The following is a 115150-nucleotide window of genomic DNA, read 5'->3' as shown; positions in this document are numbered from 1 at the left end:
GGACCACACCAGGTAGCACTGCTCTGCTGCTCTCCTCCACCCTGCCCCAGAGACACCCCTCCACACCCCTCCATCCATCCCAGCTGCTCTTGCCTCATACCCTTAGTCTTTCTGGTTAGTTATTCTGGACTGGGATTTGCAACACTGGCTGGAAGGAGGCCACTAACCATGGGATGTGAAGAAAGCCTCATTTCCAAGCAAGCAGTGCAGACCAGCCAACCTCACTGTGCCACAGGGCTGGCTGACACTGCTGCAATGAGCGACGGGCACATGTAAGGTGGGTGCTGGCATCACTGAAGACTTTACAGGACCTCAGATGAGTTCTCAGAGACGTTTCTGGCCATAGGTAGGAGGATGATTTAGGGCTGAGATGCTGCTTTTGGTACTGATTGGCATCCAAACATCTGGAGACTTGTTATAGCATCACACAGCATTGGTGGGAAGGGACCTCTGGAGTCTCCCATTCAACAGCCTACAGGACTGTCACCAGCACTGGATCAGGTTGGTCCTGCCTTGAAAACCCTCAAGGATGGAGCAACCTCACCTCTCCAGGTGTCCACCCCAGGGCTGCACCATCCTGCAGGGAAGAAGTCTTCCCTAATACCCAACCCAACCCTCCCAAGCCACCATCTGTGGCTGTTGCCCCATTGTCTGCCGCTATCAAGGAAAGCATAGCTCTGCTGTCTTTGTAACTACCCCTCTAGGAGTTGTAAGCTGCTAGTAGACCCCCTTTTGACCTCCTTTTGGCCAGACTAACCCAGTCCAGCTCCTTGGTGACCCCTCACTGGCCCCTTCTGCGGTTCCCCCACTGCCCAGTCCCCATCTCTGTCCAACGCAGAGCTTCCCCAGCCGTTCCTCCTGGCCCCACAACCTCCTTTGGCCCATCTGTCCTCAAACCGCAGGGATGGCACTTGGCCAAAGCCAGGCTGAAGAGCAGCTCACAACCTCCATGTGTTGGACCAAATGCCACACGGCTACACTGGTCCTAAGCACCACAAAGGTTCAGGTGGTGGAGGGCTGCTCCAGCCCAGTCAAACGATTCAGATTCCTGCTGGTCCCAATTCTTTTGCTGTATTTAACTGCAATAGCTGCAGGACATGTCACTCCTCCTGGGAGAAGGGGATGGGCAGCCCTGGAGTGTGGGCACATCAAGTGCAGTTAGAGGCAAGGTCATTGTAAGAGGTGTGAGGACTCCGGAACAAGAGGAGAATGCTCAAAGGTGGGACAGCAGCGGGTCACCCCACGTAATGGCCAGAGCAATCTCTTGGGGCATCCACTCCGTGCCCCAAATCGATCAGCAAGACACTGCTGGCCTCTTCCCCTCTGAAACCCGTGACATCTCCAGGACTGATTTAGTAGCACTGCTACTAAAGGCAGAGGATCAAAGTTGTGGTAGGAAAATTGGCACCGGGGACCGCTGATATTTGGGTGCTGAATGGCAGAATGCAAACAGCCCCATCCTGGGGGCTGCGTGGGATTTCGGGTGGCCCGGTGGGTGCTGGGCAGAGACGAGGAGCGGGGGAATGGCACAGCGCATGCAACATCACATGCCTGGAGCAGTTGCTTTGAGGACAGCGGTGAGCGCTTTCAAACTTTAATTCCTTTCCGTACATCACCACTCATCTTCTCCAGCTCTGCTTTCCCGCAGGAGGACAAACTGAAGCTAACAGAGAAAGACAAGGTCTCAGAGGTGTGCGCAAATGTTCTCTCAGACGCATCGGATCACTGCAAAGCTGCTTTTATGGGCATTTCAGAGAGACTCCTGGCAGCGCTGCCAGAGCTAAGCTGAGGATGCTCGCCGCGCCCTGTGACATGAACCCACTGAGTGGGCTTCAGACCAAAAAGGGGTGAGGAGAGCTTGTGTTTACAAAATTTGAATAAAAAATGCCGCCAAACAGAAAAGTCTGTTTGGAGCCAGGAGCGGGAACAACAATAAACCCAAACGCTTTCCTCTGATGGGTTGCAGATACAGCATGCCGGCGAACTCCTGGTGGAAAATGTGCTGCTGCGTGGAGGGCTTCTGTCATTTATTCACCTAGGAAATGAAGACAGTGCTTTAGTCTGCCCTGAAACTCTTCGGTTTTTTGCTTTGTAGATGAAATACAGAGACAAAGACGGCAGCGCTCTTTCTTGCTTGTGCAGTGCTTAAACAATATACTGTTCTCTCTTTAGTTTCTTAATGTGTCATTTGCACTGTCTGGGCATATTAATTATGGGGGAACAAACCAGTGGGAATCATAGAATCGTAGAATAGAATCATAGAATGCTTTGGGTTGGAAGGGGCCTCTGTCAGCAAACACAGCTCTGCTTTGGCATCTGGCACTCAGGACCGACAAAGCGGCACCGACAGTCTCCAGATCTATCCCAGCGGCAGGGAAAAGGCACAGCGCACTGTGGCAAGGCCTTGCCAGGCCAGATCCTGCCCCTTCCCACCCTCTGCGGTTGTTTCACTGTGGTTTTGAGCAGGTGCTCAGTGGGAACATTGGCTTTGGCACCCACGTGGGTGGCTGGAGCAGCAGGGACAGAACGTGGCTTGACCCAGGGCACTGGGAGAGGATCAATGTCAACAGTGTCCTGAGCCTTCGTCTGTTGTCCTACCCAAGGACCTGTCCCAGGCACCTCTGGGCATTAGCAAACCCAGATTGCCTGAGCCAGGATCCCTCTCTGCCCTCAGTTAGGTACTACCAAGTGGAGGGGCCATGATACATCCTACTCAGCAGACCCACCTCTCTGATCATCAACATGGTCTCTCCAGACCAGACCTCTTCATCCTCTGTTAAACTATTTTTATACCTAATTAACAGACATTATGGAGGGCAGAAGTTTTCCTGAACTTTGCCATTAAGCATCTAGACACTCAAGAAGGGCCACCTTTGTAACAGAGGAGGTTGGGCAGCTTTGAGCCCTGCCATGTGGTATGTTCCCTGATCATCACAGAAAGCATTACCCAAACTCTCCCAAGAGGAAGGGTGTCCCATTGTCACGAAGGTTATTGATGTCCAACCCTTCTACAAACTGGAGACCTTGTCAAATAAAACAAAAGGACTTGTTGTGGAGGAATCTTTGGCAACACAACCAACATACACATGACCTTCTGACATGGAAAACAGATGGCCAAAAACCCAAGCAAGCAATCCCACTGCATGTGGCATGGTTCAGCTTCCCTGCTGCCGCGGCTGCCAACAACAGACCATGATGCACTGAGGTTCCCAAAGCCTGACAGAGCAAGCCAGTGAGTGAGAGGGGACGTGCGGGATGAGCATCACTCCAGCCTGGATGTGGCACTTTCTCCGTGGCAGCCACAAGCCTGGAAAAGACCTTTATCAGCTCATTTATTATGTCCTTCCCCAGGACCCTCCCTGCTCCCATGGGCTCCCCTTGGCCAGCCCTCTGCACCTTCACCTCAGGGGTATGTGTCCATGGGTGGCTTCCAGGGTAGGGAAGAAGTGTCTTTGCAGGCTCCTTCCTCCTCCCCACTGTTCTCCAGGCGAACATAAATCCATGCTGCACTAAGCACCACATAGGGCAGCCCGGGACACTTCCATCCTCAGACCCTGTGTGCTACTGTCCAGCACAGGGGAGATCCCAGCCCACCAAGCATGGCATGGAGGAGACCTCCTGCTGACTCCAGCCTCCCATCTCCTCTGGTCAAAGGACCCATGCTTTCCTTCTGGAGATGACGCTTCCCAGCCAAGGGTGCAACCTGCTTTGAAGGCTGCTCCTTGTCATGTGGGAGGGATTAGCAAGTCAGGGGAGGATGAATGCTAAATGAAGCATCACCTTGAAAGAGGCTGCTCCATCCATCCTGCTTGTCTTTGGGTGGAGAAGGGAGAGCAGAGGGACAGTGCTGGCAGGCAGGCCAGGCACAGCAGCACGGCTCAGCAGTCGCTTCCTGCCCTCCTGGAGCTGGGGGTACAAAAGCCAATGTGCCACAGCAGCACCATTCCCGGTGCCTTCCCCACACAGGGGATGCTCACCACAGCTCAGCTGGGCAAAGCCAAGGAGCCTGCACGACCTGCGGGGTTTTTGAGGGCTCCTTGGCTTGGACAGAACCCAGGATTCCCAAGTGGTACAGCAAATGGCCCATCCCCAGGCACCCCAAGTCTCACCCCTTGGAGTTTCAAGCCTTGGCAGCAAACCAGAGCAATATATCTTCCCAATTCTCAGTCCCAGAAACACCAGACTTGTTTAAACTGGACTGTTTAGATGAATTCGTGTATGTTGGTATGCTGGACACCCAGCATGAAAGACTTCATCTCATGATTAAAGTTTGGCAAAGCCCTAAAACCACAGAAAAAAAAAAGAGTTTTATCATGGGAAGCACTGGTCCCTGGGACAAGCTATAATTACTTCTGTTCTGCTTCGACCACAGCGCGTAAACACCAAGGAACGACAGCAGCAAGGGCCAATTTTCCAGAGCCGGCCACTGCCGATCGCTTTGGCTGATGGGATGGGAGGGGGGACACTGCGGTGCAAAGTGCCTGTGTCCCCAAAACCAACACACTGGGCTTACGCCTGCATTTCCCCCCAAGTCCGAAATTCCTGAGAAATACCCATTGCATCACTGACCATCGCCAGCATGAACTTCCCAGGAAAAATTCATTTTCAGGAAGGGAATACAGCCTGCAAAATTCCAGCCTCAGTGGGGAACAACAAGCAAGGGGCTGTGATGGAAACTGTTTTGCAATCTTAATTATTTTACCCCAAACACTGGCAGCCCAGGCAGCGCCTCTCACCCCATAATCTCATTAGTCTCCTAGGGAACGCCTGCCCCACAAGAGCCCCTCTTGCCCTCTTATTGCTCCCCACATATGCCCGCTCCCCCCCCCAGGCACCAGAAAGAGCTCCCCATGAAGCTTGGGGGTCTGGTAGCCCCCCACATGCATTCCCTGCCAGGCAGGTCCCAGGAATGCCTGATTTATAGTCTTATGCCTCGTTCTGTTTACGCCAGGCAAGTTATTTAAAACGAGGAGAGCGAGGGGAGCCCGGGTTTTGTTTAAAAGTCCAGCGAGGAGATTTGCCTTAAATAGTCAAGAGCTGAGATTGGACGGGAGGCCGCCCAGCAGCCCAGACCTCCAGGGTGGGAGTGGAGCTGGCACTTGCGGGGGGAGCTGGCTGGCTGGAGGAGAAGTGGCAGGAGTCTCCCACTTAACCCTGGGGAGTTAAACCACCCTGTGGGATCACTCCCAGCCCTGGCTTTGCATGGCACATGGCACCGGAGACAGGGTTCACTTCCATGACATGAAACATATGAAATGGCAGTCTCAGGAGAAATGGCACCGGTCCTCGCAAGCCAACATTCATTCTGAACCCTAATGATGGCAATCCAAAAAGCTGCTCCATGGCCCAGATTGGTGCAGCCCCCCCAAAGGAAGCTGTCTGCAGCCTGGCACAGCCCCAGCTATGAACCCTCCAAGCAGCCCCCCTCCAGTCCTTGAGGCTTCCTCCTTAGGGGCAAGGCTAATCATGAAGCCACACTGATGTAAGAGCCTCTCACGGGGGGGGATGACATGAGCTTGGTTTGCTCAGTGCTGAGCACAGATCTGATTGCTCTCTATAAATACATCCGGGGTCAACACCAGGGACAGGGAAGAGCTATTTAAACTCAAGGGGGACGCTGGCAAAAACAAAAGGCTATATATAAACTTTCCATGAGCAACACCAGGCTGGAGGGAAGTTTTTAACTCCTGGAGCAGGGAGGTGGAGAAAGAGCCCCCCCAACAGTGGGGTGAGGCAGTGGGATGGGGCCAGACTTGTTTCTCTGTGCCCCAGGGTAGGCAACCTTGGTTTCCCTCCGTCCCCCATCCCTGAGACCAGCAAAATCAGCGGAGGGGCCAGCAACCAGCCTTGCAGCACAGCAATAGTTCCCAACCCCACTCCAGGCAGGACAGCAAGGGGCAAGATCTTCAGATATTTTTCCTGTTTCTTGACTTATTTGGTCAAAATTGCTGATGAATTAATCAGAATAATGAGTAACTTCAGTGCCTCGAAGCACTCAGCAGTAACAGTCAAATGCTGAAAGGCAGAGCTGTTGTGCAAAACCTGGCAACCTTTGCTAATCCCTGCATTGTTGCTAATGCCTGTGCCCCAAATAATCCCTGTTCCTTCTGCTCATCCCTGCACCCTTGCTACCTCTTGCACCCACTGTTAGTGCATGCATCATCTGCTAATCCTTAATCCTTGCCACCTTGCCCATCCCTGCAACCTTGCTGAGCCCTGCAACTCCTGCATGCTAATCCTGGCACCCTATCTCTCCGCTAATCCTGGCATCCCAAAGAGCCCTGATGCCTGCGCCCCACCACCCATTGCACCCAAACCCACCCTGGGCAGCACCCAGTGGGACAGGCAGAACTGACCCTACCTGCTCCCAGTGTCCCTGTTGGGTCCATCTGCTGGATACTTGAATGCCAACAGTCACTCATGGAAATGGCATGGGCAAGAAATACTGCATTTGGGAAGTGTTATGGAGACAGCAGGGAGAGGAGGAGAAGGGGGCTGCATGGTGGGGCAGGCTGGTGTCACGGCCCCAGTGAGCGGGCAGGCTTGTGGGACACCAACCTGCCTTTTTTTGCAGCTTATCTCAGAGGGATCTGAGCATGGGAATGTCACCAGCTCCAGCAGAACTGGAGGTACCATTCGCAGGGGAGGGGATGAAATATTCAGAGAGGTTTAGAGCAATTCGGTGTCTCCCGCAGAGCACGCTGATGAATATTTCAGAGGAACAGGCACCTGAAGGAGGGCTGGGAGCCAGCTGAGCACTTTGCCAAACAGCCACCCTGTAACTGTGGTGGACATGGTGTGGTCTGGCAGGGATGATGCTGGGGATCAACTAGGAGCATCAGGCCACACCGGTGGAGATGCCTGACAGAGCAGAGCTCTGGGACAGCCTGAAAACAGCCGGTTGGGGCAGTGACCGAGGAGGACACCTCTCCTGGAGGTGTCTGGTGTCTTCCCACTCTGCTCCCAGTGGTGTGACAGCAGCGAGGGCTTGTTCCCATTCACGTGTCCACCCATCCATCAGCCGTCCTACGGCACTTCAGAGTTGCTTCCCAGCAAACACTGAGACAGACCCCATCTTCTCAGTTCCTTCCAGTTGACCCCCATCTCACTCATTCCCTCCAAGCAGCATGGTCACTGTGCTCCTACACTGTCACCCCATGTTTTGGGCTTGCTGTAACAGGAAGGTGACAGCATTTGGTACAGAGGACATGCATGCCATCATGGGAAACCCCTCCCGGCACCAGCCCACAGCGATCTGGTCCTTTCTAGGCTGTAAGAGGAGGAAGCTAACCACAGAGACAGTGAAGTACAGGCTCTAGCATGAGGCTCATAAACATTTGTCATTTGTCTGTAAATTAAAACAGAGCTCTCCACATCTGCCATGCTCCCAAATCCCCTAAGCCACAGCCCTGATAGCAGCCCCACTGGTGCCGGTGTTGCAACAACCAGGGGAGTGTGTGGAGTCACGTCCTGGGTGAAAAGTTCAGGTCTGAGCTGGGGGAGCCTCCAGGGCAGAGTAAAGGCTGCGGGGCTTGAGATGCAACACCCAGGGATGTGCTGGCACCCTGCTGTCCTTGATCTGGCATGGAGCTACAAGCCACCACCAGACACATGCCCTCTTCACTCCCAGTGAAGCCAGCACAGGGCAGGACTGCCAGTGTGCTGGGAAGGGGCTTTAATTCCTGCTACATACCCCAGGTGTGTCAGCGGCAGGTCCAGGATCCAGTGGAGCAGGAACATGGACAGCTAATGGGAAAGTCTGGGGAAGGCAGCAGGAGGGAAGGCAGCACAGCTGTCAGCGGTGCTGCCATGGGCTGAGCCAGCACTGGGGCTACATTCCCCAGGGACAGATAAAAGCTACCGTAAAAGGGGAGACCTGTCACTCGGGCTGGCCTGGCTTGTCTCAGCACAGCGGAAGAGCAGTGAACCACTCAATGAGCGGGTGGCACTGCAGCTCTGGTGGCTGAGGGCCACCTTATCGGCAGCATGCCACAGCCCCAGGTGCTTGCTGAGCAATGCCGGGGAAGGCACTGACCCACCGGGGCACCTCCGAGCTGCCTCAGCCCTGTCCCCCCTGTGATGGTAACCTGCAGCCACACACCCAGCTGGAGCCATCACATCCCATAAGGCTCTGCTGGTTGCCAAGCCCCGACTCCACACACCATTCCCCGGCCACTGTGGCCCTTCTGTGGGAAGCCAGGATGGCTCATGGGGGAGCCCAGAGTTTCCAGGGGTACAGCCCATGCCTGGCTCCCTCCATCACCCTCGCGCACCCAAGGGAGCAGGGACCTCAGGCAAAGGGAAGGCAGGAGAGAGCAGCCCCCTCCAAAAAAGCAAGAAAGGTGACCCTGGGTGCTGCCAGCACAGAGCAGAGGCCCAGCAGGAGCTGCGGGGGGGCCACCAACTGCAACAGCTTTTGCTTACGATAGGCAAAATGCTCAAGATCCGTAAGCAGAAAGAACTGCAAAATATTGTCTTTGCACAGCTGAACTCCCCCGCCCAAGCCTTCTCCTTGAAGTCTCGGCAGCTCTCAGGGAGAAGGTTTCCTTCCTCCTTACCCTTCCGCTAACGGCAATGTTCCTCCCCACAGCCAATTAGTGAGCTGGGGTCGGGGGTCAAGGGGCTTCCCAAGTTCATGGCGCTAATCGCCAAACTGCTGCCGAGCGGAGCTGGCACTGAGCGGTGCACACGGGGCAGCCCCCCACGGTCGCCCCTGGGACACCCTGGGGACAACCAAGTTTCCCCCAAGGTCTCCGAATTTCCCCTATCATCACCAATCACTGGGTTTCCCCCTCTGCGCCCAGCTCCCTGCTTCATTCCTCCCTTGACCTGACAGCCTCCAGCTGCCGTCCCGGCCCCCACGCATCTCTCCACAGAGCCATCATGGCTTCATCCCATTGCTGGCAAGTTTGCAGGGCTGGAGGAGGATCCCACGTCTCTCCAGCCCCATCTTGGCATGGCCACACTAGCCTGGGCAGCCCTGCTCCATGCCAGCCCCATCATCAGCCCCTCACCAGCCGCCCCCTTTTCCTCCACAAGCCGCGATGCAGCGGGCCAGTGGCTGCTATTAAATATTCATGGCCCTGCGTGGTAAATAAGCATTATGAATTTATGAGTTGCTGAATTAAACAGGCTCCGTCTCAGGCCGGCTGCCGTTCGGCGAGGTGGAAGGAACGGCGGCATTACCAGCATGGGGCAGGGCTGGCACATGCAACAGCAAAGGGTGCCCGGCATGGCCCCAAAAGGTGACCACGTTCAAACCAAATACCCACAGCCCTGCAGCACTTGAGAGCTTGCACCAGGGCTCCTTCACCTCCTGCAAATCCTTCACTGTCCTCTGCATTTCAGCTCCCCATCATGGAGCCACAGTACCTCAGAGCTGAAAGGAGTGAATGAATTGAAGCTCAGGTTCACCGGTTTAAACAATATTTAGTCCAGCACTACGGTTACATGACTAACCAGGTTAATGAATAACATGGCAAGTGCTTGCCTGATGCAGGAAAGAAGCACAAAATTATTTTGCTCGGCTTGAAAAGGCCAGCAGAAAGTCGCCTGTGAAAGACCCAGGCAGCAGCACACATGCAGGGAAGGAGCAATGCCTGTCTCACCCGGCACTGCCAGAAGAGGATGGTCTTCCACGGCCACTCCAACACAGAGGGCACAAGGAGAGAGTGGCACGGCTCAGCATCTGAACTCCTCTCAGGGAGATGTTCAGGTGTACACATGAACATCTTCACAAGAAGGGAGATGTAGGGACGGGATGGGGGAAAAGAGATGGGATAAGCACTGCAGCAGTGGGTGAGCCATCAACTGACCTGGCCCAGGAGTGGACAGGGGACAGGATTTCCAGGATTGGCATGACAGGGAGCGCAGGGAAATATATAAAAAGCAGTGTGAAACGCTCCCTGCCAGCACCATCTCCCAAGGGAGTGCCATTCAGGGCTGCCCCTGTGTAAGGATCAAGTCCAGAGGGGGAAACATTTTTGCCCGAGCAAATATGGCACTTCACACCTCCCGCAGGGCCAGGAGGAGCATCTGGATGGCGCTGCGGTGCATTGGCCATCCAGTGAGGCCCAGGACATTGCCAGCACCATGTCCCCTGTGACATGGTGGCAGGGTGTCACTGGGCCTGGCTGGTCCCCATGCTCAGCATGGGACCCATCCCCACGCTGTTAATAAAGCAAATTATCTTCTCATCGCTCCCTCATGGTGCCAGGCTGGGGCTGGTTCCCCAGCGCTGGGCATGCCCTCCAAGGAACAGCACTGCCAGACCCTGGCCCTACACCACAAAGCCACAGCGCTGGAATTGCAAAGCACCCTGTGCTTGGATGATCTGCTTCCCAAATCAGCCCCAGCATGTATGCTCCAAGCTCCTCCTCCCTGAGCAATAACTGAGCCACTGAGGAGTATTGCTGATGGGGTTTGGCTGGCTGGGGCTGCATGGGTCAGTGCTACCCCCTTCCCACCCTATCTTCCTGCCCCCATCGGGTATTCAGGGCTTTCCAGCAGGGCTTCACTACCCAATGATGGCAGGAGCTGCGCACGCTCCTGGCACGCTTGGCTCATCGCACAGCCAGCCAGAGCCAGACAGGCTCTTTTGCCACCATTACATTTATCCCTAAAGACCCCCTCCTTGGTGGGTTCAGATCCCGTTGCCAGGGAACACTTCACTACCACCCCTGCATTTCCCCCACCATCCTCCCCACCTCCTCCACCAGGACAGGACGTTCCCATATGGTCACGCATGCCCCATGCAGGCTGGGAGAAGCTGCATTCACATGGGACGGCAGTGTGGCTGGACATCCTTGAGGATGCTCCAGCCTGGCCACCCCCAGTCCCTCGACACTAGGGAAGAGCCCATGGGGGTGAGGGAACCTTGCTGTGCCTACTGCAAGCCAGAACTGCACACCGCAGAAGCATCAGCTCCTCTCCCCAGCTGGGCCAGGTGCTGCAGGGCACATGCTGGCAAGCTGTGGATGGGTTTGGTGGGTCTGCAACCTGCTCACACCAAGGTGTTTTGAGGACTGCCAGGGTGGGGGAAGCAAGTGGGAAAGGGGCTGAGACGGGCAGGGGTGAGGGAAGGGATCGGGAGCAAGCTGGGGGAAGATCCTCCATCTCCATCATCCACCCCAGCCAGGGTGGAGACATGACCTTTATTTTGCTGTGTTCTAATTATATTTTCCACTGACTCTTTGAAGAGAAATCGTAAGTCCGGCAGCAGGGGAAACCAAGCATGGGATGGGCCCTCCCAGAAGCCCAGCAGGGTCCTGACATCAGCCTCCTTCATCCCAGGACCACAGTGGTTTTGGGGTGCCATGAAGGGGGCTGCAGTGACTGTGACAATGGCCATGGTGTGAGGCCATGTGCCAGACCCATGGATGATGCTGTGAGCTTAAGCCACATCACTCCCTCCCCACCGATGACAGATGAGAACGACCAGATGATGAACAGATCCCAGCTCCCTTGCTGGATCCAGACACAGAGAAGCCCAGGGAGCTTGAACACTAACTTATCGAGCTTCTGAGGCCATATGAAAAGCTTAGTCCTGTGTGGCTGCGCTATTCACAATCACAGTTATTGCTGACCCTGCGTTCGTCCAGAGAATGTAGTCCCGAGAGCTTGAAATCCCAGCCAGCACAACATTAACAGTATGCAATGCTCAGAGTTCATTGTATTGGAAAGTGCAACTCGTGCTCAGGAGAAAAATGCTTGTTGTGAAAGAGTGACCCCAACCGTCGTGCTGGAAGGAAACCTCTGCTGCATCTCAGCCAGTGTGACACCAGACAGCGAAAGCAGACATCTCCAGCGCAAAGCATAAAACCACTGTGGGGAAATACAAGACAGGAACAAAAGTTACAGGGTATAGCAGGTGATGTAGCCCCATGTCCTTCTGCAGCAGGAGTTCACCGCAGGGTGGGGGATGAAGTAGGCTGGTAAGAAGAACCTTTGAAGCCCCCAAAATTTCAGGTGTTAGCAGGTGGGATTTAAATGCATCAATCTCTCCATTTCCACAGCCAGCAGCAGCGAGACATGCTGCTGTTCCTGGTGTCACCTTCCTGGGACCCGGAACCATCCCAGTCCACACCTGCCATCTGTGCCCCTACAAGGCCACGGAAAGATCACGCAGAAGTTGATATAAACCCCATAAAATTGAGAAAAACACAATCACTGGTGGAATGTAGGGGACAGAGGACCAAGATGGGGACAACAGACCAGACAAAGGCAATCTGATGTCTTAGCATAACAGATGAGGTGACAAGTGACACTGACAGGGGCTGCCTGGAGCTGAAGCACAGAGGGAGCAGGGTGGCTGGAGGGTGAAGACGGGGTGTGGGTTTGGTCCTGGCAATCCTCCCACCCCACACTGCTCCCCTCCGACAGTGAGGCAGACTGGGTGCAGTCCCCTCAGCATCCCTCTCGTGCCTGGATTCACTCCATCACCACTCAGTCTGGATACCCTTGGAGACCAACAGAAGCCGGGGAAATACCAAGCAAACTGGAAGCACTGCAAAATAAACACACTGAGCACCTGGAAATCCACCCCATGCCTACCGGGCACGGTCCTGCACAGAGGACACCCAGCTCGCAGCAAAGCTGGCCAAGGGCCCAGACACAGCAGAGCTGGATGGTTCCGCGCATGTGAGAGTACACCGCCATCCCGTGGCTGTGCCTGCCCCGCAGCCCAGGGGGCTGATGGAGAAAGGAACCACAGCTTCAGGCCACGAAGTCCCTATTTCTTCACCAATACAAATTTCTACAGAAAAACTCTCTGTTTGCATTTTGCCTTCATTTCACCCCTCGGTTGCTGTTCCCTTCATCTTCCCTTTCCCCCCAAGGCTTTTCCAGGGGTAAAGAGCAGAAGTCCAAGCAAGCTGACACTCCTGTCCCAAATAAACCACCCTCCCTGCATGCATCCAGCCCTGCTGTGAGAGAAGTGAGCTGGCAATGCACCGAGCAAAACAGCCAGGAGATGGTGGCTGAGCGGAATATCCCCTAAAAATACCACAGGGTCATGGAGCGAAGCATGGCTGACAAGGTTGCGCCTGGGGACAAGGACGCAGCACTGCTGTGCCCACAGTCCCAGGACTCTTTCGGCAAGACGATGACCCCAGCAAGTCCCTGGGGGAAGACAAGGAACTCCAAAACATGGCATTTTTCAATAAGTTGAAAGCAGAACCTGGCAAATAGGTTTTTTTCATTCTTTTAAAAAATGCTGGCAGAGCCAAGAGTGGCACTTCAATATTTCCCAAGTACTTGGAGGTTTTAGTGCTCAGAAGAGGCTCCTCACTTAGTAAAAAGGAGGAAAATATTAAAAGGCACATGCCTGGCTTCATGCAGCAACCTGTGCCTGCTCAGATGGGGGGTACAGCTGGTGGGAGCGACAGCTGAGCAGGGAGCAGGGCAAAGAGGGGTGCTGGGCACCCACGCTTTGGTGAAAGGCATGTGGGGTACAATCATGGGAACATATGCACAGGATGGATCTGCAGACAATGCTGGCCCATGAGGGGACACGTGCCTGAACTGGTGGCGCATGTACCCCATGCACCTCAGCTCCTTGTGTCATTTCACACTTCCTCGCCTGGTGGAGTGAAGGTAGCATGCCAGGGCGCTGCTCTTGGCTCCCACAGCAGCTCAGCCTCCTGTCCTCAGGACGGTTCCCACGACCCGCTGCACTTCCTGCGGCTGGCGGCCACTGGATGGCTCCGGAACGTGGTGGCGGAAGCGCTGTGATCCGGGTGGAAGGAGAGGCCAAGACCTGGCCCCAGCCTGGGAACAGCCTCCATGTGGCGTTCCCCCCAGCTGTGACACCCGGGGTGGAATCTGCTCATGGCCAGGAATTGGTCTGCCTGCTACTCAGCTGGTCTGCAGATGCCATGGGAGAGCAGGTCTTGGGAAATTCAGTCTCGGGTGATTTCTTCTCAATATCCAGAGCAAGGCTGAGCCCCAAGCAAAGCCATTACATGACATTTTGCAAAATGCCCAGGGTTGGCTCCAGCCCAGAACCACTTCCTCTCACTCCCAAAGGTTCGGTTGAAGGGGGCACTCTGGGAGGTGGATGCCTGTGCTGCTGGTCTTGCAGCAGTTCCCATTCCTTCTTCCAGAGATGTGCAGGAGGAGGCAGGGAGCAAGGATGCTCTCCCAGTCAGGCTCAGCCCTTGCATACTGGGCACCGTAGCTGCTACTGGCACCTATCTTAGGTACGCTGCATAATGCCCATCACACACACGGCAAGGCAAAGCTATCCGAAAACTCAAATCCAAAGGATCCAAGCACCAGCTTCCCTTTGAGAGGCTTCATCAGTCCCTTCCACAGGACAGCATGCTCTCCTGCCAGCTCATATGGTCTGTAGTGAGGCTATTATGCCACTTCCAGTGGATGTAATACCTTTATCCATACCCTAAACCTACAGGTGAGCTCCAGCATCAAGTGTACACTCAGCTTTTGGTACTGTATTTGGGAATGTCCTCCATGCAGGTAGCTCATGAAGCTTTTTGTCAGTGTTTCAAAGGACTACAGGTGACCCCATGAATCCCTTAATTGGCTGTTTGATGGGCATTCTCTCAAGTTCCATCCTGCAAAACATTTAGACCTTTCCCGAGCTTCGGCTTGCCTGGCACCTGGAACAGGAGCCCCAAGGAGGGCAGGCTGCCCCTGTACACAAAGACACCAGCATTACAGCCCAACCATGCACCTGGTTTGGATCTCCTGAAGGAGAGATGTGTCTGGAAACATTTTTAGCTGTGGGCTCTTGAAGAAAAAGGCATTTGGTTTCTCAGGGATGCCTCTCAGTGGCTGACACACCAGGATGAATCCAGCTGGAGTCACCTGCAACACAAAGGTGTTTCTGTCCCAAATCACAAGAAAAGCTGTGCAGAGCCTGGGGAGGTCCTTTTCCTGTCTCCCCCTTGTTTCTTTCCTCTCTCCATTCTTCACGCAAAGCTGTGTTCAAATAACAATTCCCTGGAACAAGGAGAACTGCAAGGTAATCAATATGAAAAGGTTTGGCATCTGGACATGTTCTGAGCTAACAAACCCTCACCGCATTTTCTGCTGCTGTTATAACAATGCTAGAAAACAGTATGTAGCACACACCCCTGCAGTGAACCTGCCAGCGAGAGCACTTGCACAAGACAGGGCAGGTGCTGCCCATCAGGCAGACGCAGGCAGGGGAGCAGAGATCATCACTTCAGGCACCCAGAAACACTCACGGGTGTTCTGTGAACAAAAGAAGTGCGCTGGAGATCCTCCTCTCCGATCTCGTGGGCACACAAAACCTTCCCAGCTGTGTTCCCTGCTCCCACACAGGTGCACATGCCACCTGGCATGCCACAGACATCTGGTGACAACCCCCTAAAGGGTTTTCAGTCTTCTTTGCAAGATAAAAAACAAGCCACTCATAATCTATCTTAAAAGGAAACTGCAAGAGAAACCCAGATTTTACTTCCTTTCTACCAGTTTGCTACCAGAGTTACAGGTGATCTAACTGTTGAGCTTTTGAGTCTTATATGAAGATAGTACAGACCATGGTCGTAAAAGAGCTCATGGCATTTTTCTTATTCTTATCAGAAACTGCCCTCCATCTGCCAAGTAAAACTTTCAGTTCCTGCAGAATCCAAGACATTTATCCATCTCTGCAGCCCAAGAAGTGACTTCTGGGGTTGTTATGAATAAAGGATGTAATTTTATAACAGTAAATTAAATCACATCTAAAAAAACAGAATACAGCAACTTTGAGTCAGTACAGAAAGGTGTATTTGGCGGGTTTGAAACAGCCAGTAGAAAGGAAAGGGGTTTATCCCTTTCCCTAAAGGAAACATTTTTAAGTTTCTATAGTACAAAGCAATTTAGCTATCCATACTGTGAATAATGACCTGCATCTCTTGGAAAAATATCCATTAGACCATAAAGAACCACAAACTTCTAGGAGACAAGCACCTACGGGGGTATATATATATTCATAATAAAACTATCTAGAGAACAGTTTTAACAGTATTTGGGAAATATAAAGGAGGTCATCTCCAGAAAATCAGCAACTTGAGGGTTAGCAGCATGCTGGCTTACGGTTAACACGCTGCAGCTGCAGAGAGGAGCCAGAAGCCATGCTTTGTCTCCCCAGCCATGAGCAAGGCAGGCAGCTTTGCAGAAAATTTTCTTCCATCAGCTCTTTGCCTCTGTTTGCAAACGATCCAGAGAGCTAACACCCAGCCAGCCTCAGCAGGGAGCCCCCAGCAACTTCACTGAGCCTGCAAATTCCTGCGGGACTGCAAAAACATGAGCTTTACAAATCCAACTGCACAGGAAAGGAAACACACCGAGCAGAAGTCTTGCACACGCTGAGAGCCTGAAAGAGAGGAATCCAAGCACACAGGTTTGGGGTTTTTGCAGGGAGCACATTCCCCAAACCCAGGCAGTGAAGTCCTTGTTTGCATTTGTGGCACAGAAAGAGAAGAACAACATTACCTTTTCCAGAGGATGAGACAAGAGGCAGGATCAGGTTCTTAGATATATCTGGATACCAGACCTCAACTGCATTAAAACAGGCCTGGACACATTGTTACGGGGGTGTAGAATTGAGAAAAACAAAATTATTAAAGTAAATGGAGGAGTTGTTTTGCCTGGACAGGTCCTCAAGCTTCTCAGCTCTTTGTTTCCAACAGCTTCACTGCCAGCTTGAGAGGTATCAGCAAACAGGCACTCTGCAGCTGTGAGCGAATCCTCAGCCCCAAATGATCTGCACTGCCCTGTAGGAACAGGCATACCGAGGCATCCAGTGCCGCAGTGCAGTATACCCAAGACCTGTCCCCTAACACCAACACACGGGCCCCGCAGCAGGATGGAACCACCACCACGCACCCTCTGCTTAGGGATTTTTGAGACTGCACTTGAAGGATTTCAGATCTGCAGGGACTCCAGATGTCCCTTCTGAGATTCCTTAGTTTATGGTATAACCATAGATTAAGACAAATGGTATAAAACAAGCTCCCCCAAGACATAGTTCTGACTTCTTGTCACATGAAATTTCTAAGAAGCATCACTCAGATACTGAGAAATGCCATGAGCAGATGCAAGGCTTTAATTTTTAGATTGTCCTTGCAATGTTAGCTTGTGGTCTTAAAAATGCAACTCCAAGATGCCATTCGGATTTTTGGCTGGACTAGTAGTGGTTCCCATCATCATCGTGCCTTTTCACGCCGACACACCGCTCAGACATCCTTTTCCACAACCCCATTTCCATTCATAGGAACACATCCCTAACCACCAAAACCACACAGAAAATTAAAACCAGCTTCTGAGCAAGTCCCGTTGCACAGAGGCAGTACACGGGCCAGATTTTGGCTAAGTTCAGGCAGCTCTATTAGAAACACCTCCAGCTCCATTCATTCCAACTTCACGCAGCATCTAAAAGGAGCCAAGACAAGACACCTTGAAGGTAACTGTTTTTCTCCAAGGACAACAAGCAGAGCTGCCTGTTCCCAGTTCACACCCAGATGACTAAAGAGAGGTGAAATGAAGCCTGCCATGCCTGTATTAAATGAACAAGGGAGTAGAGTTGTGCCAGAAAAGATGAGCTCATTGTAAAAATAATTGAAAGAGCTTTTACAAAAATCAATACAAAGACCTAGGTGAATTCAGATGTGCAACATGCCAGCAGCAAGGCACCTCATCACCGCCTGCATGATTTCCTGTGTACTCTTTTTTACCAATTTGTCCTCAGATCTTCCTCCTTTTTGTCTCCTAGTGCCACCCACCAGACCCTGCACTGGGAGGCTTTGGCCGTGTCCTGGAGCGTGACCTACTCCATGAGTAGCCAAGGAAAAGCCCCTGTGCTCCAGGCACAGGGGAGCAGGGATGATGCAGAGAAAAAGCTTCCTTCCGGAGAAACAGAGGCAGGGAAACACAGGAGCATTTATTTTGACCAAGAAAAAGGTGACCTCCCGAACTAACCTCTGCTGGGAGAGTGCTGCTCCCACAGGTACGCATTGCTGCCAGCTCTCGGCTGATGCAGTCTCGAGCTGGGAGCCGCATGCCTGAACCTCACACCTACACGTTCCCATCGTTGCTGTAGGCTCTGTACTACGCTGATTACTTTTTCCATCACACCCCATTCCCAGGTTCTGTTATGCCAGGAGATCACGGGTGGAGGGGATTGCCTTTTTTCCAGTGTTTGCCAGTAAAACCTCTACCTGCCTATCCAGGGCAACCCATCCTGACACTCTGTGCTTGGAGGAACAGCAGATTTGTTAGGAACTCGCTCTGGCATGTCTTTCGCAGCAGCATCTCACCCTGTGCCCATCCCATCATCCCAGCAGAGCCCTCTCTAGTGTCTGCAGAGGTGTTGCTGCTGGCCCAGAGCATTGTTCCAGAGTGCAGAGCTCATCAGTGACACAAAAGTCCATGATGGACCAATCTTGCATGTTGTATCACCAGCTCTTATCCCCCTGACACCATCCAGCTCCTCATTCCACCCCAACACACCCCAAATTCATGCTGCACAAGAACACCTTTGATGCACATCCCACTGGCACAAAGAGGGACAATGCCTCTTCAGAGCAGAGCAGAAGGAAGTCATGCCTTGCCGTGATTTCTACATTCTTTCTTCTGCCCATACCCTGGTTCAAGGCCTTGGATGTGCCAATTGTTGCCCAAGCTAAGCTTGACGCTCAGCGTGCTCTGAACCAAGACGTTCCTTGACCTGCTTTTCTCTCATCACTAATTCACACCTAGGAGATTTTCAACTCAGCTCATGCGTGAACTCTGCACTGGCACCACTTAATGGCTAAATAATAAATTCTGACAAAGCTCATTAAAAAAGAAAGCCATTGATGTCAGCAATGTGTCTTAAATCTGGACCCCAGCTCCAGGCAGGTCTGCCAAGGAATCAACTCATCCCATTGGAAATACAAAGGAACAGCAGAAAACTGTATCAGCACAGCTTGGAAGGCACCTCTTCTTTTTGTTACAGATGTGAAGCAGGCAGGAGACACAGGTTAGTGATGCTAAACAGTCCAAGAGTTTAAACAATTAAAATCCACCTCTGAGATGGATACTTGCATGAAAACGTCAAGACACGATTCCAGCCTCACGGCTGCACAGATGCACTGGCATTAGGGAATTTATCCATGGCTCACCTAGAAACACAGGGAGCCCAAATCCCAGGAACACTCCTGGTGCTGCTATGGCTGTAACACGATATAGACATGTCAGCACAGGAAGACTGAACTCGCAGCTGGGCTGGGAGGACTGACGTATGAAAACAAAATTCCCTTGCAGTGTTCATTTTTACTTTTCCCCTAGCAAAACAAGATCCTCATGTTAAAAAAAAAAAAAAAAAAAAAAAGCAATCACAGAACAGGGGATGAAAAGGCTGCTGTCGAAAACATAATTACATTCCCAGATACGCGTATAGCCCTAGAAAGTTCTGAATGACACATTTCTAAAGATGTTTTTAAAAAACTACAGGGTATTAATTATGTATAAAGCTACAAACCCTTTTCTATCCTTATTTTGAAACCTCTGTTTAGAAGTGTTTTCCATTATGCAACACTTTGCAAACACAGCCAGATATACTGTGCTGCTGTAGGTACCAAGGAACCGTGTCTGAGGCTCTGGCTGGACGTGGTGCCCACCATGCACCCCAACACTGGCCATGCTTCGCTCTGACAGGGAAAGCACAGCCAAGGGACAGATGTGTGGTACTCGGTGGGGGGAACAGGTACAGGAAAGGGCTACTGCCCCCGGCTTTCCTGGTACAACCACCTCTACAATAGCACCATTTTCCTTATCTGAGTGGCCGCATCACAGCAAGGTCAGCAAGAGACCCTGTGACTGCATTGCGATGGAGCCAGTTGAGCAGGTGAACGTGCTTCTGGCCGTTTCTCACACAAAGGTGAAGACAGTGTGGCCAGCACTGCAGCCAAGGAAGAGCACAGAGCAAACATTCGAGAGATGTCCCATCCTGCAGGTACCCCACTTTTCTCCATGGCCCCAAACATCTGGGCAGCATCTCTGCTGTCAGTCTTGTGTGCAAGAAGGCTGTGACCGAGCAGTTGTCCTCACCTGTCTCCATCTACCACCTTCCGTCTCAGTGTCAGGCAGCTATGAGAGGCTAGGCTACCTGCCTGCCCAGCTCCAACCCATGAGTGGTCACCAGCTCCAGGCGCAGTTGAACTCTGGGTCTCTGTTCCCCAGCTAAGAAAAACTGCATCACTTCTCTGTGTAGTTTGGGCTGATGGAAAGTATTGTTTAAGAGCTACATAGTCCACAATTAATCACAATAATTATGAGAATAATTAAGGAGATGCACAACTAATGTTGCAAGCCTCAAAATAGAAAGGTTGCAGTCATCTGTTCCGTATCTAGAATTTGGGATAATCAATCCCAAAACCCAGTGCGACAAACAGCAAAGCTACTCAGAGGTGCCCATCCTACATCAGACTAGCTGTAGCAAAAAAAAAAAAAAACCAACCCCAAACATCCAAAAACGCAGCACAACAGCACTTCTCATTGCCGAAACCCCGGGCAGGGCAATAAAACCGTTTCCAGGCCAAGAGAGGACACGGCAGAAATAATTTTGCAAAGGCATGACGCAGTGCTGGCAGAACTGGAGCATGGCAAAAACGGCTAGCACTCTGCTGGGCTGCTGCTCAGGGTACCAGGCTAAAATCATGTGTGGAGCTCTCAGAGCTGGAAAGCTGCCTGCAAACAGCTTTTATTTGAGAAGTAAAACCAGAGAGAAGGGTGATGGCGCATGGCAGAGCCTTACTGCTTATAGTGAGGGCAGCAAACAAGGGACAGCAGAAACACCCTCCCGCGCATGCGAGAACGAAAGGGGTGCAGGGCCTTGCCGAGCAGGGAAAGGGAAAGCCACAAGCACTGCAGGCCGTGTTGCCAGTGACAAGTGCCTAAGGAGAGGACAGGCAGGGTGTTCTCTCTGCTGGAATAAGAGACCAAGCAGGGTGTTCTGTCACTCTGTAAAATATCTGCCTGCCTGGGAGGCGTGGGGCCTGTGGGCACTTGCCGGGAGCTTGCGGAGGGCAGGGGCAGCTTTGAGCTGCCACAGCCTGGCCATGCCCACAGCCTGCCCAGAATATCCCACAGCAGCTCCCCATGCAGGGAACAGCCTTGCATGGCCAAGAAAGGCAAAAAAAGGGCCCACTGGACTCTGCTGGCAGCAATAACCCAATGAACAGCAACACTGCAACCTGGTTGTCACGCCCAGCCTCATGAGGTGTCTCTGTGCCACCCCAAAACCACTGCACAACGGCATTTCTCACTGCCAAAACCCTGGGCAGGGCAGTAATGACAAGCCTGTTACTCTGAGGAGCATTATCGTCTTCCCTCCTCCACACATGGGGGACACAGAGGCAGAGAGCAAGCGAGTGACCTGATGGGTGCTCCTAGGGTTCAGTAATGAGACAGGGGATATCAGTGATATCCTCTTTGACTTCGAGCCCCTTGGCTATTAGGACATCTCTCAAGAGCACCCACCACCCCCCCCAATAGGGGCATGCAGGCAGAGACACCTAAACCAGCAGCACTTGGCAAAACATTGCAGAGCCGTGAGCAGCAGCCTGAGACCTTACGCTTCAAAAATTTTTCCTCAGCACAGATGGGGGACATGGAGCAACACGCAATTAAAAAAAAAAAAACAAAACCTTCCCAGAGGAATACAAAAATAATACCACATACATTCCAGCTCCCCAAACAACAATTGCCTGAGAAGCCGGCACTGTGGGAAAGTCTCAGCTTGCTTTTCCTGGGTATTATAAATAGAATTACGGCTGCAAGCAGAGCTTTAAGCATGGAGGAAGGGGGAAAAGGCTATTTAACAGGCTCTGTTTCAACTCGGGCTCTGGCTGGCATCCAGCTTTCTGCAGAACAGCTGGTCACTTCCTGCCAAGCAAAGGCTAGCGTCTCCGCACTGGGAACCAGGAAGCCCAGGCCGAGGGCTGCCTCTCAGATCCCGGAGTCTGTGAGCTTGCTGGGGGCATCGTGCCTTGGGCTGCCACGTATGTCACTCGGGAGCCTGGTCTGCTCCTGCTCAGGGCCAGGCCTGTGTTCTCCGATGTGCTGCAAACACCGGCAGACTGACAGCATTGAGACCAGGCAAGTAGGTGTGAGACTTTCCCAGAAGGAGTCTGACTTGCAGGGCCTGCATCTGAAGGGTCTCGAGAACTTCTCTTCCAGCGAGCTGCTTGGTTTCTCAGTCCATGTGAAGGCTCAGTGAATACCAAGCCCTGCAGGACTGAAACCCACAGCATACACTGCCTGGTTCTCCAGACTCCTTGTCTTTGTCTGGGTGACTGCCACTGCCTTTCCCTCATGGGTTCGCTGCTCATCAAAGCCCCTGCAGAGCCTTGCCATGGACAGCTCAACATCCCGTTATCCACATATTCATTCCTCTCTTCCTTACTCTAGCTTCTACTCATCCAGGTTATGAGCCTGCAGTTCCTCAGGCCACCTTTCAAGCACCAGCATCATACTTTAAGCAGGATATCACACATCAGAGCCGGCAGCCTGTTCTGTAGTGGTAACACCAGGGCCCAGATGTTTATTACTTAGTCTTGCCGCTCCCTAACCTCCTCTCCCATCACTTCCATGGGAGCCAAAACGCCTCCAGAAAGCCTTCAGGGTAAGGGCCCTGGCCTCTTCCACTGTAAGAAACAATGCAGACACACTTCAGTTTCCCACCACGGCGTTGCTGATTCTCACCTTTCCTCACAGCTGCAGGCTACCCGCTCCCCACCCCTGTGCAGAAGGCTTTACTTCCAGCCCTCAGGCCTAGCGCTCCCCCAGGCCCGCCTCATGGACTCCGGCCTGGCTGTGAGGAGGGCCGAGCACCTCAGGCGTCAAGAACCCTCCGCTTCCACGCTCCCCGCCCACTCGTGGAATGCCAGCAGTCCCACGGGAGAGAGCGAGGCGCTGTGGGACCCCGTCATCCCCTCAGGGGGCCAACGGGGGCCAACGGGACCCAACAGCCCTCAACAGCCGCCGCTCGTGCCCCTGAAAGACGTACATGCGCGTGTGCGCACGCCCGCGCGACGCGGTAGCGTCACTGGGAGAGCCGGGGAGGGAAGGGGGCAGCGGGGCGCGCCTGCGCGCTAGGTGGGCGTGGAGCGGCGCGCGCCTTTGTTTGGGGCGGCGGTTTCCCAGGCTGCCCGGCGCGCCCCGGGGGGGCGGGGCCGGGCGGTGCGCGGCGCGGGGGGGGCGGGGCGGGCCGGGCGCGGGCCCGCGGGGTCAGTCGGAGCGCGGCGGTGAACGAGGGCGGCGGCGAGAGGAGCTGAGTGGAGCCGAGCCGACCGGAGAGGAGAAGAGAGGAGAGGAGAGGAGAGGAGAGGAGAGGAGAGGATGATAAACACCCAGGACAGGTGCGGGGCAGTGCGGTCTACTCCCCTCCCCTCCCCTCCCCTCCCCGCGCCGCCGTGCCCACCCCGCTGCGGCCTTCCTCGCCCCTCAGAGCGGTGGCAGCGGCAGCGGCGGCGGCGGCGGCCGCGGCCGCCGGGCCTGGGGTACGGGCGGGCGCTGAGGCCGAGGTGGAGGGGCTCCGCCTTTCCTGAGTTAAAATCCCCATCGGGGAGGCCCCCGGGGGGGTGTCTGGGCGCACCGGGGCTGGGGTCATGGGGGCGGGGCGGCCACCCCAGCAGCGAGTGTCTGAGCAGCCTTTTGCTAATAAGCCTTTAACGCTGAGGAGGGTTTGTGCCCTCCCTTCTCGCAGTCCTCAGCGCATCTCTAAGGAAAGGTGATTTTTCCTGGCAGGTTGGTTATCAGCGGGCATGGACTTACTCGATTTGTGGTTATTTTTCTCAGCTGACCAAATTATCTTGTGTGTCTGTTCCTTGTTTAGAGTACGAAAAGTGTCATTGCCTGAGCCTCTATTGTAACCACGTAGATAAGCGCCCAGAGGATGTGTATAAACCAGCCTTGTTTCTTGGCCGCTGCATGTAGGGTAGATACTTGAGCCATGCTCTGTTCATCAGATGGTTATCTACACGTTGCTCCTCAAATCAGGTTCCTTAATATATGACTTGCAGCAGCTGGCAGCGTGATATGTTATTATTATGGGCTAAGTGCAACCGCATCTTCAGAGCCTATTTTAAAAAGGGGGGGTAAAGAAAACAAACAAAAAAACTTCACTCCTGTAATGTCAAGGGAGCTGCATGGATCCTTCCATCAGGCCCAGGTGTTTAGTGCAAGTAAAACCTCCCAAAAAACCAGGAAAATGTGCAGCTTTCTAGACCCCAAGGTGCTGGTTGTTGTGGACTGAAAGCAGCGCTGGCCTCGGGCTTCAGGTGTGAGGGCTGTTGAATAGCAGCCATGATGGGGTTCAGAAATTGAGGAGTTGTTCTTTGTGCTTCCCAGGGACAGGGCACAGGGTTGAGATCGCTGGAAGCTTAGCAATTTAAAACTATACCCACTGGCTGAAAATGTACGCTTGCTTCCAGCTCCTGTTTCAGGCAGGACTTGCTCAAGAAGCTTTTGCCTTGGGAAAGGCCCTTGGTGATCTAAATGCATCTTAATCTAAACCAAGCTGCTGGAAAGCAGCTTCTCAAAAGAGAAGAGAGGCTAGAAAGGAACACAATCCTAATTTTTAAGCTTTAAACAGGCCTTGGGGAGCAGAGTTGCAGTGGGCTGCTTGTGTGCAGATGCATCGAGGGATGAGACTTTGTTGGGTGCTTGCACAAACTTCTTCCCAAGGTGCTACAGCACGCATCTGGAGGAAGCAAAACCTCTTTTAATCTGTGCCCCCAACTCCCCAGCACGCTTGCTCCCCAGCATTGCCTGATGGTGCTGCCCTGTGTGTGCTGCTGTCAGGACCCTAGCTGGCTGCTGCTGTAAAGTTTTGGGGGAGGATAGTGATTGTGAGCAGGTCTGGGCTAGGTGAAGCCCCAGTGCTACAGGCAGGGCTCAGCAGCTGAAGGGGTCTTGTGTTTTGACTTCTGCATGTGTCAGAGGAAGCAAAACTGAGAAGTGTCTTGAACTGCTTTGCATGAAAACTACTGCCTCTCTCTCTTTATTTTTTTTTTTTTTCCCACAACTACACTTCATTATCCAACTTCTTGATGCCTTGGCCGCAAGTTGGAGAGCACTATCAATAGTACATTGTTGACTGGGGGTGAGGGAGGATGGAAGGGAATAACAAAGCTGCCAACAGCTTTCTGGGGGTGGGGAACAGCACAGCAAAGTGCTTTGTCATACTTCTCGACATCCACTACTACTGAATACACACTGGTCCATTGATAGCCCCAGTCATGCTGTGAGGAGGGACTGTATTAACACAAAACGCCACTGAGCATGTGTGCAAAGGGGTTTGCTCTGAGATGTCTTCAGTGCAACTGCTTAATACCTTTACCTAGTGTGTTTAAACAGCCTTTTCTCCAAGCAGTGTCTGCTGTAGGCCATGGCACATGGGAATGCTGCAGAAAAGCCCAGTCTTGCGAACCTGGAGGAGGAGGAGATACATGGAGGAAGAATATTTGTGTTTCCTGTAGAAAGATTATTTTGGTATGAGATGGCAAGCCAAGATCTCAGCAAATTCTGCCTGTGTCATAACTGCATTTGTGAGGGGGTTTTTTTTGGCATTCAGAAATGCCAAATTTCAGTAGTTTGTTTGCAGTCTGGTATATGTTCTAGCATACTGTACAGGCAGTTCAGGTGATTCTGATAGTGCAGATTGGTACTTGGTCTTTGGATACCTAAGCCTGTCACCTCATGGAGAGGGATTCGAGTAGAAAAACACCATCTTGGGAACAGCTCAAGTGAGAAGTTTTAGAACAGACAGTAAGTTGTCAGTACATCTACAGAGTCTGTCCCTTATAGCCTTGTTTCTTGCTCCATGTGCTAATTGAAAACCCTCACACTTCCCTTTATTTTGGTGGTGTTTATGTAGCTTTGCGCTGGTGTGTTTCGTAATGGGAATGCTGGGGAATGACTGGTTTCTCTGCGAGGCTTTTGCAGGCTTTGTTAGAGGAATACTGCTGCTGTGCTGTGCCTCAGCAAAGAGCTTTTGTGGTACTGATAAAGGGAGCAATGCTCCAGAAATAAAATGATTTGCTTTCATGAAGTTCCTAAAAGCTAGGGCAGATATGAAAGCCTGCGTTCAGAGTGATCCTGAAAGACCACATGTAGGACATCCAAACAAACTTGGAAACTGCAGGGGAAACTTACTTTCTTGCTCTTAAAAGTAGATCTGTGGGGTGAACTTGTAATTTTTAGGGATGGGGTGCTTGCATGATGTTTCATTTGTATGTGAAAATGTCAACTTGGATGTTGTAGAACGTGTTGAAAATATTTGAAGAACCATCCCTTTCACTCCTCCTTGTTTTGAAAATGTGAAACTTAAATCTCCTCCTTCTGGGTCCTGTTGATCTATTTGTAGATATTTGTCTATAGAAGATGTGTGCTCATCTGGTCATGCGTTTCCAGCCATCTGCTATTGGCAGTCTTCCAGGCATCCCTTATTAGCATGAGGTTGCTCAGCATTCTCTCCGGGTTCTTGGCTGCAAAGCCCCTCCTCCATTTCTAACAATATGCTGCCGGTGTCTGATACGACTTGGGCAGCAAGTGTTTTTAATGTAGATGTCTGGGTGCTAAAACCCTGACAGCTGCCTCTGATGTACTGTGGAGGAGCAGGGATACAAGTGATTTGGGGTCATGAGGAGCTGTAGCATCCAAAATGTGATCCCTGCTAATGTAACCTGATATTATCTCTCTTTTTCTTGCAGTAGTATTTTACCTTTGAGTAACTGTCCCCAGCTGCAGTGCTGCAGGCACATTGTTCCAGGGCCTCTGTGGTGCTCCTGATGCCCCTCACCCACTGTCGAAGATCCCCGGTGGGCGAGGGGGTAGCAGGGATCCTTCTCTTTCAGCTCTGATATATAAGGTGAGAAAGATCTGATGTCTAAATAATGACCTGTACCCATGTTGCAAATGCGTTCAGTTCCTTTCGCAGTCTGATGGGAATAAATGCAAGCAACTCCAAGGTAGTAAGTTGGAGAACAGTTAATTTTTCAGCGACCCTGTTGGCAGATCGCTGAGCTGCATGCAGTGCTCTCCCACTTAAATATCACCTGTTTATTAAGAAATGAAAGACCTTTTCTCAAAGGTGTGCAGCAAATAATTCACTAGCTCTGTTCCCGGAGGTCTGTTTCAGCTATTGTATGCGGAGCCAGCATTATCAAAACATGAAACAACTTCTTAAGTGTCTCGCAAAAGAGGAAGCAGGAAGCAGAAAGGTGAAATGCAGAGAGAGAATGGTTGATAAGCTCCTTCCTGTGCCCTAGTCCAGAAGGTAAAGCTGTTGGGGCCTGGGAGCTGCCTGAACCGATGTACAGAGTAACTCCTGACTTCACAAAAGGGCGAGGCAGCCATCCACCTCACAGACGGGAATGTTTCTAGAACATGTGTGTAGGATGAGGCAAGACCAGGATGGCTGCAGACTTGCTTAGGAGTGCGTGGCTCTGTGTAGCTCTCATTTTTTTGGCCCTCTTCATTCTGCAGGACCTTTCCTTTCAAATGAGGAGGTCTGGCTGTTCCTTGCTGTAGAATAATTGGCACTCATGCAACTTTGTGTTGTGTTATGGTGGCATGCATCTGTCTCGCTTCTGGAACAAGGCCAGCTTTTCCACAAGCCAGGGAGTAAAGTGCTATCGGATGAGGTAGCCTAAATTTATGTTCAGCTTGTAAATTCAGCTGTTCAGGCAAGAGTGTTGTCATAGGTGTTAGACTTGATTTTTAATTACCCTGTGGGAGGCACACAGACTGTATATGATGAAAAGATACAGGCCCTTTTGGGTCACAGCTACCAAAGTCTCCTCTAGAAATTCATGAGAAAATTGCAGACCTCATGGTTGCTTTCAGAGGAGTTTTCTTTAATGCAGCCTTGGTGAACTTTTAGCATGTGCCTCACCCACTTACCTTGTGAATAAATGTCAACCTCTGTAGCCTCTTAATAATAATGTAACATCAGCTTAATGCTATTGAGTTGAATTGTCACAGATGTTAGAGGGGTGTGAAATCCAGAGAGGCAGCAGAGCACAACAGGCTTCCTGTCAGATAAAGAAGATACATAAATAGCTTCAAGAGGTGCTCAGGACAAATAATGAATTCCCTCTGGGTGGGAGGGGATGAGAAACAGGGGACCCTAGAACTTGAACTCCTGCAGGCCAACTTTGCCAAGCCTTGTATACACAACAGGCAAGGTCCGAAGGCAAAAAATCAGATCAGTGTGGAGGAGATGCTGGTGGAAAGAATCACAGTTTGGAGGCTTTGAAGTGTTTGGTTTCAGTATGTCCTTGAATTAGCACAGAAGCTTTTGGCAGTGGTGTGTAGGCAGGGGTTGCTGCCTGTGAGGATGTCATCTAGATAGCTGCATCCCAGAAATATGGATATAATTCTTTCTGGGTTTATTGCTGACAAAACCTAGCAGAATCTGTCAGAAAATCAGCCCCTTCTGTAACATAGCTCATCACGGAGCAGAGTGGGCTGTGTTGTCCAGTGATTTAAAGTCCAGCCTCGGGCAGAGGTTACTGGGACTTTCTCTGCCCCTTTCAGTTGCCCACTCAATCTAGCAGTGCTGTAGTTACATCAGGCTGAGCTTTGCAGCCGGCAAGCTTCAGCCTGACCTGGAAAGACATCTGGACCCAAAAGCTTAAGTACTTTTTCCAGCTATATCAGGTGTTCTAGTTCAAGGGATGACCTTTCTGAACAAGCCTGCAGTGCAGTGCTCATATGCAACTGCACTATAAATTAAGCAGCTGGAGCTCCCTATAGTTGTTGGGATTTTTGCGTTAAGAGACTTAATACTTGGCCTTTCATCAAGGGAGCTTTACTTGAGCTGGGAATGTAATAGTGATCAGCGTCAGTGCTGCGCAGCCAGGACGGGCTTTGTGCGAATGGACGTGCCCTGGCTAGCAAACTTGGCAGGAGGCTGTAGGTGTAGCACATGCCAACAGTAGGCTGCTTACATGGGTTTCTCAAGTCGCTTGGCTATGGTAGATCATAACATCCTTTATTCTTACACTGCCAACACGAAGGGGCCTCCCCCCATCCTTCTCGGGACATCTGAGGAGTGTAGCTGGGTTGGAAAATCTTGTGCTCAATGAATTGTAACCAAGTGGAAGCTGGTCCCTCTGGCTTTACTTCACTGAAATGGAGCCCAAGGTTGGAGAGCTGGTGGTTTAGGCAGCTGTGTATAAAAGGTAGCCTGGTGGGGTTTTTCTTCTCCCGCAATAGCATGGTGGGGGGGATTTTGCAGGGGTGAACTAAAACCAAACATTTGTTGCATAAACAGGATTTTGCTTTGAGCAGCTTCCAAAGAATTCTGGGCTGCTGTGTCACAGGAACAGCTTCTCTCCTCAGCTTCTTGCTGTTTCTGTTTTGATACCTAGAAATAAAATATCAGCTGCCCACGACAGGCTGTGTAAACATAATTCCCACTGAACTGGAGGAATTCTTAATTCCTGGTTCTCTTAATCCCTGTGGTTATGCTGCCTTTGGTTCATGGACTGTCACATTAGGGGGTTTTTAAGTGGAAAAACCTTACTAGGTTTGGAGTGGAGGGCATAACTTCTGGTGACGGAAGGGCTAAGCCAGAAGGCTCAGAATGCTTTTCCCCTGCTAGTGCAGGCTCCTGCCAGCCTTCCTGAACAAACGTATGCATGTGCCTCCTCCTCCAGTGTGTCAATCCCAGCCTGCTTTTCTCAACTTCCTCACCCTGTTTTTGTTTTCTTGAAGTATAAGAAAAGAAGCATCTGTGAGCTTTTCTTGAGAGAAGGGTCTTTTCTGAAACAGAGATGCTTTCTGCACAGTAACAACTGTCCTATAAAGTCGTTGGTGAAGGATGTGTGTGTAATCCCCTTGGTTTTGGTTTCTTTTTGTTTGTTTCTTTTTTGGTTTGTTGGTTTGTTTTTTTTTTTAAATACACCTCTGTAGTGCAGAGCTCTCACTGGGCTTCAATCTGACTCTTGCTGCTGGCTTCATGGTGGCTTTATCAGCAGCAGTCTGATTTGACTTGAGCAGCTGTCGGTAGGTTTCTTAGCACATTGGGCTTAAAACTAGTAAAACTCGACAGCAGGCTCAGCCACAAAAACTTCTTTTAAACTCAATGAATAAACTTATTTCCTACAGGATATTTATTCTGATAAAGTGTAAACTTGTTTTTCAGCTAAGCTTTGTGAGCTTTAAACAAATGGCAGCTTCCTCTGCTCCGGTTACCAAAGCCAGGCAGTTCCTGATTTGCATGCAGTGTTACTGTGTTGCCAGCATTAACATACTCGATGGCTTCTTCCTTGTCACAATAGTCAAACCAAGAGGGATCTTTTTCAATACATGTGGTAATAGGAATTAAAGTAGCGGGACACAGGTTTGAGGAGCCTTGAAAGGGTCTCGGAGATGTTTTTGCTGAACTGCTGGTCTTTCAGCGATGCTTATGCCTTAATAGCTTAAAACACCTACAAGAAAACACCTGCTTGAAAAGCAGTGATACTGAGGAGTCTTATATCATCTTACTGGGCACCATTGGCTGCTGATGTGTTTGTACTGCCCATCTTGTAAATGCTTCTTCACTACAGATCCAAACTGGACTAAGTTTTCTTTGCTGTATTGGCTGCCTCTGTATGTTATGGTCAGAGATGAGTATATGTCACCACAAAGCATTAATAAAATCTTGTCTGGTGAGGTGCTGTCTTTCTGCAGCAATGTCACTTGTCTCATCATCAGTCCAGCTGATTGTCAGCAGATCAGAGTTCATCATGAGTTGCTGAATTAGTCACCCTGATAAGATAAAATGCCTGGGGGCTGGACGGTTGCTCACCTAATGACCTGATGGAATAAACCACCTCCCACCCCACCTGTTGATGCCATTGATGAGAGGGGGGCACACAGCTTTCCCAGGCATTACTGCGACTTGGAACAGAGCAGACATGGCTTGTATTATCTGGTTTACTTCTGCCCTTCAGAGATGTGCAGGTGACTTTGTAAATGTGAGAGAATCAGGATGTGTGAGCCTGTAACCAAGCGGATGGGAACAGTTTAGCTTCTGCTGCAGCTGACAACGTTAACTTGGGAACCTAATGAGTGTCTTTGTCATTTCATTGGGGCTCTTTGCAGTGAAATGTGGAAATCGTTATTGGGCAAGCCAACTGCCTGCAAAAATTGTCAGGAGGAGGAATGGAGTTTTAACCACGAAATTGTTTTCTAGGAACTGCTGAGCTGAATCTGAGGCAGTCTGCAAGCTTGGCATTCTAGTTAGAGTAGTATTGGAGAGGGACATGTACATTTGTGGTCTCTGGAAAAGACCTCATCAAAATCTTCAAGTCTGTGTAGCTTCTGTCTGTTTTGGGATTCTGTCTGTGCTGTGTACTTTCCTCCCTTACACCAGGAGGCAAACCATTCACCATACCAGTTGGTTGTAAAATCTGGGAAAGCAATTTGTGGTCATTCCTTAAACAAAAACATTGTGTTGGGGACTGGGGAGACAACTAAACTGGTCAGACTGCGGCAGCAGATGTTCTTCCAGCTTGTTGGTTCAAGTTGTGTTCTTTGAAGGGCAGTTCATGAACCGCCCTTCAAAGATGTGGCTGGGACTGGTGGTGAATGAATGGACTCTCACTACCCAGAAATTTAGTGTAATGTAAATATGCAAAACTGCATTCCCTTGAATAGGAAAATATGACTAGAAAATCACTCTGAGGTCTGAGTACTCATTGTGGTGTGTCCCTGAGCCCATGAAAGGGGAAGGGAAAAGTACAATGTTCTTCTTAGTAAAACTATAATACCATTTATTTTGCATTTGCATCTCTCTAGTTACGCTCCCCTGGCTGTTTGGCATGTAGGACTTTACTTTTTTGTTCTTTATTTTTGTATTAGAATAAAACCAAGATATTCTGGAAAATACAGGTAGTTCAGAACAATAGCATTAACCACTTAAGCACTTGTTTAGAGTGCTGAGATTCAGATATGAGCTTGCAGCTGACTGTGCATACCTTCACGAGCTATGGTGAGTCTCACAGTGGTGAATTGTAGTGATAGGCTGAAACTCTGGACACACACCAGTCTGTAAGGGCTGGTTCTTTTTCAGGAGGGCACTCCCACTGAAAACAGTCCCTTTTCATGCTCACTTAAGCATGTCTCTTATATTTTTTTGCTCTACAATCTTATGGATAATTTTCTTTAACCCTAAAGCCTATTTCATGAGCTCTCCTCCCTCCCCTGCACAGGACGAGAAGATCACTGTTAACCAAGATGTCCCAGTGCACGAAGGGAAGCCTCATATTGTCCGCTTCCAGTACAAGGTTACAGAGGTGAAGACCTCCTCCTGGGATGCAGTGCTCTCTAATCAGAGCCTCTTTGTGGAAATCCCTGATGGATTATTAGCTGATGGAAGCAAAGAAGGGTAAGTTCAGGATCCCAGAGCAGTATCCGTGGCTTTGCAGGGAGCAGGGCTTTGCTTACACAGGTGATGCTCTGTGTGTGCAGAGAATGGGCTGTATATATGGCAGCTCTGTTCCTGGTTTATGTATCCGAAGTATGTCCTTACTCCCTTGTCTTCAGAGAAGTGTCCTCCTGTTAGCCCTTCTTGTATATTTTCTTCCCCCTTATTGGTCCTTTCAGGTGGGTTACTGTTTTTTGAGTCCGTGTGCTAATGAAAAATAAGCAATAAATGAGTGGAGTGATTATCTGTATATTTTGGTATGGAAAATCTACAAGCCTTTCTCTGACTTTTGTTCTGCTGGCCACTTGGTAAGCTTATTTTGGCAGGCTTTTTCCTCTCTTTCAGGGGAAAAAAACCCTCCATTATATAGATGTGCTCCTTCTCATCAGTAGGTGGATCTACTCTTGGAGTGCTGCCACGCAGGCGTTGGGCTCTGCCAGAGCCTCTGATTTTTCTCTGTTGGCAGAATACGGTAGTGTTTTGTCCAGACAGCTCTGCTTTGGGAAGTTTGTGTAAACGCAGCTTCCAGAGCAGCTACTTCCTGCCAAGTGCTTTGCCAGAAATCCCCGCTGGTAGCACTGTAGTGTAGATGTGGCTTTACTGGATTCCTCTGCAAAGCTCTCTCAGGTCCTCCTAAATCTCCAAGTAGGCTTCATCCATAAATGACACAAGCTAATTAAGAAAAAAACCTCATTGGGCCCCTTCAGTAAGTGCCAGTATTCTTGCTGTCTCACACTTGTCTCATTTTGAGTCCAGATAAATGTTTGTGTGATTTCTTCAGTTGGCCTGTAAATCCTTTAGTTCTCCAATTGCCTGCTCTCTTGGGAATGCATTCTTCTGGGAGGGTATTTACCCACCTGTGTCATCGTGACTTAAAGTGTAATTTTGTAAGATTATTTTTAGCTAGGTAAAACAGCTTAGTAGGGGCTATAATTGAAACAGTTCATTACCATATTAACAAAACCCTTGCAAATTTAATCTCCCTTGCTGTGCTCCAGTCTCACTGACTGCTGTTTAATTAGATGTCGATTGAAGCCCCGTTTGTCACTGCCCTAGCAGCCTGTGTCGTAAATGGTTACAAGGCCAGCAGTGACAGCGATGGCTCTGCTGTACTGATCCCCGGGGCTCAGAGAGAGGTTAATACAGCGCTGCTTCCATCAAGAGGTGGGAGAAATAATTTAGCTGGAAAGGCAGGAAGCGTGGATTCAGGGTGCATCAGCTGTGCCATCCAGCTGATGTGTTCAGGGAACAGCTTTGCCTGTGCACACGCTCCTTCAGTGATGTTTTTCTCTTTTGCCTGGCATGAGGTCGTCATCCCCCCCCACCCCCAAAGTGCAAAACTTGCAGATCCCCTCATGTATGTCGCCAGTGGAGGGGATGTAGCCTGGCTCAGGATCAGCTGCAGTATTCAGCTTCCTGTGAATGAAGACTTCTGTACAAAATCACTGGCTAGCGGGGATGGGTGCTTGTGCACGCTGGCACGTGGATGCTGAGGACAGTGCCTTGTTGGGTGACTTGGTGTGAGGATAGCTCTTAGTTTTGCAGTGCTGGATAGCAAAGCAGGAATCCCATTGTTTCAGCAGCCATTGTTCACTGGAAGGGGTCTGTAAACAAGTAATCTTTCTGCCTGAAAACATCCAAACAGTTGATAGTGCTCAGAGGCTTCCTCAGGACAGGACTTCCTATAGCTGATGTTCTTTTGTCGTCTTCCTCCTTGGCAGGTTATCAGCACTGTTGGAGTTTGCTGAAGAAAAAATGAAAGTAAACTATGTCTTTATTTGCTTCAGAAAAAGCAGAGAAGACAGAGGTGAGAACTCGCCCCCACTGTCAGGTTTGCTCCCTAGATCTAAAATGGTGCTGCTGAAGCTGTACAAAAATCTGGTAATCCCCAGGCAAGGCTCCACAGGATGCTTCCTATTGCAGCAATTGTTATATGCATAATTCTCCTGGCATTCTTACAAATTAGAAATAGTTTCTTGTGGAGGAAATAAGCCCTTTCTTCAGACTAAGGGAGAGGGAGTATTTTGGTTTCTCTGGCAAATATGCTTTGCTGTCCTGCTATTATTACTAGAACTCTCAGGCAGAAAGCTGCTGCTCAATTACTTGCAGTATTTTCTTGTCCAGAAATTGGTTAATATTTCTCCTTTCGTAAAGAGTCAAGGTCTCCATTTGGCACCAGGCTTCTGTGATTTGGAAGGAGAAACCAAGGAGAGGTGATGGGAAATGAACACTTATAGCCTGTTGCCCTGATGCTCATCTGCTTTTTAAAGATCTCCCTGAGTTTTGCCCTTTCTAGACATACAGGTAATCCTGATCCTGGCTATAGATGCTTATGGCTTAAGGGGGCTGCATTTGAATCTAAAGATAGATGTGTTGGATGAGTGATTACAGCACGGACGTTTGAGGAGATTTGTGGTGAGGTATCAAGCTATGGATGTGTCACTCTAAATCTTAATAGACACAGGCTAGTAACCAAGCAATTGCCATGGCAGGAGTAATTCAAACTTTAATTCTAATTTTATTCTGCTGCCTCACAAGCTGCACTGTCTTCTCTGAAACAAAGCGTGTTATTAGAGCTAAGTTGTGCTGAGCCCAGGAAGATGTCATTCTGTGTTATGGTGCCAAGAATAATTCTCAGATTAAATTCTTGGTATAATGTCACCACCACAGGTTGCATAGGTGACCTCTGCAGTGGCTGGTTACAGGAGACATCTGATAACTGGGTTTTGTTTTTAAAAAACGGGATAGGTGTTGTTCTTGGACCTGGCTTATTCATATGAGTTCTGAGTGCTCCAGGTCCTGGATCCTTGCCTATGCAGTTGAATTCAGTGCTGTCTTGAAAATATATAGGAGCTCCTCTGCATGACTGGTCAGCAGCTGGAATTTGATCATCAGAGGGTGCCGCAGAGATTAGGTGCAGCACCAGGGTAACTTTCATGGGTCACAGGGAAGTGATTGCTTTAGTAACAAGTGGGCATGCATCCAGTCACTATGTAATATAACCTTGCCTGACCAAGAACAAGGTGTGTGTGGGGAGACCCTGCTCTGAATTTGTTCTGTGCATAACCCATGGTCTGAGGGTGGCTTTCCTGGGGGACCATACCAAGCTGTGCTGAGTTGTCTTGAGTTTCCACTGAGCTCCAGGTCCTCCTCACAGAGACAGCAAATTTCTGCCTAGACCCTGAGTAAGCAGATTCCTGTTTACTGCTGTCTGACCTACTTTCAGGGTTTAAAGGGTGCTGGGACCCACATAAGTACAGAATAAAAACTTGGACGTGCTGTGGGATGGCTACGTGCATCCTGGGAAAGTGGGTCTGTATGGCTGGTGCAGGTAGATAACCAACCGTTGCCGTTTCTCAGGGGGGACGGAACAGACATCGTAGGATAAACATGGACAAAGCTGCTGTGCTGCACAACTAAAACTCCCTTCATGCTTAGGAGCAGCTGTGATGAATGCAGGAAGAGACAAAACCTCCTATTTGAAAGGGCTGTCACATTAAAATGGTTTATTTCTGTGCAGGAAGCTCTGGATGCACTCACAGAGGGCGTTCAGTGCACTTTGATATTCATGGCTTCTAGAGTGATGCAGGTAAAGGGGGTTATTCCTGGTGATAACAGATGATGTTCTCTTCGGTAGCTCCACTCCTGAAGACATTCAGCTTCTTGGGCTTTGAAATCGTGAGGCCTGGTCACCCCTCTGTCCCGTCACGGCCAGACGTGATGTTCATGGTGTACCCCCTGGATCAGAACTCTTCCTGTGATGAAGAATAGCTGCAGCAGGGGACTCCAGTGTGACCTGAAAATGCTGTTGAGGGAAGAGAGGGTTACATCTCCTTTCTCGAGGAGAGGGAAAATGAGCTTCTGTTGGACTGAAACTGCATTTCTCATTGTTAGATTGGCCTGTGTATCCTCAGAGTTGACTATCTTATTGAAATGTGTTGCCTAGAGAACTATATATACACACATGTAATCACCAAATAGTAAATGAAAGATGTTTATGAACTGGCATAGGAGCTCTTTACATGCAGCTGTGTGGTGTGTTAGCCTAGGGGCACCTGGTGCCCAGGCTGTGCGTTGGGGAGCACAGCAGTAGATGCAGTATCAACTCCTTGACTTCTCTAAACCCGTGTTGGTCCTTTCCTGATCACCCAATGTGTGCTCATCTGACAGACTACCTTTTTATTTTTCACTCAGACTCTTAAGTAGAAGGCATGTTGTGGGTATTAGGCACATGGAGGAGACATGCTCGAGTTTAACCTTTAACACTACATTAAAACCCCTGTGCATCTCTGCTTTGGGGTGACTGATGTTGTTTTAACTGGTTTAAACTTTTTTTTTTTAAAACTTCTTGCTCTTCCAGCTTTTAAGCGGTCTTAACTTTGTTCAATGTTACCACTGCACTATCACACTGTTCAATAAAAGGGGCATTCAGATGACCTTCACACAGCTGGGGCTGCTTATTTGAAAGGAACAGAGCCTCTGGTGGGCCTCCTGTAGGGCTGCAATGGTTTCGGAGGGTCAAACGAGTGTTTGGAGCAATACCTCTGCTCTGGGGGAATGTTTCCTTACCTGCCTGCGGTGTGATGGTCCAGGGAGCCTGAACAGCTCACACCTTTATCCTCCACCCAAGGACAGCTAAGGAGCAGGCCTGTGGCTGTCACCTCTGTTCTTCCTCCTCACCTTTCCAAAGAGATGATCTCAAGACTTGAGACACCGAGCCTACAGCTGTATCCAAACCAAAGGGGGTTGTGTGTGGGGGCGGCATGGATGGTGGTTCTGCCAGTTGTGGTGGGATGCTCTCCCCATCTGGGGGCTTTCCTCAGATGGAGGGATGGGGCTTGCAGTGCTGGTAGTAGCTCGTGTTTCATTCCTACCCCTTCTAATGTTGGAGAATGAGGTTGTGCTCTTGTCTTCATGCCACGTGGATGTAACCTGGCTGGCTCTTTGAAGGCCACACGAGAAGGGTGTATTTATAAACTGTGCCCCAGAGGTGTGCTGTGAGCTCTCTTCCTGGCCTGGCTGCTTGTGTGTGGAATTGTCCTTGTGTGCTTTGTTGTGCTCTCGCCCTTCTGTGGAGGATTTTGTTAAAAGCTGGAGCCGAGCCATTCCATAAACATCGTGGTCAGTGTCTTCTGTTTGGGGGAGAGAGATGGGGCTGGGATACAAGTTTGTGTGAATAAATCATCTTAAAGTTTGTGTCTCTTTTTCTTCCTTCCCCTCCAATGAAATCAAAGGACTGGTTCCTCTACTCCCTCTTCAACGGAGCATGAAATCCTAAGTCTTGTTTCAAATTAGAGGTTGGGCTGTGCTACTGGGAACACCTCTGCCCTAGCTTTTATCATGGGGCCATCAGTCCCTCTTGTGCTGGCTGTGGCTCTGCAACAGGCATTGTCCCTCCTGTCCTTGCTCCAGCTGCAGTGCAGAGACAGAGAAGACCTGGCACCTATTCCCTAGCTGAAACAATGCTGATTTCTAGTTCTGGCTTTTGCAATGCCAAGTTTTATCCTTTCTTGTAGCTGGAGCTGACCCCACTCCTTCCCTGGGCTGGCAAGTGCCTCCTAGGGTGTTTCTGTGTGCTCCAGGGCCCTACTGCCACCCCATGGTGCTCTTCTACTGGCACATCCCTAATGTGATCTGATCCCACTTTGCTCCTTCCTTACTGGTAGAATTTACATGCTAAAGTGCAAGGTCCTGCTCTTGGGAGCTTGGAGTGAGGATCTGAGCTTGTTAATGAGCTGCAGTTAGGAGGCTGTGCCAGTGCATGTGCTTCTCTGACAAGTATTGAACACCCTACTGCCCTGGCTCAAGCAAGTGTGGTCAAATGTGGAGGTCTCAGATCACTATGTGTCTTCAGAAATACCCTCTTGAAAATCTAAAAGGTGCTTCTGATTTCTCTGGGTGCTGTCTCCTACACAGCTCACCTCCACTGCAAAGCTGGAGGAGCCAAGCTCTGCCATGTGGTGCACCAGTCTCCCAGCTGCCTCCCCCAAAGTGGGGGCTCCCTGTGGCGATGGAGACGGGCTTGCCTGATGTAGGACAGGACCCTGGCAGGCTGTGGGGCAGCCCAGGGGTTGAAACCTGGGGGGTTCTGACCCAAATTGTCACAGCTGAGCTTGGCTGCAGCATCCCCAGGTGGAGCTGTGTGTGCCGGTGGCAGAGCAGAGGGGCTGGATCCAGGTGCGCAGGGCCTGTGAGCAAGCAGAAGGGTGCTGGGGGGCAGGACCTGCTGCCCTACTGGGCCACCCCACCATGGCCTCGGTGGCCAGGGACTGATGAGCTTGGCACTAGGAGCAGCATGTCTGCTTAAGCCCTCTCAGATGCCCCAGAGCCCACCCCTCTCCCCCCTCCAAAATCACTGGCCACAGCTTCTAGGGACAAAGGACCAGAATTCGGGGGAGCAGGAAGAAAAAGCCACCCTCACAGGTTTGTGATTGTCTCTTAAAAAGATTTATTCTCTCTCCTTGCCCAAATGTACAAAGGCAAGAAGAGTACAGTTTGTATATATATATATTTTTATATATATATATAAAAAAACAAGGAACTTGGTAATAATGTACACTTTACAGAAGGGCAGAATCAGGAAGACTGAAATGAAACCCAACACAGCAACGCCAATGGAAACAAGAGCTATAAACACCAATGGTTTGATGCCCTGGCCAGCCACCCGCAGGGCCCGATGGGCAGGGAATGGGGCTGGGGAGGGGGTCCCATGGGCAGGGAAGCGGCACTGCTGCGGGGGGTGCCAGCTGCACAAGCAGGAACTGACCAGGAAAACCTGAAAAAAGTCAAACCTCAAACCTGTGCTGTATAAACCATTGTTTCATTTAACACCTAAAGGGACACTCAACTGGGACCCAACTGGGAAGGTGAGGAGCAGCCCCCCCCAGCCCCCTTCAACTGCCAGCAAAGCCTGTGGCACCCACCCCATCACACCCCTGGCCCAGCCCAGCCCCCCCCCCCCCCTCTGTGCCCCTGGAAGCCACTGGTGGGCCCCAGCCATGCCGGGAGCCAGGCTCTGCCAGACCGGCCAAGGCTGGAGGCAGGAGCAGCCGGTGGCATACTCCTCCATGGGTGGGATGCGGGGCCCCCCATCACCCTGACCCCTCCAGTCCCCAGCCTGGTGGCTGCCTGTGGCTCCTTAACGGGCACGGAGTGGGTCAAGCCGCTGCTTGGCATCACCTGCCCCATCCCTGAGGAGTGTGCCGGGCCATGCGGTCCCCATCTCCTTGCAAAGACGTGAAGATTGGAAGAAAAATGAACAATGAGAGCAGGCTGGGGCCACTGTGCTGCTGGCACCTGAAACAGGGCCGAGACCAGCAAATGCCTCCTTTCCAACTGGGTAAAGTGGGATGGAGGGAAACAGGGGGAAGAAAGCAAAACCCAAAACAACAGCTTTCAAACAATTGGTTTTTACAGTATGTACAGAGCCCGGTGGGCAGAGCATCCCGGTACAGCGGCCCCTCAGGGCCAGGTGCGACACGGACACACACACGCAACCGAGACTGACGCCGCCCCCCCCACCCCACCCTCCCCCCACGCCCCCGGTCCTCCCCCAGCCAGGCAGCAGGGAGCAGCAGGGAGACAGCCAGGGTGGCCCGCCTGCTGTGGGGCCGAGGTAGAATATCGGCCTGGGCAGAGCTGCTCCGGGGCTGGGGGAGCAGAGGACCAGAAAGCCCCTGTCCTCGGGTGCTGAGGAGCAGCTGGAGCTGGGACTAGCTTCCTCCAGGGCCTGGTGGCCTGAGCCCCAGCACAGGGCCGGAGGGGAGTACCAGCATGGCCCCAAGTGCCTCTGGCAGAACGTAAGTGTGCTTGTTCCTTGCTGGGCTCTGCCCACGGCCTGGGGAAGCTGATTTAAAAGCAGAAGGTGGATGCAAAGGGGAGCTGCAGCCCTCAAGCCACCCTCACCCACCCCCGCCTCGAGTGTGATGCGTTGCCCCCCGCAGTTTGGGGAGCACTTGCTGGGGTAGAGGGGCAGAGGAGAGGTCGCAGGTTTGCAGAGTCACAGCTCAGAAACCAACTTGAAAGCCGTGGGCATAAGCTTCAGGCAGGTCTGGACCGTACAAGGCACTGGGGAGGAACCCTGGCAGCCAGCTGGGTAATGGGCACAGCCCCTAGCTCTGTGCCCAGCTCCCCCGCTGAGCTCCAGCCACCCAAGGTGCGGGTCAGAGCAGAGGATGCTGCACTGGGGCAGCCCCCAGCTCCCCCAGCCCACCACTCCAGCCGTTGGCCACACACTGGTGGCTCCTGCCCACACAGGCACAGAGCAGTGGGTGCCATGGGGTGTGGGAGCAGCCATGGGACTGGGAGAGGGTGTGCCCCACATACAGCACATCCCCATGCCCCACAGCTGCCTCCAGTCAGGCTGATACCCCCCTCCAGCTTGCACTAGTCCCCCCCAACACCTGCATGAGCCAGCCCTTCCTTTCCTGAGACTGTGACTCTATGACGGGCTCAGCCCCACACTTTGAGCCCCAATGAGGAGCAGGCAGAAGGCAGCACCCCTGCCTGCCCCTAGTCCCATGGTGCTCAGCCCCATCATGAAGCAGCTCGCAGAGACATGGCAGGGTCCCAAATCCATCGAGAAATCTCAGTGCTTCTGTTTCCTCTTCATATGCGCCAGGCAGGCAAGTCACCTCCATCCCAAGCGCTGGTGCCCAGTAGAATAAATATTTCCGCAGGTACCAGCTCGCCCACTCACCAAAAACAGGGGGGGTTGGGGGGGGGGGGGGCAGGTGTGGGGGTGTCAACGTGTGTCCGACGGCAGGGGAGAAGACAAGAGTCTGCCTCGGATCACAGCAGGAACGTCAAGCAGAACAATTAACACCATTCAACTGATGTCTAAAGGAGTCTCCAGCACCTCCCCATGTGAGCCAGTCACATGTCTCGTACAGCCCAGGCGTCCTGGCACGTCACATCCTGCCATGACCCAAGGCCAAGTCAGCACCCATCACCAGCAGCCCCTTGAGCCCTGGAGCAATGGGAAAACCCCAAACCCTCTGCCATCAAGGGGCAGTGTGGTTGCCCTATGCACCCATCCCAGCCACCTCCTCCCCAGCCCAGTTGCTCGCGGGCAAAGCAGGGTGGCCATGCTGGTGCCGCGCAAGGAGAGCCTTACCATTCTCACCTCCGGGGAGGTGGATATAGGGAGGGAGCAGAGCCTTGCTGGCTGGCAACGATGGCTGTGGAGGAGAGACCTGCGGAGGAGAAGCAGTGTCAAGAGCGGGCAGCCCAGGACAGGCACCTGTGCTGGGGGAGCTGGAAAGCGCCAGACTTGGTCAAAGCAAAGCTCAGCGCAAGGGCTCACACTGCCCAAAGGTAGCTATGGCTCCTTCCTGGCTCCCACTGCTGGGCGCCGGGGTGAGGTTCAGCTCTCACCTGTTGCATAGGGCAGGTTGTACTGTGCTGGCAGCAGCGAATACCCGAGGTGGTGGTGGTGATGATGCGTTGAGAGTAGGCGCTGAGATGGCGAGGTGCGGGGCCGGTCGGCACTCCTTTCTCCCCCACCAGCTCCTCCAACACTGCTACAGCTCCCGTTGCCTCCCACCACCCCGCAGCCACTGCGGTCCCGCTCCTGAGACGTCTTCTCACTTATCTGCAGAAAGCAGACACATGCTGAGGGATGCTACATGCTACCCCGGGGCACAGGGCAGCATCAGACCCAAGCCAAGCACTCAAGGCTGCCCCATCGGGATATCTTCCCTGCCTTTGCCTAAAGACTTCCCACAACACTGCTGGAAGATGACAGGATGGCCAGTGACCAGCCCAAAAGCAGCAGGGCAGATGCAGGTCCCATTTCAAGCAGCTTCTTCCTGCCCAAAACCAGGGTTTGCTGCCAGTGTGTCATCCCAGCTCAGCCCAGGAGGAGCTCATGACCCTACACTGCCGTGGGATGGAGACAGCTCCTGCATCCCACCCACCAGCCCCAGGGCTGAGGACAAGTGTCACCCAGTCACTGCAGGGCCTGGAAAAGCCCCAGTGCTCCTATGGGCCAGCCCTGCCCACAGGTTTAGTGTGTCCATCCCAAAGGGGTTGTGCTGGGGGATTACTGCTTGGCCCCAGGTCTCCTACAGCAGCACGAATGGCAAGAAACCATGGGCAAGCAGAGTTGCTCCAGGCTGGTTATAGGATCCAGGGACCATCCTGAAGCTTGTGCATGGAGCTGGACAAAGCCAGCGCCTTCCTGACCCTCACCGTAGGGGATTTGCTCTTGTAGTGGCTGGCGTGCTGCTGCAGGATGTCCAGGGCCTTGGACTCCGAGCTGGATTTGCAACTCACATTGGGGCTGGCTCGGGACTTGTCGCTGTCATCACTGCTGGACGCCTTGCTCCCGTACGGGGAGAAGGAATAGCTGGAGGGTAGGTATGATCCTGGGGAGGAGAAAAGGCAATCAGGGCACAAGGAGTCTTCAGACAGCACAGCAGGAGCACACAGCTCTGCACGTGTGCCTCCAGGAGTGAGAGGATGTCCCACAGCCATTCCCTGTTCTGGGAGCAGGGACAGCCTGGGAAGGGACATCCCCAGGAACACCCTGGCTCCCTACCTGGGTAATTCTGCATCATGACGGTGGGCATGGCCCGGTAGCTGGGGTGGTTGGGGTCGTACGACTGGCTGTAGGAATAGCCATGCATGTAGGGAATGTAGGACTGATGCTGCGTGAGGGGTGAAGACACAGGGACGTGGACGCTGGGTCTGGGGTCCTTCCCCACCATGCGAGCCTCCTCGGTGGGGGTCAGTTTGCACTCAGAGCTGGTGCTCTCCTTCCCGTCCTCCTTGGACACGGCTTCTTTGCTTCGATTTCTTTCTTCCTTCAACTTTCGGTCCCTCTCCTCTTTCCACCGCTCATCCTCTGTCTTGATGTCCGAGTACTTCGCTGGGTACACGTAAGTCCACATCCGGGGCTCAGCTTCCTGCAAGAACCAGCCAACCATCAGAGCAGCTGCCTCCGCCCAGTCCTGCCTGTCCCAAAACCAGGCTGGATTTGGAGGAGACCAGTGAACCCCACTCCCCTTCCCCAGGCTCTCCTTGGCCCATCCATGGCCTCCCAGCCCCGTCCTTTTGCTGGCCCCAAGGGAGCCTCATGGAGTCCCATCACAAGCAGAGGACAATGTGTGTTCTCCGAGGTGATGGCTCCAGCAAACCCCTGCAGCAAAGCCATGGCAAGGAGCTTCCTCCAGGAGAAAGCCCACTGCCAGGCTGGCAGGCAGGGCTGGGTGAGCAGCAGGTGGGCATTACCTGTCTGTACCAGAGCACAGGGTCCACCTCTGCTTGCCGACCACACTCGGAGCCAGCCTTCGTCTCGGTGGTCTCCTTCCCGAGGTGGCTGGCCTCGCTCAATTTCACCTTGAGCCCCTCGGTGACCTGGCTGCTGGACAGCTTGGATGAGTCCTCCAGCTTGGGGATGATGACGGATTTGGCCATGTCAGGACCTCCCTGCTCCTTGGCCTTGCTCAGCCCCGACTTGACGAGGTCTGTGAGGCTTGGTGCCTTGGTGAGCGTCGGGGGCATGGGTGGTTTTTGCTTCCACTCCTCTTTGAGCGCTGCCTCCCTCTCCTTCAAGCCCAGCTCCGCTTTCTTCTCCAGCCCTCGCTGCTGCTGCTGCTCCAGACTCTGCCGCTGCTTCTGCTGCTCCTCATACTGCTGGCGGTAGGCAGGGTTGGTGCTCAGCAGGTGAGTGTGGTAGCCCTGCTCATTGTAGCCATAGGGGGGCACGTAGGCATACTGGTTGTAGTAGAGGGACTGCATGTACATGTTGGGACGCTGCTGGATGACTGAGGGCTGCTGGCTGGAGCCGCCAAGCTCTGCCTTCTTCTCTTCACAGCCTTCACTCTTCACTTTCACCTCTGGGTTCTCCTGCTCCTCATCCTTCTTTAGCTTCAAGGCCTGTGTCTCAGCCACAGCCTGGCTGCCAGGGTTCAAGGGCCCCGGGCTTGCCTGGGGGTAGCCGGGGGAATAGTAGGTTTCAAAGCCTTGGTAATAGGGAGACTCTTTGCTTTGCGGTTGCGGGGGGAAAAGAGCTTTTTTGGCGCCTTCCTTGACCAGCTGCTCTGGGTCCTTTGCCTTCACGCTCTCCAGCTTGCCCTCCCCATCCTCCCCAGCATCAGAGATGTCTGAGTAGGCCGGGCTGTTGGTCTTGACCGAGCTAGCCTCTGCCCCATTCTGGGTGACGACGTGCAGAGGGGTCATGGGTTGGGCTGAGCTGGTGTTCTCCAGCCTGCTGGCACCACCAATTGAGGGGCTCGGGGCATTGTCGGTGAAGCTATAGATTTTATCTGCCTCGGCCTTGATGCTGGCAAGCCGGCTCTGGTGGGGGTCCGATGAGCCGTTCAGGAGCCCCTCGCCTTTTGTCCCCAGGTCGCTGGGTTCCCCCCGGAAAGGGCTCTTGCCTTCCTCCACTCTGCAGGCTTTGCCAGGAGTCAGAGGGTTTTCTACCTCCTTGGGCTCCTTCTTCTTCTTGTCCTTCTTCTTCTTCTCCTTGGAAGGGGTGGTGAGGGCAGGGTTGGCTGTGAATGGCTCTCCCATCACCGTAGGCTTGGGCTGGATGGGTTTGAGCTGAGGGCTGTTGGGCATGGTCTGGACCACAGTGGTGGCAAGGCCCGTGGACGAACCGGGGCTGGCTGTGGTGAGGGTGGCTGTCTGAAAGGTGTAAATCGGCTGCGGAGGAATGGCTGGCGCAATGGGTCTGGCGGACTTCAAGCTTTTGGAAGGGATCTTCTCCGGCTTAGCACCAGATGCCTTCTTAGACTTGTCCTTATCAACACATCGCTTCTCCAGAGAGTCAAAGCCGTCATTACTCGTTTCATCGGCCACCAAGGGACCATCCTCAGAGCCATCATTGGACAGGGCACCCGGGTCAGTGTCTCCTTCCCCACCCATCTTCTTCTTGCAGGGGACCTTGGCACTGAACTTGCTAGACGGGGAGGGACTGTGGGGCTCCATCAAGCGCACCTTGGGGGTGGCCGAGCGAGCTGGCGAGAGCGAGCCCTTCTGAGAAACAGCAGCGCCGTTGCAGCTCCCAATGTCTGCATGCAGGGAGGGCTCCTCGCCGTACTCGCTGTCCACGTCCGCCTCCAGCTTGCTGTCGTCGTCTGTGTGCGCGTGGGCCTGGTGGTACTTCAGCCCATTGATGTGCTTGTACTTCTTGTTACAGTTTGGGTGGGGACAGTCGATGAGGATGGGAGAAGGGCAGTTTCGGTCGAGGACAGCCGGCTCCATCTTGACTGTGGCGGGTGGCACAGCTGCTGAGCCCATCGAGTTCGTGCGGATGCGTTTGCTGCCCTTGGAGTCCTCCGAGCTGGAGTTCAGCTCCATATCAGAGAGGGGTTTGCTCTTCCGCTTGGTGACAGAGGAGGGACTGGCCTTCACATCCTCCGCTGTGCTGCCGGGCGGCGTGCGGTGGTCTGAGGAGTTCTGGCTTCCTCGGCGCCCTTTGCTGTTGGCTCCTGCCCGGGTCTTGCTGCTGTTGCTGGTCCCTTTGCTGTCCGAGGCGGCAGCGGTCTCGTTGATGGGTGTGTTGCTGTTGGGGCGCATGCGTTTGCCCCTGCCCCGGCCATTGCGCATCTCCAGGTCACTAGTGGGAGAGTCACAAAACCTGAGGGGAGGAGGACAAGGAGTTTTTAATAGAGAGATGGCTGTGCTGGGCTACACCATCCCTGCTGCACAGTGGGGACCCCCTTCCTCCCCTCACTGTCAATCCCACAGGCTTGTCCCCGAGGAATTGGCAAGAGAGGTCCATTGGCAAATGCTCAACCATCTCCAGTCTCCAGGACAAGGGAGCCTGTGACTGGAGGGGCAAAGAGCCATGGGAGCAGCTTGGTTGGGCAAGGAGGAGATGCTACCCCCCATGGCAGCCTCATGGGCACAGGGCAGAGTGTACCGGGTACCATGGGGGCCATATGTGGCTTGGGTTTGCCCTCTGCACCTGGGTGAAGGGGGCTGAGACAGCACTGCTGGACTCCACCAGCTGCTTACCGGGGAGGCGCCCAGTCATGCTGCGTGCAGTCAAGCAGTGTCCCCACGTACGTCTTGTTCCTCCATGTGACATTGACCACCAGCATACCTGTAAGGCGAGGGGAGAGGGTCAGATGGGGCCAGGTGTGACCCCACAGTGTCTCACCCTTCCCTGGACATCAGGGCAACAGGGATCTACCCCTCGAGATAGGCAGGTGGAAGAGCTCAGCTCTAGGGCCAGAGGAAGACGGACAAGGGATCCTGGGCTCTCAGGAGAGGTGAGACCTGGGGCTCTGGGCTGGAGGGGCACCAAGATGGGAACTGGAGACCCCCAGCTCATCCACTCTCTCAGCACGGCTCTGGATGGCATCCACCCAACCTCTCCTCCTTGAGACACTCAGCACTCTTCCCTATTCTCATGGGGATGCTAAAACCAGTGACCGCCAAAGGGCTGCAGAATCTGGGGGGGCCTGAAGATCCACATTGGCTCCATGTGCGCTCAGATAGGGTAGGGAAGGCGATCTCTAGGCAGTGAGGGCTGGAAAGCCCCCAGGGGAGATGCAGACAGCCCCCAGCAAGGCTGTGGACCCCAATGAGGAGCTGCAGACCCCCCCAGCAGGGCTATGGCCCCCTGTGCATGGCCATGAACCCCATGGCACTCCAGAAAAGGCTGTTATTGCCACTAGATGGCAAGCTGAGCCCAGCATCCCTGCACAGATGACCACCCCTGGAAGGAAAACCCAACCTTGGGGGAACAACCCACTTCGCTTTGCTCCTGCACCCTGCATGACACCCATCAGCCCCGTATCTCTGCCTGAAGAACCATCCACGGGGCCGCATCTCCTCCCACCATGGAGCAAAGGCATCAGGCATATGGAAAACCTGGTGGTTTCAGCTTTTTCACACCAATTCAAGAAGAGAAGCAGCCTGGCTCACACCTGCGCTGAGGACATGGATCCTCAGCATCTCTTCTTGGAGATGGGGGAGTCTTTCACAGCATCACTCAGCTTTGTGGATATTTCCTCCTCGCCAGGGACTGCTCTGATTACTGCAGAACTAATTTGACCAGGAGTGGAGTCTGTTGCACTGAGCACATTTATCTAAGCAAGGTAAAACTCAGGAGATAGGAAACTCATTTGCGAGGCTTGATGAGCGTGGCAAGATATACAGCTGCGCAGCCCTGAGAGATGGATGGAGCCAAGGGAGCCCAGAGCAGCTGTGCCTGAAGCACGTTTATAAATCTCAGCCCATATCCCCCGTTGTGCTGTGCCAGCAGCCAGCTGCAGGCTTCAGGGGGGGATGATATATGAAGCTGAGGTCTGACACGTGGCTCTCCTTCGGAAAGAGAAATGAAATGCAGGTCTCCTCTTTCCCCTTCTCCTCCTGGAAAATGTTGGGTGCTCCGGTGGGAGAAGGTCATGGGAAGACACGGTGTTGGCACATGGCCAAGACCTACAGCTGGCTCATCCCAGTGAGCAGGAGAGGCTGGGTCCTGCCTTTGGAGGAAGGTGCTGAGGACCTGCCTTAACATGGATGTGGCCAGGACACAATGCTGGAGACAACATGGGGTAGAAACGAGCGGCAAAACCCACAGCTGCTGGCAGGAAGAGAGGGGGATGCTGATCCCAGGCATCCCATGGAGGGTGTGCAGAGGGTGGTCTTCACCCCCCATGCCTCCTAACATGGCTTTTATTGGCAAGCAGGAACCTGTACCCACTTTCCTTAAAACCCAGGGAAGCTGCCACCTGTGTCCTGTGCCCCAGCCCAAACCCACCATCCCCAGGATGCCTCCGTGGAGCCACCGTGGGATGCTCCCAGGAGCTGCAGAAGGACCAAGTGGCAGCTGAGGGACCAGCAGCCCCAAACCAGAGCCCATCCCAGGGATGAGCTCATCCCTCCTGGCCACAGGGCTCAGAGGAGCAGCTCCCTCTGCCCTCCTGGCAGAGATCACGCACCACTGGAAGTTAGTTGCATGACAAGCCACTGGAGGTTCTGGCATTTTTTTTTTTTTCCCTGCCATCGCAATCACTGGAGAGAGATGAAAGACGAAGGGGTGAAGCAAGCTGACACACCAGCCTATATTTAACCCACTGCAACCAATCATACCAAATCCCCTCCTAATCCTCCAACAATAACCCAGGACAATTTAAACCCCAGGGATAGATCCTAAGCAGCTTTTTTCACCCGCTGTGTCCCCCTCCCATGGCAGGATGATGAGCAGGCACAGGCAGGACAAGGGTGGGCAGTGAGGAGGCAATGCCCTCACGTCCCCAAGGCTGGAGATGCTCATGCACAAAGAGCTGGCAGCAATGCTCTTGCAGTGAAGGAATTCCCTGGTTTCATGAGAAGGTGATACCTTGGATGCTCTTAAGCAATCGATACCACCCAAATCTGAGTGCAAACCGCTCAGCATCCCAGTCATAGAGTGCTCATGTCACTGCAGAGTCATACCCCAGCAGGAAATACTAACAGCAGGTTGACAGTGCCAGGTTGCTGTCTAGGAAGACAGCGTACGAGATTATCCATTTTTACAGGATTAAGAGATGAAGGGAGCTGGGGGATGCAAAAAAGCACCACCTGGTCCTTGTATGGTCCCCACATGGGTGCTCTGTAGCAGTGGAGCTGAGGCTTGGTGGGTGCACCCAGCTGGTGGGGATGTGGGGTGGACAAGGACAATGCTGCATTAAGTCCTCTGTCCCAGTGCAGCCCTAAATTAGACCAGACTAAGCCTTTCCGCTGGATAGTCCCTGCTGGGGCGCAGCTCTTCCCCATTAAAACGTAGGTGGTGGTGTCTGCTTGCAGACTGGGGCTGTGGACAACCAGGAGCCATCACACATCAGGGGGAAATGTGATCCAGGTCACCCCAAGCGCATGTTTACCCCCTTTGCAAAGATGAAGCCCCCAAGCCCAACCAAGAACATCTCCAAACCCTGCTGAGAAACCAGGGTGCCAGCACCTGTGGCAAGCAGGGATGCTCTCGGTTTGACACACAGCCAGTTCATCACGTGGATCAACATCACCCAGCCATGATACTATTGAGCTGTCTCCAGCAAGACCAGGTCCTCAAGCATTGTGGGGACTGCTAGGCTGCTTGGAGGAGCATCCCCAGCCTTGAGGGGAGCAAGGAGATGTTGCCTCTCCAGCTGGCCTGACCCGTAGTGCTTTAGGACACAACACCCAGAACTGCTGCATGGTCATCATGCAACAGCTCCGCTGCTGCAGAGCCATCATACAACAGCTCCGCTGCTGCTGCTGCCAGAAGAGCAGAGGAGACCACGGGGCAGCAGATGGCCAGCACAAGGGCCACCTTGCCCAGTGAGGAGAGTGATCACTCAGCAATTACCATCACAGGCAAAACAGACTGACTGGGAAAGTTAATTTAATTTATTGCCAATCAAATCAGAGTAGGATAATGAGAAATAAAAACCAAATCTTAAAACACCTCCCCCCCACACCCCTCCCTTCTTCCCAGGCTCAACTTCACTCCCGAATTGTCCACTTTCTCTCCTCAAGCAGCACAGGGGGACAGAGAAATGGGGGTTGTGGTCACTTCATCACACGTTGTCTCTGCCACTCTTCCCCTGCTCCAGTGTGGGGTCCCACCCACAGGAGACAGTCCTCCATCAATTTCTCCAATGAGAGTCCTTTCCACGGTCTGCAGTTCTTCATGAACTGCTCCAGCATGGGTCCCCCACAGGGCCACAAGTCCTGCCAGAAAACCCGCTCCAGCGTGGGCTCCTCTCCACAGGCCGCAGCTCCTGCCAGAAGCCTGCTCCAGTGCAGGCTCTCCTGCACAACTTCCTTCAGGGCACATCAGCCTCCTCCGGCATGGGGTCCTCCACGGGCTGCAGGTGGATGGATATCTGCTCCACCATGGACCTCCATGGGCTCCAGGAGGACAGCCTGCCTCACTGTGGTCTTCACCACAGGCTGCAGGGGAATCTCTGCTCCAGCGCCTGGAGCACCTCCTCCCCCTCCTTCTTCATTGACCTTGGTGTCTGCAGAGCTGTGTCTCTCACATCTTCTCACTCCTCTCTCCCAGCTACTGTTGCACTGCAGTTTTTTACCCCTCCTTAAAGATGTTATCACAGAGGTGCTACCACTGTCGCTGATGGACTCAGCCTTGGCCAGATGCAGGTCCGTCTTGGAGCCGGCTCTGTCCGACATGAAGGAATCTTCTCACAGAAGCCACCGCTGCAGCCCTCTCCTACCAAAACCTTGCCGTGCAAAGCCAATACAGTCTCCCAGGCAGGGTCAGATGGAGATAGGATCTTTCCATTAAACATGCAGGGATGGATGCTTGGATGGTGGATTACTGTCACTGGCTGTCTAACACCCTGCTTTCCAAGGGACAGAATGGCTACAAGAGGAGCCTTGGATGCTGGAGAATGGAAAAAGCAGCAGAAAAACCTTCAGCTTAGGTCACACCAAGGGACAAGGAGCCAGCAAGGGTGTGTTTGCGGGTCCCAGTGACCTAAGTGACTGTAGGAAGTCACACCACTTGCCACTGATCCCATGGGATGGGCATTTAGTTCACCAGGACCTGCTGAACACACACAACACCCACTGCCCCACTTCTGCCCAAACCCCACAAGTGTCCACCTTTGGTAACAGGGATGATGTGACTATGAGCGAGGTCCTGACATCGTCCTGCAAGAGGATGGCCCGTCCCACTGCAACTCACACTGGCCAGCACCTGTGTGGGACTCGGGGACCACAGCTCCCTCTCCATGGTCTGAAGCCCATCTAGAAGATGCCTCCAGGATTTTGGGGACCTTGGTGCCTCTCAAGGCTTGGCAGCGCAGGCAGAGCACAGCCATGGCACCAAGTCTCCAGGGCCACCTGCGAGCTGCCCAGACCTCCATCCTCATGCTCCTGGAGAAAGGAGGCAGAGGAATCTAAACCAATTTAGCTCGTAGGAAAGTGTGGCAGAGCAGCTTGCAGCTTGAGAGCCTCCCTTGTAAACAAGCCCTTTAATCCAGCGCTCAGCAGGTAAAGCAGGAGCCCCAGCTGGTATTACCTGGGGCGGCTACAGACATGCCTTAGGGAGATGGACACGAGCAATAGTCTTGTCTGAAGCAAGATATTGCTCACCTGTTGATAAAACAGCCTCTGCACAAAGCTGACAGATGCTTCAAGAGCGATAAGCGGCACATTAGCTCTCCTCCAGCTCCCCACACTGTCAAGCCAGCAGACATTAGACACGAAGTGGTGGCGCCAAGGGAGCACTGTGGAACGATGCATGATAAAGCTCTGCTTCTCTATGCTGACACACAAGCAGCCACCGTGCTCGGGGGTGTTTGCAACCTCCCCATCCGTTGGTGAAATGGGAGGAGGATGCAAGGCAGCAGCCCGAAACACCAGCAACCCTAGTGGCACTGGAGAAGAGATGCCCTGTCACCGAGAGGTGCTGGATGATGCTCCCACCCAGAGCGAGCTTCTGGATTGTTGATCTGAAGATGAGAGTGGTCACAGCCATGTTGTCACGGCTTTAGGAGGCTTCAGAGGAGCGCTTTGAGCCTGTGCATTGGCTCAGCAACCTTGGAGGGGATTTACAACCGCTTGTTGCTTTGGAAAATGCCATTAAAGCAAATGAGAAATCCATATTCCCACTCCTCACCCTTGCTGCATCAGCCTTAAAAAAAACTCGCCTCCTGTTCCCGGGCTCAAATACACACTGCTATGAAGACCGGGGCATGTACATAGGGGATGGCGTAGCCCCCTTTGAAGCCCCAAAACCCACCTATAAGCAGTGCGATCTTGGCACATCCCCCTTTTAAAACATCCCCAGAGGCAAAGAGGAACTAGAGTCGCAATGGAAGGCTGCAGGTAACGGCGAGGCAGCACAGTCAATGTGCAAAGCCATCAAATTTGGGGTCAGGCTTCCTCACAGTTATGGTAAAATCTTCCAGTCTTTGCCCTCACCCTCCAAACCTTCCCCATCCTCTCCCAACCTACTGCATCTCTCTCCTGCTCCATGCAAGGACGCGTCCACATTGGCATCTGTAGACCCCGAGGATGCACACACTCCATCATACCCTCATGAGATGTTTGCAAAACCGCTATCTAAACACCCGTAGCACACGAAGCTCAGCCATGGGCAACCTGCCGCCACTGTTCCAGCACAGAACTGAAGGAAGGGATGCGGAGAGAGTTTGCTGTGGTGCTGCCATGCCACAATCCTCGTTGCTCAGAGGGTTTGCATGTCAGATGCCGGCTTGTTTTGGTTGCGAATAGCACCAGCATGGTGCTGGGACGCAGCCTGATCACTGTGAGCAGAGGCAAGGAGGTGACATGCTCTGAGCCAGGTGACACCAGCTCTGCAGAGGGGGATGGAGGAGACCCAGCAGCTAACAAGGCAGCAAACAGAGTGATGCTTTCGAGTATAATTAGATCAGTTAATAGTTCCTGCAGCTTGAAATCACCCCTAACAGAATTAGGGGAATTGCTGAGACAGCTGCTCTCACCAAAGGCATTTCAATAAAACACATTCCCTGCACAAGACGGGCTTGGCACAGGGATGGTGTCACCAGCATGGCTACGGGAGAGTGCATACCACCAGCGCCTGCTGCCAACAAGACCAGATCTCAGCCTGACACCAACCTGGAGCAGTGGTGGAGCAGACTGACCACGAGCCCGGCACCAGATGTTTGGTGATGGGAGCCCGCCAGGATGCCTTTGGCAGTGATCGCAGTCTCATCACAGGTTTTCTAGAGCGGGGAGAGGATGAAGCCGGTGTTCGAGGCAGGAGGGATGTTGTGGAGCTCCTCAGAGCTTCACACTCCCGTCTCAGATGGGTCAGCTCCAGCTTGTCCTTCCGAGGTCATGCCAGTGTTGCTAGACTTTGGCTTTAGGAGCCTTTCCCCGCAGTTTTGCAGCCCCACGGCCAACTCAAAAGACATTTTCTACAAAAAGGGAGCTCTGGTCAAAGAACCATGTTGCCTTCCTCTACCCAGCCCCACGGGAAGGGAAGTTTTTCAACCACCCAAGCCCAAATATGCTTTTGCTGGTGTGCAGAGAGCAATGCAGATCCCCTTATCTCAGGGGCACACACCATTAACATTCAGCTGGGAGAAGAGCAGCTTCCAAAAAGCTCCACATCAGAGCAGTTACTGTGGGAGTCTAAGGAGCACATCCAACCCAAACCCCATTTTCAAGGAGGCATCATGCCACCAAGAAGATGCCTGTCTCCTGAGAGGCTCAGTGGGAACTGCTCATGATGCTTGCCCAGTGGCAGGCAGCTCGCCAAGACCCAGAAGTGCCCACATCATCCCACTTGGGAAGCCGGGACATAAGTGGGAGCAACTGTAATTCTGCACCTCCCAGTGCCAGTCGCTCTAGGGGATCCAGGGATGTCAACCCTCAGGAGAAAGCAGCTGCTGTAGTTGAGCTAGGAAGCTCCTCTCCACCACTGGAGAGGATGCTTGATGCAAGCCAAGCACAGCGAGAAAGAGCTTTCTGAACCAACTGTTTCACCAAATCTCTTGCAATTAAGCTCTGCTCTCATTACCCTGGTGAGAGCAGGCGGGATCTGCACATCAGGATCCATCAGCCCCGCAGGGGTAAGGATCCATCCTGCTGCCCTGGGGTCTTTCCGAGCAGTCCGGCAAGGCTGCAGCATCACAAGGAGCAGGGGCAGAGGTAGATCCCTCTTGATGAAGGTGCTGGGATCCCTCTGGAGATCTTGGGGATGGTCTCCAGCCACACAGGTGTGCTCACTTGTGCTGAAAGCACCTCATTTGGATTTGTAGACATGCCCTTAGTGTAGCTTTCTCCGCTGTATCCTTCAGGTGAGGCGAAATGCTCACTGAATCCTTATACATTTCACAGACTCCAGCTTTGGATAGCCAGGTCCAGCATCTCCTCCAGCATCACCCCTGACCACCCCCATTAACGATGGGAAGGCAGGAGAGAGATGCCAGGCATGAAATAGGGATGGTTTCACCCTGACTTTTCACTCCAGGTTGAGAGATGCCGCTACAACAGAAGCCAATGCATGCAGCACACCAGAAGCAACCAAAGGCAACGGCAGGATTTGCCTTCTGCAGGGCTGGCCATAAAAGTCATCACTCTCAACAGAGCAAGCCGGTGGAGAAAGATCTTTGCACGAGTTCATCGAATTACTGCAGACTAAAAATAGCTAGGCTGTGGGAAATCACAGGGCACCTCTGAGGCATGCTCCGAAATGGTGATTGCAGAAGTGAGGGGTAATGCAGATAGACAGGCAGACAGGCCACAGAGCTTCACAGTGGGGTGAGGAGCAGGAGAAAAGGGAGGAGAACAAGAAACCGCTCCCACGTCACTGCCTCTCAACCAGGACTGGGCGGGGGGGATGTTGGATGTTTTTGCACTCTCTGCCTCAGGTATGCTCTGTTTGTCCCTCCTGCCATGGCCACTTCGGCTCCTCTGCCCACCACAAGCCTCTTCTCCCAGTTTACACCCAAACCACCCAACCCTACAAGGCCCAAGCTCTCATTGGCTTCGCTGCTCCTTGCGGGGGGTCTCCAGCAGTCCTGGGATTTTCAGCAAACTGCAGCTCCGTGGCTTTTGGGTTGAGGGAAATCACATCAGAATGGCATGGTGGGGGGTGGGGGGGAGGTGGTGGCAGGTGTGCAGCCCAAAAGGGGGGGGGTGCTGAAGCTCGTCTGCATTGCTGCATGTCCCAACACTCAGCCCAGCTGTGCCTCAGTTTCCCTAGCTGAAGGTATTACATCTTGTAAAGCAATCAGGCTCTTTGCAGACACCAAACAAGCAGTGCCAGTGCACTGGTAGTTCCGCAGAAGACCTTCCACTGGATTTCCTCTGAGCAGATCCCCGCAGCAGATCCCCCAGCCCTGGAGTGCACAGAGCAGAGCTCCTGAACACTCCTGCTTTGTGTTTCCTCGTCCCCACCAGCAAGCTTAGCTCAAAGAATCATAGAATCATAGAATGCTTTGGGTTGGAAGGGACCTTTAGAGATCACCTAGCCCAACCCAGGGCTAGGACCTTGCACTTGGCCTTGTTGAACCTCATGAGGTTCACACAGGCCCACCTCTCCAGCTTATCCAGGTCCCTCTGGATGACATCTCGTCCTTCTGCCATGTCAGCTGCACCACTCAGCTTGGTGTCATCTGCAAACTTGCCGAGGGTGCACTCAATCCCACTGTCTATGTCATTGATGAAGATGTTAAACAGCACTGGTCTCAGTACGGACCCCTGAGGAACTCCACTTGTCACCAGTCTTCATTTGGACATTAAGCCATTGACTACTACCTACTATGTGGACATCGAACCGTTGACTACTAAGAAGAGGATCCTTGGGTTTGATTTTACAACATGTCACACTTACAGCTCCTGGCTGCCGCCATCTGGATGAGTTTGTCCATACTGAACAGTGAAGCACAGAGGGTAGAGCAGTGTAGAGATCCCCATCCCAAGCTGGCAGTCTCCCCCAGCATGGTCCATGCTCTCCTCTCTTCCCAGACAGCTCAGGTCATGACACTTTTCCCAATGGGAACAATTTCAATGGTCACCAGCTCCCCATCAGGGGCCATCACAGCACTCGTTCCTGTGTCAACTGTGGTTTCAAAACCAGTTTCCCAGTAGGGAGAGAGGAAAGGCAAACTGGCCCATCCCCGTCTTCCCAAAGCACACGGCAAGAAGGGAACCCCCCTGGCAGCAACTCATGGGAATGCGGGTTTCAGTTCGGCTTCCACTTGAGATAATGAAGACAGTCACAGTGAGGAGCAGCCAGGGGATTAAGGCCAATAGCTTAATTCCCTGCACACAGTGGCCATGGAAGAGCAGAAGCAGACGTCTAAGAGGAGCTCTTGGTTACCCGACCGAGGCTTCCACCACCACTGCTCTTTCTCACCTTTGTGCTTCTGGGCTCTGTTTCTGCTTCCAGACCCCAACTGAAGCCAGACACAAGTATGAGGAGCTCACCCTGAGCCTCCCAAAGCAGAAACCTCCAGCACCCCAACAAGGCTGAATGGAAGGCCAGGTTCCAGCGCTCGTCGTGGTCCACTGAGCCATCTATTCATCCCCATGTTACTTGGCAGAGCCCCAACAGCAACGAAAACCCAGAGGACCTGGGAAAGCAAACCAAGCTGCACACAGATGAGACAAGCTCCAGCAGAAAAAAAAGGTTCAATTGGCTTGGCAAGAGAGACAAGAGCCTGATCTCCTGCCGAGTCAATTTGAAAGTTCCGCCAGGGTTTTTCAATCCAGCGGGAGATTTCTGCCACCTCCCAGGGTTTGAGCATTTTTGTGACAGACCTGCAGGTTGCCAAGCAGAAACGAAGTCAGCTCCATCAAGTTCCCGTGCAGGCTGGCACGGCCCTTCCTCTGGCACCTCCAGAACAAGTTAGCTCTCGCAGAAAGGCAGAGAAATGGCAGCTTAGATTTTTGTCCGGTGTCTGGGCAAGGGGATAACGCAATGCATTGGGCTGACTCAAGTTTTGGCCCATTTACTCCCTTTGCTAGACAGATTAAGGGCTCCTTTGTGTCCTAACCACCCAGATGGTGGGGGGAAAGCCCAAGACATGCCAACAAGCCACAAAGCAGGGACATGGGAAGGAAGGGATTGCCATAACTCCAAATTGACATTGTAGGAGAGCAAAAAGCTCTCTAGTCACACTTACCATCCTCTGTCTCTTGCCAGACGATGCCCTCCAGGTTCACGCTGGTCCCGGGCTCGCAGGGGCCCAGGCACTCTGGCTCAGTGGCCAGGGCCACGTCACAAGTGTTCACTCCCACCGAACGGGTGCGTACCATGATCTGCTCACAAGGCGACGAGATGTCGTTGCTGACAACAGGGACAAGGAGGTGCAAGGGCAACACCGCAGGCGTAGAGACTGGAGACTCCATCTGTGGGGAAGGAGAAACAAGCCGGTCACCGTCAGGAGAGCAAGTATCAACAGGCATCTACATTCCTGGAAAAAGTCAAGCCCAGGGCTGCCACCTTGTCAATGCCTGTGCCAGCAAGCAGTTCAAGTCCCACACCCTGTCAGAGGACAAGGATCTCACAGGTCTCTCCTACCTACCCTGGCGTGCCTATACCCACGTAACCCTGAAGAGCCAGCACTTTGTAGTCATATAGATCACACCCAAAAGTTCCTCCGCAGGAGATACCTGTTCTCCTGCTGAAAGAGTTTGTGCTAAGTTCCTTCCCCGACAGCTTTTGCCAGTGTAATCATCCCCGGCCAGGATGCCTTTTGGCTCAGATGTTAATGCAGTCAATGACTTTGGACCTGATGGCTCATTAGAAGAAAAAAAAAATTTCAGCACTCAACTGGCAGGACAGGACAAACAAGTAGCGGTCTCCCTCCAGCACCCATGAAAACCAACATCCTCCTCCTCCCAAATCTACCCTGTGACCACCTGAAGATGCAGGCATTCAGATCACAACCCTCTTCTCTGCACAAGCATCTGCTTCACAGCGTGGTCCGGATGACGGCTGAGCCAACGGAGTGCCAGCCATCATGTTCTCCTGCGCATGGAAACCACATCTCATGGCCAGAGCTGGGGTTGGAAAGCCAACAAGCCAACACACCAAGCGAAACCACGGCCAAGACACCCTGCCGCCGACAAGCCAAGGTCCTTAGCCGCTCTGCCACGCCAGCAGATTACAGCAGCGTTAGGAGAAGGATGGCTGATGGACTGATTTTGCTGCTGGCCAAGGGAAGGGTAGGGTGGAGACCTTCCTGTCCTTCAAGGTTCAGCAGCCAAGCCAGCCGCCGTCAGTCACCCCCTCGCCTTGGCTCACGAGGATCTGCAGCACCTTTGGGGCTAGCTGCTCATCCTCTGCTCAGACCTCCTCTCTTTATGATCTTGACAAGATACTGAGCAACCTCAAAACAGAAGACTGAGGAAACTAATCAAATCATCAGCAAGTGCTGACCTGGGTTTCAGTTTCAAGCAGGGGAAGATTCCTTTAAAGCATCCAGCACTACACCAAGAGATGCCCTCCTAAGCCTCTGCTGAGGAGAGATGATTATAACCATGGAGAGGCTAAACTTGCTGGTCACCAAGCAGAGACACGGACACCAGCCCACAACCATGTCCAACCTTGCTGCTGGCTCTCCTTGGCCAATACTGCTGACAGCCACCAAACAGTCAGACTCCCACCCTGAACTGGCATCCTGGTCCTGACCAGCCACCAAAATTATCTGCTCGCTCTCTTGCTCACGCACCTCCATCCTTTAAGCAAGATAAATAACCCCAGCAGAAGCTTGCATGTCCAACCTCACCTGCCCCAAGCAGTATGGTGCCCACAGCAAGTGGCTGGAGCATCCCACCTCCCTGAGCAACTCATGACCCCACAAAGCCTCTCCACATCCTCAGGAACAAACACCATTTGCAAGTAGAGAAGGTGCAAGAGGCAAATCTCTAGGCAGAGGAGCAGAGACGAGGAGATCACATCCACCCAGTGGCTTCTGCCTGCTCCTGCGGGGGTGGCTGCTGGTGGGGGACATGAACATGACCCCCACAGAGAACTCGGAGATCTTCTGGCTCTGCCAGGGTGGATGGATTTGCTCTTCCAGCAGGAGAATACAAAGCACCTTCTGCCCACATGCCTGTATCCCTCTGCTCATCCTCCTGTGTCTGTCCTGACTCCGATGAGTGTTAAAGATGGTCTGGAAGTGGCTGGTCCAGCATTGGCTGGACCACAAGGTCCCCTCCGCCAGCAGCACGGCTCTTACCCCACGGCTTTTTTCTCCACACACTGCCTCCGACCTTTCACCAGCAGGACCAACTCTCCCCCAGGAGCCCATCTCCAGCTCTCCATCACCCCTGCCTCCGAAGCTGCCCCACGGCCAATGCGCCAGCTGCATCCCAGGGGATTTGAGAAGGGTTTTTCTGGTGTAAAAAAACAACCCCACAAACCCGCCAGAGAGGAGGGCTCCCCCCAAAACACAGCAACCTCATCCTGCACATCTCAGCAGATCCAGGGCAAGAAAGACGCTCAAAGGAAGCATGAGGCTCCTTTGAAGGGGCTCAAGAAAACAAACCGCTCCTCAACACCACATTTTGCAAACCAAAAGCAAGTCTCCAGCAATGAAATAGCCAAGGAGGAACCAGGCAGGGCTGCCTGACTTTGGTGGGCCCCAGCAAAAGCCCAGGTGGTGATGGGGAGCACTCACCCCCATCGCCCTGGGAGCAGTGCTCACATGTGTATGCTGAGGACCTGCAGGTTTTGAAACCGTTCAGCTTCCTTCCACTTTGCAACAGAAACCACAGTGCAGCACAGGAGCGTTTAATTACAGTTCCAGCTCTGCTAATTATTGCCCAGTCACATTCGTAATCTGCATTACGCCACAGTGCATAATAAGCAGCTCACAGAGATCTCTCTAATAAGCGAGGCGGCTTGATGGGATTTCATATTTCACCCTGCACTGGAACAAACAGAGCCTCGTTTAGCAACCATGGGGAGATGAGGTGGCTCTCCTGCTCCCTCACCCAAAGCTCAAGAGCAAAATAAAAAGGCCCAAGTGCCTCTCCACGGGTGAGAGCAGGAACAGAGCTGCCTCGCTGGGATACATCCAAAAAAAGCCAAAAGCCACACTGGAGGAAGAGGCAGATGGATCAATCCCTGAATTCAGCACCCCCCACATGTATCTTATCTCCTGGTGCCACAGCTTTTCATCCTCCTGCTTTATCAAGCAAGGTCAGGAAATTCACCTGCTGGTGGCTGCAGGACAGCTGGGGGGAGCCACGGTGGCTCTGCTGGCCGTTCTCACCATCACAAGTGCCCAGATCCCTCCACTGGGCCAGAAGCCAAAGGAGATGCTGGCATCGTGGCTGTTGGGCAGCACTATTACCCTCAAGCAGTGGCTTTTGCATCTCCTCCAGCTAGCGAGGATGGAGCTAGAGGAGATCTCCAGCTCCCCAAAGCAAGCCCTGCACCCTCCTGGCTTCCAGCTCCAATGCACACTCCCCCCTGGGCAAATCACTTAACACTTCTGGGCCCTAAATCCCCTTTGCAGAAGGAAAATTTATTTCTCTTTCCTTGCCAGGTGGCTATAAGATTAAATGCTGGTGAGTGCAAACACAGCCACTACATGCTCACTGCTGGAAGGAGCTTATATGTTTCCAGCAGTCCCTCTGCAGTTAGACAGGGTGAAGCTTCCCTGTACCAGTGCTTGCCGTCCGTGTCCGGCCGCCGCTGCCTCCCCTAATGAAAGCCCTTTGTGTTTCTTGTGGAGCCTTTCCCATCATGAGGAATGTGCTTTCACCACTGCTGAGGACGGAAGTGGAACAGAGCCAAGCCCAGGCGGCAGCCAGCACAAGTGCTGCTCAATGGGGAAAAAGCAAATCCACCGAGAGCCTGTGGCAATGCTGACAGTGCCACATGACACAGGTCCTGGGGAAATGGCTCCAGGTGAGTAATTAAAACCTACCCCTCGCCGTAGCCCTCACTCAAAGGTGGCATGGGGTCCCACATGCAAGGAAGCATGGCAGTGGGTGTCAGCATGGGGAGATGCACGCAAAGCAGCTCCTGCCATCTTAGAGCTATGCCAGTGCATCTTCGTTAACATCAGTCACTGTTAAGGGGACTTCACAGCAGCAATAAGCTAATGGGAGAAAGAGAAGAGGTACAACAAAAATGAAAACACTGTACTGATTTTGATGCCAACCCCTAAACCACCCAGACCACCCATTCATATTTATAAGTATTTTGGTTTGCTCCCAATAATCAAAGTCAACCAGGCAAGAAAAGTGCATTTTTCAGCAATAAAAGCCAAGAGGGACACCAAAATCCTGGAGAAGAGCAACCAGCAGAGATATTTGTGGTACATCTACAAGGACAGAGAGGGTGCAAACAACCACGTGGTGTAGGGCACCCACACAGCTGCACCCTGTTTATCAGCGAGGACCTTGCAGTGGTCAGCGCAAGACCACTAATATATCTGAGACAGTGCTAGGCTTCCAACGCATCCCCACATTAATGACCTACGCAGTGCAGTGGCCCATTTTTCTCATCTAGAAGGATCCTTCAACTCCTGCAAATGCAGACAGAAAACAAAAGCCAAGGGGGAGCCTCATTACTGGTCACAAACTCTTAGCTGCCATGTGCCAGGAGGCAAAACATGGACCAAAACTGCCCCATCACAGGAGCATTGCCTGAGGCTGCAGCCAACACTTTCCACGCCATTGCATGTCTCAGCCCAAAGTTTGGGAGCTTTGATGTTGTCAATCTTGTCCTGTTCAGTCACCACATCCCCAACAGCTTTGCTGGGAGCATGAGCTTTCAGCTCCTTGAAGAAAGATAACCAGGGAGCAGATCCATCCAGTTGATGAGCATCTTTGGTGGGCATCTCCAAACCTCAAAACTGCAGCACCCAAGGTGCCTCTACCCCACCACCCACGACCTCAGCAAGGATTTCAGAGAGGAACTGAAGTTTTCTCCAACCTGACCCCCAAAGCTGGGCATGCAGAGGAAATCGCTCTGTTGGCAGCGGTGCCCACCACGCCTACAATTCAATCTTGAATCTACTTGCAAGCATTGCTCAATAAGCTCCAACAAATGCACCCAGAGCTCCCGGTCCCCCAGCAACAACATCCTGATCAGCAACAACATCCTGACACACCAGAGGCACACAACCCCAGGCAGCGTGGGGAAGGCTCCAGGAGACCCCCTCCCCAAATAGCATGGGCAGCAATGAACCCTGACAGCTTTCTGGCTGGATTTGTCTGGATCCCAGCAAGAAAGTAGCCAACAAGAGCTTCCAACAAAACCCTGTGTGTAGGGAAATAATGGTGGCACAAGCATCAGGTCCACGGATGGAGCCAGGAGTGTGGTCTGGGGCACCGATCCCAACACTGTTGCCCGTTGCTCTTCCCTCTTGCTAGCCGGAGGCTGAAGTTGCGGACATCAAGATATAAAAAAAAGAAATCTGTTTTAGAAGAAAGTTTCCCTTCCCTGGAAAAATGCCAGCTTAAATAAACAAAGCCAGTTATTTCTACAGGAACACGCTCAGGGAAGACACTGGGTTTCTTAGTCAGCAAATCCAAGCCCACAGGACATCAGGGCAGCTGGTCCAAGGAAAAAGGATGATTGCCATTTCTGACAGCCCCCTCTAGCAAGAAGCAGTAAATCATAGAATCACAGAATCATAGAATCGCTTAGGTTGGAAAAGACTTTTAAGATCATCCAGGCCAACCATTAACCTAACATTACCAAGTCCACACTAAACCAATTAAGGGTAGACTAAACCATGTCCCAAAGTGCCACGTCTACCCGTTTTTTGAACACTTCCAGGGATGGTGACTCCATCACCTCTCTGGGCAGCCTGTTCCAATGCTTGACTACCCTTTCCGTGAAGAAATTTTTCCTAATATCCAATCTAAACCTCCCCTGGCACAGCTTGAGCCCATTTCCTCTCGTCCTATCACTTGTTACTTGGGGAGAAGAGACCAACACCCACCTCACTACAACCTCCTTTCAGGTAGTTGTAGAGAGCGATAAGGTCTCCCCTCAGCCTCCTCTTCTCCAGACTAAACAATCCCGGTTCCCTCGCCTGCTCCTCATAAGACTTGCTCTCCAGACCCTTCACCAGCTTCGTTGCCCTTCTCCGAACACACTCCAGCACCTCAATATCCTTCTTGTATTGAGAGGCCCAAAACTGAACACAGTATTCCAGGTGCAGCCTCACCAGCGCCGAGTACAGGGGGACGATCACCTCCCTGCTCCTGCTGGCCACACCATTCCTGATACAAGCCAGGATGCTGTTGGCGTTCTTGGCCACCTGGGCACTCTGCTGGCTCATGTTCAGGCGGCTGTCTACCAGCGCCCCCAGGTCCTTTTTGGCCAGGCAGCTTTCCAGCCACTCTTCCCCAAGCCTGTAGCGTTGTACAGGGTTGTTGTGGCCAAACTGCAGGACCTGGCACTTGGCCTTGTTGAACCTCATACAGTTGGCCTCGGCCCATCGGTCCAGCCTGTCCAGATCCCTCTGCAGGGCCATCCTACCCTCGAGCAGATCGACACTCCCACCCAATTTGGTGTCATCTGCAAACTTACTGAGGGTGCACTCAATCCCCTCATCTAGAGCACTGATAAAGATGTTAAACAAGACTGGCCCCAAAACAGAGCCCTGGGGAACACCGCTCGTGACCGGCTGCCAACTGGACTTAACTCCATTCACCACTACACTCTGGCCACAATGAGGAAGGATTAATGCTTCCACATGCCGCAGAGTGGAGCAGGCTCAGCATCGCACTCCCCAAATTTGCTCTGCAGAGAGAACAAGCGAGTGTGGACCTCATGGCCAGTGCTGCCACCAGAAGAGCCAGGCAATTTGGATGGGAACTAAGGATTTTTAAGGAGCAGTGGTCCCAATTTCCCTCCTGGATGATGCAGCATGTCCTTGGGAGCTGGCAGGTAAAGCCAGTGCCAGGCTGTGTGGCAGAATGGGAAGGAGACGGCAAGTGCACACCCAGATGATCTGGACTGGCTCTGCCACCCAGGACTCTCACCATCCCCCCACAAAACAAACCAGGAGAGGCCAATTTCTCTGCGACATTCCTTGGCAGTTTGTCCCCTGTGCTCCTCACTGTCTGCTCTTGCTCCCCCAGACACCTTGAGTTCACGGCATCTCCCAGCTGTGAGGCTGTTGACAGCATGGTGTGACAGGAAGGCTCTGCCTACAAAAGGCTGCCTGCACGTCCTCTCCTGGCCATGCCAAGCACCCACGTCCCAGCTCAGAGGTACAGCTGTCCCCTGTGTGGAGGGGCTTTGCCTCCATACATGCAAACCCCTTCCCTGACCAGCAAGTCCCTACAGAACAGTGGGAGGAGATGGTAGCCAAACGGCCAGCACAATGTGGCACACTGGCTGGGCTCGGCGGCTGCTTTTCAAACCCAGACTCGTCTTTATCTGGGCATTTTGGGGAGGACCCAGCTGGGGAAGTCTGCCCCAGCCACACGTGAGCACGCCACAAAAAACAAAGCTCATGGCCCCACCGCCAGCACCACTGAAAACAGACCCAGTTGCAATAATGGGTATATTGGGGCATGAAAGCCCATCCGGTAATCCTAGTGGTACAACCTCCCACCAAACCAGCAATGAGGGACTGATCCAAACACTGCTCCCGGGTGATCCGGACAGTCGTATGTGTATCAACCCCAGCCACACTGCTGGAGAAATTCAAATATTACCCAGCACGACCTCCAACAAGCTGCTTTCTCTCCCCAGGCCACCACTCTCCAGCAGAGAGGGGAATAAAATCCCTACTTGAACACAACGAGTCTTATCTCAGCACTTGCAGCGTTTTGAGATCAAGAGGAGGCAGATGCCGCAGAGGCAGTGTCTTGCATATTACCGCATCTTCAATAAAGCCAGGAATAGTACCCAAGACAGACGTGCTGGCACCAAGTCACCTGCTCCAACCACTTACAAGACTATCAGATCTGCTCTAGGAAGGGGGGAAAAAAAAAGGTATCTCTGGTAGGAGAGATGTAGCAAAGAGCAATGAAAGGCGACAGTTTATGTGAGCGAGAGACATGGAAAATAAGAAATCCAAGCTGGGACCTCCATGCATCGGTCCCACCAGTTGACTGAGCACGTGTTGTTGGGGTCCCAGTTCACCTACCGCCAACAAGCGATATCCCACAGAGAGGCTGCACCGGGCTCAACTTCTTTATTCAATTAAAATGTGAAGCGGCTCGGTTGGTGGTGAAAGGGGAAAGATCCCATATGGGAAAGCACTAGAGATGGATCTGTGTCAAGGGAGGGCAGAGATGGTTGGAAACATGGAGCCTGACCACAGACAGATGCAAGCATCCTTCGCATTGACCAACCTTTGGCCCCTTCTTCAGCACTGCTGCCGCCGTGCAGAGGCTGCTCCTGGTCCAGCAGTGCTGTCTGAGCAGGAAAGCTCTGACAATGGCAAGTGGCTTCCCACTGGGAAACTCAGGTCTCACATTAAGCTCCCCCATCCTGTGCCCACCTTCCTGTCAACAAGGCCAACATCACTGATATGTGGTTGGCTTTGTATATTGCTGCTCTGCCTCCAGCATTCCCTGCACCATCAACACCAGCCACGTGTCCTTCAAGCCAGGATGCTAAGTGGAAGAACCACCATGGAGCAAAGTCTTGCTTTTATTTATTTTCTTTCCCCCAAACCCAACAGAATAACCAGGCAACTCTACCCAAGCAGAAAAAGGATCCTTCCCCTCCATGGGAGACACAGCAGGCCCCTTTCCTGGAGTCCTTCTCAACCACAGTGCAGCCCAGCGCTTCAGTGCCTCCCTTCAGAGGTGTACATGTCGTCATCTTTTTGCTTTCAGGGCTGGAGGCCATCATTTGTTCCATGGGAACTGGATCCCCAGCAAGGTCCCAGCCCTGCACTCAACGTTCTTGCAGAAGACAGCTCTTCAAGTCCCTGAAACCCCCCCAAGCTCACGATGTCCATCTATACCAGGCTCCTCCAGCTGCCATTCCACAGCCACTCTCAACCAACCATTCCCACATTCATTTTCTGGTCCGTTCCCACTAACAGGTGTTCACATAGGAAGACTAGAAGCAAGAGGACCAAAGCCATGACAACAGCAAGGCAGGCACATTTTCTTCCTTGGACCACATGAAAGTCACACCCAAATCCAAGCAGTGCTGAAGTGGCCACTGTTAACACTAGCACTCTTTGACCAGCACATTAGAGCAGGCAAAGGAGCAACATAAAAAGTTTCATAAGCATCTCGGTGCATCAATCTCCTGGAAGAAGGATATAAATCCGGGAGGCCTTTCACAAACCACTTGCTGTGGTGTGATGTGGCTCCAGTCACCGTTAAAAGCCCGCTGATAACCAGTGGCTACGTAAAACCCAGCCAAAGGATACAGCCAAGCTAGAAACAACCCTAAAATGCAAATCTGCAAAGCAGGCAAGGGAAATCACATGAAAAAGCAGCATCTTCATGGCAAGATGCTTTAACCCTGCCAACTCCCTGGCGAGCAGCGAGACCTATGGGGTCTGTCTCATGCTACAGAGCACCCTGGCCAGGATCCGGAGCACAGGGCCACAGGTTCATTCAGGAACGACCCACCACCCAAGCAGCTCTAGGGACAAAGAGCATATTACAGAGCTTGGCATCTCCATTTAGGCAGATCAACAGGTCAGCCAGTAAGTGCAGGTAATCCTGTAACTCCCAGGAGCCTATAGAGAAAGCAGTTAATCTCTGTTTTTAAGGAGAAGGATATTATGCTTGAACTAAAGTTCCTACTTCAAGCATTGCCATGCCAGATGCACACCAGCACAAGCCCTAGACAGCAGGTTCCCACCACAGTTAGAGGTCCCATGCAAACACCCATGCCAGGTCCTTCTCAGAGGATACCTGATGACTCCGTCAACCTTCAAAGAGGTCAGAAAAACATGGTATTCCCAATTTGCTGTGTGCTATAAAAGACATGGAAAACAGGCCCTCTGGGAGATGATGAGAACCCAAAAGTTACCAATAAACCTTGACCAAGATTAGCAACCAAGGACCACAAGCCAAGGCAGACATTTGGTAGGTCAGGGCTGAGCACGAGAAGCTGCCATAGCAGCTCAGCTGTCAGTTAGGAAATGGCACAGCTCCACCTGCCTGGTTCACCACTTTTCTTCATTTTTTCCCCCCAATTTTTCTCTACCTTGGCCTCGCAAGTCTAAACCTCCAACACCCAGACACTGCAGCTACTGGGCCCCCAGCAAGTCACATCAGGGCACAGCTGTGCAAGCACACATGCCAGTGTGCAAACTTGGAGCATTAATAAATAGATCATTTAATTAATTAATGATGCCCATCCAGGCACAATGTCTGCGCAAAGTTTTATCTTTAGAAAGCTGCAGTATATACAAGTCAACCAGAGGAGAGACAGCTCAGGATTTACTAACAATTTTGGTATAAAACTGTACTCCAGTAGATTTAAAGGGGAGGAGATGGATCCAAAACTTGCAGCAAAAATGAGCCAGGCTCCAACCTGCCTCATCTAGGATGGGTTTCTCTGCTTGCTGGGCACATAGACTAGCGACCACCTTTCTCCCCATCAATCCCAGTATCCAGAGCAACTGTATTGCTAGCACCCGTTCCCAGGTGAGAAGGGACAAAGCCCAGCCCACAAGCCACTGCAACCACTCTGCCATTGCTGCCAAGCCAAAGGACCCATGATGGACAACACAACTTTGTGCACAGATGCAGTTTTATCACACCACTAAGAAACCAACTTCTACATCTGGGTAAAGCACAAGAGATGGTGTGAAAAAAGGCCCCTGTGTTTTCAGAGAAGAGCCCAGAAAGAACAGATGGGGTGTGGGGTGAAAGATAGGCTTGACTTGCAGGTGTTTTCATCAACCAAGCTGTAAACATGGCATGGGGGCAGCTATACCTTCCACAGCAGCCAGAACTACAGCATTGGCTTGCATCTCCCAACATCCAAGGGATGCAAATGGGTCCAAAAGCAAGTGTCAGTCACACTTGGAGTCACCATGCAAGAGGAGCAATGGGGATATGGAGTTACAGACATTCATAAGTCAGTCGAGCATCACCCCAAGGTGGTCCTTCTGATGATCTAGAAGGGGCACATCTCCAAGATGCCATCTTAGCATCATTGAATGAGTTTGGTTGGCAGGGACCTTCAAAGATCATCTAGTCCAACCCCACTGCTGTGGGCAGGGACATCTTCCACTAAATCAGGTTGCTCAAAGCTCCATCCAACCTCACCTCACTTCCAATCATGGGGCACCCACAACTTCTCTGGACAACCCCTGCCAGTGTCTCATCACTCTCATCATAAAACATTTCTTCCTTATGTTCAGCCTAAATCTATCCTCTTGGTCTTGGTCCATGCAACATGACCTAGAGGTTCTTCTAAGCACAGAGGTGGCACAGAGGCACAAAGTGGTGTCACCAAGCTCACACAGCTACACTTGTCCTATCTTCCATAGCTACTGGGAAACCAGGTACTAATGCAGTGAGACCTGCTTGCAAAAGGGACCCGGAGGCAGAGCCACGAGGAGCAAACAGTAGTTAGCTCAGCCATGTCTACACCAAACCGTCCTCGCCTCTCAACCCCGATTCAGTTCGAACACAGTACTGGAGAAGGAGGAATTTAATAGTTTAGCCCTGATGGCTCTTCTCAGGAGAGCAGAAACTGCACTCAGCTCCAGATATCTCATGACCAAAAAGGATATCAACAAATTGGGGGAAGTTCAGAGAAGAGGAACAAAAATAACAAGGAGGCTGAAGGGATTGGTTTGGAAGAGGAGATTAAAAGAGCTAAATATGGATAACTCGGTTCAGCGACAGCTACATGGGGACATGGTCGTAATCTACAAATGCATGGGGGATGAAAACACCAAAAGGAGAGAGGAATTATGTGGCATGATGCAGAGGGTGACAGCAAGGAGGAATAGGGTGAATCAAGGATGGGAACATTTAAGAAAGATGCTGGCCACAGTTTCCTGGCAGTGAAATTTTTCCTAAGCACACCAGTATTTTCCAAGTGGGAAAATCCTTCATCCTTCCCCTGCTCTCCTCCTTCCCCTCTCCCCACGTCCCTCCATCAGTACCACAAGGCACCCACATCACTCCCCATGGCACTCCCTCAGCACCAAAGTGCTGCTGACGCTCCAGATCCCCCCTGTGCTAGGCTCTCAATCACCAACAACCATATTCACAGCACTCCTGACAGATGGCAGTGGTCATCATCCTTCCACAGAAAGCCAACATCCAGCGGTTTTGGAGTTGCCCAAGTTCAGATGAGGCACCAGCAAATCTCAGGCTGACCAAATTTTGGCAGGGCTATCTTCTCCTGAGGTTCTTCCACATTGCAACCATGATAACAAGCATCACTGTGATGAGACAGCAGCTTCAGCACCAAAGTCCACCTCTATGGCTGGACCAGGAGGTCCACAGCCAAGACAGGTAAGAAAAAAATCCTTCTCTCATTGCATCGGTCTACCTACAAACAGCCATCAGTGAGCTGGAGCATTTTCTAAGCATGTCTCCTGTGCAAGAAACCCAATAGCCTGTGGCAGCAAACAACATTTGGTCTTGAAGGTCTCATGGACTCTTGGCTCCAAGGCATAAGAAGCCAAGCTGTGCAGTCAGCGCTCATACCTAGAAAATTTGCTTGGAGAAGGGGTCATGGGGAAGATGACACAACATCTCTGCAAGGCAGGGTGCATCTCCTGAGCCACCTGCACAGATTCTGGAGGAGATCTAGCACTGGGGGAGCATCGCTTTGAGGGCACCAGGAGACCACAGCCAGCTTCAACACTTGCCTTGGTGGCACACTGAGAAGTGTCATGTCTCATTCCCCTGTCCAGACCGTGGGGTGCACGCAGCTATGGATCTGGGGGAAAAGAAGCAAATCCATTCATTGGGTGCTGCATTCTGAGACTTACTGGCCTGCTGCACAGCCACTGCAAAAGCAGGAGCATTTTATGCACACATTGTAGACGGGTATTTGGAGCTCCCAGAGAGGCTCAATTCCAGGGCGAGACACACGTATTTCAGATGCGATAAGCAGCAAAGTCTAGCAGGAGTTTCAGATCTATTTATCCCTCAGGCAAGAGGAGACATCTTCCTTCCATCTATTTAATATTAAAGAACAATTTTGGTATGATTTTCACGTCCCAGCCCTCGCAGGCTGCATATTTAGGAAGCTGCCTGCTTGGCTCTCATCTCTTCTTTGTAGGTTTTGCTCAAGTTGCCAGGATTGATCCTGGTGGTTTCCAGACACAAAGCCAGCTCTGTCCAATGGCCTGATAGGAGACTACAGGAGGGGAGCGAGCAAGAAATAAGCCCACTCACACGACATATGAGGATGTGGGCAAGCAAGACGAGGGTGTCACTGTGGGTGTCCCATACAAGGTGGCCACAGAGTACGGACAAGCACAGTGCTGCCCTGTGGGGACTCCCATCTGGAGAAGCAGCTCCCAGCATCACTTGTTGAGTGCATGCCTCTGTCTCTCTGGCACACAAGACTGAAACCTCACGCTAAGATAGAGGATAACGAACATCTTCACTTTTTGTGCTGGGTCTCACGAATCCTGCGCCCCCATCAACTCCCCAAATCCCAGCTTTCCAGCATTTTTTTTTCAAACATGGTATTTTTAAAGTGGCACAAGCCAGTACTCCTGTTCTGGGTGATACACTCTGTGCTTTCCCCAATCTCTCCAGCAATAGCTTGCACCCACGTCCAGCAGCTCCCACCAGGAACACACAGGCATCGGTGCCTGCAGGATGCAGCAATTTCAACAGAAAGCTTTTCAAGCGAATTGGTGAGTTTTTTTAATTACTGAAATTAAGCCACTGTCTCTCTAACCCCTAAGCAGAATGGTGCGCAGTCACACCTACCAACCCCAAAGCAGTAGAACATGTGCTCGTATTGCCATGAAATCTCTACTGATGAGTCACAAGAGGAGGAGGAACAAGCTTTGCACGTGAACCAATGGACTCGCATCACCTACCATCACTGTGGACTTTAATTCCAGCCTCGGAGGTGAAAAGCAGCTCTCCCTTCTTCAGCTCAAATACCTCTCGGTGCCTCTGGTCTGATCAAAAGCATTTGTCAGGAGGCGGCGAACCAAGCCAGGGTCTGCCCCAGGAGTGTGGGCTTCGCCGCACTGGGGGAAACACCCCACCCTGAGACAGGCTTTGCCAATGAACTCTCCTGCAGTATAAGTCTGGTTTATACCCACCAGCTTGATAACCACAGCTTCACTCAGAGCTGCAGCATTCAGTGCCACCCACCTGTAACACCCCAAGCATGATGGTGTCAAGCAAGGCACCTCCACTCCCACTGACCTCCCCATGCAGCATGACACAAGCCCTGGGCACTCATCCTGGGTCCAGTACCTCCTGTGCTGCCCTTGCCAACAAACCACCCTTGCATCAACCACGGTGCCCTACAAATCCCGTGCTGCCAGCTCTGCCACCGAGCCAGTGCCCCAGATGCTGGACACAGCTGGGCTTCAATGCCTGAAGGTCTCACCCGGCAGGTTTTGTGCTGACAACTGACAGCCCACAGTGGTCAAGCAGCATGACTGCAGAGAATCAATTGCTCGCAAGGAAGCTGAGCAGCCGGGGAGAAGAGGAGATGAGCTAGAGCTGAGACAGACCATAACTCACCACCTGCAGGCTACCTACCAGCTGGAGAGTGGTGGATCCAGGCTGGGGGTTTTCAGTGCATCTCAGGGAACGGAGCTTCGCGATTCGCATCACAGGACTATGCCACCTGCAGCCATGCTCCTCCTTGAGAGCACTCGATGTAAAAATAGAAAAATAGCTTCAAGTGGCTGCTTCATCAGCTCCTCCGGACTGTAGCAAGGGGAAAAGCTTGCATCTGAAATCCAAATAAACCACCACCAAAGGGGGATGCCGACACCACCCACAGCTGAAGCTTTCTTCCAGCACAACTAAGCTCCAGGAAGGAACAAAAACAAGATGCCAGGGCTGGTGGGCACACAGGTCAGGGCAGCAGCAGGGCTGAAAGCCAGCCAAGGTCATATTCAACCAACATGCTGGATTTTTAGCTAGCATCCCTAAAAGCAGTTGCTGCTAGAGATAGACCCACCATAAGCAAGCCCAGATCTTCACTGATTTTATTCCCTGCCCCGTTGAAATTTAATTTGATTCTTTACATTAACAGCCAGCTAAGGCAGAACAACCCTAACGTCATGAAAAAGAGCAGAATAATAATAAATATGGGCATTTTAGTATCAAGGATGCCACGCTTGAGGCACCCTGCCGCGTATCAGGTTTTGCTGGCCACCACGGCCCTGAGCTCAGACACCTATCATTAAAAATCATCCGTCCCCCCAGGGCCAAGAGCAATCATGGTGCTCTCAGCCAAACAGGCAACCCATGGAGGAGAACACAAGTCCTGTTTGGAAAGATGCAACAGAGTCATAAGCCAGAGCCTGGAGGGTTTTTATGTCCAGCAAGGGTGGTATGAATAAACAGAGCCCTTAGCAGGAATGGGGAGTGCTGACACTGCACCCCAAACACCACAGTTGGCCCAGGAAAGCACCCATGGGCTCAGCGAGGGAAGCCCACTGCAGCTGCTGAGCACCCCAAGGCCTGCACGTGGAGACTCCCAGCTGTAGAGAGCTCTTCCAAGGCAAAAAAAATCAACAAGACGCAAGCGCTCGGGCTAATTACCTGCTGACTGCATGTTCCCACCTCCTCCATCCTCCCCTCCTGCCCTGATGAGGGGTGGGAAGGGATTGGGGAGCCCTTATCTGCTCCCCCGGGCTTTCCATGCCCAACAGTTGGCTTCGAGGGATGATTAAAAAGTTGCCTTGCCCAAGAAATGCTGAGGGTTCAGAGCTGGCCTGGAGGCCACGGGTGGGCATCACATGCTGTTCAAGTCATCCTTCTGGCCGCTTCTGTAAAAAGGATGCCCTTGTCGTATAGGGACCCCACTACCCTACAGCACCACATTCCCAGGCTCCTTGGGAAGCTGGTCCCACAGCACTTCTTGACCTTTGATTCCTAATTAGGGATTTTTTTTTTTTTTCCAAGTCCAGGTTCTTGGGGAGGAAAAAACCCCAAAAATACAAAATCAAGGCAAGTGGGACAAGGCAGGATACCAGAGTCCCTCCCAAGAATGTCACTGTCACATGCCTGTCCTGGATCGATGTCGTGACCCAATGGCACCCGCTAAGAGAGGATTCCCCATTACCAATGGGATAGTCTTCCAGAGCCTACACTGAAAGCTACAGGACTACCGCAATTGTTGGCCAACAGCTTGAGATACCCCTACTTCAGCCTGATGAAGCAGAAATGCATTTCTGCCTGGAATAAACCCATCTGACCTTTAATCACACCATCACTCTTGAAAACACAGAGGTGGCATGTCTGTACACCGTCATCTACTCTTGCCTTGTACCTGACAGAAAGGAATAACAGCTTTTTATTGACAATAATCATATGAGACATCATTTGGACTGAGGGAGAAGGTCCCCTATGTGCCAACTATAAGCTCCAGGATGCCAGGACATGCTAATGGGCTGCTTGTCTGCAGACAGCAGAGCTGCCCCAGGTCAGGGCTATGAAGTAGGGCACTGGCTGGGGAACAGCAGGGCTTTGCACAACTGTAGGACACCCTGGGAGCAGGCAGGAAGGTACACACGAAGGCAAGAGGCAGATGGACGGATGGCTGTTTGGGGCAACTCCCATGCTTAGAGTGGTGTGGGCAGCAAAAGTCCTCCTTGCCCTTAACACACATCACTTTGGGTCTCTGCCAACATCTGCACCTGATGGTGGCTTTCGTCAAGCAGAGGCAGAAAGGTGACACCCTGGTGCCTGTCTGAACATCACCAAGCTCCTCTCCACAGCAGATGCCACAGCCGCATCCCTTAAACAATATCGTGTAGCTCACGCAGGAGCAACCAAGGAGCTCCCTAAGGGCATCCAACACAAACAATGCAGCCCAGTGGCACAACCCAAGGACACAGTCTTTGGCCAACCCAACCCACTCCCACCATGAAAGCAGAAGTACAGGAGCAAAAAAAAAGAGTTAGAAAGCAAAGCACTCTCCAAAGTGTTTTGGAGAGACCATGCTGCCCCAGACCTGAAGCCACGGAGGCCTCTGCTGAAGGGATCAAATGTGCATGGCAGCAGAGGCTGCCAGGAAACGAGAGGGGCACAGCCAATATGTCAGATCCAATAGATGCTTCTTGGCCATGGAGACTAAAGACAAAACACTGGTGTTTGAATGGCACTCCCTTGGAGAAGAAAGTTGACAGCTGCAGGGATGAAAGCCTTAGCAAAGCTGCATGGGGACTAGGAATAGACCAGGGGCTGGGATTAAAGAGTTAAAACTTGGTAAAAAGCCAAGAAATTACTCTCTTCATGTGCAGGAACACCACCATGGACACGATGGAGAAGGGGATCTAAAGAACATCCCTGAATAAGGTAACAGTAACCAGAGGAACACAAATAAGGATGCAAAAAGCCAAAGCAACACACCAAAGCCAATGGGCAGCACTGAAGAACAGCACTGACTTCCAGAAGGAGCAAGTGAAGACACCAGAAGACACACAAGGTTTCAGAGACAGAGAGGATGATGCCCAGTTGTAGTCACACCAGGGGACACTGCCTTGGGCAGAGCTACGCAAGCAGGGAGAGATGTGGGATGCAGACTAGTAGAAGAGCAAAGCCTTCCTCAATTATATTAGCAACCTGCCTTCCCACCCAGAGCAGAACAAATGTCTTCTGTGCTCTCTCTGGCCCTCATGCCAGCAGCCTCTGCAGCTGCCATCCTCACATATTACTGAGTTGGGGTCCTGTTCCTTTAGCTGACCATCTCCCATGGTCCACGGCTGTCATTCTTCCCTTGAAAGCCAAGATACCATGACTCATCAGTCATCCAGCTTTAGCTGCTGCACAAGCAATCCCCAGCCCTGCAAGATGTCCTACCCATCAGTCATCACAACCTCAGCCTGCAAGCTCCAAGACACCCCAGAGCAGAGGCAAGAGGAAGAGTGTGGCCATCCCTGGCTCTGCTGGCAAGGCACTGACCCACACAAACCTCATGCATGTGTTAACTGAAGGCTGCTCTGGAGCTGGAAACACAAGACTTAAAGGAGCACCCTACTTCTGCTGCCTTGGGAGTGTTTCTACCAGCCATCACAGCACAAGCAGCTACATCCCACCCTTCTACTAAAACTCACTCTACCCGACTACTTGCCCACCCTCCTCCACGAGCCCTGCCTCGGCCCATCCAATGCTACGTGCTTTCTAGTCCAGATACGGCCATGATGGGATAACCAGTGCCACAGTCCTCCCAGGGGCCAAGCCCAGATCAGGGTCTCAGCTCCAGCATTTCATGACCGTACCAAGGCTGTGGGAGCACACACACAGCAGCTGGAGAGCAGGAAGATGCTCTGGAGCATGGAGACCACCCAAAAAATCCAAAGGGGTGGGCTCCCCACCTTCTGCTTCCCCCACATAGGTCTTCCCCAACCTTGGAGGCTTTGCCCAGCACTTCATCAGGCTGATGCATATAACATTGTACTTGCAAACAAAACCCTGGTCCCCAAGCAAAGGAAAATACGCATTTTCTGTTAGACATCAGCTGCAAGAAGCCAGCCAGCATCTGCTCCAGCTTGTTCGCATCCTCAGGAGCGGCGAGAGTCAAACAGCCACCTTCTCAGGCCAGGAGGGACATCCTTGCTCCAGCCCCAGCTCTGCTGCTTTGCCCACTCTGGAAGGACCGTGCAGCCACCGCCCAATGCTGCAGCTAGGAGCCAGCCATCACAAGGACCTGAGCTGCTTTCCCAAGCCAGCAGCTCCCACCTCCTCACATGCAGGCAGAGGAAGACCCCGGAGGAGGGAGGCAAGCGCAGAGACTGCAGACACATCTTGTTTTAATTGCATCAGCAATCGCTAAGCAATTAATGGCAGGGAGGAGGAGAAACAAGGCACCAGGAGAGAAAAAGGGACACAGCAAGGAAGGGGAAACAATTTACTCTTTCCCTAAGGAGAGAGGCACTATTTACAGCCGCAGCTGTGGTGGCCTCACCCACTGCATCCCGCTCCCATAGCTGTACCCTGACCACTAATGTGGCTTTGTGCTTTAAGACCCAAAGTCCTTTTCCTGAAATCATCTCCTAGACCCAGATGGAGGTCTCTGACCCTCCCACATGCACAAACCCTCCCACATACTTCCCAAGAGCCACAAGCCATCACAAAACCCCAGGTCAGGCAAACACCACCGCCAAGGTTGAGCAGGGACTGGAGATGGAACCTCCCACCACCATGCCAGGGCTCTGGTCTGCAAAAGCACTGCAGCTCCCATCCAAAGCGCTGCCCAGTCCCCATCGTCACCCCCTGCCCATCCCACTGACCACAGCAAGCAGGAGACTGAAACTCATCCCTGGGAGATGTTGTCCTCCAAAGCCTCCATGGCATGATCACAGAGATCACAGCTCCCCAAACACAGCCCGGAAAGCAGAGGCACTGGGATGCCAGAAAAGCAGCATTGCCAAAAACCAGCAAACCAAGTGCCAGCATCCATGACCAGCTTTTCTGCATCTTTAGCGACAAGTAGCAGACGCTTAAGGAAAAGTCTGAATACAGCAGCAATGACAGCTGGAGCAAATACCTTCAAGCAAGGAGAAATCAAGCAGGAGCTGCTGGTCTGATCCCCAGCTTGAAAAGCTGGCCCTGAAAGGAAGGCAGACAAACGGGGAAAGCATCTGTGGGAATTGTTCACCAACCGGTTTGCAGCCTTCTTGCCTAACCCTCCTCTTCATCATGTCTGGCAGCCCAGCCCAATGATGTTGCCTGCTCCAGGATGGCAAAGTCAGGCAGTGGCGGTCTCCCCATGCTCAGCCGAGCGCCGGCAGGCTGGCAGCTCCGCTCACCTCTGCTCCTGCTGTTGGAATAAAGCGCTACGACAATTTCTTGCTCTGTTTAGCGAGTGCCGGGGACTGCCAGTGCTCACAAAGCTCAGGGCCTGACCGTGCCCCTGCTGAGCGATTCCCACTGCAGTTCATCCAGCGACAGAAAATAGCTTTCAACTCATTAATGAGCCTGTGCTAAGATAAGGGGATTCATCAACAACCCATCAAGCATGGAGCCAAGCGGAGTCCTTGTCCAGATCCCAAGCCCTCCTCCTGCTTGTTAGTAAACCTGCTGGTGGCTTCAAAAATCCAATGAGCTAGGCTCCAAATTCAGGTACACTTGGAGGAAAAACACAAGGCACTCCATGCCAGAAAGCCACCAGCTGAAGTAGGGAGCTGGCAGGAGAAGCTCAGCTGGCAGCAGAGGCTTCTCTCTGAGGATACCCATGGGAACAGCCCGCTTGGTACCCCCAAAGGAGATGCCACAACATTTCACTGCATTGATTTCACTGTTTCTAGAAAAAGGATCAGAGGCGCAGACCCCGTTTCCAGCACGCAGTTGCTCCTGGGTCGGTTCATGATTGATCATGGCAGATCAGTCGGGAGCTGGTGTAGTTCAAACTTTACGAGCTGGAAACCTGATGCACCCCAAGGCTGAGCACCAGCCAACTGCTTAAAATCCAAGCTTTGCTACAGTAAAACCATCCTTCACTCACTGATCCTTGGCTTTGAAAGACTTACACTGTCAGTTGGGGTTGGGTGGCAGTCCCAGTGTCTGTCCCAGTGTCCGTAAGGAGACGTCCTCCATGTCACAGAGTGCAGACAGAGGGGCGAGCTATACCTCCAGCCTGCAGTTTATTAGAGCTACTTTCTCTGCTCATCCCTTGAGCAACCACATTAGGAGAAGGGACTGGAAGGGAAGCCTGCCCTGCCTCCTTGCCCCAGGCAGACTCCAATCACAAGTAGCACGCTTGCCCAGCAGCAAGGAGCAATAGGGTAGCTTCATGGTAGATACTGAATTGTCCAAGAAGCAGGAAAGAGGCGCGAAGCACCAACAGCAGCAAGCAGTGATTTATAAAGATGATGTGCCTTTCCAGGTCACATATCAATAGGAGCCTTGCCTCCCCTGTGGGCAGGGAGCCAGGCCGATTATCTGTCATATGCTACAAGTCACGGTGCCAACAGCCAAGCCGTGATCACCCAGCTTGTTTGAAAAAAAAAAAAAAAAAAAAAAAAAAGAAAAAAAGAAGGACAAACCAAAAAAAACCCCCCAAAACCCCAACAACAACAAAAAAAAGACCACGCACATGCAGGCAACCAGCTTTTATTCAAGCCCGTGCTTGCTGGTGGTAGGTGAGAAAGCACATCAGCCTGTATGAAAGCATGTAATGCCTGGAGGCTGATCCTCCCTTCAGCTCCTGGAAAGAGTGATGGCAACCAGCATGCAGGAGCATTGCCCATGGGAGCAGCTCTGCAGCTGCCTGTGGGTGTTTCCCCCACCTCAACTCACCCCAAATTCAGCCCCAGGGTTTTCGCAGTGATACAGGCTTTGGAGGCAGAGCTGGCTGCTCTGTGAATCCTGCCACTGTTATGATGCTGCCTGAACACGGAGCTAAGCAGTCCCTTCTCCTGCACTGCCAGGTGAGGAGCAAGCAGCAAAACAGTGTGCAAAAAGAGTGTACGCAGGTCCACTGTCACAAGCTATGTGGCTTTCACAATCAGTTTGTGCTAACAAGTGTACTGTTTTTTGTTTTTTCTCTTTTTTTAAATCAATTTTAAGAAGCCAATTTTTCAGAAATTCAAATTTAATACAGCATTTCCTCCAAATCCTGTTTCCTCTGCCAGACCAGAGGGATAAGCTGAGAACCACCTGCACCTGAGTCAGCCAACAGTCACTGAGCTGAACCATCACAGCTTGAAGGACACAAGCTTCTGGAGCTGCCGGCTGCCAGCACCATATTAAGCTTTTTTCCTTCCTTCTGTTATACTGAGTAATCCCCAGATGCAGCCACTCTGCAGCAAGATGCCATTTGATATTCCTCAGGGAGTCTTGGAGCTTTTCTTCCCCCTGGGATCAAGAGCAGGAAAAGGTTTGCGGTGCTTGTTTGACAGCCCTGGAGAGCAAGTGCAATGCAAAATCCCATCACTTCTGAAGCATATTTCATCTAGAGTTTTAAGAGAGAAACCAAATTACATGGGAGAGAAACTCAAGACACGCAGGTTGAGACTTTGAGAAGCGCTTGCCAATATTTTGTTCCCTTCGGTTCTGCCAAATGCCTTATAGGGTGCTGATTTTCCAAGGAGGGGATATTCAGAGATCCTCCAAAAGGACGTGCAACAACTGAAGCACCTAACCTAATCACTGGTGAAAATATGATCGAAAACAGTGATATGACCTTGTGTTTTGAAGGAATAAACAAACCTGGAAGAGCCAAACTGTCAATGCACCATCATCATTGCTCAGAGTGAAACAGCTACGCAAAGATTTGAGGGTTCAGGTACAGAGAGGTGAGCATACCTATGCAAAAAGCTTTATTCTAGATTTCTAGCCCATTTTGGCCCCACCAGCTGCATGTCCAGTCCACGCAGACCAGAAGCAAGGCCAATACATGCTGCCCCATGGGACAGGATGCTCCTCAGAGAGGTGAGACCTCAGACACATTGAATCTAAGCAACAAATCGTCACCCATGACCTCAAACAACATGACACATTGGGAACCTGTAATTAGGTAATTAAGAACCTGAATATTTTTACACCTAGGATATACCACTGCAGGCCACGCACAAGCAAGCCACCCACTGTCTCACAGCAATGGTGGGGGGAGCCTCCAGTGCCAGCCAAAAATGGGACCAGGAGCTGATGATCTAGGAACAAAAATAAAACCTTGGGGTTGTGAGCCAGGCGCCATCCCAGCTGAGCTTGCGTGCCAGAAGTTTAAGGAGGAGGTTGTTTGCTGACAGCTTAAAGGATTTAAGGGAAGGATTAACCATGGCTTTGCTGATGAGGGAACCAGTGGCAAACTCAGAGCAATCCCATAAGAACAGGGAGAAGCTGGAAGAGTACAGGGAAAGGGAGGATGAGCCTACAACGGCAAAAACAACAGGGACGGTTTGCTTTGTGTAGGGAATTCAACCAAGGGCTACTCTTCCAGGCATTAACAACCTTCGTTTGCTGTCCACCAAATATGGTGGAGTCCCACCTTCATGGGAGAGCACTGGATCATTTGGGGAACTGAAGGTGCCCACATGCTGTACAAGTGAGAACATCACAGCCCTCAGTCATGAGTAAAGATGCCCAAAAAGAAGAGAGTGCAGAAGGCCTGGAGGAAAAGGACATGGTGGTGGGAGTTCTGGTCTGGAGGTGGGGTAGGAGGGAAATCCTGCTACAGAGCAACAGGCAGCAAGGAACCACAGATCGGCAGCACTGGCTGATCCAGGAAAGCTTCATGTTTGTTGCCCAAGAGCTCCACGAAGTGTTTACAGCCAAATCAGGCTCATATCCAGGTGGACATAACAGATAAAAAGCAGGAGGTGGCAGATCTCCTGCCCCAGCTCAGCTATGTGCAGAGGAACATGCAACTGGAGGGGTTCATTCCAGCAAGCACGGGATACTGGTCACCAAGAACATACGCAGACAGATCGATAAGACTTGTCTGGCAAACTGGAGCCCAGTGACAAGGGCATGCTGCAGCTGGAGGCAGCTAATCTACCTGCTCAGCAAACAAGCACGGTCCCCTTAAGAGGAAGCACAATCAGCACAGATTTAGCTGGAAGAGGGTGGGGATATCACTGAGCTCCAAGCCATGGTCTGAACCTTATCTGCTGCTTTAATACCTATCAGTGTTGATACAGATTAAAGGATTAGTCAGGATTACTGAAGGCAACCCCCTTCGCCCCAGGCAGCCAGGATGGGCATGGGTGCAGTGCAGCTCTGGCATTCCCCTCTTGTGCCCACAGCGCTTTGCACTGCACCCTTGGGAGAGAAGGAGCCTACCAAAAGCATGGTGAGGAGGCCCTCCATGAGCGACAGCAGCCTTGAAAAGTCAACCCATCCGCAGGGGAGCAAGACTGGGCTCTCCAGGATGAAAACGAAGCTTCGCCAGCCAGAATCCCAGCAGAAGTCAGGTTTGTTGTCCCAATGATTGCCTATCAACACAGACCACGTTCAGCAAGTCTTCATGGACCAGCACCACCACCAGATGAAACCATCCCACCATGCTCCAACCATGGCCACCCATTCCTACCCTGGCCAAAAGCCCTCTTTTACCAACATAAGCATTTGTGCAGCATTGGGAAACCACCTGCTTAAAACCTGCTTTTGATGTTGCTCGGCATAGCTTTTAATTGAATCATTTCCCTGACTCAGTTCCCTACATGGTTGCACAAACCCTTGAGCATCGATGTGGGAAGAGGCGGCCAAGAGCAGGCAGGACACCTCCTAGTGTAGCAGTGAAGCTCTGATGATCACACAAGTAGGCAAGAAAGTTCCTGTGCCCAAGCTCAGGCTGAACATGAACTTTGTGAGATTTCCCATCTTCCAAGAGATCATAACCAAATATCTGCTGTGTCCAGAGAGCTGTCTCCTAAAATCTGCTGGGCTGAAAGCGGTTCAGGACAACAGGCAAGACTGGAGATTCCCAAAGCAGAACAATACCCCAACGCTGCCTCCCATCCCCATGTACCCCACTCCCTTCTCCAGGTAGGGGCCATCAATTAGGAAGATCATGGCTGTGGGTCTTCCCCTGGGCAGCAGGGAGGAAGGCAGGACCTCATGTCTCAGCTGGTCATCATCCAGGACAACTCGACTCTTAAGGATAAAGGTATAAAGAGTAGTGGCAAGCCCCCAACCAACAGGCAAACTGTGTGTAGGCACCCAGAGGACGCCCATCGAGGAGAGCAGGCTACAACATAGCAGAGAAGGTGGAAGGTATTTTGGGGTCAGTCTTGTTTAACATCTTTATCAGTGCTCTAGATGAGGGGATTGAGTGCACCCTCAGTAAGTTTGCAGATGACACCAAATTGGGTGGGAGTGTCGATCTGCTCGAGGGTAGGATGGCCCTGCAGAGGGATCTGGACAGGCTGGACCGATGGGCCGAGGCCAACTGTATGAGGTTCAACAAGGCCAAGTGCCAGGTCCTGCAGTTTGGCCACAACAACCCTGTACAACGCTACAGGCTTGGGGAAGAGTGGCTGGAAAGCTGCCTGGCCAAAAAGGACCTGGGGGCGCTGGTAGACAGCCGGCTGAACATGAGCCAGCAGTGTGCCCAGGTGGCCAAGAACGCCAACAGCATCCTGGCTTGTATCAGGAATAGTGTGGCCAGCAGGAGCAGGGAGGTGATCGTCCCCCTGTACTCGGCGCTGGTGAGGCTGCACCTGGAATACTGTGTTCAGTTTTGGGCCTCTCAATACAAGAAGGATATTGAGGTGCTGGAGTGTGTTCGGAGAAGGGCAACGAAGCTGGTGAAGGGTCTGGAGAGCAAGTCTTATGAGGAGCAGGCGAGGGAACCGGGATTGTTTAGTCTGGAGAAGAGGAGGCTGAGGGGAGACCTTATCGCTCTCTACAACTACCTGAAAGGAGGTTGTAGTGAGGTGGGTGTTGGTCTCTTCTCCCCAAGTAACAAGTGATAGGACGAGAGGAAATGGGCTCAAGCTGTGCCAGGGGAGGTTTAGATTGGATATTAGGAAAAATTTCTTCACGGAAAGGGTAGTCAAGCATTGGAACAGGCTGTCCAGAGAGGTGGTGGAGTCACCATCCCTGGAAGTGTTCAAAAAACGGGTAGACGTGGCATTTTGGGACATGGTTTAGTAGGCATGGTGGTGTTGGGTTGATGGTTGGACTGATGATCTTAGAGGTCCTTTCCAATCTTAATGATTCCTAGTTTTGACTTTCATTAAAAAATAATCCAGCCACCAAGCCAGGAAACATGAAATTGCTACTATACCCTTAATTGGCTTAGTGGTGGACTTGGTAGTGTTAGGTTAATGGTTGGCCTGGATGATCTTAAAGGTCTTTTCCAACCTAAACGATTCTATGATTCTATGAACAGTCCTTTTCTGATGTCCGGACAGATTTATGGAGGAGCTAGGAAAATGCAAACTTTCATTTTGGGACAATTTGGCTGGTCAGCACAGCTATGGTTTACCAAATGCCACAAAATGAGGATTCATTTGTCCAGGCCACTGCTCGCTTTTCTTCACGCCTAGCTTAGGGGAGAGCAACATCTTGAGATGCAGGCGGACTTCAGCGTGCACCCGCAACCTGATACCACCGCTTTCACATGTGAGTTGGCTTTGGTGGGAGACCCTTCCAGTAAGGAACCACTGGGGTATGTGAAACAATCACAGAATGGTTGAGGTTGGAAGGGGCCTCTGGAGGTCATCCGGTCCAACCCCCTGTTCAAACAGGGCCACCCAGAGCAGGCTGCCCTGCTCTACAGAGTGTTTTAGGTGGCTGGCCTGCCTCCTTTACCAGTGAATCCTAATCCAGCACCTTCACACAAAATCTGCATGCTGAGCATCATCTCAAGCACTACCCATCCGAAGGGCTTTGCAAGTCAGATACTGCCGAGATAGAAGGTGGAACCAAACCTGGCTCTTCCAGTTCCCTTGCTTCCCCCACAAGGACAACAGGAGGGAATGGCAGAGGCACTGAAGCAGAGACAAGAAGACAGGCTTAGACATTGGGGCAAAACCTGCAGAGTAAGACATCACCATTCTGAAATGATCACCTTCCAGAGCCAAGGTAGTGCACTTGTGTCCATGTGCCAGCATCCCACATAGAATCATAGAATCATTTAGGTTGGAAAAGACCTTTAAGATCATCCAGTCCAACCATTAACCTAACATTACCAAGTCCACCACTAAACCAATTAAGGGTAGAGTAGCAACCCCACGCCTCCTGGCTTGGTGGCTGGATCATTTATAATGAAAGTAAAAATCCCACTGCGATTTACGGGTGATCCTTCAGATCAAGCTGCAAGCCCAAGGCAGTCTCCCTGTCCCCTCCCACCAAAAGAAGCTCCTCTGCAAGGTGAAGACCAGGCAGCTATGTGCCCAGTAGCTATGGCAGAAGGCACCTGAAGCTCAGGCCACATACTGCTAATGGGCTCATGAAAAATATACACAGATAAAAGATTCCTTCCCCCCATGCAGAGAAGGTCTGAGAGTAAGAGGAAGGACCAAAATCTTCCCCAAATTGATCACACTTCACTCAAAAATACACACTCTATGATCGCCTCTCCATAAGAAACAAGATATAATGTCAAGATCTGCAGTACTGGACTTTGAAAAAAGCCTAATGAGCAACCCTACGCTGAGATTTTAATTTTGTTCCAGAAAAAGCAAGCAGTGTTTGCCCCACCAGGAATGCACAAGCTGCAGAAGCTGTACCAGGTGCTCAGGCAACCACCTGCCAATAGCAATAAATCTGACACCGGAACCAGGACAGGTCAATTAAGCCCCTATAAATTCTTGGCCCAGATGGAAGAGTGGCTGCTTTCAGCCCCATTGGGTTACAATCCAGCTGGAGTCCTCCAGTGAGTCTCCAGCTGCCCATCCTGCCCCACTCCCCATAACCCCAGGCAGAAGCCAGCATGGCTTCTGGCTGGCATGGATGTACTCAGCCATCCCAGGGCTTTGAGGAACTCTGCAGACAGAGCCACCAAGCCTGATGGTGCTTTGCAGAATTCACATTTCTAGAGCCAAGAGAAGCTCCTGAAAAGGAAATGCTGTCCCACCAATACAACCTCCTCCAGATTAGTATCAAAACTGTTTAGAGTCAAGGCTATTGGTCATGGCTTTAATCCTCTGCTCACCAGCAGTGGTGTCATCCCCTGGTTGCACTCACCCTTCACTCCTGCTCCTTCCAAAGCCGCTGGTTGTTTTAAATGAACTCAAGCGGTGACATGCTCAAGGCCTGGCTTTGCATATTACTCAAAGGAACATGACAACCACTGATGTTCTCACCAGGAAAGTACCACCTACAAAACATGAACCCTAAGGCTTGATGTGATATGCAAGCCACCAACCAAGAGGTTCAAAAGAAAGTCCTTCCACAAGCATGCTTTTCTTAATAGCACCTTAAGAGTTATCTGTATTCAGTCAATTGTGAATTAACCAAGCTGACCCAATACAATCAATCCTGGGTCCTTTAGGAGAGGCATGGTACAGCACAAAGCCAGGGCTGGATCCTATGCAAGCCAGGGGAGCATGTTAAGCTTCCTCCAGCAGATCTAACTCTGCCCCCTACAAAGCAGATGGCATCAAAAACATATTTTGCCTCATGGCCACACAACTTTGGAGAACACATGCCATGTATACCTACATGTCTCATCAAGGAAGAAGTGTAGATCCTTTTCACTGCACAAGTTGTCAAACAAAGTCACAGCACACGGACGTGTGATTTTAGCAGAAACACTGCCAGAAGGAGCATGACAAAGGGGGCAGAGTTAAGGCTGCTGCACTCAGCCTAGCTCTGCACTTCCCAGGTGTTGAGAGCCAAACACTCAACTCTGATGCTGCACCAACCTACATTTCAGTTGGCTCTTCATACAATGCCCTAAAGATCATCCATATCATGTTGGCACCATTGCATTCTCAACACCTAAAGCTATGCCAGCTATCAAGCTCAGTATGTCGGCCTGTCACAGGATCAGATGGCATCCTGAAGGAACAAAAGCAATTCATTGCAGGGGGCAAGGAAGATGGATGTGTGCATCAGCAGATTTCAGACTGTTCCCATCAACCCAACCATGGGCATGCAGGTCCCTCCTCTCAAGGATTCGGTCACCTCAACCACAATTTCCTGCAACTTCCCTGACGGCTGTTAGATCATCTCACACAGCATGTGACAAACACTCGCAGAGAATTTATAGTCCTATAACCCCCAGCAGGAATGACCAGCCAGAGGATTTGGGGGCTTTGTAGGGTTGTTCATTGTGCTCACCCACAAATTGTTTTACAAGAGAAAGTCCCGAGAGTGGTACTTCGTCTCAAGCAAAGATTGTTTTTGGCAGCTTTATCAGAACAGTTCCCACTCCCTTAACCTCTTCTTGGATAAAAGCATATTTAGAAAAACAGTCCAGATGTTGGAATATCAATAAAACAAAAAGCAATGGTACAATGCAGTCTTGAAGAGCCCTTTACAAATAAGCACAACATTTGGTTTCTGCTCAGCAGCGCCAGGCCCACACTCATAAACCAAGACTACATGCTCACCTTGCCTGGAATTGGAAAATAAAACCTGGTTAGGGTTACCCATCTGCAGGACATGCACGCAAGAACCGCTCCTGCAGCCCTCCTTCCCCGAAATGATCAAGTGATTCGTACCACTCAATGGATTTTTAATCAAATTTTCCAAAATAACAATTTACAGAAGGAGTTACAATTGAGCCAAACCCCAAAATGAGAAACTTGAGCTGGGAAGATGTTATGGGAAATCTACCATCAGCTCTAAGCAAGGGTCTGGAGAGATAAGATTAATCTCCCATCACAGCAACAGGTTTGTCCAAGCACCAAGACACTCCTCACACACACCTCAGTTTGAACCCAGAGGTCACCCACAAGGGCTTTCAACCTCACAGCAGCATTTCTCACACCCAACAGCATTTACCATTACCATCAACAACTTAGCACCATAGAATGATTTGAGTTGGAAGGGACCTTCAGAAATCATCTAGTCCTCAAAAGAGGAGCCAACCTCTCATCACAGGCTCCTTGTGCTACCAGCTTGGGATCTGCACCAAGTTGGATCCCCCTCCTTGCCCAGAAAATCTGGCTGCTTCTGTGGCCTAGAGGATGAAGCCATTGGATTATTGCCCAGAAACAACAGGCACCTGAAAGTCTGGTTGCTCTTGTTTCCTGCAGCCAAAGGCTGGAGACCATCGTGACGCCATGAAGATGTGGTGCATCTCACCTGTCCTCCCTGCCAAGCAGCCATGGAGAGCCCCTTCCCTGCAGGAAGGCAGATGCATTTGACCCCAGGGCTCAAGCACACTGGGAGCATCGGGTATAGAGGTGGTGCAACAGGAGCCCCAAAACAGCATCCATTCACACAACAAGAAAAACCAGAACCAGATCTGCTGCCGGCTGGCCTCTCCACTGTGTCTTCCGCCTTTGAAGGGCCCCATAAAGAGAGGTGCTCCTGCCAGGAGCCAAGGCACTACTGTGTCAAGTACACAGCCTGGAAATCCCAAAACTTCCATTTTTTAATGCCATGCACCTCCTCCTGCCCTTGGTGGAATGGGTAAATGCTGAACCCACTTACAGAGACCACATGGACAGTACACAAGCTGGTCCAAACTACCGTTAGCTACCATTGAGTTATCCATTGCAGGGAACAACAACAGCTCCTGTTTTCTTGGTCTACAGGATGGAGCAGAGCGCAGCACAGGCTGTGAGCCCCTCAAAAGCAGGGCCTTTTGCTGGGACATGGCTCCTCCACAATCGAACCAGGCAGTGATGCAGCAAAGCCATGGCACATTCAGTCACCCTCATGCTGGGGGGGTGGTTTCACACGCAGTCTTTGCTTTTCTGACACAAGATCCATTCCCTGTAGAGCACGGCCTGAAAGCTGAACCACCCACTCTCCCTGCTAGCAAGGGGCTTTAACTCTTCCCCTAGGTCAGGGCAGCTAGGAAATGCTCTGCTCACAGCCATAGGGTTTCTACCAAAAGGCTGGTTTCCTTCAAAGGGACATTCAAAGCTCAGCCCCTCCAGCTCCCTTCACCCTGTACACAAAGCGGAGTATTAATAGCCCGTCTGGAAGACCATAAACCACTAAATACCTAAAGAGTTCCTGTACCTTGAAATGTTAATGCTAAGCAAAAAAAGAAACCTTCCTGTTAGTAAAATGCTCAGCTCTGTGAGATATATATACACACACAATTGCCTTCCTCCCCTCCAAGCCACAGAACAGCAAACAGCACTCAAAACCCTAAAATGCCACTCTGCTTACAGGACATCCTTACAGATCTGCTTGTCTCCCCAACACCTGGATGGGAGAGGCTTCGCCACCACAGGCCAGCTCTTCCTGATGACTTAGTTACCACCTCAAAGAGCTGGCTGGTGCCCAGCCATCCTCACCTTACAGGATCCTTTTCAGCCTTCTGAAGCAATCTCCCCCAGCCCCCAAGCACGCACAGCCCAGCCCCCTTCCTCTTATTCCAAGCCTCCCTTCCTTGCTCAACTACTACAACTCAGCTCTGGCACTGATGTCCCTCCTCTTTCCCATGGCTTTGCTCCCTTCTCCTTGCAAAGAGCCTCTCTTATGTATATCACAGAGGGTGAAGGAGACACAGGAGCACTGGCAGAGGGACTGGAGTGGAGACCTGGGGTTGTGCATCCCGCTGGGGAGGGTGGGTCAGGATCCCAAGCTGGCAGGGCAGTGCCAGCTGGAAATACTCGCTTGGAGCTGGTATAGTCATGTTAGCTGCGGCTCTTGGTGTGCACCGTGCTTGGCATGGGACCATGAGGACATTGCAGCCCCTTCACCACACCACGCCATTGACGCAGCATTCTGGCACCGACACCAGCTTTAGCAGTACCAATTATTTTTGGGATGCCCTCCCCAGGGAACAAGGCCCTTTCAGACAACACACCCCATGCCTCCACTTGCCGCCATCCATGGATGAGCCGCTAGGTGGATGCGACTCTCTCTCATCCAGTCTGGCCAGTGACAGGCTTGAACCCAGGACTGAGCCTTGGCTCTGGGGTCCTCTTCCAAGGGCTGAGCCCAAGGACAGCAGCCGCCAGCCATGTGGCACACGGTTCACTCCAGAACAAGCCACATCCATCTGTTAAAAAGATGAGCAGGGCCGTTCCCAGCACAGGAAGCAGCATACCTGCATCCCAATGACTGGAGGGAGGGACAGGGCAGGGGGTGGTGAGCAGGGGATGTCTGGGAACAGCATTCGTTTGCATTAGCACCTAAGGAAAAAATATCACAACATCGCATTTACATAGCTAATTGGGGGAGCAAGCTTCCCAGAATGAAATTACTTTCTGGCTTGGGGAAAAAAACCCAACACCACAACCACAGGATTTGTAGCTGTAATGGTGCCTTCTCCACCCAGAGCACCTTGGGTGCTCTCCCCAAAGTCCATGCTCATGCCTAACAGGGGACCATCTGATCTGTGCAGAGGATGGGGAAAACTGAGGCACAGAGGCTCCAGCATTTGCATCAAGGAAGGGCAGCCAAAAGCCCCAATGGCTCCTCTATTCTCTCAGCACGAGACAGAAAGTGCTTTTGAGTTGTATCACATCCCACCCTCTTGACAGGATGTAAAACATGGCAACCTCCATGTTGTGACCAGAATTAAAGCTTACGCCTGCAAAGCAGCTTGCTCTCCACATTATTCATCCTGGCACACTTCAATAGACCCCAAGTGAACAAGGGCCAGGCAATATTTTAAAATAAATCTAGACATTTACTGAGTTTTAAACCAATATCAGTGTCAAGCACAGGGGAAACACCAGCAGGTATGAGAACACACCATTACCATACCATATAAAAGCTTTGTGGTTAATGTCTTCCTGCAAAGGGATTTATCCTGTCCGCAGCACGCTGGGATGGAGCCGGCACCATTCAGCAAGACGGTGGCAAGGGAGGAGAGGTGGACAGCACAGGCACCACATACCCTCCTGGGTTGAGCAGTGCTGGCCAAAGTCACAACGAGCCCTGTGAGAGGCCGGTGGCCAGGCAGAGCCCCTGCCCCCTTACACCACATCATTGCCCCGGCAAAGCTCCTATCTCCAGTCCCAGGCAGCATCACTGCTGCCCACAATCCTGTCCATCTCAGTGGTGCAGCATTCCCCCCCATGCCAGCCTACAACCTGAGCTCACCCTAGAAAACCCCAAGCACATTTATTTACATCAGATCAGTTCCCTGATCTGGTCTGTGGGCAGGAATGAGTAACAGGGACAGGAATATCTCAAGCAGATGTTGTCACCAAACACAACATATCATCAGGCTGCTGGTAGCTTTAAATCATTTTGGAGCCCGGCAACTTCTTTCCAGCCTTGGGCTGTGCCTCCCCAGCTCTGCAAGTCCAGCTGCTGGCTCAAAACCTACAACACCTGGGGTGGCTTTCCCCTTGCAGCCCAGCAAGGTCTCCAGCTCTAGGCACTGATCACCATGAGGTGGGCATGTCCAAGAAGTCACCCCATAAAGTCCACTGCAACTGCCAGCTGCCTTTTCTCCTGCATGGGGGTGCTGCCTGCCATCAGCTCTGAATATTTAGGTGCTGTCTCACCCAGCACATCTTTGAGGCTGCCTGCACACAAGGACTCACAGGTGAGATGGATTTCACAGCTCCAGCTTGAAGCATCCTCAAAAGCAACAGCAGAGCAATGCAGCGCCAGGTGTGCACAAAAATTATCAGGAAAGCAGTGGCACAGAAGACACACAGAAGACATCGTGCTTGCAGGAAACTGGGAAAAGGCAGTGAATCCCCAACAAGACAGCCTTTAAAAGCAGAGGAAGGGAAAAGCAGGCAGCGCTTTGCTCCGCAGCCCTTTCCAGCAGCCTCCTCAGCTGCCGGGTGGAGGAGCAGCTTTGCTCATTAGTGGGTTATTCCTGGCACACTCCCCCTGCATCAGCTCCCCAGCACAGCCACGGGAGCAGCTCGCCAGGTTTTGAAGCCTTCGGGGTCACACAGCACTTGAGATGTGCAAATCTTCCTTTAAAGAAATCTCACTCAGGCAGATAAATGGTGCTGGGTAACCAGGGTCATTAGGCTAATAAGCAGCCACTACCAGCCTGGAAGCAAAGCAACAAACACGACAGAGTTTTCCTAAGCTGGTTAGCCTCAAAGTCTGACCCATCTCAAGCAGTTACCATCTCCATCAGAGGAGAAATCAGGACCATGAGTCAGCAGGATCAATCACCCACTGGCCTTTCCATCAAAATCTCTAATCAAAGCATCGGGGGAGCGGATTTGCAGCTCACTTGTGCCAAGGAAGCAGTGCATGGACCCCGTCGAGAAGGAGCCATCCCCCCCTCTGTCAGCCTCTTTGTTAGCACATTGTCATTCTGCTCTCATGCTTTGGGAATGGGGAGATGTTTTCTCCACTTTCCCAGCATGGCTCTATTTCCTACTGCCGTGTCCTTGATGGGGAGCTGCAGGTTCTGCTTCCCACTCTGGCAGAGACGGGGCTGCATTTCAGCATAATGACCTACTAAACAGGATATGGCAACACCAATGGGTCGGGCATCAGAACTAACTTACCCCTTAATTAGTCCTTCATAACACTGCCAGCCAGGAAAGCAAATGAGGAGAGATGCAATTTTTCCTTTATAAAACCTTCAGAGGTGGGATCAGCTAAAACTCCCAGCCCGCTACATCTAGCGGTTATTAAAAAAAAAATAAAAAGCCCACACATAAATAACCTCTTAGCAGGAGCCAAAACTCAAAGACTAACCCCATGGTTTTAAGTGAACAAGGCCAATTTCCTCCTTTGTAGCTCTTGACACATGTTGGCTGCATGCCCCCTTCTTGCCTTGTTCCTGCAGCAGAAGGCTCTGGGCAGCAGGTCCAGGGACGATAAGGAAATGAGCGGTGTAATTCCCAAGGCCTCCCAACGCAGCCCTGTCAGCAGCTCTGGAAGCAGCCGATTCCAGCATGGCTGGAGAAAAGAAACCATGGCAAGAGGAGCCCGCAAGAGCTGGCAGCTGCCTGCACCCCCCTGCCACTTCCTTGAGCTGCCAATGCTGCTCCAGCTGCCATTCCCCCAAAAGAGCCAAACCCTGCGGAGTGAAGGGTGGGAAGCAGCGCTGAGATGGCAGGAAAACAGCTTCTGCCTGGGGTTTTCAGTAGAAGTGGGTCCCTACTGCAAGCATTCAGCTCCCTGTGTGCCCTAAAAATACCAGGGGAAAAGGAATTACAGGATTAATGCCAGCTCTGAAGGGATGGATGGAGCAAGCTTTGGAGGGGACTGTAAAGGGCAGTTTCACTGAAATACCTCCACTGGAAGGTTTTCCTCCCAAACTCTGGACCCAAGAGAAGCAAACCCACGCTGGGCACTACCCATCACATCTGGGTCAAAATCACAAGCATGTCTTCAAAGCACAAGGCTGGGAACAGCCTGCAATGCCCCATCCTGGCTTTGCCCCACATCAAGCAACTCAGCTTCCTAAACCACCATCTCAAATGCAAAGGAGCACTCATCATCCTCACCTCAATGGGGATCTCAGGTCAGAGCAGCTCGGGTTTTGTCAAAGCCTCCCATCAAATGTTTTGACATTTAGGGTGAGAAAAGCTGTTTTGCTGTGTTGGGGTGTTTTTGTGAGCACAGAAGGTGCTCAGCACACAGACGGCTTAAGCCCTCGGCACAGTGGCTCCCTGATCCCATGCCATTCCTCGGGGAGCTCAGTGGTCAAACCACATTTGAACCATTTTGTAGGGGAGAAAGATGCAAAAAGCCACCAGCGGAGGGTGAGATCGAGTCCTAAAAGTATGCACAGAGAGCAGAGCTGGAAGCTCTGAGCAACGTGAATCTGCTGGACTGCCTTACTGGTGCCACCGTCAGCTAGTGAAGGAGAAGAGGACAAGCACTAAGGGACAGAAAGAAGCTAGCGATGGCTGGGATACTGCAACAGAAGACACCACAGCAGAGCTGGAGACGTTTATACCCACCAGCAGGACAATGCAAAGCGGTAGCACAGGATTACTCTGCTCTGATGAGACCTCACCTGGAGCACTGCATCCAGCTCTGGAGCCCTCAGCACAAGAAGGACATGGAACTGTTGGAGCAGGTCCAGAAGAGGGCCACAAAAATGATCCGAGGGCTGGAGCACCTCTCCTACGAGGACAGGCTGAGAGAGTTGGGGTTGTTCAGCCTGGAGAAGAGAAGGCTACGGGGAGACTTTATTGCGGCCTTTCAGTACTGAAAGGGGGCCTATAGGAAGGATGGGGACAATCTTTTTAGCAAGGCCTGTTGTGACAGGACAAGGAATAATGGTTTTAAACTAAAGGAGGGTAGATTTAGACTGGATATAAGGCAGAAATTTTTTACAAGGAGGTTGGTGAAGCACTGGAACAGGTTTCCCAGAGAGGTAGTGGAGGCCCCATGCCTAGAAACATTCAAGGTCAGGTTGGACGGGGCTCTAAGCAACCTGATCTAGTTAAAGATGTCCCTGTACACTGCAGGGGGGTTGGGCTAGATGACTTCTAAAGGTCCCTTCCAACCCAAAGCATTCTATGATGAACAGCCACATCTCCACAGCCACGTTCAAGGAGCTGCCTCCACAATCAGGTTGGGGCCAAACCCACAGCAGTCTCTGGGCTCTACACAGAGCATCTCTCTCTGAGATATAAAACATGAAGCAAATGCAATATCCAATGTACAGAAATGTCCCTAAGAGAGTCTACAGTCATCTCCTGTTGGGCTTGGACCTAGCAGAGCTACTGCCTTCTGGGCAAATCTCACCTCTTCAAGCTGGAGTCATCTGAGCACCTCTTCACGCCAACCCTCACCCCTCCATCCACCACCAACTTCATCTGTCCCACCAACAATGGAAAAAAAAAAAAAAAAGGCAATGGAAAAAAAAAAAAGGGCAACCATGTTTTGACTCCAATTAAGGAATTAATGCCAAGCTGACCCCACGGTCCATTCGCCAGGGTGGCGAATGCTTGCTTGCCGGCTCTCCACCCTGGCTCACTGCCTGCGCCATTGCCCCACAGCACGCTGGGATGGTCATGACTGTAGAAACAGCACTGAAGACACCATGCAGGTCTGCCTCTACGGGTTTAGGTGAAGAAGGTCTGCACAGATGACACCAAAGCCACACTGCAAACTGCCAGAGAAGACAGTGGCAGCAGGGAGAGCCCAGGGATGTATTTTTGGGGAGTACTTCTTTTCTGGCAGCTGCCACCAGCACGGCGTAGCCACCCCACTTCCTCCACCACTGTCTGACCTCCCAGCTACCTCTCGAGCACCACCTCCAATGCCACGCTGTCCTCCCACAGAACCAGAAATATATTTTCACATCAGCTTTGGGGCCCATCCACTGTGGTGTCCCCCACCTTACAACATCCCCTCACCATCAGGCCACTCATAGCAGGGGATCTCTGCTTGGAGCATGCACAGTGCATAACCATGCTGCGTTTGGGGGCAAAAATTCAGGGCAAAAACATGCTCCGGTGGCTTCTACCCCGTCTCCCGCAGAGGGACACACACTCTCCTTGCTGCCTGAAACCACAGCACACGTGACCCAGAGAGGCTTTTCAGAAGAGCACAGTCTCCAGCAGCTTCTGTTTGCCTTTCCCTTGTTTGCAGCAGCATCACATCTGGACCCTCATCAGGAGGAGAAAAAAAAAAAAAAAAAACCAAAACAAAAAAACCCCACACACGCCCTCTTCCCGCTGAACAACCTCTCAATCAAAACAAAGCCGAAGCGGCAGCCAAGAGCTGGGAGGCTCTTTTGTTTAATGCTTAACATCCCCTGGCTGGGCCGAGCCGCCCCAGCGTGTTGAGGAGCAGGGTGCCAGGGGCAATGGTGCAGGCAGCGAGCCAGGGTGGAGACCTAGCAAACAAGCGCCCGCCACCCTGGTGAATGGACCCCTGGTGCCAGCTCAGGCACATGAAAGCAGCCAGCAGGGCAGGCAGCAAAAACAGGCTTCCCAAGCCAGGCTGGCACTGCTCCTCCATGCACGGCCATTTTGCTGAGCATGGCTGCTTGCCGAGAGCAACTGTTCCCTCCCAAACACCAGTGCCCCACCAGACCAAACTCCAGCTCAGTTCCAGCCATCCCCAGTGATCCATGGCTTGCCATCCACTGAGTAAGGGACAGACCCGGTTGCTGGTCAATGCGTTCTGGACACTGGTGCATCAGTGCAGTCTCATTTCTCTCACTGCTGCAAGAATTATTAAGCTCCCACTCCTGCCCCCCCCAGATATCTTTTGGGACTTCAGCAGCCCAGGCTGGTGCAAGGAGCTGCCCAGACACCGAACCACAGCCCAAAGCAAACCTACACTAGGTGCTCAGACCTTCCAGGGGCTCTGGGGTGGGCCATGGGTTCCGGCCAATGGGTTTCATCATGATCAGCCCCATCCTTGGCAAAGTTATCACTTGTGTCCTGACACACTGATGGCATCAGGTTCAAGGAGGGTATGTAACAAGCCAGCACATGCTGCAGCAGGAGGCTGGATACAACCAAGATACACACGTAGGAAAAGGGCGTTTGGGATATTTGGTTCCCAAGGCTTCACCCTGGGAAGCAGCAACCACAGGAGCCATGGGGCCACACCAGCAAAACATCTCCCATCGACACCATGGGCCATGTCCACAGGCTCTGTCGCTGTGACACCAGACATGGGAGCACGGGTGATCTCACCCATGGACACTGCCAGCTCGAGCACCTGCTGACATGAAAGGGCGTCTGAAAAAACCCAAAGCAAAGCAGTTTCCTACACCCAGCAGGGACTGGAGAGCTGCAAAACCCTACAGCGAGATATTTAAAGAGCACAAAAGCAGGAGGGGCAAACGTTGAGCTGACTGTGGCACCAAAGCACTTTGTCAAGGAAAAAAACTCAGTACTAAAGTGCTCTTTAATCCAGCCAAGGAAAAACAACAAAACCTCCTGGCTGGAGGCTGACTGGCTAGCATGTATGTATGTACAAGGAGGTCATCTACCCTGGGCTGAAGCTGGTAGAGGGAGAGATGGTGTCTCTTTCTTCATCCACAGATGGAGACCAGCCTCCCTGCCCAAAACGGAAGCGGGAGCAGTGCAGGGTTAAGCAGAGGACAAGCTGCCAGAGACCAAAGGTTGGGCTGAGTCACATTGTGGCGTTCCTGTTTCAGTCTGAACAAGTTTCTCTCTTTCCAGGCAAGGTCTGTCCCCAGGCCTGCAAGAGCCCATCGCCTTCATGCCCCCAAACGTGCTCCCTGGAGGAGCTGCCCTCCCACAGTCAGCACACGTACCTCTGCTCTTCACTTGTCCTTCAGACTCCACATGCCAGTTTTGGGGCATCTCTGCAGCTTTCAGGAGACAGCAAGAGCCCAACACCACTGCTCACCTCCACCTCATCCCCTCCATCCTCCACCCTGCCCCAGCCATCAGCCCATCCTCAGGCTCTTCCTTGAGAAATGAAGCTGCTTTCTCACCCCTTGCCATGCAGACACCTTTCTTCTCCTCACCGACAGCTTTCCCGACCCAAAAGAAGCCATCTAGCTGCCTCCAAGAGGCTGACGAAACACAGCCAGAGTTTCCTCCTGAGCACAAACGCAACATGTTTTCCTGCAGATCCAGACCTTAAATCACTTCTCAAAACAGGGCTCAACCCTCCAGGCTGAGCCTTCATCGATGTGGATGTACCTGACTCCGCAAAGTAAAATGGCAGAACTGTCCTCACAGGGTATCTATACAGATATGATAGAATGGTTTGGATTGGAAGGGGCCTTCAGAGATCACCTAGTCCAATCCCCCTGCCATGAGCAGGGACATCTTTTGCTAGATCAGGTTGTTCAAAGCGCTGTCCAATGCGACCTTGAACATATTCAATTACAGGGCATCTACAATGTCTCTGAATGACCTGTTCCAGTGTCTCACCACTCTGATAATAAAAAACTTCTCTCTTATGTCCAATCCAAACTTACCCTCTTTCAGTTTAAAACCACTACCCCTTGTCCTGTCACTGTAGGCCCTGGTAAAAAGTCTCTCTCCATCATTCTTATAACTCCCCTATAACCCAGGTGGGGCCTCACCAGAGTGGAGTAGAGGGGAAAGAATCACCTCCCTCGACCTGCTGGCCACACTGCTTGCAATGCAGCCCATGATGCAACTGGCTTTCCAGGCTGCAAGTGCACATTGCCAGCTCATGTCCAATTTGTCACCCACAAGTATGCCCAGGTCCTCCTCCACAGGGTTGCTCTCAATCCTTTCATCCCCCAGCCTGTACTAATAGTGGGGACTGCCCCAACCCAGCTGCAGGATCTTGCACTTGGCCTTGCTGAACTTCATGAGGTTCACATGGGCCCAGTCCTCCACCCTGTCAAGGTCCATAATGTTCGGTCCCTGTCCTCATAATCCCCACCTCACTTTGGCATTTCTACCTGCAGAGGGTTTCTGCAGCTGCATCAGTGAAAGAAAGAAATCTTTAATAGTAAAAACACAGGAAAAGCCATGCAGGGTATGACCAAAGGTCCAGCCAGCTCCCATGCTGGCTTTGACAGCAGCCAGCAGCAGATGGCTATGAAGGAATATAACAGCCAAGCGTGTTGAGATATTTCCCAAACCACTTCCCAAGCTCCAGCGCTCCTCCAGCTTTTCCCAAGCCAGAAGACATTGCCCTGTACACCCCACCCCAATGGGTTCCTCCTCCACAAACCCACCCAAGTGCTCCAGAGCACCGCTTTCACCATCCATGCTTTTTGCAACAGCATTCAAGTCCATCATGCAAAAGAGCATCTGTTCCTCTTCCTGGTTTCATTCACTCCGGTTCTGCTGCCAGAAAGGACAAGGAAACAACTCGTTGTCTCCACACCACTCCTTAATTTTACAGGCTTCAGTCACCTGCCGCAGGAGTCTTTCTCTCAAGTGGAGGAAGCACTGGCCTACTTCGCAGTTCTTCTCCCAGAGCCATCCCATAGCTGACCATCCCCACCACCCCTGTCTCCATATGTGCTCTATCTTTTTGCAGATGGGGGAAAAAAAAAATCTCCCTAACACCTCCCTGGTCTCAGCAACTGTCCCAAATCCACTGAGTGCTCCCCACCCATCCCTTCCCAGTGCCCAGCGACATGAACCCCACGCCAAAGCAGAAATCCTCCCGGCGAGCCACCGGCCGCAAACACAGCAACACACCCCAATACCCTCCCAGCCACTCTCCCAACACCTCAGCACACGTTGACAGCAATAGGACTGAGCCACCCTGAACGCCCACACTCACGATGCTCACCCCATGCACAGCAAAAGCATGGTTTCACAGGCACGGACCGGCGATACCACACATGCAGCTAGTGCAGAGGAGCTTCTGCTCCAAGCGCGAAGAACTCCACACACTCAAAGTCTTCCCCCATCCACCCGCAGAAATCACATCAGCCACTGTGATTACTAAGAAACAAGGTAACTGAACTGCCACTCCAGTGGCCATATCCAGAAACAGCTGCACAGCCACCCAGAGCCAAACACTGCTCGGACAGACAGACGGCCATTCACCCCATCGGCTGCATGCCACTGTCGGGGCTTTTCATGCCCCTGGTGACCTGGAAGAGCAGCTTTGATGGCTTAGCATCGCTGCTGCATGTTAGCAGAGGAGCGACACATAAAAAAAAAAAAAAAAAAAAAATCACCCACAGCAACCTGTCGGCCCAAGGCTGATTGTCACCACAAGTGGGACAAAACCCACATACCAACAGCAGACCAAGAAACAAGGCAGTAACTCCTGTCAACCCTGCACCTTGTGCTTGCCTGCGCACCCACACAGATCCCACATTTACCAACACATTAAGGTCTCTTTCTCTGCAAATGATGCAACCAGAGACAAATTAATTCCTCTGGGAGCTACAGGGAGCTTTGACATGCAAGGTGAAGCCACCGGGAAGCAGAGCACAGCGGCCAACAGACATTGCCCTGTCCTGCTGAGAGCTGGAACGGGCACAGGACCAGGACATCACCCTCACTGACAGCCCAGGCTCCTCACGCAGCGTGACAGGAGCCAGAGAGGCTTGGACTCACCTGGCACAGCTGCAGCGCTAAAGAACCAAATCCCCGAGGGTACAGCAGAATGGTACCCTGATGCACAGTGACTGCAGGCAATTTGCTGGTGCATGGTTCCCAGAAGCCAGGCACAGCTTGACCGGTGCCCTCCCATTGCCGTGTCCAGACTCCAGCACATCACAGAGCCAAACCATCTTCACAACTGAACCAGGAGGCACCAGCCATACCTCACTGCTGGCCCCCAACGGTACAAGACACTGCTGTAAGCTCCCACTCCCTCATCACCCACAGTGGTATGTCCCAGCGCAGGAGTGACCGCCAGAGCCGAGCGGCAACATCACCTCCACCCACACCCCAACACCTTTCTTACCTTCTCCGACTTCACCTTTTTCAGCTGCCGGCATTCATTTTCCCCATCCTCCAGCTCTGACTTAACTCCCAAGGGATTGAGTGCAGCTCCCGTGTCAATAGCTATACTCCCAAGCTGCTCAGCAGCAGCAGGCTCTGTCCCCTGGCCCCCATCATACTGTCCCACCCTCACTGCCAGGGCCAGGGGCTGCAGCACGCTGGGCTCCTTCTCCGCTGCAGCCCCCACACCCTCACTCCTCTCCTTCTTGCTTTTGGATGAGCCACCCTCCTTTTCCTTCTTGGAGCCAGCCACGCTGCGAGATGCTTTGGCCGTTTTCTCCGAGCCCTTCGGAGTGACGGCGGGTACCAAGCCACCCGAGTTCGTGCCATCCCCAGAGCGTCCTTGAGCCTCCTTCTTGCCACCAGCTCCCTCACTGGGAGTGAACAAGGAGGTCCCCGGGGTTGGCTTGCCACTGTCCTTGCCACTCTTGCTCCTTTTCGACTTGGATTTGCCCTCCTTGCCCTGTGGGCCCGGCACCGGACTCACAAACTTGATATTATCCGGTAGGGTTGCCACCGCGTTGGGTGCCGGGAGCCCCACCTCTTTGGAGCCCGACATCTCCAATTTCTGCTGATCCTTCTCCAAATCAGCGTCCAGGTCAATGATGAGATTCCCTACGCCAATGTCCCACTCATCCCCGCTGTCGTACGTCTCAACCGGGTTTGCATCGATTCCTTTCCCTCCGGAAGCTCCACTGCTCAAGGACATCTTAGAGTTAACGGCCCCTCACGGTTCAAGGCTCTTCCCTGCCTCCACGCCCTTGGGGTCACCTACGTTCCTCAGGGGGCTTCCAGCGGTCGGGGTCTGCCAGATGACAGCATTGCTGCTGGAAGGGAGAGCAAAGAGAACAGGGTTACACACGAAGAGCCCCAGGCAGGCAGATCTGCCTTCATCGGCAGCCCTACATGCAGGCAGCAGAAGTTCTGGTCAGGGTGAAAGCCCCCAACCTGGTCAGGGTGAAAGCTCCCAACCTCCCAAATCCCCCATTGCACAACACAAGGCAGCACCCTCCTGCCACCACCCCCAAGGCTGGGAGCTGCTCCTTTGCCATCCCTGCAGTGGCAGCCGTCTGGCACCGGTCCCTCGATCAATACTAGCCCTGGCAGGTCATGGCTCTCGGCTCCAACAAGACATTACTCACACGTTTCTCCGCTCACCACTTCCCTCTGAATTATCAAGCGCTGCCCCTGGGAGGGAGGATTGACTCCTCTCCTGCCAATGCCACCTGGGGGGAGGGCTCCTCTCCCCACCAGCCTCACTGCGAGGGACAAGAGCCACTCATCAGGGAAGTCGAGTGCCTTGGTGGGAAATAAATCCCAAGTTTCAGAGTGCCTGTGACACTTGGGATGCGTTAGAGCGGTTGCTGAAGGCCGAATGGCAGCAGGAAGCACCAGATTTCCATCCTGCACCTCCAGGCAGCACAACACAGCACCTGGCTTTATGACATTAAACCACCATCACCTCCAGCATGATGAGCTGTGTAGCAGGCTCCAAATGGGAAACCAAGGCACAGTTGCACAAGTATCTGGTCTTAACTGCGAAGAGAGGGACCGGCTGTACCTGCCCACACTGTGGGCACCCTCAGCTAGCCCAGAATTTCTCCTCCCAGCTTCCCAGCCCCTCGCCTTCCCTGCTCTCAGATGCTGTGTCCCCAGAGGCAGCGGCGGGGGGGGGGGAAGGAAACAACAAAAAAGACACCCACATGAAACCCGAAAAAGCACTGAAGTTGCTCACTGAGATTAGCTCGGAGTTTCTCACTGAGATTAGCTTGTGGCAATTTCACTGATGAGACATCATTAACACATGAAACAGCTTCTTCCCAGCAGCCACCTGGCTAGCTACTCAGCCCCAGCCACCACTCTCCAGATCTCTAAAGAAATCCTTGGCCACCCATTTGGATGAAGCCCCTCTCCAGCAGCACCATCACCATCCTCCCCTTCCCCGCCTAGTTCCGGGTCTGCCCAGCTCCTGGTACTACTTACGAGCAACACTTCAAAAACAGGTGACTTAAAGAGAAACAAGAAGGGCAGCGGGGGGAGGAACACACACACACACACTTCTTCAGACCCCAGCATGCAAGAGCCTGGAAAGCAGCTTCATGGTGCGTTTTCAGAGATGCAAACACTGTAAAAATGCCAGGGATTCTTTCATCAGACAGGCTGCCGCAGCCAGACCATTTTCCATCTGCTCCCCACAGCATCCTCGGCTCTGTACAGCTAATAATCCACTCTCTGACAGGTCATTACGGGTATTTTTAACCCCAGGAGCCAGGGGCTAGCATGCAAGCTGGAAATGAAAAGCACTGACCTCTCATTTCAGCAGCAGAGAAAGTGCTGAATCAAGAGATCACTTTGTGCACCAGAGTCACTAACGGCTTCCCAAAGCTGCACCGTGTGTTTCTCGTGCCTCCTCTCCTCTTCCTGCTCCTCCTGCCCCAGCACCTGCTTCCCAGCCCCAAGCCAGGGCATCCAGCCCAACCCCACCAACGTGCCTCCCTGCAGCCCCTCTCTGAATCACCAATGGGGCCAGCGATCGGCAGTGACCATCTATCTCTGCATGGCACAGACCTCCTTGGCCAGCATGTGTTGCTGCAGCCAGCTCCCTTTGTGCCGCAGACCTGCAGCGATTCCTTTGTCTGGATGGGCAAAGCCGATAAGAAGATGGATGAACCAGATTTTTAGCTGGTAACAGCCCCTTCCCAGACCAAAGCTGAAGCACAGCGTCCAGCCACAAACCCACTGGACAGGGCTTGGGGACACAGTGCTGCTGCACAGGTGCAACACACATGAGCTACCAGGAGAGGATGAGGTTCAGCCTCCAACTCCAAGAGCTGCCCACCCTAGACTGGAGCATACAAAGGGCCATGGCCAGCTCAGATCAGAGGGAGAGATGCACCTGGATCTGGCCTCGCAGTCACAGGAAGGTGATGGACAATCCACAGGGCTGTATTGCAACAGGCACAGCATCACTCCACACAACGCCTCCACAATGCCAGCTTGGCAGGCTCTCAGCTAGCGCCAGGTAGCTTGCCTTGCTGTTAAGTGTGCATATATACATGTACACACACATATACATAAATATTATTTATATATATGAAATAAGGAGAGCAGATGAGCAGGACTTTGGTCTGAAACTACGCAAACAGCAGCGTTTGCCAATTCCTACCACAATAAAAGGAAGAAGGACCCCAGAGGTCCACTGGGTCCCTGGCAATTAGAGAGCCAGGAACAATCAAAGGGTTAGAAAACAAGAGAAAAAACATTCACCCTACAGAGGAGGCATCAAGGGAGTCTGAGCTCTGCTAATGCAGAGGGAAGGGAACTGCAAACAGGACAGATGAGAACAGGCTGGATTTGCAAGAGCAGAGGAAAGGCATGTTATGCCGAGAGCCGGGCAGGGAGCTCAAGATGTGCCACCACAGAAGAGGGCCCAGGGCAGAGATTGGCCCTTTCCAGCCCAGGGCTGAAGGCTAGGACCCCAGTACACAATCTGGGGGGATCTCCTGAACATCATCCATTGCATGTGGCTCTAAAGCATTTCCCGCAGCTCAAACACCTCCTCCCCAAAATTCCCATCCTGATTCCTCATTTCTCTTCTCCAAAGAGCCACCCTTGCAGGCTCAACTTCTGCAGCAGAGGAGGTCCCTCTCCCAGACAAGAACCCCAGGGACCCCCAACCTGCCACGCCGTCGCTATTTCGGGCGGACAGGAACCCCTGGCTGCTGCAGCCCATGGTGCAGAGAAGGAGGTCCCTTTCCCACAGCCTGATTTGCCCAAGCTGGAGCACTGGGTGCTATCCAGATCCTCCCTGCTTTCCTGCTGGGGGAAGTAATGCCACCAGAAATCACAGCATCAGAAAACAGACCGAGGAGATTGATTCAGCTATAAATGTGTCCTTCCCCTTACCTCCTGCCATTGCAGGATTGATCCCCACGCAACATGAAAAGCATGTGCTCACTTGTTGGCCTGGAGACCTGCCAACAAAGCATTTTAAGAGCAGTCCTGGAGCGCAGATCCTACAAGGAGACAGCTTTCTGCTTGAGAATGCTGCACACACACAGCACCAGACATGAATAATTCAGCTCCATTAGGTGCCGAGACCTCTACAATCCGCATCTACAGGCTGGGATGGAGCCAACCAAGAGACAAACCTGAAAGTTCACTTTTGGGGCTGCAAACACACCTAGAGAAAGCTATTCAAACAGAATAGCTCGCCTTCAAAAAAGGAGTGAAGAAACCGCACGAGCCCCCGGCTCTTTGTGCTAAAACATGCGCAGGATGCTCGGCAGCAAACCCGCCGAGCCTGTGCCGCCCCAGCTTTCTCTACATTTACCAGAGGCCAAGAAACCAAAGCGGGGAAGGATTGAACACCCAGGGGCGGCGAGACACAGGAGAAAGCTCTTCTCCTGGCAACAACCAGCCCACACGTCGGGAGACTGTCTCATACCCATGTGCTCCAGCCTGCAGCACTCCAGGATCAGCCTCTGGTGGCTTCCAGACATGACCGACTGCAATTTTCACCCTGATTAACTTTCAGGAATGCCCGCAAGAAGGAGCGGCAAAGACAACGGGGAGGGGGGAAAAAAAAAAAACAAAACCTCCAGGACATGGCATTTCCTCCGGCGAGGCACAAGGCAGGGAGCAGAGAGTTTCAGCAAGATGCTTGCCCTGGCTGGGAACGACGCTAGAGAGCAAACAGACCCCTCTGCTCCCTGCCAGGGGGAGGCAAAGACAGCACCAGCCGCCAGGGGAGAGCATCCATGGAAGAGATGCTGACCCTCACTGCTTGCTGAGACCCCGAAGGGCTCCCCACGAGCCCTCAGCCCCACTCCACCAAGGCAGTGGCAGAAGGGGCCGCAGTGCAGAGGCCCTTCCTCCCGCCGCTGGCGGCCAACCGGCAGCTCTCCTCATACACTGCATCTGTACAAGATCCCTTTTTGTTTCCTTTTACGACGAAAGAAACTCGGGGCAGGGGTGGGGGGGAGAACATGTCTGCCTTTCCCAAGCTGCAGTGCTTGCTCCCCGCTCAGCTCCTACCACCACATTTGTAATCCCCCAGCTGGGCTTGTTTGGGTTGTATTTTTGTTAAGTAACTCCCATGTCTTTTCTGCGGATTTCTTTTTAAGATGTTCCCCCCTCTCCCCGCCCCCTCTCTCTAGAGATGGGGAAGGGAAGAGAAAAAAAAAAAAAAAAAGAGAAATGTTGAACACAAGCCAGCTGGCATGCACAAGAGGAGACGGCGGAATCCGCACAAAGGAGCTTCCTCACTCACTTGCTGCTTTCAGCTCAAGAAATCACACAGGGGAGGAGGGTTTGCTCTCCCCCATACATCAGTCAAGCCATAGCAGACAAAGGAGATTTACCATGACACCCTCCAGAACTGCCACCCAACGGGGGCAGGATCCCTCAATCGCCTTCACCCGGCAGGAGTCTGAGCTGTTGCAAAACATGCCGAAGTGCAGGGCTTCAAAACAAGCTGTTCAATGTGGAATTAAGCAAGATTTTGAATGGAGAAGCTGTGCTCCTGCCTCCTCACTCGCACAAGGCTCTGGGAGAACTTCGGTGGCTCTCAGGGCCGAGAGAGACAGCACCGGCAAGCTGCCAAGAGGGAGAAGGCTGAGCCCAATTTGAATAAAATGGAGCCACCCTTCTGTTTTTTAATATGGAGGTGCACCCCACCAAGACTACATCTTCCAGCATGCACTGCAACTGGAGCACCCAGAGAGATGTCGAGAAACTTATGCCAGGACTCCAAGTTTCCGTAGGCTGAGCCTTGACACTGGAGATGAACCTGACACAGGGCAGCACTCAAGTCATGAGTCATTTGTTGGCATTCTTGAGAAAAGCCTGAAATACTTGAATCCAGGCATTACAAAAGCAGGACGGACGAGGTCACTGGAAGAGGCTGGAGATGGAGGAAGATGGGAGAGGTTAGCAAAGACCTCTTCGGCACAGGGGTGGCCAGGCAATCATGCTACCTGGAGCGAAACTCAGTAGATTTATCAGTCACAACATCCACCTGCTACCAAATACACACTCAAGCATCAACTTCACATTCATTATCAGTCAAAAGATGCAGCTCAGATCAAAATTCAACCTCACATCCACAGTCATCCGCTCATGACCTTAAAACACGACCTTTACAGCAACATTCAGCAAGACTATGGCACACAAAGAAGTCCACCAAAACTGTAGATACGAGACAAGGGCATATAGTGCCAGATGTCAACCTGGCTGTCTTTGAAGAAAACACCTCACCAGAGTAGCTAAAACTCAGCATTTGCTTCTTATTGACACTTCTTTAACCTCAATGCCAAACAGGCGTTGAGGAGAAACTCAATCTAGGGCTGAATAACCCAACGTTCTTGAACACGGCTGGATAGGAAAGCCGCCCTTGGCAGACCCCCTCGCTTCCCTCAATTCCCAATAAGCCAAACACAACCAGCAGCAACGTCACCAATATGTGAGGTACACAAAAAGGGGGAAAACGGAAAGGAGGACATGTTTCAGGCCTTCCTTTATATCGCAAAATAGGGAAAATTGGAACAAGTTCCTTTTTAAGCCTTCCCACTCTTGGAAGCATCATCAAAGTCCCAATTTTTCGTTTGTTCGTGCCTCAAGAGCCTGCAGTTCTTCAGATTTACAATTACTTGATTTTGATGTCTCTCAACCCCAGCATTTTTTTCAAGCTACCTACCTCTGTACTGAATAAAACGTGACTCGCATTTCCTCCACCAACACACAAGGAAGTCCAGAGCTTCATATTTCAAGGAAACTAATGGCGAGAGAAACATCACTCAAGGTCCTCATCTCAAGCAGAAGGCACATCAATACCTACAGACCCACAGGAAGGCACCAAACGTCACTTTATTTTGTTCCCGTGAAGGACAGCAGACAAATGACAACTTCTCTGTAATCCTGCTTGCTCTCCACTGAATCACACTGCCAGAGTCATTTCTCTGGTGGGAAGCTGAACAAGCACCATCATTACACAGAAGCCAGAACGTATGTGTCAACCCAACTCAAGTCATAGACCTGTAGAGCAGCCCAGGTTGGAAGGGACCTCGAAATGTCACCTGGTCCAACCTTTCGTGGGAAAGGGAGGCCAGATGAGATTATCTACCACTCTGTCCATTCACACCTTGAAAACCTCCAGTGATGTGGACTCTACCATGTCCCTGAGGAGGTTGTTCTAGTGAATGATTGTTCTCACTGTAAAAAATTTCTTTCTTATGTTCAGATGAAACCTCTCCTGGTGCAACTTGTATCGGTTGCCCCTTGACTTCTCCATGTGGGTCCTTGTGGAGAGCCTCTGTCCTCTTTGTAGCCACCCTTTAAGTCCAGTGACTTGCCCACGTGCACAGCCCTCCCATGGAGAGCTGATGGACGTCCTGCCAGGCAGGAGCCAGGTTTGCAGGAAGGATCACAGTGGTGGGATAAAGCAGCAGCATGGACTTGAGGAGTACCAAGCACAGCTAGGGCAGACGAGAGCCATGCCAGGGCTTCGTTATGACACTCACAGCACCATACTCTGCAAGGCACATCCCCTTCCCAAGCTCTTGCTTCCGGTGCGGAGGTGAGCAGGTAGCAGCAAGGCTCAGGCTTGGCTCTTCCTCTGGATGCTGGCTGGCCATAGCCTGCTCATCCAAAAACGCCAAGCTAGACTTCTTCCAGCAAGCATGACCCTGCAGACTTAAAAATATCTGACAGCTAAAATGGCCAAGAGCTTTCTCAGCAACCCCAGCACTCAGATCTGTCCATAAACATAAACTGCTGCCCAGCACTCTTTAACATTCAGCTGTACTGGGAAAGAGGAACTGAAAAACCCAGATGCATGGGAGAAAAAGCATTCAGTGGGTGAAACAGAGTCAGCTTCCTTCCTGCAAGCTCAGCTCTCAGATTTATCCTGAATTAGGGATCCCAAACATGGATTTACCCCTCACCATTGTGTCTGCATACTGGAAGACACCACCATGCAATTGCCATGCCCAGACCTACACACGATGGTTTAACAATAACTAGAATTACAGCCCCATCTTCACCCAAAACCAGCATCCCCCGCTCGCCCCGCAATCCCCATCTGCCACCCTGTGTGACTGCAGGTGTCACAGTGTCACCGGCAAACAGCACTCAGCGGGTGCCTGGCAGGCCCAGGCAATGCCGCAGGAGCAGGGAGGCATCACTGTAGGGTTTGGCTGTTGAAGGCTGACACATGGACTGTTGGCAGCTACACGATGGCAAAAGCAAAAAGCAACCCTGTGAGCAATAACTGGCCAGGATTAACTCGGAAGTGCTTCAGATGAGTCTAAGCTAGACAAGCCGGTGCACCACAGCTCATCGGAGGTGCTGCCAACAGCACCAGACACGGCCCCAGTGCTCTCCTATCACCGCAAAGCCCATTATTGTTGAACCCAGCCAGCCATGCCACTGCTGCCTGTTGCCAAAAATAACATTAAACACTCAAAACAGGACATCTGAGCAAAACTGTTTGGCACCAGGCTCTGCATCATGATGCTTCCCATAGGGACAGACCTGGGGGTTGATTGTCCCTCGAGCAGAGAGCTGGCTTCCACTGGGAAAGTGGAGCAGCCATGCAGATTTAAAACTGGTCTCGTTACACCCTTGCTAACCCCAATGCAGAAGCGAACTGATTTATGAGACATTAAAGATATCTGAATCGGTGGCCTATCCTCATGCACAACCTAGAAGGGGGTAGAGAGCACATAAAAATAACCAGAAAGGCTTACAGATTTCAGATTAAGCTCTGCACAGGCTGGAAGATTGCCAGCAGCCCGAGACAGTCGGCAGCAAGAGGAAGTAGCAAGATGGATGTGACCAGGAAGGATCGCCAAAGCATCAGTCACAGAGATGGGAAGAAGAGCTGGCAAAGACCAAAGACAACCAACAGGCATAAATAACTGCTGGAGTAAGTGCCAGAAAAAAGGAGCTTGCCCCTTTCCCCCTGCTCGCCCAACACCATCAGCAGGGTTGCAGAAAGGCACCCGCAGTTTTGGCAGCAGCCCGAGCTCCTGGATGTTGGCGGGAGCAGAGCGGGTGCCTCTGAACCAGCCATTTGTACCCTTCCTTTATGGGCTCTGGAGGCAGCAAGGCTCCTTGCCTCACTCCTGGCAACCTTGGTATCCCTGCTGTCCCCCAGCCCCCACAGTGGTCCCAGTCTCAAGCTGGGGCTCCCATGGTTGCAGCCACACGGGTTTCCAGCGAGGATCACGCTCCACGGAGGTACAGCAGGAAAGGGAAACAGCTGGCTGCATTGGCAGACGCAGGGAGGGCTCCGTGCCGAAGTCAACATCTCATTTCTGTCTTCTCCATCCAAAGGAAGACTGCCAGAGTGATCCCAGCTGAGCAATGCTCAGTTGAGCAGCAGCTCCCAGCCATAGCCCTACCTTGACAGGAGAGGGGTACACGGCAGTGCAATTTGGAGAGGATGGACAGATGCTCACTTGCTTGATTCCAGAGAAGGGAAAGCTTCTGGGCTTTATTGTTTCTTTTAGAAGAGCGTGCAGGCAGCCTTGGCCATTTCCCAGGCTTCAGAAGAGGACGAACATCTCTCCACCGCTCCTAACCACTTCACCTATTAATGCCTTTAATTCCCTTCATTCAATAACCAATTAGGGCACCTTGGCTACACGAGCTAAGGCTTCATTTGCAGCAGAGGACCGTATGTGCAGCTGTAATCTCTCTTGCTGTCAAGCCATCAGCCTGGGAACACTTTGGGGAAAAAAAACAACCAGACTGCAAGGTAAAGGAAGAGGGAAGGTGTACACAGACAAGGACAAATGCAAGCATGGTGAGTATCATGCCAAGAAATACCTTCCCCCCCACCCCAGCAGGTTAATAAATAGGTGTATTTCACAGATTAATAAAGCACATTTGTAAAGCTATGATATACATCAGAAAGTTGCTAATTCATGCTAATGACCCATTGCAAATTGCCGAATATTGTGAATTAGCCAGCATGTAAAGGACTACAATAAAAAAAGTGAGAACCATGCATCAAAGTGTATTGGGCTTATTCTGGTAATCACAGTTCACTTTTAATTACTTGTGGTGATAGGTACAGAGGGAAGATACAAATTACACATGAAACCCCCAAAAAATAAACAGGAGAACTTCAGGACAAGAAACTTCACTATGGCATCAGCTACTAAATCTTTGGGAAAGAAACAGTAATTCTCCTGGAGATTAGCAAGACTCTACCTCTTCAATTGAATTCATGGTGGTTAGCATTAGCTAAGTCATTACACACCTCATTTTCACTCCTTCAAAAGCTGCAAAGCAGACTCCTCCGAAGGCACCCTTTCTCCTGTTGGAGAGGCACCCAGATAAGTCCAAGGCAAATCTTTGGACTCGCTCAAGCCAAAAATGCTCTATTTAATCCAAACCACAAACAGGCTCAGCAAATTTATTAAAATCATTCTCAAACTGCCTTGCTTTGTTATCAATAAATTGGTGTAGCCACACAAAGAGACGAGATGTCACATGTGATGTAGCACTGTACAAAGATATTATCCTTCCAGCCCCCAGAAGAGCGGCCGAGCAGGCCCAGGAACAGCTCAGAAGGAAAATCGGATGCTGCAAAACCTGTGTCCACAATGTGCTTGGGTAAGGAGCTGCATAAAGGGACAACATTAGCTTTCCTTTTCGTTTCTTTTTCTTACTCCATAAACAAGGAAATGAATGGTAGAAGTTGAGCATTTAATGTTTAAATACAAAATATCAAGATTCTCCTGAAATTATCCTTATTCATCCGCAAAAATGCACTTGTATTCTTTTATACCGTCTCTCTACACACACCCCCACATACATACACAACATCTGAGTTGACACTTAAGCAGCTACATCAGTAATTTTTGTGCACGTGAAGGACACTGAGCTGCAAAAGCAAAACAACCTCTTGGTTTCATCTCGAAAACTGATTTTTCACCAAAACCTAGAAGTGAAATAGGTGTTTCTTTTAAAGAAATTATATAGATTCAAAAAAAGAAACCTAACAAACAACTAGAGCCACAGAGCAAGTTTCCCAGACTGGAAGCCATCCCCTATTTTCTTTACTATAGGACCATTGGAGCAAAACCTTACTCTTTCCTCTGAAACTACACTGCACCAGAAGGCACCGATCCTCATTAGCAGGAAAGTGCATTTTTTGATGCAATTGCATGGCAAAAGAAGCCACATCCTCGTGGGATATTTTCTTCTTCCCTTCCCCGAAACCAAGCAGCACCCCCTCCTCACCTGAGTGAATCCAGCACAGGGACATAGAGCAGACCAGCTGCTGCCAGGGCGGCCAAAGCTCTGGTAGCTACATGCAGCCAGTGAGGAGCTCCAAGGTCAGCCACATACTCTGAGCCCGCTCATCTACCTACCCTTGATCTTACAAAAGACCCTTCACACCCAGATGAGCTCCTCAACATACCCCTACATCCCCAAAACCCTGCTGGAGTCAGGCACCCCCATGCAACAGCATCATCCTCCCTCTGGCCACTACCACTGCAGCACAAGCATCCAAATTATGACTTTCCTGAAGAAGCAGGCAAGCTCCATGGGGAAGGGACCAGCTGTCCTCACACACAGAGAGCCCACACACACTTGACCCGTGCCCATGAAGCATCAGAAGAGGTGTAACAGGAAAACTGTAGACAGCCCAGGCCATCTCCAGGTGCTTTGGGGACTTTGGCACTTCTCAGAAAATCTCTCCACAAACCACCATCAGCTACAAGGAAATATGGGGCAGGTTTGGGAACAGATCCACGACTCTCACAACCCCAAGGCTGGGGAAACTTTGGTCCATATTCTGCAGCAAGCCTGCAAAGATAAACACGGACCTCACCTTGAACTCGGTGGGAAACCACCCCATCTCCTGCAGACTACCCAAAGCCGATCCACTCACTGCATTCACTGTGTACAAGCAACCAAGCATGGTTAAACTGTCACCAGCCCTGGCAAGGTCACCTGTGGCCTCACCTCCTGTCGGTACAAAGCCAGCACGTGACGTGCTCCCTGCAAGCATCTGCCCACTTGCTGCCTGCCCCTGGCAGGTCCCTGCCTCCAGCCAGGGAAGTCAGCCAGAAGCAGCAGTGTCAACACTAAAGGGCATAGGTGCCCATGCACGCTGTCACACATCCCTGAAAAAACATACCTGGGACCATAAATACCATCTTATTTACATAATACTCCGGATAAAGGGGACAAAGAGGCTTATTGCATTATATCTTGGACTAGTATTGCATCAGCACCCAGAGGCCCTAATCCGAATCAGAACCCTGCCACGTGGGGCGCAACAGGACAGCATCAATGTGCATCCCCACTGCCAGCCTGTCCAACGTTGAGAGTGACATGATACAGCCCAGCTCTTCCCCTTCCCTCTGCAAGCAAGCAGAGAAAGATCCATTTTTAGGCAGCGTACACCCAGGAAATACCAAGTAAATCACAGTGTCAGGCACAACACACAACTCTGGTCCCCAACTGCCTTTCTATTGCAGCTGAGCCCTCAGAGCACAATCCCAGCCATGGGTCTCCATCCTCTGTCATGCTGTGGACACGACTCACGAACATCGACTTTGTTTTGGTAGGAACACCCACATGGAAGTGCTAGAAAGACAAGGCAGCTTCTCATTTTCTTTAATTTATGCAACTAAAATTAAAAAGATACTGTAAATATAATCTGGAGGTAAATTTCAATTCAATGCAGTCCGGTTCTCAAAAAGAATAAACCAGATGGAGTGAACTCTGGCCCTTCCTCTTGTTCATACATAATAAAGATACACGAGCTGTTAGGAAGCTTCAACACAGCGTGAGAACCCCTCAACCGCCTTTAGACTTTGCAAGCCCTTTCTTCCCAAAAAAGGCACATTTTCAGCTAGGCTAATGATTTAAAGGGAAAAGCTTCAGAGGCAGCAGAAGCAGATGCCATGCCTGCTGACGTCCAACAAGTCAGGTGCATTGAGCGTGAGGGGACTTTGCAACCTTGCAACTGCAGAGAGGGAGAGAGATTATCTGCAGTTGCCACCCAGCCTGTGGCATGGGGCTACAGACAGACAAACATCCCTCATTTGCAGCAGCTTATCCCCCCCCAAAAATAACACTGTTTTTGGAATGCGCAGAGGATGCTGCAATAGGATAACACATGTATTAAGAGACACTTACGTGCATATCTGCACTTGTACCAGCCCCTCTCACTAACGAGCGGCCTCATGGCGACTCACAAAACACACAGACCCTCCACTGGAAACCAAGTCCAAGCACCCGGCTTGGAAAAATTTAAAAAAGCAAAACAAACCCAAAAAAACCAAAACCCCACATGTGTCCTGGCCATACTCAATTACAGATCATTACAACTTGCTTGATAATTAATTTCCTCTGGTAGCTCTAACTGGCTCAGAGCCCTTGTCCTGAACACAAGGCCAGTTTAGGTGAAACATTAAATCTTTGTCCTTTTGCACCACCAAGACGGCCGTGCTCCTAGTGCTGCGCACGTCTCCCTTCTTCACCGAGCTCTACTCCACAGGGAGAGGAGAAAACACTGCTGAACGAACGAGGGCATAAAAGGGCAAAGATTTTTGTTTCGAGGGCGAAACGGCTTCAAAATTATAAATTATTTCTGGTCAAGAGCTAATCAATATAATAAAAGTTGACTGGATTTTTCAGGCGCTGTGCGTGTGCGGCCATGTACCGCCAACAAAGAGCTAGAAATGTGCAGCATAATCCGATGCCAGTCATCGCACAAAGCGTGGAAACAGGTTTTCCTGAGGATGTCCATGCAAGGATGGCTGCGAGCACCCGTGCCGCCCCTGCACACGCCAGAGCCCAAAAGCCAGCCCCGATGCTGGCATCCTTAATTCTTCTGGAGGGGGAAAAAAGGGCCTGTGAGCTCTTCGGTGTGTGCCACAAAAAATGTGTGTCTAACACCTCCTGCAAGGGAAAGGGCCTTCCCAGAAGGGGGGAAAAAGGAAAGGTAAAAAAAAAAAAAAAAAAGGGCTGCTGGGAGATGGAGGGGAGCCAAGTCTCACAGACCAGACCTGAACCTGTGACCTTCCCCATGTATGCAATGGGCAGGAGAAAGCTTCATGGAAGGAGCAGTCGTCCTCGCCCCTCCATTCTACCCGCAGAAACCCATAGCCTTTATGGGATGCCTCACCGCCAGCACAGCCACGTTGTCACTCGCAGTGACACCCTCCGGGATCTGCCCCACACGCTGGCCCTCACAAGCGAGGCTCTGAAACGGCAGCATGGGGGCTTGAAGGACAGCCACTCGTCCTGCAGCACCAGGTCACCATCAGGCAGGGGCCCCATGGGCCCTCTCCAAAGTGCAGCTGAGGAGGGCTGGAGCCAGGCCCCTGACCAGAGGAGCTGTGCTCTCAGTGTTTGCACCACCACCCTCCCCCAAACACACACAGGCAACTCATGCTCGCTAAATGCCTTTGGGAAAATATAATCTTCCGTGATTTAGGAACCCCCCCATGAAGGGCCGCCCCCCCCCAGCACCCCAAAAGGGCTGGGGTGCAGCATCCCAGGGGAGCCAGCTATCCCGGGGCCCCTCCGGTCCCCACGTTCCCCACATCCCCTCTGCACAGAGACGGAAGGTCTCTGCACCCCCTCCCCAGGGACACAGCTGCCCCCTCAGGAACCGCATCCCCACATCCTGCCACCACCCCAGACCCTCGGCCCGGATGCATCGTCACCCCCCAGCCCCGACCCTCACCCCAAAACCTGCCCCGGCGGTGACCCCACACACGGGGGATCCCCCCCACCCCACAGCCGCGGGGGCTCCGTAACACTGCCCCACGCACTGTGGCGGTGGAACACGCTGGGGGGCGAGCCCCTAACCCCCCCGCGCAGCTGGGGGGATCCGCACCCCACGCACATGGTGAGTCCCCCCATCACACAGCCCGGCGGGGGGGGGGGGGGGGGGGAGTGTACTGCCGCCCCCCCCCCCCCCCCCCCGCGCCACAGCCGCGGAGGTGACCCCCGCGGTCGCAGGGGCGTGACCCCGCACCCCTGGGGGGGGCACCCGACCCCCACAGGTCCCCACACCGGGAGGGGGGGAGCCGTCCCCAGCGGCCACAAAGGCAGGGGTACACACCCCCGTCCCAATCGTCACGGAGGGACGTCCCCGGACCACAGCGACGGCGCCCAGCCGCAGGAGGGGGCCTAAGCCGGCGGGGGGAGGGGGCGCGCAACAACAGCCGCGGGGGAAGGCCCCAACGGCCACCGGGAGGGAACCCGGGCCACAGCGGTCGCGGGGGGTCGACGGACCCGGGCCCAACGGTCACTGGCGGCGGACCGGGGCTAGGCCCAACGGCCGCAGAGGATCCCTAACCGACGCCTGCCTCCCTCCCTCCCCCCACACACCGCCGGGGCGCCGCGGGGCCGGGTCGGGCCCACACTCACCCGGCTCCGCTCCCGTCCCGGGCGGCCCTAAGTCTCCTCCATGGGGCCGTCTGGCCGCTCCTCCACTCCCCCGGCAGCTAGGGGCCGGCCGCCGGGGCCGCCATGCCGCCCGCGCCTGTGGGCCGCGCCGCGCAGGCCGCGCCGGTGTCCGCCTGGCGGGGCGGGGCGGGGCGGGCACTCGGCTCCGCTCGGCTCGGCAGGGTCGCGGCAGCCCGGAGCCGGAACCCGACCGGCAGCTGGAGCTGGGTGGCGCGGGCGCGACGCAAAACCCGGAAGGTGGATTCCGGAGCGGGAGGACGGAGAGCGCCGTCCCCGGCGGGGAGGAAAAACCGGCGCGGCGCGGCCCGCACAAAAGGGGGCGCCAGGGCCCGGCAGCCGCGGCCGGAAAACGCGGACACCGGATCGCGACCGGGAGCCGGGGCGGCGGAGCGGCGGGCAAAGCCCGGAGCGGAGTCTTTTCCCCTTGCGGAGTCGGAGCCGCCGCGATGTCAATTCGGAAAGGGCTGGGGACAAAGTTTTGGGGGTGTTTTACACTTTGGGGGGTGTCGTGTGAGACCTCCTGCCCGGCATGGTCCCCCCACGACTGTGTTTTTGGGGGCGCCGGCATCAGCACTGGCCGCCAGTTCGGCTCACTGAGCCAGCACAAAACTGCTCAGGCTGGTTTTCGGGCAGGGTAGCACTCAGAAGCACCTGCTGGGAGCAGGCAGGAAGGGGTCACCACCCAGGATGCGCCCTGCAGTACCCGCATCCACCCCAAATACCCACAACATCATGCCCCACGCGGTCATTTTTCCTCCCCAGATGGGTCTCCAGTGCTGGACGGAGGGAGCATCTTCCTTCCCAAAAGCACCCAGATCCCCAGTCCTCCTTGTCCCCAGGAGGTGACATGTCCCTCAATCCCTCCATTCCCGCCCCAAAGCCCTGGCACCAGCCAGTGAGGAAATTTTGACTCGTCTCAGCAGGAGGTGTCCCAGCCCTGCCTCCAGAA

General features: G+C 52.3%; 2 protein-coding genes across 4 annotated transcripts; one reads left to right on the top strand and one right to left on the bottom strand.

Annotated features, from left to right (window-relative positions):
• The first annotated feature begins 23348 nt into the window (after positions 1-23348).
• OAZ2 (ornithine decarboxylase antizyme 2) lies at positions 23349-36879 on the top strand. The gene is given in 6 exon segments (XM_075713983.1): positions 23349-23369; positions 26724-26799; positions 26801-26881; positions 32217-32392; positions 34153-34238; positions 36069-36879. Coding segments are annotated over 6 exon segments (573 nt in total). The 5' UTR covers position 23349; the 3' UTR covers positions 36203-36879.
• A 4298-nt stretch (positions 36880-41177) lies between these two features.
• ZNF609 (zinc finger protein 609) lies at positions 41178-114198 on the bottom strand. Of its 3 annotated transcripts, none has more exons than XM_075714269.1 (10): positions 114163-114198; positions 98717-99581; positions 57001-57226; positions 46400-46487; positions 43664-46019; positions 42972-43338; positions 42623-42798; positions 41807-42023; positions 41547-41625; positions 41178-41347 (listed from the first exon to the last, which is right to left on the bottom strand). In XM_075714269.1, the coding sequence occupies exons 2-9, from the start codon at positions 99461-99463 to the stop codon at positions 41552-41554; spliced, it is 4251 nt and encodes a 1416-aa protein (XP_075570384.1). In that variant the 5' UTR covers positions 99464-99581; positions 114163-114198; the 3' UTR covers positions 41178-41347; positions 41547-41551. The 3 variants fall into 3 exon arrangements, with proteins under 3 accessions (XP_075570384.1, XP_075570386.1, XP_075570385.1); XM_075714271.1 differs by having other exon boundaries at positions 99296-99581; XM_075714270.1 differs by lacking the exon at positions 114163-114198 and adding an exon at positions 100738-100752.
• Positions 114199-115150: the final 952 nt, after the last annotated feature.

This window comes from Pelecanus crispus, chromosome 7 (genome assembly GCF_030463565.1).
Source record: "Pelecanus crispus isolate bPelCri1 chromosome 7, bPelCri1.pri, whole genome shotgun sequence".
NCBI lineage: Eukaryota > Metazoa > Chordata > Aves > Pelecaniformes > Pelecanidae > Pelecanus > Pelecanus crispus.
The sequence above is the reverse complement of the archived record's forward strand: the minus strand, read 5'-3'. Positions and strand labels throughout refer to the sequence as shown.

What these genes read in the sequence shown, in the direction of transcription:
- ZNF609 (XM_075714269.1), bottom strand. Translation starts at nt 99,463, where the DNA reads ATGTCCTTGAGCAGTGGAGCTTCCGGAGGGAAAGGAATCGATGCAAAC. An exon ending in AAAAGGTGAAGTCGGAGAAG is followed by an intron (nt 57,227 to 98,716) that starts GTAAGAAAGGTG and finishes CCTTCCCCACAG; the next exon opens with ATGGAGTCTCCAGTCTCTAC. An exon ending in CTGGCAAGAGACAGAGGATG is followed by an intron (nt 46,488 to 57,000) that starts GTAAGTGTGACT and finishes CTCGCCTTACAG; the next exon opens with GTATGCTGGTGGTCAATGTC.